The 108958-nt window shown below is 37.4% G+C and overlaps 3 protein-coding genes across 3 annotated transcripts in view; 2 read left to right on the forward strand and 1 right to left on the reverse strand.

Annotated features, from left to right (window-relative positions):
* Positions 1–611, reverse strand: part of LOC140237095 (dehydrogenase/reductase SDR family member 11-like) — a 15572-nt gene extending 14961 nt beyond the window's left edge. The window contains exon 1 of the mRNA XM_072317033.1: positions 480–611. Coding sequence (XP_072173134.1) covers positions 480–611 — 132 coding nt within the window. The remainder of the gene's footprint in view (positions 1–479) is intronic.
* Positions 612–23553: 22942 nt separating this feature from the next.
* LOC140236668 (fibroblast growth factor receptor 3-like) lies at positions 23554–47634 on the forward strand. Its single transcript, XM_072316592.1, has 11 exons — positions 23554–23776; positions 25967–26100; positions 34545–34754; positions 37156–37360; positions 38608–38730; positions 39381–39553; positions 40694–40825; positions 41417–41484; positions 42167–42207; positions 43117–43313; positions 46281–47634. The coding sequence occupies exons 1-11, from the start codon at positions 23554–23556 to the stop codon at positions 46374–46376; spliced, it is 1602 nt and encodes a 533-aa protein (XP_072172693.1). The 3' UTR covers positions 46377–47634.
* Positions 47635–56498: 8864 nt separating this feature from the next.
* Positions 56499–88724, forward strand: LOC140237096 (uncharacterized). The gene is made up of 21 exons (XM_072317034.1): positions 56499–56623; positions 68327–68481; positions 69368–69610; positions 72703–72865; positions 73387–73514; positions 74391–74654; positions 75037–75159; positions 76284–76394; positions 76925–77041; positions 77742–77852; positions 78292–78405; positions 79656–79769; positions 80509–80622; positions 81254–81367; positions 82001–82114; positions 83277–83390; positions 83882–83995; positions 85405–85599; positions 87152–87233; positions 87845–87914; positions 88286–88724. The coding sequence occupies exons 2-21, from the start codon at positions 68400–68402 to the stop codon at positions 88463–88465; spliced, it is 2667 nt and encodes an 888-aa protein (XP_072173135.1). The 5' UTR covers positions 56499–56623; positions 68327–68399; the 3' UTR covers positions 88466–88724.
* The last annotated feature ends 20234 nt before the right edge of the window (positions 88725–108958 follow it).

Genomic DNA, 108958 nt, shown 5'->3' on the forward strand with positions numbered 1-108958 from the left:
GAATATGTTAATTCCCTAGAAATTTGCTTTTAAATGCTTTGTAAACGCGATTTTTGTACTCTGTTTTTTACAAAAAGTCCCTACCGTGGGAGGGGGGTATCCCCCTCCAACACCCTCCACTCGCTCGGTCGCTTCGCTCCCTCGCAGAGGATCTTACATCGTCACATAAGATAATGTGCCCCCGTCGAGATTTTGCCCCCCCCAAAAAAAAAAAAAAAACAAACAAACAAACAAACAAACAAACAAACAAAACAAAACAAAACACAAAAGTGTTTCGGCTCCCTAGATCATAAAATTTTGAAAACATAATACATAATACTTCTAAATTGAGAATGTTTTACGTATATAGTGTACATATATTTCAAATATTTTGTGTACAAATGAAACGAAAGCTTAATGTTACTTATGTTACTTACACTACTTATTTTGTTGCAATGTTTTGTTCTTGTTGTTGTTAATGATGATGTCACATTACAAACCTTGATTTTGTCCATATTGCGGGCACATCCAACGACTGTCATCCCCTGCCTGACAAGAGCTGTAGCTGTTGCTGCTCCGATGCCCACTGAAGCACCTGTCACCAAGGCGACTTTACCTACCCATCTCTCCATGACTGTCAAGGATGACTAAATAAATCACAACAGAGATCTAAAAAAAAGAAATGATTTTAAATCCTATAGAATGGTAACTCAGATTAATCCTTTTATATTACATGCATATGTTTTATGTAGGCCCTATATAGAAAATGTATGAATGCATGATGTGTGGGTGAATGAACGTATGTTTATCTCACATAGGTGATGACTTTCATTATATTTTTGTTTTTTGTCGTTATTTCTAAAGGGAGAGACGTTTGTATGTGCCCAAAAAGTTAACCAAAATTAGGTTTCCATGTGCTTTGCACATGGCAGAGCTTTTTGATATGAGATGTACCTTTCAGTTGCTTTAGCAAGATTTACTAGTCCTATCATGTCCCAATTTTCTAAAAACTCTGAAAAAGATAATCGCTCAAGCACCATAGATGGTACAAAAAGAGTTGGTCCTACACGGACACGTAGCGTTATGTAAGTGAATCAACCTTCTTTGTTAAATTTGTAATATTCTGCTATTTACATGTAGATTGTCTGTGTATCTTTTCATTTTACTCATGCTTGTATTCTCATATACATTATCTTGTATATCTTTTGTGTCATTATGTGTAATTTACAAGTCAGTTGTATTCACTGGTTTGTCATATTGTCATTTACATTACCCGAGAGGGGGTCGAAAGAGTCAATAAAAATTCACAAATTCACATACATGTTATAAAGAGGATACACAACACACGAGTACCTTTTTTAAATTTCTGTCTGCTATGAAACGAAATAATTATCAAAAGAGGGAATGTACACGTTCTTTTCTTCTCTTCGAAGTTTGAGTTCAATTGATGTCCACAACTTCACACACACAAACATGGTTGGTCGTTAAATGCAGCAAACGATGACAATGCAAACTTGCCATAAAACCAAACCAGTGGTTTTGTTTGGGTAATTTTGTTTTTTCTCGAGTTAACGGCTTCTTGAGGATTCTGCAGTGGACGGAAAACCTCTCCTCATGTCAATATTTGTGAAGTCTTAATGCATAATAGGAGAGGAAATGGTTCGTGCAAAATTATGCATGGTATCCCGTGCGTTACTAAAATGACTTAATTTTGTTGATACAATAGACCTCATTCAAGTCTGTCGTAATGTTTCCGACATGCCCTATATTGTAAATCAGAACTCATAATATAAATCTGTAACCGCCTTCGCAGATCCGCAGACAGCCAACGTTTTTATGACCAATGTGGTATTCTGGCTCGCGGGTTAGGGATTCTATAATTCACAAATTCACCACTCCACATAATGTATCTTTCACATGACTGATAATGCCTGACCATGCAAATACATAAAAGAGCAGAACTACAGGAAACAAAATTGAATAGGTTGTTAATCGAGTCAAGCAGCGAAGTACGTGAAACAATTTGACATCATGCTGTTTCAAGTCACCGATAAAGTTCTCACACCAATGTCACAGCACACAAACATGCACACACACAAACACACCAACACCACACACATAAACACACCAACACCACACACATACACACACACACACACACACCCACACACACACACACACACACACACACACACACACACACACACACACTCACACCCCGGGAAAAAGGACAAGTTTGATCGTTACAAACAGGGACCGAAAAAAAAGCATGCCTGATTACCTTCTCAAAGGCGTTACGAGTTCCTGAACTCTCTTTGCACTAGAAGCTGTTCTTGGTAATTTCATAAACTTTGCTCCGTTAAGCTGTTGCAAATATTTGGGGACATGGGAAACAATTCATGTTGAATCATGTAAATGTAGATTTAATTCGAAAAAAAAAAGTCTTCCTAACGACAATCGAAAAAGTAAAATATACCGTTGAAGGATACAGCCTCAAACACTTTTAAAACTATTAAAAACAATTAAAACGTAAACACTTTTAAACTATTAGAACATTAATGAGGAGACTTTATAATGAGGATTTTTTTTTAATTCGGGACCGATCTTAACATTAGTGGCATGCCCTTTCCTGGCAATTACCCGAAACAGTTAACAAGATCTATTCATCACAGCATCTCGAATACTATAACCAGTGAAATATTTGAATTATAGCACTTATACTCCAATTTCGTCTATTTCAAAGCACCAATTCAATGAAGGAACAGAACAATCAAGCAACATTATGATTTGTGCACGATTTTCAGATTTCACTAGACTATCATAGTTTCACATATTCTTTTTTAAAGCGAAAAACGTATGATAATTTGATTGAGAGTAAAATTCTTTGGAACATTGTTTAGAAGCAAATGTCTATATTCGAAGGATATTTCGGCCGTGTAAATGTGTCTTCATGAATCCAATTTCGCCATATAGCAATTATCGGCGGAGCAACATGTATCTGTAGTAAGCATAGATATTCGGGTGCGTGCACATCACGAGTCCGACACCGACTGATCATAAAGCCCAGGTGTCATACAGCCCACATGATCGACATTGAAAAAATGTTCATGAGTTATACAACCCACGAGTCATACAGCCAACGAGCTTGACACGATGCAATATTAAGGTCCACGAGTCCGACACCAGGCAAACAAGGCCCTCGAGTCCGACACTCGTTACATCACGGGGCTGAACGTACACATTGTCGGTCTCGTGGGCCTTGTTTGCCCGGATCGACTCATCGGCCTTTTTCGTCTTGTGTCAGATTCGTGAGCCTATTTGCCTACTGTCTGTCGTATTTGCCTGGTGTCGAAATCATGGGCTGTATAACTGGTGGGCTGTATGACTCATGGACCTTTTTTTTCCAATGTCGAGCTTGTGGAATGACCCAAATTATCGGCGTGGCACATGTCGGCGGAGCAAATATGTTCCTCCTTTTACAGGGTTAAAGGTCATATTTTCGTGACGGACATTGTCGAACTTTTTTACATTCCAGAAAGACTCATAAAGTTTTCATGAAGTTTTGATTTTGCTGAAGTTACAGCGAAACAAGAGTTGTCGATTATCCGTGGAAAAGCGAAGTTTATCGCATCGTGCGCACTGCTATGTCTACAACAATATTAACTTGCTGGATCAAGTACGATTGACAAAAGGCTTGTTTTACCACAAGAGCATTCATGTCCTTTTTGAAGGAATTTTTTGGGGAAAATGGCAATGCCTAAAGCTGTTATCTGTGCCCAACCAACTACTATCTGCTGAACAGTTGCTTAAGGACTATTTCTACTCCTGCAACTGTACGGGCTATTAATTCCTGTGTCATTGTCATCAGGTAACACAATAGTCATACAAAGTACATTGATCAAATCGCGTCCCACAGGAGCTGTTAGAAAATGATTTATCAAGCGAACAACAACAACAACAACAAAAGGATATTGCTACTATAATCATAGATGCAGTATTTTTTTTTTTTTTGCTAAAAAGCTGCAGGAAACATGGAAAGCACTGTTTTCCCAAAAGTGCGTTACTATGCATGCATGTTGTAGGAAAGGTAAAAATACTGTTTTTCCACCAGAAATACACCTATAGCCAGCCTAAGAATATACTGAAATGCCGTTAACAAGGTTGGCATCCCTGCATAATGCGTAATGAAAACTTATAGGCTTCAATGGTTTGGAGAGTTATTTTTAACACATATCCGTATTACTGAGACATTCGATGTCTATGTGTTTTTTTTTTCTTTCTTTTCCCGTCACCTATACGCTCTATTCATAATCACTGCACAATGTAGATATAAGGGTTGTTACAACATTCTGATATACTGAAAATGACGGACTACCAAGCACAATAAGTTGACTCTGTATGATACGAAAGATAATTGAGACTCCAATTTGTTTTCCTTATCCGACACCAGTTGCTACTCATGAGACTACACGTGTTAAATAAAGATTTTACGTTAGATCAACCTTTGTTGTTGTTGTTGTTGTTGTTCCTTATTACATATTTCAAACAAATTTATAATAAAAAGTCAATTTGACATGGAAAGAAACATATAGGCCTACACATGGAAAAACAAATAACATGCAGTATGAGGAACCTATATAACATGCAGAAGTTTGTAGCATGTATTCTCCACAGTAATGATTTTAAGAGTTTGTTTCAATAATGAAAAATGACAACATATACTAAAAATAGAATGTCGATAACGTAACACACTACAAAAAAGTGTTAATAAACAAAGGGAACAAAGTTCACTAACAATTCGTTGAAACAAATTTGGTCACCCGAGCGAGATTTTTTTTTTTTTTCAACGTGAGTAGAATCCACACATATAATCTAAAGTGATGAGATTATGGGACAATTTAACATAGGGATGAAAGAAAAAAAAAAGAAATTTTGTTTAGAGGAACTCAAAGAACTTGATTGAACTGGAAAATGATCTCAATTTGTCCCAAATGTTGGGCCTGTGCTGAAAGTAATTATCTGAAGAGTAAAGACACTATAAGCCCGGGGGGAAAGTGAGAGGTTCCTCTTTTACCTGTATTTGGTTGTAGTATGAATAATATCACTTTCTTTTTAAAAACAAATGATACTGAGAGAAATATGCGAGGCAGGTCGCCAGTATGCAAATTGTACACAGCTATTCCAACGGGATGTCAATACAAATCTTATGTTTTTTTAGCTCTTGACTGGAACAAGCAATCAATTTCAATGATCCAAGAAGTGAGCACGATTGGTTATCAGCAAGACCTTTTTCTGAATTAGAAACGAAGAATTATTTTTGTTTCTTTGCTAACGATTTTCCCAGGCCACTATTGCATAATTCAGGTATAAAGAACGGAAATAATAGAGTTGAATGAAGAAAATGCAATATAACGGTAAAGGGTGAAAGAGATTCGATTCTTAGATATCGGTTTACATAAATATCCATTAGGAACTTTCCACGAAAGATTTCAATAAGAATATATAAATACCAAAAAATTTGTAGATTTTTGTGACCTGATGCAGGTCGTTTCAAAGAAGGGATAGAATTATGTTTTTACCTTACCAGTTCAAATGATGCTTCAGTTCTCGGGCGAGATCCCACACACTGCTAAGTTTTGACTGTCGCTGCGTCCGCGGTCTTTGACACGATTAACCATGGAATACTTCTCGCAAAATTATCCCATTATGGCATACGTGGAAAGGCCTTGGAGTGGTTCACGAGTTACCTATCAAATAGATCCCAATTTGTACATGTCAATGGCTTTGATTCTCAAAATAAAACGATAACATGTGGTGTCCCACAAGGGAGCTTACTAGGCCCGTTGTTATTCATTATTTATATCAATGATTTTCATAGATCCTCGGAGAAACTATCATTCATATTATTCGCGGATGACTCTAACCTTTTCTTTTCCCATCCCGACCCAAATATCTTAGCAAGAACAGTAAACGAAGAACTGAAAAAGGTTTTACAATGGATATACGCAAATAAATTGTCACTTAATATTCAAAAAACAAAATTTATGCTTTTTAGTAACTCTTTAGAAAGCCTCCCGGGCAATATATCATTTGATACTACTCCCCTAGAAGAAGTTTCTACTTTTAAATTTCTTGGTGTTTGCGTTGATAACAAGCTTTCATGGAGGAATCATATTGATAGCATATGTAAAACTATTTCACGAAACATTGGCGTAATGAACAGATTAAAATATTATCTTCCCTCATATGCATTATTAACTCTTTACTCTAGTTTGATACTACCGTATCTAAACTACGGGATTCTTGCTTGGGGTAATACATATCAGATATTACTTGATAAACTTTTTTATTGCAAAAGAAAGCGCTCAGAACTGTTTTTAACCTAACTACACGAGAACATACAGATCCTTTGTTTTTTTACCATAAAATACTAAAAATAAAAGATTTGTATTTGTTTCAACTTGGTCAGTGCATGTTTAATTACAACAGCAACCTTTTACCCAAAATATTTCACGACTCTTTTCATCGAAACAGTCATGTACATAACTATCCTACGCGACGATCCAACGAATTCCATCTTCCATTCATGAGAACCGTACATGCCCAAAATACATTTCTGTATACCGGACCCAGACTTTGAAATAATCTAGATAATAGCGTAAAAGACTCACCCTCATTCCTCACATTTAAATACAAATTCAGAAAACATTTGTTATCTACTTATAATTCTAGATAATCTGAATTAATTGTTTTAATTTATGCTTGAGGTTTCACCTGTCCTGATGTCGCAGCACTTGGCGTGTTCTGTATGCAGACCTCTCTTCTCTCTTTATTCTTCTTTCCTCTTCCTTCCTGTCTTTTGTTCCTCGTAGACTTGTATTGTCACCGTCTTCTCTCTTCTAGGTACTGTCTCGCGTCGTATATGTGTGTGGGTAACTGAATGTCTGTACGAGTGTGTCGTCCTTCTTATATTTTCCCGGTACACCAGTTCAATGAACACCGTCTGGGCATTAGCATTGATACTTATTTCCTATTATTGTCGAAGCCAGCGTATAGCTATAATTTTTACAAACGACTGAAGTAATCTATATTCAGTATGAATGCTGTAAGAAAATAATAAAACAAACTTGAATAATATATTGCTTACTCATCAATTATCTAGGGATCCACGTCCTACAAGCTTAGCTTTTTTGTGGATCGCTATTTTCCAAAATTGAAGTTATTTTCTGAAAGCTCGCGAAGTATACATGTATACGCATCGTTCCTTCTGATTATTGTACATATGTTGATGTATATAATTTATTTCGTATATTACATGAACCTTTTGTAAAAGTGTAGACAATATCATTTTATGATATGTATACTTCGTATTACGTTTTGATTTTCGTTGATTGGAAATAAACTATGATTGAAAACTATGATCGAACTTATATTTATGTGCAGGTGGATATAACTCCATTCGTGCACATACTCGCGGGTTTGGCATACAAGCGAAGAAAACACAATGAGATCGAAACAACAGATGGCGCTGTAATATTTGTTTTTAGCTAATTTTCACCATTATCTCCCCTCCTCCTGTTTTTTTTTTTGTTTGTTTGTTTGTCTGTTTGTTTGTTTGTTTGTTTGTTTGTCGTGGTCACTAAGGGCATCTTACTGGAGACTAGATGGCGACCTTGTCGAGAAGTCTCCATGAAGTCACCCCACGAGCTCGACATTGGAAAAAAAAAGATCCATGAGTCATACAGTCGACAAGTTATACAGCCCATGAGCTCGAATTTACCCAGACAAGGCCCACCAGCAGTACACCAGGCAAATAAGGCCCGTATAAGCTGGACATTATAAACATAGGCAAATAATATCCATGATCCATACACTCGGCGAATAGAAGTCATAGTGTCTGAGTCGTGGGCCTTGCCTTGTTTGCCTATAGTGTCGAGATGATGGGCCTCATTTGCCTAGTGTCGAGCTGGTTGACTCTGTAGCTCGTGAGCCCATTTTTAATGTCGAGTTCGTAGGCCTTTTTCTAGCTCGTGAGCTGTATTATGTGTCGGACTCCTATAGCCTGGTCTCCGAGGAGTCGCGGCAGAATGAAACATGTTCGATTTTTTTTTTTTTTTTGGACGTTTCCGCGACATCTTCTTTGTTTCAAAGACGTCTCGAGACGTCTCCGTGACCTTGCAGAGCTCCATGATTACCTACCGATGCGAAGACCTCGCTGAGACTTCTCCACAACTGAGAAAAAGAAGTCTCCGAGAAGTCCCCGCGAATTCCAGGCGAAGTTGTCACCTTGCTTTGAGACGTCTCGGACATGTTACATGGAGTCACCTTGGTGAGAGCGCAAGCCACTTTGGAGGTCTCTCGAGTCGGACTAGTCACGGCGACCTCTCCTCTTACTAGTGAAGTAGGCCCTTGACGAAGGATCCAACCGAAGAAAATTCCGATGCATCAACTGCAACAATTCATAGGCCTGCATCATGTATAATCAATCCTTCACTATACGAAACCCATCATTTTCGCAAATTATTGACAGGGCATGATATCGGCATGCAGTCGCCCCAGAATGGTGATGTTTTCATTTTCACTTTCTCCATTATGTTGATTAATCATTGAAGCCTCCCACATTAGCCAGTTTGTGATTAATTCATATGCACCTTATAACTTCCAAAATAACATTTCTTTTCTTTTCTCGATGGTTATTGGTTAGGCACTTCACTCGTTTTCAAAGTGACAAAGTGCACATGATTGTCCCGATAGTTCATTCAACTCATGTTCAAACAGAGAATAACACATCAATTGACATTATCATAGGGTAACATCTATTTCATTCATTGCAATGACAAAAAAAAAAAAAATGTATTATCTTTATCTTGTAACCTTTCTAAACTTCAATGACCACCATGTTGCTGTTAGGTGGATGTGCCGACAAAAACCATTCAAAAGAATAAGGCCTTAGATGAATCATTATTACCCGACATGCTTTCAGACGCAACGTGTAATTACGAACTTGCTTCTTGATCAATCTGTTATAGGCCCTCTATAGGAGGTGGAAGAAACACCTCCCTATAATGATTTTTTCATGTGAAGTTATAATAGGGTTCCATGACACACATGATTTATAACCATAAGCATAACCCTAACCCTAATCCTAATCCTCATAGTAAACTGAACCTAAAACCCTACACAATCCTAACCCTGGACCCTATAAGTGAAAATAAGACCGGAGCAATTGTCGCAGGAGCAAATGTCGCGTCACACAAGTTAATACAGCTGTATATGTATGGACTGACCTGCAATTACACGCGCACAAAACACACACACGCACGCGCACACACACACACACACACACACACACACACACACACACACACACACACATATATATACACACATAAACAAGTTTATATTCCTCATTCTTTTTGTATCCTTGTAAGTGTGAAGGGGTCGTGATGATACTGCATGATACTTCCATCGAGGAAAACAATTCTGTATATTATGGTAGCGTTATTTCTGTGTGACATGTAAAGATTAAAAAAAAAAGAAATTCATGAAAGGATCACAGCATATGCATGTTAAAAACAAAAGCATTATTGTTCTGTCGTCATGGGTTTTGACAATTAATATGCTACTGGCTCCAACGGGTCTTGCCATTCAATCATGTGTAAACAAATAAAATTACTGACGCATTCAACTGTGGCTCAGAGGGAACACGAACACGAACACGTAAGTACAGGCGAACAGTTGTTTCGTTCTTTTCCTGTTTTTTTTTTTTTGTTTTTTTAGGGGGTGCATATAAGTTTCGGCTAGGCATAAAATCATCTTTCAAGGGAGGGGGGGGGGGTTGTCATAACTAAAGCTATGTACTAGAATTGTGTAAAGTATATCTACTCTCTTAAAAAAAAAAAGAAGAGTGAAAATGTTCATCCTTGAAGCAGTGAATATTTGTATGTCTTCAAGGAAATATTATCAATATGTCTTTATTGCAAAAGAGACACTGAATTGTTTCTATAACCTTTATCCCAAATCGAATACAGGTGTTGTTGTTTTTTACCATAAAAATTGATTAGGGTAATATATTTCATGATGCTGTTATTATGTATGTTCTACAAAATGATAAGATAATAGTTGTGTAATGTACTTTGTATTTTGTTACTTTTTTGTGGACGAATGGAAATAAATGCCAATTTAATTGAACTGACACACTGAAACCGATAGCTGTGCTAAGTCTGTCGCATTCTATCTAATTAGTGCGAGTTTAGGCACACCATCAAAATAATCGACCTCTATAAAGGGATATTTTCTCTTTTGCCCATTATAGTCTAGTGGGATTTGGGGAAAATATGACTGTTAGAGGCATTTTTTAGTAAAAGTTGGGAACCGGTCTATTTTGTATAATTCAAGTACGCTGAATCCAAAAATTCCGGTTCCCAAGAGGAATTTTGAGTCTAAGAGCATCTAATTTGCATAAACAAAATGGCCGCCAATTCATTGCTTTTTAAGGTGCTTCGATGATCTAATTTTCATAACATCTCCCTAGACATGCAGAAATAGTAGTAATTTCAGAAATTAAGGTGCAAAGACAATATCTAGGTCATCATTTGTACATAACTTTCACTTATATATGCAAATTAAGAAGTGAAATATGCAAATTAGGCGTTGCCGCTGATACAGTAATGCATTACCGAATATGCACATGTATAGTACCTACGTGTTCACTCTTGTTTTTAATCATTTTAACAAGTTACCGGGCAAACAAAAAGTAGTTTGTGTCGCCGGAGTCGAATCAAAATAAATCAATTCAAAAGAATTCAATCAATTCAAGAATTGAATTACACTTATGCAAATATCTATTCAAATTGGTACACAAGAGGATACATAACTGGCAGGATTCTAGATTCTACAACGCATTGCTGCAATATATGGATCTGAATCATAATTCTGAAGATAGTTGTCATTGTATCAAGACCGGTTCACGATTCCTAGGCGCTAAAGAGATACAAGAACCAACCTTATGTATTAAAACAAAACATGCATCTCATTTACATAATAAATTATGCAAATATTTTTCCATTTTCTCGACATATTTTCCCCTAAAACGAAGTTTTGCTATTAAAATGTACCTTGGCGTAGTGAAAAATATAGATATGCTATCGGTCAAACAAAGTGTTCATGGTGTCATCTGAGTCCGAGGAAAATCGAGTGTTGGAATCAACCAATTCAGAATAAAAAAATGAATAAAAATATTTGTAATAACGTATGCAAATTGGTGCGCAAGAGGCTTTACTACGACAGGCTTCGAGATTCTACAACACATTGCCGCGATATATGAATCTGAATCATTATAGTTATGATATCAAGACGTAAGTTGATGATTCTTTTGTGATAAAGGAGATACAAGAAAAAACACAGTTATTAGAAATACCCCAATAATCTAATTTGCATATAGATTATACAAATTTTCTATGGATATATTCCCTAAAACAAAGTCTTGCTATCAAAATGTACCTTGGCGTACTAAAATACAGCTAAGATATCGGGCAAACACGTTGCACATAATGATGTCGTCAGAGTCCGAAGTAAATCAAGTACTGGAATCAATCAATAAAGGAGAACTGAATGATACTAAAATGAAATATGTTTGCAAATTGATATTCAAGAGGCCGTAGACCAGGCAGGTTTCGAGATTCTACAACGCACTGCCGCAATATATGAATATGTTTCATAACAGTTATAACAATATCAAGACCTGTTAATGATTCCTGGTGTGATTAAGAGATGCAAAAATTAACTGCAACTAGTGAACAACACACATCTATTATCTCATTTGCATAATAAATTATGCAAATATTCACCCATTTTCTATATGCATATTCACCATCAAAACAAGGTCTTGCCATCAAAGTTATCGAACAATCACATCACTATACATTACTCTATGGATTAGTGCAAGGTCGCTTTTTCCACCCTGTACTTTGTCGTTTTCATTGGATAGATTGGTTTATAATTATTTTCAATCTGTTGAATTTAAAATCAAGTGGCAACTTTCATAAATCTCGTCATAATTTATGGTTTTTTTTAATCTATCTCTTCACCCACTCTGCAGGCTCAAGCAAAAAAAAAAAAAAATTGTAAGAAAAATCCTGGTATCTCGGACAGTGTCGGAAACAGAAACGTAGGATGAACTTTGTAATTCTAGTCATCAACACCTTTATATTTTGGCTGAAAAGAAACATAATCTGAGTCAAAAAGTCTATTTCTCGATCGAGCTAAATTGATCTGCATTCATGCAAGGTTTGCATCATCACATTGTTTCTAACATGCGCACACTGCTGTACATCGTAGGCCTAATTTGTGACATTTGCATCGAAATGTTCTGCAATGCTTTCGCATGCACATGAAATCACCTCAAGGCGACTTTGCAGGATTGGAGCTAGATATATCAGTTGTACAGGCTGTAGATCAGATCAAAACGTTCCCATCCAATGTCTACTGGTGAAGAAAGATCAGGTCTGGCACAGTGAGCAGGATTGTCTTCCTTTTTTTTTTTTAAAGATACTGGAGTATTGTCGTTGGACTGCTTTTCGAGCATCCAGCATACTTTTGTCGGTAAAATGGCCGAACATATTTTGTGCCAAACGAGCTTGTGTGATGCATCTTTTGAATCGAATATAAGTTTATTCTTATAAAGACGACTGATAACAACCATGTTCTTGGAACCCTTTAGTTTCTTTCTCGTACAAGCAGCATCCTTGATGATTGTGAGTCATTGTGAGTGCTACTGTCAGTATCAGTCTGGCAGAAAAAGCACAACTCCAGTATCTATACGGAAGAAGGCCTCTTTAAGGTAGCTATCGGATAGATGTTATCTCAAGGGATCAAAAGTAACTTCATGTTCGCAAGGTAATGGAAAACCCAGGTCCTCCATAAAAAGATCCATATCCTAATTCTTGGGCAGAAATTCAAGTGACAATGTGGATATTCAAAAACTATACTTGATAAACCATATAATGAGAGGCAAAATGGCGTCCATTTACGTCTGATATGAAGTGGAATCATCTGTATGTAACATGGTTTATAATGAGTATTCATTATTCCTTATTTCTTACAATCTACTGGCCCATAAAGCTATAGAGGCCTGTTTGCTAAGAATGTCATTTCTATGATCTGATATCAGAAGTCAGACAGACAAGGGAGCGTCGCGTCGTCCAGTTAAGAATAAATTGAAATGCATCATACTTGGTGGTTATCACTGGCGGCATGTTATCCAAGTATACTGAAAACAAAAACAAAAAGGAACAGGAAGGTGTAAACCTCTTATTTCGCAGATTGCACTGGCTGATGCAATTTCAGAGTTAGAACTGTCTTGGAAGTTGACTAAGTTACATTCTTATAACAGATGTAGAAGGATATAATATAGGTGGATGTGTGCCACACGTCTTTTTTTTCCATTTCTTCTCCCTCACTGCTATTCTAACATCGTTATTAATGTTTATCATGATAAGGCGCGGTCAGAGTGGTAAAAGATCGCAAAGTTTAAGATCGCGACGTCTTCATGATCTTTTGTTGTCCGGTCACACTGGCAAGAGATCGAGAAGTTTGGGAGAGGACAGCATTAAAATGAAATATCCCTAGTTGTAGTGGGAAGTCTCGCGGAAAGTTTGCAGTTACACGCACTTGAAAAACGTCAAGATCTTAAAGACTGCGATCTGACACTATTCGATATTTTGCCAATTTGGCCGCGCCTTTTGAGATCTTGGAGATCGCGATCTTAAACTTTTTGATCTTTTGCCAGAGTGTGATCGCGGCTATTCTACAAACTTAACTTTCCAATGGATCTTTCTCCAGTATTATATATCTAACGGACTTGCAACATAATGTTGTTTATTCATTGGGGCATCAGTAATGTTTGTTGTGACATTAAAGGTATTTTTCGTCGACTTGAAAAAACAAACCAAAAAAAAAAAAATCACTTCATAAGACAAGATAGAATAAAACCACCAATCCATTTCAACCTATAGACGAATGTTTGCTATATATAATCATATGTTATCTTTATTATCATATATATATATATGATTACCATGCTCTGGTTAACTGGGAAATAGAATTTCCGTGCTAATGCTATAGATTTGCATATTGGAACAATACAATAATGGATGTTGCATATGAATAAAATGGCATTGTTCGATGACATCCCCCCCATAAAACGTTGAGTCATGATCCGTGTAGAGAGAGTTTTCATCAACTCGTTTTGCGATTATCAATGTACTAAAAATATATTGCATAATATTAACAATTTTATGGCAATATTGCAGTTATTTTGTATGTATTGTGCAAATTAGATTTTAAAGTTCATTCGCTTGAAAAAGACCCGTTTTTTGTTTTGTTTTGTTTTTTGTTTTTTTTTTGTTGTTTTTTTTTTAGCCCTAACGCAATCATTTTTGGTTAAGAATCGGGTTCCTTACTTGAATTCTTTAAAAAAATCCAAAAGGACCATTTTAAAGGATTTGAAAAATAAAATTTTACCAGGGTATATAGACTATTGAATGAACTGCTTGCGCATAAAATTCATGAAGCCTGCATATAATTTGCCTGCCGATACAATACATGTATTTGCATTTATTTTGATACCACTGAGAAGGGATTCAGATTTCATCTAACCCTCCAAACTTTCAAGTGTATATATCTAATATTCTTAAAGGGTGTGTACAGTTCTGGTCGAGGTGAAGATTTAGCTTTTAACGTTTTGCGAGATATTCAGAAACCACTCTATGAGATGTCAAAGAGCATGCAGTTCTAATGGGTATCAAAAGTTTATTCGATGAAAGTCGGTTTTGAAATGGCTAAGATATCCAAATACAAGGTGAAACAAAGAGATCCTAATAAAGTTGTGGCATGTCGCCTTTTATTATTAACACTTTTGGGGATATCTCAGCCATTTGAAAAAAATTTTTTCATCAAATAAACGTTGAATCCTTCTTAAAATTACATGCTCTTTCATATTTCATAAGAGGCTTTTCATTATCTCACTTAGGAATGTTCAAAACATGAATCCCTACCTCAACCAGTACTGTACAGTTCCTTTAACACCCCTCTCAAGAGAAAAAAAAAATATAAAAAATCTTCCAGTGTTAGTATATATTTATATGCATATTTCAGTACTAATTTGCATAATCATGAAAGAAATATATTATTTAACACCTGAGAAACGTTTATCCCTCAAGTTGCTAATTCCATTCTATGTACATAGATTTCAAATCACTTTTTTTCCAGCTCGTTTACACAAAAAAAAAAAAAAAAAATCTAGAAAATGCGTGTCTGGAATTCACAATTTCTGTGGCTGGGCAGCCATTTTGTTTAAGCAAATTAGAAGGTCAAGATCGGTGAATTTTGCTTGGGAACCGGAGTTTTCCTAACCCTCAAAACCTTAAAGTTTACATCTTTAGTGTTTAACTTCCCTCTCAAGAAAAACATTGTAACAATTACTCTTCCAGTGTTAATATATATTTATCTGCATATGTCAGTACTAATTTGCATAATTATGAATAGAATATACTATTTACCATCTGAGAAACGTTTATCCCTCAAATTGCTACTTCTATTATATGTACAAAATATCAAATCACTTTTTTCCAGCTCGTTTGCAAAGAATTTCTAGAAAATCCGTGTCCGAAACTGAATAACTGACAATTTCTGTGGCTGGGCAGCCATTTTGTTTATGCAAATTAGATGGTCAAGATCGGTGAATTTCGCTTGGAAACCGGAGTTTTCCTGACCCTCAAAACCTTAAAGTCTACATACTTAGTATTTAATTTGCCTCTCAAGAAATAAAAAATGTCAAAATTACTCTTCCAGTGTTAATGTATATAATGTTATCTGCATATTTCAGTCCTAATTTGCATAATTATGAATAGAATATACTTTTTGCCACCTGAGAAACGTTTATCCCTTATAAAGTGGTAATTCTATTCTCTGTACAAACATTTCAAATCACTTTTTCCAGCTTGTTTGCAAAGAATTGCTAGAAAATGCGTATCTGAAACTGATAATTTCTGTAGCTTGGCAGCCATTTTGTTTATGCAAATTAGATGGTCAAGATCGGTGAATTTCGCTTGGGAACCGGATTTTTCGGATTCAGCATACTCAAATTAGGTAAAAGAGACCGGTTCCCAACTTTTACTCAAAAATGCCTCTGACACCATTTTAGAGAGCCCTTTTTCAGAAATCCCACTAGACTATTACTTCCTGCTGTTTCTATTTCCCTTTTATAAAAAAAAAACGATGAAACCGTCATTCACTCTGACAACATCACTTCGACATCAAAGTCATAAAAAGAACAGGAAAAATCGCTTATACAAGAGTATATCCAAACCAAAGTCCTAAGCCTTTTCTAATATTCCTTTAAGATTCAGTAACGTCCTGGGTTCATTATTATCATATACAGCTGTAATTGATTTGCTATCTTCTATACCCAACAGCTGGGTAATGCAGGACCGGCCGCTTCGCGCTGCGCCGCCGCCGGTACTGATGGGCGCCGTCTTCGGGATGTATTACGTCAAGTACCCGACTTCTTCTGCTTCATCTTCTTGTTTCTTTGTTTCTTTATCTACAAACAGTGTAGACGTTGTAACACATGTTCTACCAAATAAAAGCTATACTCCTTTTCTGTAGTCATCTGTTTATATGTTTTCAAACGGGCAAACGCATTATTGATCTGCCCTTATGCACGAGCCGTTGGTTTGGTGCACCTCGTTCTTTGCACACAAGTCACCTGAGTGCACTGGAGCGGAGAAATCGGCACTGCAACCGAGAGAAAAGTTTTCCCCCTTTGCTTGTACATATAGCACCTGTTACACGAACGGCCGTGCCGTAGGGTCGTTTGTTTTTGTACGGCACAGGAACTTGCACAGCAGTTCGCAAGTGACAGTTTTATATGCTGAGGGATACACTGCACCAGAGTGCAGTGGTACTGTTGTGTTTTGCGTGAAGATTCTGTTTTTCATTTCTTCGATTGCATGGTATTTCACAGAAATCCGTCTTCACGGGTGATATAGGAAACAAACACTGCGTAGAACGGAACGGAAAGCCGGTTGACAAACTATCGAAATGCTGCGGATGTCCCAAGTTTTATGACGATGACTTCGAGACGTTCTCTTTACTGGCAGTTTTTGCTGCTGATAGCAGTTGTGTGCACCGTCCCGATTTTGTGTAAGTACCCAAACTACTTAGAAACTCGTCTTACTCCACGATTGCCTAAAGGCTAAACTGTATAGTATATGTTCACCTCACATAGCTTTAAAGTGGTCCGTATACTTTCTTGCTTAGTGAATACTCTATAATCTGCCAATGAAAACTCCTTGTACATACAGTCCTGTAGTGTTGGAGCATAATGCTTGTCTAAATTTTGCAAGTTTTAGCAGGGAGGTGGAAGACACCCACGTCCCTGGTTTTAGTCATGTTTTGTGAACTATTCATTCACTAGCTGAGATTGGTGAGAAATCAGACACAGTACAGTTTGTGGCTAGTGTATTTTAGCTGCCATACATTCATTCGTGTAGATGTGTTGATCAATGTTTATAGTCAAATACAGGTAGATCCATGAATTCTGTATTTAAAGGGAAGATAAACCCCCAAGAACAATGTGGATTGAGTGAAAGCAGCAACATTAGTAGAACACATCAGTGAAAGTTTGAAGAAAATCGATGCAAAAGTTATGAATTTTTAAAGTTTTGACGTTGGAACCGCTGGATGAGGAGACTACTAGAGGTTATGACGTATGAGTGGACTACAATATCAAGAAAATATAAAGAAAATACTACAAAAATCAATTTTTCATGAAAATTACAAATTCCATCAACTTGATATTGACATATGTTAAGGGTAGCAATTATTCCCCCTGCTTTCTGAAAGCGGTTGGTCCACTGCTCTTTCATAATTCTAGAAAAGTGAATTTTTGTTGAATATCCTTTATATTTTCTTTGTATTGTTGTCCACTCATACGTCATATCCTCTGGTAGTCTCCTCATCCAGCGGTTCCAACACCAAAACTTTAAAAATTCATAACTTTTGCATCGATTGTCCGATTTTTCTCAAACTTTCACTGATGTGTTCTACTAATGTTGCTGCTTTCACTCAATCCACATTGCTCTTTGGGTTTACCTTCCCTTTAAAAGGGGAGGCACCTTTACGAAATGAAAGAGGTGCATGTGCCCCTGCCCCCCCCTATTTTTTTTTCTTTTGTTTGAAAAATAAAAAATAAATAAAGAGGGTGCATGCCTGGTGCTCCCCCCTCTGGATCCACCACTGAAATATGATGGGGTGGACCTATGCTGTATACATAGGCCTACAGTTTGAACTGACTATACTTCAATGACATTTAAATGTAAAATCTAGAATATGGGGATACTCCATCAAAATATTTCTTCACTAACAGAAGTTGTTTAAGCTTTATTATAAATGACTTTATGCCCATTTTTCTTCCATTTGTATGACCTGTCTTTTGAAACATGTTATTGGAAAAATGTTTACAAAAGTTTCATAGCAAACACAATGTGAACAAGAAACCTGTTTTGTGTGTGTGTGTGTGTGTGTGTGTGTGTGTGAGTGACATAATCTCCTTTTGATAAAGTCATGGTTGGAAGAGGTAGGGGTAAGTGATATGAATTCTTAATGTGTGAAGAAGAGTATCAAGAAGAAAGTTATCCTTTAAGATTAGAGAAGGGCATTTGTCAAAATGCCTTTTTTTGTATAGTACACAACCAAATATTTGGACAGCTAAAGTTGATAAAACTTTTACAGTACATATGCTCTATAACATACTGTAATATTAGTAAAATATGTTAATATTAACATATATGTATGTATATATATATATATATATATATATATATATATATATATATATTGGTATTATCATTATTATTATTATTATTATTATTATTATTATCATCATCATTATTATTATTATTGTTATTATCATCATTATTATAATCTTGAAGCATATTCAATAAATCTTGAATAATTGTTTAATAATACATTGTAATAGTAAAATATTCAGTCAAACCTGTCTTTGTTGGCTACCCAAGGGAGATAAAGAATGGCTAATTGGCAATAGATACAGATGGTTGCCTTAGGCAGGGTCCAGGAAACATATCTTTACTCTCTGCTGGGGGATTTTTTTTAATGGTCATTATGATATGTGGCCATATGCAGCAGTTAGTTGCCTGTGACTGACAGTTTGACTGTGATGTAGGCCCTATTTTGCTTCAAAAATGTTGGGCATAAATTAAAAATTCATACAGGTAGGCCCTAAAAGTGATATGTTACTTTTTATTACTTTTTGGTGTTTGGTGAACATTTACTAAAAATTACTTTTTGGTGTTGAATCGATTCTTACTCACTGACCTTTAGCACACAGATTTCACATTATTTTTTTTTTCTTGGTGACAATTTAGATTATAATTATTGATAGAGTGTGTGCATACTTAATTCCACCAGACACAACTTCTGAACATACAAAATAAACAAAAAACATATAAAGATATACATGCACACTTCAGTACTAGGGAATTTTAAGAGCATGCTGCTAATAGTCCATGCACTGGGATACAAGCTAAGATAATGGTAGAAATAAACATTTATATTCTGATTATTATGTTCTGGGTTCCAAGTCTACATACACACAAGTGTGTTTTTCTTTGGCATCTCAAACACAAAACTTGATCTAGAGCAAATCTCATTTCATGTGACCACCTTCAGTTTTATGTGTCCTGATCCCTGCTGGTACAGTGTACTTTCAGCACTTTGTAACTTGTTATTTTTTTTAAGGTATAGCAGCGGAAATGTTGGCACTATGTGCCAGTACAAATCTGCTCTGAACTAATTATGCTGGCTAGTATTAAAGAACCATGAATAGATGACATTGCCCTTATTTATCCTTGAACTTCTGGGTAATATAAGTATCTATCTTACCTTGTAGATAGTTGATGAATTTGTTTGTTTCTTGTACAGTCTAAACACTTTTGTATCAACTAGATGTGGGATTGCATTTAACAGTTTTTGTGCCAATGAGTCGAATGTGCAGACATTTCACACAAATACGGTTGGAAAGAAAATGTGCCACATATTGGGTGTACATTGTATTATGTGCAAATTCAATGAGGACATCAGAACTGTGTGAAGAACAGGTTTAAAGACTACACATGGCAGGATAAAACAACTTCTGTGTGAGTGACCTCTAGATGGTGGTTTGCAATGCAAAGCCATTTGTATACCTGAGATACACATTGTACATAAAATGAAATACAACACCACCACATGTGTCAACAAGTGAATAAACTACAATTTTTGTGTACAAAGTACAAGAATGAGATATTATGAACCTTAGTTGTAAAAATGAGAACATGCAATGAAATTTCATAGGGATAATCACTTTTCAAACAGGGATTATTGTGATATTCAGCTGTTTTGGCCAAACTTTATGAATTATATTGAAATTATTGGAGTGCTGACACAAAGATACTCAGTACATGTACTTGTGTATTATAAATACATGTATACCTGTAAACATAGTCATTTAGTTGACATATACACTGTACAGTGTACAAATGTAGTTATGCATGCACTAACAGTGTCTAAGTTTCACACATCTTAGTTAGTAAATGTATGGGACATTAGAGATTTCAAACCTCTGAAAAGTAATGAAAGACCACTTGGATTTGATTGTTTATCATCAGTATGACAGGTACATTGTATCCCTGAGAAGAACAATGTGGTATAGTTTGATGCATTTGACCATGGGTTGAACATTTCAAGAAAAATATAGCAACTTACTTATACGTAGGACCACAAAAAATAAGTAAATTTTTCAGAAATAAAGTTTGAAGTTCAAAATTCTCTGAAAGTATGGTTTTGATCAAGTTGTGTTTAGGTGTGAGGAAAGATATAGTTTTCTGTTTAAAATGCATTGTAGTCTGGGATATGTGGCAATGATGTGTGATTTTTCATGATACATGTACCTTGCATGCTTTAATGTGTCTGAAAATTGATAATGAGACATACATTGTATAATATTTTATTAGACATACTGCTTACTATAATCATCATGGAATGGTCAAATTAAGCTGAATTTCATGAGCACTTTAAGTTGCTTATCAGTTCATCTGTAAAAAAACAAAACAACAACAACAAACAAGATAAAAAATGCGTAAGTGTACAACTGTACGTACGTACATACATGTACAGTACTATGCTGCACTTTTCACATTATTTCTAATTTTGTGGTTTGCAGTTACTCTGCTATAGAGGAAGGTGTTCAGCACTTATTATGCAGCATTTAATAAATAATAATAGAATTTGAACAATTGGTTTCCAGCTTTTTTCACGAGACAATGAGAAACCTCTTGTGAAGTATGAAAAAGCATACAGCTGTACAATTCTAAGAGGAATTCAAAGTTTTTTTGTGATAAAAATTGTTTTTAAAATGGCTAAGATATCCAAAAACAAAGAGGTCCTAATAGAAGGTGGGACCCACCTTTATATAGGACCACTTTGTTTCACTTTGTCTTTGGATATCTCTGCCATTTCAAAACCAGTTTATATCAAATAAAGTTAGAATTCCTCTTGGAATTGTTTGCTCTTTGATATTTCATAAGTAGTTTCTAATTATCTTGCAAAAAATTTAAAATCTGAATCCCCATTTCCACCAAAGCTATAGGCCATACCATGCCTTTAATCAGATTATTTCCAAAGTAGTCAGTAAAATCATACAGCATGTTGGCAAAAACATGATTGTTCATCTCAGTTCTTAAGAGTAAAAAAGGTGTTTAATCATTTGATAGGCCAATTGACTGGTCTCATACTGTACCAAATGACAAAATCCAGATTTAATTAGGCAGAAACACACTCACAAGCATTTGCCAAAATCATTCAAAAATGTGCTAAGGCAGAAAACAATTGATTGCTATAACTGGTCGACATGCCAAGATAGCATTGTCGTACCAGGTGCATTAATGTCATTTCATAATGTGAACTGTTTACATTAATTTGCCCAGCATATATGGGCTACTCCACACACACAGGGAGTGTCAATAGCATTGTTTGTCATTTTGTCTGACCTTTTTGAGGTAAAATTCCTGTGGTGCCATCTGTTATCAATCAATATGTCCGTAAGTACACTTCTTATTTTACCTGAATCATTCAGAAATGAATCGCTTAGGCCTAAATCTTTCATTTCCTTTTCCTCATTTGATCACTGTGATCATTCATCATGATTAGACTTTCATTTGGCATTGAAGAGGTTTACCCCAAGTACCATTTGATTTGATAGTAAAGATTTTCTGCTTGCAAGAGCCCTTACATTGTACAGGTACTTATTTTTATTTATTTGTTTCGATATTGAGAGTATTTCGTAATAAAAAATTTATGTGCTGATGTTGCATGCCATTGTAAAATAATTTGTGTGTTTGGATGGTTGATGTGTTTTTGTTTATTTGTGTGTGTGTGTGTGTGTGTGTGTGTGTGTGTGTGTGTGTGTGTGTGTGTGTGTGTGTGTGTTGGTTTGTGCTAATCATCTGTTTCAATTCAATTCATTTCAATTTAGTTCAATTATTCAATCTCATTTTCTGATAAAGCAATGCAACAGTGTGTTTGCATTTGAATTGCAACACAGTACAAAGTTAACATAATCAATTATTTACATTTGTATGAAAATGAAAAAAGAAGGAAAGAAGAGAACCAGAATAAAACCAAAAGGAATTGTAGAGTAACTTAATTCCCTTCAGTACACTTTCCATCAGCCAGGCATGAAGTGTCAAAAATTTGCCTCATAATACTATTGTGTATCTCCATCAAACTGTATTTTCATGGAGAAGATACACTGTACATTCCCCAGCATCTGAGAATAAATTTGGTTTGCTTAATAGGTGTTTATTCATTTATTCATATTCAGAGACTGACTTCATTAGCTGTAGTGCTCAGTTTGTCCTCTAAACATTTAAATCATCTGAATTTCACAGCATAATTTATTGCATAAAGATTAGATAGTATTAATTGGTTAAATTCCTTATCTGAACAGAACAGAGAAGAAATACCAACATTTGTCAATATGAGAGAGAAATGGGAACTTAAATTGATCTGAAATGTGTTGCCAATTTTAAGAATTAAATACAGATGTAGCATTTAAGAGAGTTTGGGAAATTCTGCCTAACAACAACAAACAATACATGTATGTGTGAACAACAAAGACCTTAAATTTAAAGAGATTTTTTTTTTAACGCTACCATATGAAGTACTGTCAAAGAAAAGTGGGAAAAAATAATGAAAACAACAAGGTCAAACCACAAAATGGAGACTTGTTTGGTTGATAGATTAGCTATGCAAATTAGTGATGTTTTAACACTTACACATAGTTTCTGAGTTTTGACACCATTCAAGGTATTGAAAAAAAAAAGATGGCTAGATTTCACTGTGAAGCGTGATGGAGGTGAGATTCTTGTCACCTGAATCATTTGTCCATTTATATTTTTTGCCCCCACAGCATCTGCTGAAAATGCTTCCACGGTGCTTACCACTGCTGCCATGATGGACATGATAACGGAAGTGGTGACAGTCTTCGACAACGGGACAGAAGCGACTTGGATGAACGCCACGGACGGAGCACTTTTGCGTGTCACGCGGGAGGCGGCCGATGTGGACGCCGACTTGAGGGCATGCTTGTATGACCCCTGCAATGGGAACGGAGACTGCGTACTGCGCGATACTGCCCTGGGTTTCGAATGTGATTGTCTGGGAGGCTACAGTGGTAAGGGTGTTGATCATTAATCATTTATTTTGATCAGGAGTACGTGGTGGTGTTAGAAAGTATTCCCTCCACTGCTTCGGACACCAGTTTGCTGGTGTCCAGTAATCCTAGAAAATCTTAGAAACCTAGTTATCCTGGCAATTTCATTCTTTAAGTTAAAGGGATGGTATAATTTTGCTTGTGGGCCAAATAAAAGGTGGGACCTACCTTTTAGTAGGATCATTTTATTTTGGGATATCTCAACCATTTCAAAATCAATTTTCATTAATCACTTGTAAGGTATTAAAAATCATACACTTCTAAGAGGAATTCAAAGTTTATTTGATGAATAAATCTGTTAAAATGACCGAGATATCCCAAAACAAAGTGGTCCTAATAAAAGAAATAAAATTCATTGTCATTGTCATTGTCATTGTCATTGTCATTGTCATTGTCACCTTTTATTAGGACTAGAACCAAAACTTTATCATCCCTTTAAGGTAATGGCAGGGCAGATTGTGTTATGAGATGATTTTGAATCTGTGTATGAGTGAGAACATTGTTGTTTTTTCATCTGACACTGGAATTGCAGTGGAGGGATGCTTGATTTCAGTACATTTTGTATGTATGGGCCCTTTACATTTCTGGCATCTCTACATACATGTACTCTAGGAGATCTGGTAACAATTTTCTCCCTTAGAAACAGACTTAACTGTCCATTGAGGGAATGGTATTTGACCACCTATTGTAATCAGGTTAAGCTAGCCGTACGTTTTTCCCATTGTACATGCTGCCTTCAATAATGTGATGGGCAGATTTTATTTTTTATTTTATTTTATTTATTTATTTTTCATTTTATTTTATTTATTTATTTATTTATTTATTTAATTTTTTTTTTTTTTGGGGGGGAGAGGGTAGTTAACTTGCCATCAGAGGTCAGTCTTAAAGAAGGGGGGGGGGGATAAGGGGAGTTGCAAGATTTGTTTCTGTTTTTATCACATGTGTGAGATACTTTTTGATGCATGACCAAACCTTTTGTTGCATTTCCAGCTTATAGACCATGTCTTAAAGGTCCAGTTTACCTTTGGGGCAGTGATTTCAAAAATGTTCAAGATATCACATTTGATGCATATCGTAGCTGGGGTGACAAAACCTCGTATCTCAAAATTGTCAAATGTTCAGGAGAGCGAAAAAACATGGCGGCCAAAGCACTATAGTGAATGGGAAAGCCTTCTCTTTGACATGTCATGGTGGCTTCATTTTTGGAGTAAGACATTTAGGATTTGGCCAAGACATCACTTGACCTATTATTTGACCATTAAGCCAAAAATTTTTTTTTTGACATTTTTGAGATACGAGGTCTTGTCACCCCAGCGACGATATGTGTAGGTCTGTTGTATCATAAAACATCCTACCATATGGAATATTTGCAGTAAAACCTAAAATATAAGGAAATATCAGGGTTTTTCTCAATAAACCGTAACTGTATACGGTTTAGTCTGGAAACATTTTTATTATAACTATTTGTATTGTTCACATTTCGTGTATTTAACAACACTTAACATCGATTATACGGATTGAAATTTTGACAGTGGTTGTTTCTATCCCTAACTCACATTTTAGAACTATTTTAAAGCACTAATGCTTTCATCTGCAAATGGTAAATTATGCCTTTAAAGTTTATACTGGGTTTTGGCAGTAGGTTTTGTCTCCTGGAAGGGCATACTCGGGGAATGAAAAAAATAGGGGAAAATGAATGTCCCTGGTGGATGTTTTTCTAATTGTCTGTTACCAAGATGATGGTGAAAGCTGCCAAGTATCATTACAAGCTCTCATAAATGCACCTTTGTTGCTTCAGAGATGGCATAAATAGTTGTGTCTGCCATCTTATTGGAACCTTGTAGATCCTGTCCAAAGTCTAAGGAGATTTCAGAACATCATATAGAAAAAAAAAGTTTTTGAATAAGTGTAGGATGCACCTGAGAGAAAGATTTGTATTCAATGATGTGAGACTTGTAACCACGTGAGGACAATCCATTGATGATGGTCTGCATGTCATGAGAAGAAATCTCCTTATGAAAGAAGAGCTTTGTGTGAAACCCTTTGTCGATGAGGAGTCATGCGATCTTAGGGGTTTAATAGAGAATGTCTGCCTGTTTGGGCCATCTCTTTTTCTTGTTGCTCAACGACATTCGACATCCACACTTGCAGGCTCACGCTGCCAGACCTACATGGATCCCTGCCTGACGGACCCCTGCCAGGAGAATGAAATCTGTACCCCTCTGGTGGGGAACCAGTTCAACTGCACGGTCTTCAACGTGACCACGCCCGCTCCACCGCCACCGGTGAGTGACACATTTAGTGTTTGCACCCCTTTTTGAAACAGTGTGCCCCATGCTCGACCCACTCCAGTTGATGGAGTAAAAAGACAACTGTACATCATGCTAACTCTGGTGGTTATTCTCTATATTAAGTTAAAAGTGTCTTGTTGTAATTGAATCTGTCTCACTTCTGATCAGTCGAGTTTACACAGTTATTTGTCATTACTTGTCTGTGATAGAATACCAGGGTTAATGTTGTGAAGCTGATCCGCTTCCCTTTAGTTTATGATGCTGTTAGCTGGAAAACAAAGGATTTTTCGTGGGAGCAAAGTGTGCTTTGCTCTGTTCAAATGTTTTACCTACAGTGCCATGCAATATGGGGGTGGGGGAGGGGGAGGGAAGAGGGGGGGGGGGGCCTTACTGTTTCAGTTGTTTGGTTGAGTGGCTCTAATCTTTACATCCAAAGCTTGCTTGTCCATGAGCATCAAAATGTTCTTACCTTCTCCCATCAAATGAAATGCTAAAATAATAAGATGATACTTAAAGGGACTGTACAGTACTGGTTGAGGTGGGGATTCATGTTTTGAACATTCCTAAGTGAGATAATGAAAAACCTAATGAAATATGAAAGAGCATGTAATTTTAAGAAGGATTCAACGTTTATTTGATGAAAATTAGTTTCCAAATGGCTGAGATATCCAAAAAATGATAATAATAAAAGGCAGCAGGCCACGCCTTTTATTAGGATCTCTTTGTTTCACCTTGTTTTTGGATATCTCAGCCATTTCAAAACCGATTTACATCAAATAAACTTTTGATACCCCTTAGAATTGCATGCACTTTGACATCTCATAGAGTGGTTTCTGAATATCTCACAAAATATTAAAAGCTAAATCATCACCTCGACCAGAACTGTACACACCCTTTAATGTGTACATTGCAATGATGATGTTGTGCTTTTTCTTGCATGATGCATAATACTGTGACACCTCAAAAGAAGGCATACGGTACAATACAATGTATGACCTTGGTGCAAATAATACATCATGGACTTTAGAGGATTTAGCTGCATGCATGATTGTCACAATTCTGTTGACACTTGAGACTCCAAGGCAGATTATTCCTCCAGTAAGATGTTGCTAGCTTCATGATGGATAAATAAACAGAGAAATAGCATTATTTTTTCAATCAGTGATACAGGCAGTATAGGCAGTTAATTATCATTTTCTTTTGTCATTGTTTAACTGATGACTTGTTTATTGTCAGTGTGGATGCATATGCATAAAAAAGCAAGCTTTTTTTAGATGGATTAATATCATTAATCCATCTAGATCACGCTGATTTTGCTATAACATATTGCATTTCCCATAGACACCTGCCTGAGTATTCTCAGGACTAGTCTTCAATGGGATGATGTTGTGGCATAAAGATTTATTGACACTTAAAGGGACTGTACAGTACTGGTTGTTTTTAAGTGTTCTTAAGGGTGTGTACAGTTCTGGTCGGGGTGAGGATTTAGCTTTTAACGTTTTGCGAGATATTCAGAAACCACTCTGTGAGATGTCAAAGAGCATGCAATTCTACGGGGTATCAAAACTTTATTTGATGAAAATTGGTTTTGAAATGTCTGAGATATCCAAAAACAAGGTGAAACAAATAGATCCTAACAAAGGTGGGGCATGTCGCCTTTTATTATAATCACTTTTGGGGATATCTCAGCCATTTGAAAACCAATTTTCATCAAATAAACGTTGAATCCTTCTTAAAATCACATGCTCTTTCATATTTCATGAGAGGTTTCTCTTTATCTCACTTAAGAATGTTCAAAACATGAATCCCCACCTCAACCACTACTGTACAGTCCCTTTAAGGGTGTGTACAGTTCTGGTCGAGGTGAGGATTTAGCTTTTAACGTTTTGCAAGATATTAAGAAACCACTCTATGAGATGCCAAAGAGCATGCAATTCTACGGGGTATCAAAAGTTTATTTGATGGAAATCGGTTTTGAAATGGCCGAGATACTGTAAAAGTGGAAATTTTCGCGGTGTTGAAATTTTCGCGCATTTCGCGCAACCAGAAACTAGCGCGAAAATAAAAACACGCGAATATTTTTGCTTGCCATCCGTTCCTGTGAGTGATGTCTTGATTCCGCGGAATTAAAAACACGCGAAACTCTTCTGACCCGGCCTAGCGCGAAAAATTAGTCACACGAAAATATCCACTTTTACAGTATCCAAAACAAGGTGAAGCAAAGAGATCCTAATAAAAGGCGTGGCCTGTCGCCTTTTATTATTATCACTTTTTGGTGATATCTCAGCCATATAAAAACCAATTTTCATCAAATAAACGTTGAATCGATCTTAAAATTACATGCTCTTTCAGATTTTATAAGAGGTTTCTCATAATCTCACTTAGGAATGTTGAAAACATGAATCCTCACCTCATCCAGTACTGTACAATCCCTTTAACTTCCCATAGTCGCATTATAGTACAATTATGCTCATTGTCTCTGGACGTATTGCCTACAATAAGATGCACACGATGCAATTTGGATTCATAGACTCAGAATTTCTTGTGCACAGCTGAGCCTATAGCCTTGATGGAAACTAGCATATAGTGAGAAATTCTGACTACATCCATGTTTTATACAAGGTTAATATTTTTCAACATCCAAGCATAATAGCAAACCATATGTAATCATGGAAGGCACATTTCTTGTTGATATGTGGAGTTTATAGCAGTTCTAATTATTTTCATGGACATGCTTTTTGTTTCAAAAAGGTTATATTGGCAGTTACCATCGATGTTCGTTTGATAGAAAGGTAAAGCAAGTCCATACAACAAATATTGACTTACCTTTTGTCTTCTATTCTTCAAGCCAAGAGATAATCTTTTATGTAGCCATGTTTGCTTGATGTAAGGAAGAAAATTGTCCTGTTGCTTCTCCATCCATACTTCGTACAGTGTGTTTTGTTTGATGTTGTGTGTGTGTGTCTTTTCAAAAGGAAAACACAATTGCAAGTGTGTTAGCAGTGTCCGAGGCCCTTTGTATTATACACAAAGCAGAGTGTGTCAAACAGAAAACACACACAGTGCATCATGTACAATAGTTAGTGTATGATGATGTATGGTATTCAATCCACAGCAGGAATTGTGTTATTGTCATCAAACAATAGTGATGGTATTAATGAGATTCGTCAAACTAAACCAGGCCATTTTGCAATCCTCACATCCTCATTATGAGTATATTTGATTGATGAGTTCTTGTGCTCCTGCTGAATTGGATTTGGGACTATTTGACTCTTTTGAACTGGTATTTTATGCTGTTATCATCATGGTAAGCTTGTTAATCCTAATTTTCTTGTAGGATTAATCATTTTATGAGATTACGTAGTGATTAGCTGATTCAAAAACAGTAAAATAAATTTTTGATGGGAATGAAGAAAATATGTCATAAATCATTAGGAATGGATTACCAAGCCTGTATACAGCATATCAAGTGATCATATTTTTTGATACATCTGTATCAGGAAATTAGCATTGACCATATGCTAGTGTTTTCTTTTCCTGAGCTTCATTTAATAGTGAACAAATGATGCTTCATAAGCCCTCTTGAGTCATGATTTGCATCATTGCATTACATGTGTATGTGTCTGCTGTACAATACGTCTGTATGTATGTATCATATTCTTCTTGAAACTCACCTGTTTAATCAGTTGTATTTTTTTTTTCCTGGAGGTGCACACAGTCAGTTATTAGATATTATTGTATCACTGTATCATATGTATTTTTTTTTTCTTCTTCTTTTGTTACTGTTAATATGCTGGTTTTGTTAATGTCATTGTGTTTTCTAGTCTTTTTGTATGAATAGCACCAGTGTGCTTAGAAACGCCAGTATGATGCGCCATATAAATGCAATTATTATTATCATTATTATGTGCTTTTTTTCTGTGTACTAGATTTGCTTATATTTTATGTATGCCTGTGCAGTGGTGTATACATGCATGAATATTATAACAATAATGTGTATCCTATTTGATCAAACGTTAATGTTCATATTTTCATGAAATACTACTGTGTCACAAAATTGAGCTTTGCATGTTTAATAGCATTTGTGTATAGTCATGATGTACCCGAGTTAGAGAGTAATACTATTCTGTATGACAGAATGCCTCAGATGCCTAGCCAAAGTATGCCTTCTGTACAGATTTAAATAGTGAACTCATACAGAAGTGAATAAAAGCTGGGGAAAAAAAGCGTTGCATGAGGATGTTGAGATTTCATAACAGAAAACTTCAAGATTTCCAAGATAACGTGAATTCCCATTGCTTCAAAACAGGGGGCACCCAGTTCCCGTTGACAACAGGTTAACGTATCCCTCAGGGTAGTTCAGTGGCAGACTCAGACTCACATTAGAACTACTCATTTAATATGTGCATTGGAAACAACATTTGAGATACTTTCCTGTTCAACATCATATATATCGGAGAAAAAAAATTGGGCCACATCACAGATTTTGATTGATATTTGTCTGGGGAAAAAAAGGCATTGCAAGTACATTGTATGTCCCTTACATGCCCACAAGAAGCACTGATTTGCATGTACATGACATCATCATGTGATGACAGAAGTGTTTTTGAGGATTTCCACTTAAATGTGACATTTTCATAGTTGAGGTTCATGAGAGGTAGCTCAGTCAATGCATGTCTTACTGTGTTGGAGGATATAATGTTCTTGTTCCACTTTTACATTCACACGTTTCACTTAGGGGGAAATCCCCTTGGACATTTTGTAATTTCACAGTGATGAATTTGTATTAATTTACTAATTTCTGTACTCTTGACCCACATATTTGACCCACATCTTACCAATTATATACAACATATATGTATCTCTCTCCCTCTCTTTCTCTCTTCTATTTCAATATGTCTGTCTCATTTTTCCCTTGAACTGCCTTCCTGTAACTCTTCCCATCTTTCTGTTATCCATATTTTATGTTTATCATCTATCTCTCTACATCTTCTTATATCTACCTAAATCTGTCTGTCTCTCCTTTTGTCTTTCTCCATCTGTCTAACTATGTATCTCTCTTCTCTATCTTTCTATCCATCTATTCATCTATCCATGTATTTACCAACTATCTATTTATGTATTTCTTCATATCTCTTCTTCTCAATCTCTTTATCCATCTATCTATCTCTCCCTCTCTCTATCTTCTCCATCTCTCCCTGCCATCTGTCTTTCTCTCACTATCTTTCCATCAATTTCTTACTCAACTCACTCTTTATTCATATCTCTCTCTCTCCCCCATAACTCATTCCATATATATATATATATATATATATATATATATATATGGGCAAGTCCAAGATAATGTCCCCTCAGATGCTCAAAATTCATCTTGATTTAATCAAAAAGTTATTGATATCATCTTGTAGCCAAAGAGTTAGATTATATATTTCCAGCAAAGAAAATATTTAATTATGCAAATTTATGCAAGAAATATGGCCTTAATTTGCATAAATTAAAAACAAACCTTACGTATGGGACAAATTAAAAATATTTGTCTAAAATCAGTTGAATTTGTCCTTGACCTAGTTCCTTTATGGACATGACCCCTGTATGAGGTAGTATAATTTCCAATTGGTAAGACAAGGTCAGTACATTAATTATGCAAATTATGCTCTTTCCTAGAACGAAGTGTCCCATACGTAAGGATTTGAGTATGTTTTTTTAAGTTTTTTTCTGAAGATTTCTAACATTGACCAATCATACTTTAGGAAGTTCTAATTTATTCATTTTAACTCCAGTTTAGCAAAACTAAATGTGGAAATTCAATTAGTCCTTCATCTTATAACTAATTAAAGTTTGCTTACGTATGGGACAAATGCCTTACGTATGGGACATTACATGCAAAGTGAATGGGAAAACCGCCTTTTGACATGGATGCTATATGTCCTTACATTTGTTTGGTTAATGGTTATCTTTGCACCTTCTCTGATAGATATGTCTATATATCTACCTCTCCTACTTAGTTGACCTCAGGGAGAGTGTAAGAACAGCATTATTGAGTCATTCCATGATTAAGAAAGGAAAATAAAGAATATTCATTTATACTTGTATTTTCTTATTTTCATTACAGGCTGTGCAGCTGGTCTTCAATTAACATTCCTCCTTTTAACATTGTGATATTGGACATTTTCTTAATTCAGTTATCATTTTCAACTTTACCTCTCTACAAAATGACTTTGTCCTAGAGAATGGGATTCTTTGAGTGTCATTTTAGGTGCAGTACACTGTTCAGCATGTACTACAGGCTGTACAGCCAAAAAAAGGGAAATCAAAACAATTGTGCTTGTGACACTCATCAATGACAACATTACAGGTCTTACTGAAAAGAAAAATCACTTGAGGTGCAGCAGGTAACTTTGTCATTACTTGAGATGATAGCAAAGGAAAAAACCCTACGAGAATACTTTTTATTTTGATATGATGTTTAATATTTCAACTGCACACCCTCAGAATGTGTCATGACTTATCAAGGTCATGAACATGATTTCTGAAAATCCTGTAAAATGAAGACTTTAGTTCACATTTGCCAAGAACCACAATATCAATACTGGTTCTGTGGTTGGAGAGCTAATAACAAAAATTACACAAATAAATAGGGAATTCAATTTTCTTTTCTATATTGTGTTTGAAGAGACAGATGTGCTCTGAGACACCTTCATCAACTCTACTTACTTTGTACCCCACAGCTACACAATCATCAACAAGCATTGCAATCTGGTAGTGTATGATCAAATTAGGTTATTAGAATTTATCAAAATTGTAAGTTTCAGATCAGTGAGTTACTTAAGTGTTTCAAATCTAGAACTACATTTTCTCTTAAGATTTAAATGTACAAAATCTTTCCTGTATCACTACACAAGCATGTAACATGTACAAAGTATAAACACAAATTCTGTCGTCTTTGGTTTCATAGACCTGAAGCCAAGCAATTTGAAAAAAAAGAAGAAGCCAGCATTGGCACATACATTCTTCTATCTCTTTGTTCTACCACGGCTTTTAAAATCTAAAAGTTTCATTAAAATTTGATTGATTTTGCAGAAGCTAAAATTCACATGGCAAAACATGATGATTACAGAGCAAAATTAATTACTCTTGTTGTTGTGTTTTGTGTTGCATTTCAAACAATTACAAAGCTCTATAAAAACTTAGACAACTTGCAAGGTAAGCCTAGAACTACTGAAAGTACCCACTTCAAACTGTACATGTATTTGCAAATTACATTGTACATGACATTTGATTTTACAGTTGAAATTATCAAGACTACAAATTAGTCATGGTACATGTGCATGTATGCTACATCAAGGTCGCAAGCTAGAATTCGCACATTTTTTTTTTTTTCATTTGATAAAAAATATTGACCAGAGTATTACAAATGGGCTAGAAATAGAGTGTCAGTATACTGTATCTGTATGTGTAGACTTCATGAGGACAGTTTAATGCATGACGGAATCCAAACTAAGACATTTAATTGTAAATTGGTAATTACTTTTATTTGTCTTATATTAGCTTTTGTTAGGTATCTGAACCAGGAAAGTACCCACTTAGAAGTCTATTTCATTTGTTACAAGTTGTAATCTGATTTGTGGAACTGAATATGACACTATGGGGAAATTTAAAGTCATTCCCATGAATACACTTGTGCACTAAAGACAAATGTCCCATACGTAAGTTGAGCAATGTCCCATACGTAAGGTGTACTTTCGTTAATTAAACCAACTTCATGACAATATGCGCCATTCTTTTGCAGTGAAACTTTGCTGAAAGATACTTCAGTATTGTACCTTACTTCACTTCTAAACAGAACTTGATCAGTAAGGTACTTTCAGAGAATTTTTAATTCAAACTTTATTTTGAAAAATCTAGTTTTTCTCTGGTCCCATACGTAAGTTGCCATATTTTTCTTAATAAAATAATTAACCCAAGGTCAAATGACATCAAACTTAAACACAATATTCTTCTCAGGGCTACCAGTCCTCCTGATGATAAACAGTAAAATCCAAGTGCTCCTTCATTACTTTTCAGAAGTTTGAAATCTCTGAATGTCCCATACGTAAGGTGCGCGATATCTTGGACTTGCCCATATATATATATATACTCATATACCTACATCTGTCTATTTCTTCTTTTCTTTTTCTCCATCTGTCATCTCCATCTCTCCCTTCCTAGCTTTCTTTCTCTCTCTCTATTTATTGATTCCTCAACCTATTTATCAATTTCACAACTATCTATATACATATTTATGCACATATATATATAATATAATATATATATATATATATTAATGTATGTATATATTTCCATCTCTCTCTCTCTCTCTCTCTCTCATATTCTATTTATCTAAAACCATACCTTTTACTTTTCTCTCCTTCACACTGACTGTGTGTGATCTCATGCAGCCCAAACCATTGTCGATGGGCACGGTGATAGCCATCGCCTGTGTGAGCGTGATCCCACTGGTCTTCCTTGGATTCACCTGCCTGCTGCTCTGGTGGACCACCTGGCGGCACATCCACAAGGAGCCAATCTGCTCTTGCACCTCCTCTTCAAATGAGTTCAGAGGGAAGTTCAAGCAGGGGAATGGGGACGTGTACTACGACTTCTACAACGTGAGTAAATATCAGCCTATCTCGATCTAAAGATACTCGTAGTAGATCATACACCTTATTAAGAAGATATACAAGGTCGTATATAGAGAACATACACAGATATGTGTCTATGCCATGAACTGTTTTTGCAGTATTGGCAAATTTTAGTGCTCTACTTCATTATAATTTGAACATGTGTCAAGAGAGTGTTTGTTCATTGTTTGTTAATGTTACTTTTTGTCGAGCCCACTGGAGGTGTGGGGAGACTAAGGGATTGCCTAGTAGCTGCGGCGTCTGTCTGTCCGTCGTCTGTCCGTCCATTGGACGCTACAAAAACTTGAATAACTCTCTACTAAGGACTTTAATTTCATTCAAACTTGGAGAGAAGAGTGGTTATACAAAGTTACACATTTTACTAAACATGAAGGTCACCTCAAGATCAAAGGTCACAGGCAGGGGTCAATGAACTTTGCGGCCCAATGTTAAGTTTTTACGGCACGTTTCAATTGTGGCTCATAACTTTTAATCTCTTTATCTGTTTGTGACCAAACTTGGCTGGTAAATGTCCCTTGGGAATTTTAAGGTCACCACAAAGTCAAAGGTCATAGGCGGGGTCAATGAACTTTCGGGATTTAGAAAAACATTAATTTCTTCTACGTGAATGGGCGAGACACATTTTGGCACTTGCCTACTTGTGTGTGTGTAGTAGGACTTTTGCAATGTGAGCAAATATCTGTGTCACACAATCTATACAATGTATACCACATACCTTGCAAATTGTATCTAATTAAAGAGTGATGTAAACCTAAGAACTTGTCTTCAGCCCGTGAATTATTATGCAGTATTTACAAATTTTAGGTGTAGTCCTAATTTGTTGAGATTTGTAATAACATGAACATGGTAAGAGAGTGTTTGTTTACTGTTTATTCATGTACTATGACTTCTACAACATGAGGGAACAGTGCTTAAAAATGGTACTTAACCCTTTTTGTGATCAAACTCTTTTTTTTTATATTAAGATCTAAAGATACGTTGCACACCTTGTTAAAGAGATGGTATAGTATTGGTGGAGATGAGAATTGGGCTTTTAACTTTTGCAAGATATCAAGAAACCACTTGTGAAATAGTACAGACCATACCATTCCAAGAGAAATTCAAAGTTTATTTGATGAAAATCCATTTTCGAATGGCTGAGACATCCAAACACAAAGTAAAACAAAGCAAAATAAAAGGTGGGTCCCACCTTTTATTACGATCGCTTTGTTTTGGATATCTCAGCCATTTCAAAATCAATTTTCATCGAATAAACATTGAATTCCTCTTGGCGTTACAGTACATGTTCTTTCATATTTCATTAAAAGTTTTTCATTATCTCACCAAAAATGTTAAAAAAAACCTTAAGTTAGGTCTTAACCAAAACTATACAGTCCCTTTAAAGGGAACACAAACCCAAAGATCAATGTGAATTGAGTGAAAGCAGCAACATTAGTAGAACACATCAGTGAAAGTTTGAAGAAAATTGGACAACCGATGCAAAAGTTATGAATTTTTAAAGTTTTGGTGTTGGAACCGCTGGATGAGGAGACTACTAGAGGATATGATGTATGAGTGGACCACAATATAAAGAAAATATAAAGAAAATTCCACAAAAAATCATTTTAAATTCATGATTTTCTTCCGTCGAGATGTTTTCATTGCAACTGATTGACAAATTGCCCTACATCGACGTAAATAAGCACTGAATTGATCAGTGTTTTAGTAGTAGCCATGATAAAAATCATGGGCGTACATACGCAGGTTCGTGTCCTGCTCGAGTATGTACGCCCATGATTTTTATCATGGCTACTACTAAAACACTGATCAATTCAGTGCTTATTTACGTCGATGTAGGGCAATTTGTCAATCAGTTGCAACAAAAAAATCATTTTTCATGAAAATTACAAATTCCATCAACTTGATACTGACATACGTTAAGGGTAGCAACTATTCCCCCTGCTTTCTGAAAGCGGTTAGTCAAGTGCTCTTTCATAATGCTAGAAAAGTGAATTTTTGTTGATTTTCCTTTATATCTTCTTTGTATTGTTGTCCGCTCATACGTCATAATCTCTAGTAGTCTCCTCATCCAGCGGTTCCAACACCAAAACTTTAAAAATTCATAACTTTTGCATCGATTGTCCGATTTTCCTCAAACTTTCACTGATGTGTTCTATCAATGTTGCTGCTTTCACTCAATCCACATTGCTATTTGGGTTTACGTTCCCTTTAAAAGACATCTGAAACATGAATTTGTAAGAGAATACAATGTAAGTGCCTGCTTTAGGCTTGAGGATTTAGGCAGAAGATCTCTTTTCACCTGATGACAAGTTGATGATACAGTCTCTCAAACGAGTTATCAACTTATCCTGCAATTCAATGTCGACAGAGGAAGGCATCCAAAATCTACCTGATCTCCAACGGTCAGACCAAGGACCGGGTCAGCCACCTGGACGAGAAGTGGATCATCAAGGAGGACCAGCTAGAGCTGGGCAAGCTGCTGTACAGCGGCGAGTTTGCCTATGTCTGCGAGGGCGAGCTGGACGAGGGGGACGACCTCGGAAAGAAGAGGGTCGCTGTCAAACTCCTCAAGGGTGGGTCTTTCTGTCATCAAGGGGTCACACTTGGAGATTGAATTAGTCATATGTATGATGATTCTAGTGAGGAAAAAATCATTTCAAGAACGACTTATTTGTACATCTGTAACCAAAATAGAATCGCAAATTCAAATCACAAGTGCAAATTGAAATTCCAGATATATGCTACATGTTACTTTTATGCAGTGTTTTGTACTTTGCTTTTTTTAGCCAAAAATACTGCAGTTTCAGCCAAAAATACTGCAGGTTTTATGAAAAATACTGTTTTTCCTAATTTTGTGACTACATCTATGTCTATTGCAGAAATGTGAAAATGCTTTTTTTTTTTTTTCTACCCAAAACATGCCTCTTCAGCCTTCAAAATACTGCAATGCTGTGTACAAGCTTGGCATCTCTGAAACTCTAGAGCAGGGATGAATGAATTCTAGTGAAAGAAAATCTTCTCAACAGGATTCCATGTGGCATGAGGTCCTAAATATGATTTTGATGTATCTGTACATCTTACGAACAAGAGATGACACTACATAATGCTGAAACCCTGGGTATGATGGTACCCAGGGTGTATGGTGTGGAGCATCTCATGCTAGTCTTGTCACAGCTAGTCACTGTGCATTTAGAATATAAAGGGCTGGCAAAGAGAGACTAGTGCTGTATGTCCTTGATATTATTATACAAATAATGCACAGGTGAGAAGGCAATAGTGGAGACGAACGCACTAAAGGTTATTTACAATTATGAAACATGCACGAAGCGAAGCCGAGTGCACGCTGCACTACATTGTGAATCCTTGAGATTGAGCTGCATCTCCACTATTCAAACATCACAAACTTAAACCCGGGCATCATCTGTTTGTTGTATCTTTTAATGAGTCAAAAATTAACGCAATCAGATTTCCATATACCTTTTTGGGTAAATTGCCACACTCCTTTACATGAATATTTAGAAGTCATTTACAGAAATACAGTGATTGTCAGAGGATGCTTATATGCATTAGATTACACATAATAACTGATTGGTTGTGCAGTTCTAAAGTATGCATCTTGAGGTCAGCTTTTTTTTTTTTTAATGTGTCGTAGAATGACATGCCGTGCTGTTATGCTTTTTAGTTGCATACTTTTTGCACGCCTGTGCATGTTAGTAAGAGTAAGGAGTGGTCACGTGACTCATTTCAGTGCTTGTGATTGTGCAAATTCTGGAAGCCATTGCATAGCTGGAATAAAATTCTTCTGTTCATGTTTTCTCAGATGAAAAGGACCATGAATCCCTCACTGAACTACGGAACGAGTTCCAGGTCATGGCCAACTTGGGCAAGCATCCAAACATCATGGCACTCCTGGGCCAGTGCAACAGAGTCCTGGAACAAACAGGTACTAAGCTTATAAACAAGGATCAATGTACACATTGTACTCTCTCTCTCTCTCTCTCTTTGGTACATTTTGGGGGTTTTTTTTAGCTTTTGTTTTCACTGAGCTTTTTCTAGAATGACAGTTCGTAGAGCACAAAATCTATGGTATTACATGGAGAGGAAAGAATTTTAGCTTCATACATCTGGCACATATGTACTGAAATTCAGAGTTGACATACAACTCAGTTACTGAAATGAATCATAATAAGCGATTGATTACATTTTATTTGGATAATGATGGTGATGAGGTATTTCATTTGCTTGATTCCACCTAGTTTTGCTGCCCAATACTAGAAATACAGAATGACTTGACTAGATTAAACACAGAAGTGTGAGAGAAAGATTGTTCTCTTGAAATCTTATACATGGAGAATTTATAAGTATTCATCTGGTACATGGCAAGTATTTGTTTAATGTGTTTAAAGATTCAGAAAGGCAATTTTTCCATCTGAGACAGAAACAGTTGTTCAGATTGTGCTGACTGGGGAATATGCAGCATAAAATGTTGCCAAAATTTTGAAATCCATCCTCACTTAGACAAGTATTGTTCTCTGCAGTTCTTGAATAATGGTCATTATTATCAATATGTTGATACAATCTATTCCCCAAAAGTCCAAACGTGCCTGGTCACGGAGTACGTTGCCAGGGGCGACATGCTGAGGATCCTCCGACGCTGCCGGAGCAAGAAGCGAGACCAGGCTCCCATGGACCCCTTACCCCAGGAGGAGCTCCTTAGCTTCGCCTGTGACATTGCTCAGGGGATGAGGCATATTGCAGCTCTCAGGGTAAGTGGTGAAGATTTTGATCGCAAAATGGGTTAAGTACCATTTTAAAATACTTTATGGAAGTCAATCATCAGATAGAACAGAGTAAAATCTTATCAGTGATATATAATTGTTACATGATAAGGAATATTCTTGAATCTATGATTTTAAAACATCCCATATTTTCTTATTATTTTCTTTCTTCTTTTTTTTTTTTTTTTTTAACAGCTGTAACTGCAAATATCTCAGCAAGAATGCAGTCAGCTCATTTACAATTAATCTACAAATTGGCAGATGGACCGGGGGGGGGGGGGGGGGGGGGGGGGGATGAAATGGTGGTGATTGTTGAATTCAAGCAAGGAACACTTTTAGAAAACCCAACCAGGAGAACAAGACATTGACATTTCTCTTCCATGATATAAAAAAATCATCTTTTCATGTACCTGACTAAAGTTAATTTTCTATCCTCAGAAAAATTATTAAGTTTGCATCTGACCTGAGGCTGTCATAGACATGCAACTTTATTTCTTAATTTGTTTCTTTTTCTACCCGCAGTTGGAATTCACATACCCATGACTGATTACAACAGATGTAAAATCATGTGATACTTGGGGTTTGAACAAAAGAATTCCCTGCAGTTATTTCTAAGGATTTACCTATTTTGTTTAGATATTATCCCGCTGAGGACGGACTGATTTTGCTACAACATGTATTTCCCATTGACACTTGCCCGAGTATACTCAGGACTCATCCTCAATGGGTTAATGACAGACAATGGAAGTGTTTCAGCCAGAATTTGCCTGATAAAGCAGTTTATGGTTCCAATTAAGTGGTGAAAATAACATGTGACAAATTTGTTATGTCAAGTGTTGTTGAACTGGAATAGGTTCCCACTGAAGCAATTTCCAATTAACAGGCAAGCACTGTAGTCTCTTCCTTCGCCTTCCTCATAAAATACAATCTAAATTTCAAACAGGTAAGTTCTCATTTAAATTTTCTATTTCTTCTCAAGTTCATGATATTATGTGTGTATGTTTAACCTATTGAGGACGGTTTGATTTTGCTACAACACGAATTTCCCATAGACGCTTGCCCGAGTATACTCGGGACTCGTCCTCAATGGGTTAATGCCACGCTCTATGTCTCGCTTTTAATACTCAGTACATCTACATGAATCTATGTGCCAAGAATGTCCTCATCACCTTCAACAACAAGGCTAAGCTGTGTGACTTCAGCATGGCCACAGAGGTTCACAAGCCCAATGTCGTCATTCCATTCCAGGAACCCAGAAATGTGAGTTTTTGCTTCCATTTCCTCCACTAAATTTTGTCCTGATGACATCCATATATTGAAATAGACCATTTCCATAATGTATTCAAATTTTATTCATGTTTTGTTCTCAAAAGATTTCCTTGACAACCACAAAGCTTGCCAGAGGCTTGCGCAAAAGTGTAATTTTCAAACATAGAGTAAGTCCATAATCAGATAAAGCAAAATAAAACCTTTCCAGTGATACCAAACTTGCAAAATAATAAGGAATATTCTTTTAGATATGTTTGAAAATATCCCATACTTTCTTTCTTTCTTTTTCGCTGCCTTAATCACAAATATCTCAACTTGACAAGATTCGAGTTAGTTTGCTTTAGATAAAACTCTGAAAATACCAACCTTCCTGGCATCAATTTATCGCAGAATGTGCATTTGTACAAACGCAGTGTTGGTGGAAAATGACAAGGTTACAACAAGCCATTGCTGCATTAAAATGAAAAAGTAGTTTGAGATAGGGAGATGAGTCTCCACTATACCCACAAAGAGAGTGCTTTCAATTACAGGATTTGTGAGATCTGTTGTTGCACACTCTTTATTCTCTGTTTCTCTTTCCAGAGAGGCCTTAAGAGGTGGATGGCATATGAAGCCTTGATTGAAGGCCAGTACTCAATGAAAAGTGACATGTGAGTATCCACCCCCCCCCCTATCTCCTTTTTAAGCTTAAAGGGATTGTATAGTTTTGGTTGAGACCTTACTTCAGGTTTCTAACATTTTGTTGAGATAATGAGAAACCTCTTACAAAATGTGAAAGAGCATGTAATTCCAAAAGGAATTCAGTGTTTATATGATGAATATTGCTTTTGAAATGGCTGAGATGTCCAGAAAAGAGCAATCCTAATAAAAGATGGGACCCACCTTTTATTATGATTGCTTTGTTTTACTTTGTTTTTGGATATCTCAGCCATTCCAAAACCAATTTTCATCAAATAAACTTTATGAATTTTTCTTAGAATGGTGTGCTCTGTACTATTTCATAAGTGGTTTCTTGGTATCTCGCAAAAAGTTTAAAGCCCAATCCTCATCTCCACCAATACTATACCATCCCTTTAATCTTGCTGAAAGGAGGATTTGCCGAAATATGTATATGAGAACATCAGCACGTGAATGCTGAAATATTAGTAGAATTTGTGATAAGTGGAGTACCCATTACTTGTGCCAGTGGTTCCTCACTGCACAATAAACTTGTTAGTTCCTGTCCAAGATGTTTACTCTGCAATAGAAAAATTGTATTACATCAACAGGTGTCTGCAACATGCATCATTCTAATTAACAAGTGTGTTGCCTGTTTTATTTTTCTGCCCACAGATGGTCATATGGAGTTGTTTTGTGGGAAATTGTCACATTGGGTAAGTGCTTTGTTCTGTAAGATTTTTGCTTGTGATTGATTTATCCATTTTACTTCTTCATTATTTTATTCCAGTAGAATACTCTCTTCCCCAAAAGACTTTCCAAAGGATCCAATTGACTTTGAATTTAAGGCTTAGATTGGGAATGCTCTTTCGTTTTGAACTAAAAGTGAGTGCGTGAAAAGTTCTGGCGAAAAGTGAGTGTGTGAAATATTCAATTTTGTAGTATTGTGATGCCAAAAGAAATGTACAGTTGAACCTCTCTTATCCGGCCTCCCTTTATCCGGATCTCTCTATTATACGGACGCAATCTCGCCGTGATTTTTTTTTTTTTTTTTTTTTTTTGGGCATGCCTTTTTTTTTTTTTAGTAATTACCGGAGGAAAGGGGGATTCCCAACTCCTTGAGAACTCCTACACAAACACATATGAATTACATATTACTTCCAACATTAACATACACCTCTATTTTGGGGTCTGTTACTGAGTGTAACAATGAAAAGGTTGCAGTATACACATTACTACATGTGGTACTACAATGGGCTACATCAGTACATGTGCATGTATATGTACATGTATAAAGCATTGAGTCTCCCGTATCCGGCCAAATCCCTTATCCGGATGAGCCCCGGTCCCGACTTGTCCGGATACGAGAGGTTCAACTGTATATATATATACATTGTATGAGGTGCTATGAATAACTCTGTTGTCCTAAATACTCACGATACATGAGAGTCTCTCTGAAACAAAATGAGTAAGAAAGATAATTGATCCAAGGCAGCTGTAGACATGAGTGTACATGCAGAGAACTTATTTAAAACCTTATTAGCATCATCATAATCATTAGTGCAGTTGTCATCATTGCCGTGACAATATTAGCGGTCAACCATCTGTTTGTGCTTTGTCTATAGGGGGCGTGCCGTACTCCACCAAGCGGGAGGTTGACGTGATCCAGGAGCTGAGGGACCACAATCGTCTGGAGTGGCCCAAGCATTGCTCCCCGGAGCTCTACGACATCATGCTGCGCTGCTGGCACCGGCGGCCGGAGAGCAGACCGACCTTTGACCGCATCTTCAAGGACATGAAGGCGCTGAAGAAAAGCGGGGTGGTGAGTCTGCAGTCTCGTGCATTTTAGAATCGTGAGATCGGCACATTGTTTTCTTTTTCTTTTTTTGATGATGACTGATGACTGAAAATCTTCCCTAGTTTAATCCCCTGATAGCATTCATGTGTTACTACTCAGCAAACAATCCATTTTTATTTTCATTTTTTTGCCAGGAGACTTAAACGACCTTATCACCCAAAACAAGATTTTTGGAAAAATTGTGTATACTAGTATTCACTAGCATTATACTGACATTCAGTGCTTTATGTAGACAATAACCGTCACATCCGATTTGCCTTTTGTGAATGTTGGCTCCTTGCAAAATTTGTGAAAGTTTTATGTATGCAGAAATTTCTAGTTTTACAGTAAATGTTCATAGGTTCAAGACATGGCACACTCAGTTGCTGTAGGCGGTGGATTAGTTTAACCTGCCATTCAGTGGTTGGGATCTCAAACTGATGGAAAACACGACCACAACAAATCTAAATTTAACCAGCCTTTATATCTGACTGGCTAGCAACTATTGCGGACTTTCTCAAGGCAAGCGATCCCTTCTCACCTTCGCCGCCTATCTGGTGATGGATTGAGATCACTGGAGTGTAGGAGCATGGGATCAGGAAGAGGCCCCATAGTCCTGCTCTGAATAGGGACATTGTCACCTATCTATGCTCCAGTGATCCCAGATCATCCCATGACAAGATGGCGGAGGTGTGATAAGAATCATTCAGCCAAAGAGCTAGCCAGTTAGATATAAAGGTTGGTTGGAGCTTAAAGGGATGGTGTAGTTTTGGTTGAGAACTGTCTTTAGTTCTCTGACTTTTTTTTTTGTGAGATAATGAAAAGCCTCTTATGAAATAGGAAAGAGCATGTAATTCCAAGAATAATTCAATGTTTATTTGATAGAATTTGATTTTGAAATGGCTGAGATATCCAAAACATGCGATATCAATAAGATGTGGAACCCACCTTTTATTAGGATCTCTTTGTTTTACTTTGTTTTTGGATATCTCAGCCATTTCAAAACCAGTTTTCATCAAGTAAACTTTGAATTCCTCTCAGAATGGTATGCTCTGTAACATTGACTTCCTAAGTGGTTTCTCAGTATCTTTTAAAAAGTTGAAAGCTCAGTCCTCATTCTCACCAATACTTTTCTACCCCTTTAAGTCTTTATGTGCCACGTTCGCACGTCCGGCTCAGTCGACGGCGTGCCAACTTCGCATATTCTGCTCAACAAACAAAGCCGCCAAAACCGATCAATAAATCGCTAATCCCACGGTACAATCAAAGCGTTTCTTGCACTGTTGTTCCTCTCACATACGGCTTGCATTCTATGTGGTGATTAACTATCAAGCGGTGTTCCCAACTAAATTTGCGTGTACATTCCAAGTTTTTGTCACTATTTCATGTGCAAAAGTCATGCCTTTACAGTAATGTAGCAACTGGTAATTCAAAAGAAAAAATTAAAATAGAATTGTTATACATTGTATGTAGAAGCAAAGTTTGGCATTCCTCTTTAACTCTGCTCACTATTATACCCAGCTTAACAGAAATTTGTAGAAGTTATACAAATTTGAAAAAACAAAATTCTTTCTCAAAGCATGACTACCTTCGTGTCTCAGAATAATGTGGCACACAGGGGGTTTCCACCATGGCACATAAAGAGTTAACAATGCTTTGATATATCTGTCCCAAATGGATAAAAGTTGGTCTGTATCAGGAAGAAAGGAAATTGCATTTTATAACTGCTTCAAATAGAATCTATATTCATTGATAATGAGTGAGCATTGGTCTTCATATTCTTCCTTCAGAATTCCCAAAGCTTGCAAATGAATACATCAAAAGTGTAGAGATGTGCTTACAGTGCTTACAGTAGAGATGTGCTTACAGTCGCCTGTCACCACAAAAGTATGAAAAAGTTGCCAAACACTGATTTTCTCATAATTTTCTAGACTCCATAAAACCTTTCACAAATGAGAAAAAGCCAGCCACCGCCAAATAAGTGCAGGTTATGGAGTTAAATTGGCCTAAACCACAGATACACTCAAGTATATATTACGTACATGTTTTGGGCATTTGAAGATAATCCAATCCAGTTCAATTGAAGATCGAATTTTCAATTTTCACTTCAGTTAAAAAAGACCCAGATCATACTTGTATTCTCAGACATTGATATTTGCACAGGAAGCCATTAAGATATCAAAGGTTGATACTAGGAAACAATAATCAAAATTTCTCTTATTTTTCCACCAAGCCATATGATTTTTGCAGCTTTACTGTCGGTGACTTCATGAAGATAAAAGTGTAGTGCAGGATTACATACGAAGAGTTCTATCGCAAAATATGTTAATTCCATCCATGTTTATTTGAGATATTAAGATAAATGAATAATGTCAAATAAATCAATAAAAGCTGCAAAAAATGATGATGATGAGAAAATGGTGGATATTTTTCATCATAACTTCAAGAATATTCCTTGTTATGTAATAACAAGGAATATACCAATGTGTTGGCTCAGTGAGTAGAGCGGCTGCCCTCACAATCGGGAGGTCGTGGGTTCAAACCTCGGCCGCGTCATACCAAAAGACGTTAAAAGATGGGAGTTGCTGCTACCTTGTTTGCCGTTCAACAGTTGAAAAGGTTAGAGCAACGTCGATCTGGTGCTGCTCAGTGGCTGCCGGGCCCACGATCAATTGGGCAAAAAAGAATTTCCATTCTTGGACAATAAGATTTGGAGTTTATATCCAAAACAACCATTATTATTATTATTATTATAAGAGAGGTATCATTGGAAAGGATTTATTTTACTCAAATGGTGGTGTGCCTGTAGAGTGTTTAACCTGTTTGGTGATCAAACTTTTGATATGTACACAAAGGGGAGAAAAAGATGCAGCTCGGCATTGTTCTCTCTGAGACATAGACACACTAATAATTAACTTGACTTATCTGCATATACCCTGTTTTCACCGACAGACCCACATCAACCTGAAGGAATACCCGTTCCAGATGTACGCACCCATCCGACTACAGCTCGAGCCCAGCTCAGGCCTCACAGACTCGTTTGTGTAAACATCCCCCTCTCCCTCCTTCCCTTGGATTGCCAGAGGGTCATTACTGTAACTCAAACTTTTGGTAAACTTGATACTTATGTGATATCAACTTTATTTGCCCTTTTATTTGCCTTCCTCTATATTATTCTTCATTTTTTCTTTTTTTTTTATGCCAGAAGGTTGCTTATCAATATTTGTATGTTTGCCAACAATGTAAAAGTATTGAATTATGACTCATAGAAAATGATATCATGCTCAACACAACCTTGTTTCTTGCTGAATACACCCAACAGTGCCCCCTCATGGCAGAAAGGAGCTAGGTATTAGGGTGTGGTCTGCATTTGAAGGATAACAACTCAACTGTAATTTACTCAGTAATTTATGGTGATTTATATTCCATATTTTGACTTATTTAAGTGATTGAGTTCAATGAGCTATTACCCATTTATATGCACTTTTATATATGCATCTGAATAAAAGGCTAAAAAAGAAGAGGTAAAGTCAGTAAAAAAAAAGATACACACAAAAGAATATCTACCAGGGTTTTATATTGAGGTATTGGTTAATTTTTGTATCCCTGTCATTTTCATTGTCAGTAACTACATTCTCAAGGTCTAGTGTAATCATTTTTTTTTTCTTTCATCAGGGTATGCGGTATTGGGTTAATCAAATTGTATCAAACTGTGCTTATTGCATATCTCTGTTGGTAATGACCCGTAATATGTGTGAAGAAAGAATGAGAAAGCTGCAAAATTCCAAATGGAAAACTCGTTAGAGACAGGGAAAACGGGATGATTTAAATATACTTGAGCTGTTAAAGTATTTCGTTTGTCCAGGTAGGAGTTGCACCTTAGACCTATGTGGAATTCTCCTGGTTTGACCTAATTTCATAAGAATTGCATTGTGCAAGAAAAGTATGCATTGTCTATGAAGTGCAAAAAGAAGGAATCCAAAGGAAGGCTACTGTTGCCTTGATTATATCAGGGAGGTGGAAAGTCCACCTCCCTGATTATATTAAGATACCAGCCTATGTATTGATAGATTAATATCCCAAAGGGAAAAAAAATACAGTCAAAGTTTTTGCACAGATGTATTGAATCTATTCTGTAAATTTATGTTAGAAAGTTGCAATGATATCAAGAGTCAGGAGAAACTATTATCATACATCATGTATAATCAACAACTCAAATATGATGAATGTTATCACAGTGACAGAGCTGCTACTCTTGAAGTTAACATCATCAGTATATCATCCAAGAGGGAAGGAAGTCTTTTTTTTTGTTTTAATTCATTTCATATATCTTTGACAGATAAGTTCTACAGTGCAATTATTCTCAAGATATATAAAAAAGTGATAATTTGCATCTGCTCCTGAAGAGGGAGAATTTGGGAGTGGCAAAACATTATAACTTCTTCCCTGTGAGTGATGGCATGGCCCTTTGATTTAAAGGGAGATTCCATCCTGAATGCTGTTTCTGATTCTATCCTGAATACTGTTTCTTTTCATGAAAACAGAAAAATCAGAGGAGTACATCAGTGGAACTTGGGTGGAAAATATCAGACACACACACACACACAAAAAAAAAACCCAGAAAGATCAGAGAAGAATTTTTTCTTCTGAGAAGAAGTTTCTTCAGGCTTGTTCCATATATATGAGGGGACTTCAGTGATGAGTTCTGTGTGCTCAAATATTTTAGGAAAATAAAAAGTAGTGACATTTATAGCGTGTACAAAGTGAAATTAGTGTAGAACTTCTCAACATCTTCATCACTCAGATTTGCCAATAATTTGTCTAAACTTTAACTGTTTGTGACATTTTTATGTGTTTTCCCCCAAATTTACATTGATTTACCTTTCTGATCTCTCTGTTTTCTGTTTTTACCCTAGTATCATGATGGAATTTCCCTTTAATGAATACAATGTCATGTGGGATTTCGTGCAGTTGGTTGATAAAGTATGGGGACACACAAGAGTTTCTAAAGCAAGATGACAACAGTATAACCAGCATGCATCAGCTAGTTGTTATTGAATGGGATGATGTTACCTTCCCAGGATTTGAACCAAGAAATCTCTTACCAGAGTGCCCTGCCCTGCTTTATACGTGGCTAGATGTGTTCCCCAACTTAACAGATTTGGTGTTCTTTTCTTCAGTTGACCATAGTATTAATGTGCAGATACGTGCTGTGAGGAAAATCTTTGCAGTCACTGTTTGTACATTCAGTCAGTGAGAATAATTTCACTGTAAACACGCAAAGGGCCAAATGCAGTACCAAAATTGCCACACATTTGGCCAAGCTCTGGAGGTTGTCTCGGCGGTGGCCGCAGCTCGGCCCGGGCTCGGCCCGGGCTCGGCCTGGCCTTTTTTCACTGTAAACGCAAACTGGGCCAAATGCGGTACCAAATTGTGACCGGCATGTTCCCAATAATAGTCGTTCGTTAACGAGCAGAGTGCCACCACGACAAAATATTGAAAGGTTTGAATTAAAAGCCTGGGCCGAGCCCTCCACTGTAAATGGACAGAATTGCAGTGCCGAGTACCGCAATTGAGGCTGGGCTCAGCCTGAGCTCGGCCTGGGCCTGGCCCAGCCCTAGGTGCACTTTAAATGGGGTCTAAGTAAGAATGATTGTAACGATGAACTGGTTAGGAAGCAATCTGGGTAAGGTGATTACTGATCTAAAGTAGTCCTGTTTGTAAATGATCTTGTGTGGTTATGATAATAGACCCATGTGTGTATTTACAAATGCCTGTTGTCAAAATCTCATGGCACAATGAGGCAGACATCTTCAGACAACAAAACAATATCTTCTGTCAAAACAGTATCTTCTGTCAAAATTATGTCTTCTGACAAAACAACTTCCGCCACATTTATTTCTCCTGAGGAAAAAAAAATCATACGGAGCTACCAATAAGTGTGGCTAATTCTGTAGTAGGCTACCTGAAATCTTGATTATATCTTCATGCAGTCATTGCACCTTCTGAGGTGCAATTAACAGACAAGGAGTGTCTTCAAATTCATGAAATACTTCCATCGAGATGTTTTTATTGCAACTGATTGACAAATTGCCCTACATCGGTCGATGTAGGGCAATTTGTCAATCAGTTGCAATGAAAACGATGTAGGGCAATTTGTCAATCAGTTGCAATGAAAACATCTCGACGGAAGTATTTCATGAATTTGAATAACAAAGCAGTACCCGCTGCATGCTATAAGGATTAGAACCGACACTTGCTGTCGGGGGAAAGCTCGGTGGTCTAGTGGAGATGACGCCTGTCCAGTGATCAGGAGGTCGTAGGCTTGAATCCTGCTCGAATATGTACGCCCATGATTTTTATCATGGCTACTACTAAAATACTGATCAATTCAGTGCTTATTTATGTCGATGTAGGGCACTTTGTTAATCAGTTGCAATGAAGTGTCTTCCTGATTACTCTTTGGTATCTCTTTGATTTTGATGTACAATGTTAGCAGCCTTGAATGATATATTTTGACATAATGTCTGGTGATGAAAGGGAATTGTCATCTGACAAATGAAAAAAATGTGACCTCTGACAAATTATTTGTCTTCCTATGAAATTATATCCTCTGACAAAATGTCTTCTCACTGAACAGTGTCTTGACAAAATAATGTCTTCCAACAGAAATGTCATCTTACTAATTGAAGTCTTCCAACAAATCACTGTCTTTGAAACAAATGATGTGCCTTTAATTTGTGAACATTCTTCCATGATGTGACTCAGGTGTATGAATTTTAAGACTATACATTACAATATATCTTCTTGCAACTCAATCTGATGTACTATTTTGTCTGCACTTTATGAAGCAAAATGTCTTTCTATATGTCTTTTCCTAATATTAAAGCATTCATTGTTGTGGGCCTTTTTTAATGTTGTTTAAAGTGATGTTAAATTGAAGTCTTTCAATCATGTGGGATTCCCAAAATACTGTGAACAATTAACAATGCTCTATGAATAATTTTCATGTACATGCAACGTCACGATCTCTTGTTTATGGTATTCCATGATGAACCATTCTCCTCAGTATACAATGTACCAAAATGAAAAAAAAAACCCAAAAACAAACAAAACATTTATGGGTTTTCAAACATGTACCAAGCTTCCGTTTTTCTTTTACACAAGCAAACATGTCAAATCTACACGGATTATTTTCAAAATTAGTTTTTGATGCGTTTACCGCCCCAACGTTTCACGACGTATGTTGTCATGTATTCACGCCAGTCATATACAATGTATACCAATTATTATAGCTTTGAGGATTTAGCTACCGAAGCAGTAGATTCCCCCTTCCCTACCGATGATAAATGACTTTTTTTTTTTTTTTTTTTTTTTTTTTTTTGCTGTTACATTGTATTAGTTGGATTATATTGCAGCGTCCGGCGAAAATATCAACATGGTGATTAATCAGAGTGCCTTTTCTGGCCATTGTTGTAGTTGATACCCTGCGATGGGGATCTAATCAACATTGAAGTAGCAAATCCACTGAGCTTGGTCCATTATCCTCTGCCTGCGAAATTATTCTTAAGGACCGGGGCTTTCTGGCGCTCAGTGCGCATGAAAATAAATGTAACACAAATCATGTATAGTGTCATGCGTTCTACTACTTTCGAATTGGCAAGGAAGTGTCATTACGATTCTATTGTGGTTTACATGATAATCTACGAGGAATTTCACGTGATTGTCAATTATGCATTCCATTCGTTATGACAGGAGAGCGGGTTTTGTCTGGCCGAAGCGTGTTTTGTTCAATACGCCACCGCAGTCACATTAAACGGCAGTCGTTTAGAATACCGGTAATACTGTCAATGTACAAACGGGGATTTCCCCATGATCTCGTCTTACTTGTGGTTTACTCGTGATGATGCAATTTTTCTGTGCCCACCCCCCCCCCCCCCCAACAAAAGAGAACAAATCTGAGCATTGTGGACGTTTGCGGTAGAATGTGACTTAGCTTGACTTATTGTAGTCATCTTTCTTTTTTTTTATCAGTGAACTTTAATATACATGTATCAACATATAGGAACAAGCAAGTCAGTGTAAAACTCAACAAGAATGTCGACGTCATTTTAGCCGTATACAGTCTTAAAGTTTATTTGTCTAGATTATTATCATGTCTTACTAAAATGCTGAATCTCGGTCAGCGTATCTAAATAGTGTTGTATCGAATATCAGGAGTGGGGACGGTTTCATGTTATTTATTCAGCCATGCACTTATTGCATAAAAGGTGGAGAGGAAGTATGATTATCATACTGTCGTATAGCAACATTACCATATTTTTGGTGGTCCTGCAAAGAAACAGTACTTTTAAATCGAGGCCTACTCATTCAGTGTATAGTGGGATTGTCCGTACCTATGTAGAGGTTTACATGTACTCTTATAGTCAGTATGTCGATCCGATATTTAGATACACGTGTATGTACAGTGTACTTCGTTTTCACAGTCTCTTGTCTCTGATGGTGTTCATTCCATGATGTTGTTTAATAAACATTATATCCTGGTTGGGTATGTATACGCGAAATCTGTCTGAATGTATGTTGGTCTTATTGTCTGATGTATTATTGGTATTCAATGACTGTGCAAAAAAGGACTGTGAACCAGAAGAGATAGCAAGGAGCGCGCTCTGATCCTTTTTCTCTCTCCATGGTTCACAGTACTTTTTAGGACTCGCACATTTTCGAGAAAGAATACCTCTACTCTCGCCCACTCTCCATCTCGCTTCTCCTTTTTCACTTCTCCCTCTTCATTTTTCTACCCTATCTCCTCTTCGAACAGTCCTTTTCATCAGGGCTACCACATGGTGGACCGTAAACCCAATCTCTGTAAGGTGGAAACAATACCTTCTCCTGTATGACTTTGATAGTGTATGGTAATACCTAGTAAGTATAGACAAAATAAACGATGTATTCTTTTCTGTCTTGCAACAACAACAACAACAGCAACAACGACGACGACGACGACCACGACGACGACGACGACAACAACAACAACAACAACCACAAAAGAGGGCAATTCCATTACAGCCGCATGGCTGATAATTCACTTGCCATAGCAACAGCAGCGCTCTCCGGGGTACGGCGCAGCTGCATGCTACGTACAGTATAGCCGTCGAAAACAATAACAACAACACGTTTCCAATACTATGACAATACATGTGCGTCTCGTGTGACACGATCAATTTCGTAATGAAGATAGAATTCTGGTGTTTGGACAAGCTTCGCTCGCAGCATGGCGGCATGGTTTAAGTACATGGTTGCTAACTTCGACTCTATGGATTATAATATTGCTTTGACATCGTAATATACAACAACCCAAGACTTCTGTTCTCTGTTCTCGAGTTTCTATAGGAATGTATCAAAGAGAAAATTCACACGGAGTTCAAGTTGACCTAGATACGAAGAGAAGAGATAGAGTGATAAAAACAGAACGTTTTACAAAATGAAAGTGAAATTGTTAAGCTGTCTCCTAACAGTGATATTATGCACAGTTACACTGTGATGACAATCATTTAATGATCGCCCATTGATTTTTTTTTTTGTAATACAAGTGTATGTACAGAATATTGAAAGATTATCTTTGTGATATCCGAAATGTTTAACCCCTCTCATTTGCAACTCATTGTGATAGCTATATCCCAACAATAATTGCAATCATGGCATGAAGAGTACTTATTTTCTGGAATTTTATTACAGCAATACAAATTAATTGACATGCAGGTGAAGATTCGAGTGCAGGCGAGTTTTGAGATGTAAGATGTAATATGAACAGCATCCCTACATCCTACTTGGTATATTTCGTGCCTTTAAATGACATTACTGTTGAAAGCAAGATATTATTTTAAGTAGAGGGTGAAGATTAAGGTGTGAATTTCCTTCAATTTGTCTCCCTCTACAATTAATGGAATCATAGATCAGCTGTTGCGATCTTACAAATTTCATTTGTTGAGGGAGACAAATTGAGGAAAACTCACACCTTGCTATTACTGGCATGCTGTAGGTAAAAATGGGCTTATTCGGTGTTCCATTTTGTTTTGTTGTTTGTATTAATTGAAGAGCTTGCTCCCAAAAGGCGCTAAATCCACACTCTTAAAACATCCGAGTCAGAACTGACCCGGAACTGGGTCCGTTGGGCTCACACACCGTTCTGGGTCAAAAATGACTTGGAATTTGGTCATGAAGATCCCGAATGGGGTCACCCTGACCAACTTCATGACTCGGAATGGGTCATATCTGACCCCATTCCTTGGCATTTCTGACCCGGAACGGTGTGGGACCCCAACGGACCCAGTTCCGGGTCAGTTCTGACTCGGATATTTTAAGAGTGCATCATTTTTTTCAATGGATTTAGCGCCTTTTCGCTGCAAACTCTTCTGATTAAATATAAAGCTTTCAGTGCTTTGTGTAGCTGAGCTTACTCGATTCATTGCAATCAATGCGGGCATGAAATATAGCTGTGACATATCTTTGTCTGCAGGAACTTGATACAAAGTAATGTATTTCAGCTATCCCATTCGTTCCTATACATAACCCATGCGAAAAGACTGAGATAAATCTGAATAACAATGACGTGTGCAATCTACTATGACTATTGTATAATAGACATACAAACACGCTAATCATCCCCCACGTGTCCAATTTAAAGCACAAAATGAGCACATAGCGATCGTGTCATTCCTTTGAGCATCCTGAGAATAATGAATAATAATGATAAAAACTGAAAAATAACTTCGCTTATAACACATCATGCCTGCCCATGATATTTTGGTATGTTTATATTGAGGGTAACTGTCTGTGGACGGGTCATATTATAATCATTGCATAAGTTGCGCGTGGTTCATTTTATTCCATATGTTTGCTTCTAAGGGGTAGAACCTACATTTAGTTAATTAGGCAGGTCAAAATGAAATGTGATAACAGTAGTTACGTGGAATCAAAACTAGCTTTCGCAAAAATCCATTAGATAAGTTAGAGTTATGTGATATACATTATGAAATGAGAGCCCTTGATACCTGATGCGCGTGTTTATGTAGGAATTGGAACCGGATATATTTTTTCTTTCTTTCTTTTGGAATCCGCGTGGGCGGGCAACGCGTTTGTTTTTGTTTTCTCTTTATAAATGGTTTATGTCCATCTGCGATTCATTAAAGTTTATGAAATGTGTAACACTGTAAATGCAAAGTGGTTCATTCTATATGTTTCAGAGGAAAAGCAATTCAAATCGTAGTCGAATGTTTTTATTGGGATATTTAGGTGCATTATATATATCACCAAAGCAATATCTAACCAAAAAAGAAAAAATAATAAACTCATATTGATTTAACCCATGGAGACTGCGCAAGAGTCAATAACAATAGAATCGAATATCCCCGAGACTGTGTATTCATCACAAATATTTGCAGTAGAATCTAAGGTAAGACCAACACACCAATAAACATAGCAAACACACACACACACACACACACACACACACACACACACACACACAACACGCATACAAACAGAATCATCCTGCCCCTAGCTGTATTATTAAACCATTATCAACCACCTGTTGGAGTATTGAGAATCACACACATACACAGACGCGCACATGCACGCACGCACGCATTCACGCACGCACGCACGCACATTCACAGAAAGTTCACATACAAATTGGACATGAAATAAGAAATTTATGAAGTATCAAAGGCTCACACATTTTCACAAGAGAATGATATTACCACACCCACTGGAAGGAGTGATGACGTAATCACTTTTCATTATTCCATCAACATGTAATACATCAAATCCTAACTGAAGTCATCATAAGTTTTTTTTCCGCTCAATATCATAAGTCAGATTTGCATTCGAATGAATGAAAATGCGTTCAAATTAAAGCGATTTTGGTCACTCTCTACTCTCACGGTTCATATTAATTCTCTGAGTATTTGATTTCATTTCATGTCATTACTTTTAGATTTTATTTCATTCAATTTAGAGAGAAATTCATTCATTTTAACAACTCAAAGTTGGCATTCAATTTCGCGCCAGCTCGATAGACGTTCAAATTCGTGCCAAATACCAGTTTCAATTTCATTTATACGAACACAACTGCGCACTTTGAACGCTTGAATTCAATCAACATACAAAAAACTTTTAAAGATAAGTAGAGATTCACTGATCGGCATTATCATGCATTCAAACATTTGATCAGGATGAAGCACGTCGAAAATGAAACTATTTCTCCCGAAACTTGTGGCAGAAAAGTTGAATCGGATGCACTTTTTTTTTTCACGAGCCGACTACAAGCAGTCATTGTTGACAGATGGGAAATACCCGTATGCTGTTGAAGAGTTTTAAAAAAGCTTATAAACTACACACACACACACACACACACGCACACACACACATGTATGATTATATTATATATGCACATAATCACAACTCTGTAATAGTTAATCTATTCATTTATGGGTGTGTGTGTGTGTGTGTGTGCGTGCGTGCGTACGGTTTCCTGCTATTTATTCATATTGATAATGAAAGTAGACCTAGACCTATCATGCATAAGCCTTGTTTATAGTGAGAATAATTATGAATCTTGATTCTGTAACATATACTTTGGACGTGTGACAAGCATTAATTCTCATAGTGCACTTCCTTGATTATCAAGAGCACTTGGAACATTGCCTTAAAAACATTGTCGTAAACTCAGGTAGGCTCAAAATACATTTTAGTACGTTGAGAGTAGATAGAATGACATGAACGCATCGACCTTGTATCACAGAGTGTATACAATACTACTGCACGCCCATCTTTGGACGCTCGTCAACGATCCATGTCAAACAAAAAGGCAGATTCTATTGTCGTCTATATCTGCGCAAGTATTCTAATCGAACAAGGAAGCACTGACAAAAATAAGATCAAGACAGAACGTGGATCAAAGGGCGAAATGGATTTTTGATATGAAAAAGTGCATACGGATGAATGGTGCACCGTCGTTTCGTAACGACGGGCTATCTCGGTGAATACACGCGCGTCTCTGATCCGGAGACCCGAGTTGTTGAGCCAGCCACCGCAGCACTGGATCACTTTCAGTCAGGTGCGTGGGCACGGTGCTTCGGGCAAATATCCCTGGGTTACACAATTCCTTATCCCGGACCTTCATCTCACCTGACCATCAGAGGGGAAGACCACCACTGCATACATGTCATACCTGAATTACGGTGATCAGTGGAAGAACGGAGCTGTTTTGTCACCGACGCCAACTCCAAACTAGCGTAAGTGATTATGTTGTGCGTATTTACGTCGTTTTGTCAGCTCATCAGCTCACTATTATTTCATGGAGAAATAGACTATTCAGCAGCTATTTTTTCATAGAGAGTTCCATAGGCAAACAATAATAATTTTGTGAGCGTTGGTAGGTTGTGTTTTCATTTACTCGGTGAAATCTAACCAATTCCACACTAAAGAAAGGGTATGCGTTGATGGAAAAGGGGCGCTACGATTAGAGAATCGTACCATTTACATAACACGGTGGATTCATGTGCCTAGGTGCGTTTTAGTGGATTCCAATTTCTCCCGTATTCTTGCTTGAACCATTGCGATGGAATACATGATGCTATCTAATAGAATTTGATCTAATTGCATTCTCTACTTGTGGAGCGTACGAACCTTGAGCTTATGTATAGCGTAAGCCTAGGCATTTTCCATAACCTTCGTGTAAGAAAACGAATGCATAAAATACGCACTGGTGTATCTCTTATGTGAGCTCCCCTTGGTCTATTGTTATGGTAAATGGGGGTGCGAGGATATTGAGAAAAACGATTGTTATTGGCAATAGACCATACGAACGGCGCAGCGCAGGGCCATTGTGAAACACGTTTACTTGTATGCATTTTATACAGTACAGCAGACAAGATTCATCGTGAAGTTAATTCAGCATCGAGGCACTGTTAGTGTGATCAACAAACATTGCATACACTAAGCGAAGGGTGTTGATGTATTTCATTTCCCTCAGGCGTCGTCGCTGTTGATGTCGTCCCCGAATTCGTTTCTGTCCTTGTCGACACTGAATGGCTAATTGCTCCGTCAGATGTCGCCTGAAAGATCTGAAATGGCGGAACTTGCGCGAGATACTCCTATTTTCACAACTTGATATACCGAAGACATTACGGGCCTATAAATAGTGCTAACCACAAAGCGCATCTTTCACAATACAAATTTAGTCGCAAATAAAGTATAGAATAGAAGATCAGAAGACATTCCAGGTCCTGCATTACGTAATGTTTTACCATGTTGATCGTATATATGCATGTTGCAGTATTCAGTCAGATGAAATGAATGCGATAGACATCTTGTGTGAGATATGCATAGCTTATTGCAAATATCAACCACTGATCGAGATTCTTACGGCAATCCTGAAGGCGACGCGAGGTGGCCAGCTATCTCTACCAAATCGTTCGTGCCGTATGCTTATTTATTTTGTGTGCCAGTGGCCATAGAATTGCAAATGTTTCCTTGAATTTCGATTCAAAGATAAAGAATCTCAGGTTAAATGAAAAAACAAAACAAAACAAGACAGAGCATTAATTTTGAATGCACGATGAAGGCGATTTACCACCTGTATAGGGGATATCTACGTACATGGCGAAGGCTTACACGCATGACCTCTCGTAATCAGGGGAAACATGATTTAAATGGAAATTTCCTCCAAAACACACGTGGATTCATTGCAAAAAGAAAGATTCGCGATGTTCGGAAAACGTTAGAGGAAAAATAAACTATAAAAGGTAGAAAATACGTATTTTTGAATACGTAATTCCATGTGCCATTAGCAAGATTATCAATACATAATATAAAGTGACAGATTAAGACTCCCTTCTCTCCCCCTCAAGAAAAAATAGTAAAAAAGGTTATGTATTATGTAATGCACACCTTTCTTTGACTCGAGATTGGCTATTTCTCCATTTGTTTTTGTTTTTGAGAAGCAAGGTCGATTCTTAAGCTATCCTCGTAAACCTATTTCATTTTTGTCGATATCATCTGACAGAGTTACTATAGGTCGTCAGGGAGAAAACTTTCGTACATATGAATACATTAGTTAACTGAGCTTTCACGATATCATTCAATGGGAAACTAGTATTCAAAGCCTGTTTCAAGAAATGGCCGGTTTATCAACATTATTCGGTTTTGAAGCACGGTTACAGTATGTCGACCATATAACTGAGGCTTCGAAAATGGGAAGAAAAGATAATTCAGTTAGTTACGTAATGCGTCAGGTGCATTGCTATTATGTCAGTGCATAAATTAACTATTGTAAGGCATACTGAAGCCCCCCCCCCCCCGACCAAAAAAAAAAAAAAAATATGCTGCAATATAGATTAGCATAAAAAAGGCACCCACACCGAATAGGTTTATATTCACATCCTATTGACGCATACCTTAAAGGGGCCCTGAAATCCAAATGCATGTTGATTAGTGTTGATTTATGATACCCTCAACATTACTTTTGCGGTAAAACATCAACATTCCACATATTTTAACAAGTTTTTCTTCCATTTTTCTTCAGATTACTTGGGAACGCCCGCAAAAAATCCTTCCAAACCAATCAATATTAATATTCTTGAGATGACATCATCTGTCAATCATTGCTAAAGTACTGAAATGTTTAACAAAAGATATTGGAATGCCCCTTCCTCTCGACTCAGCATAACTTGCATGTTTCTGTCATATTAATGTGACTAACAAAAGACATTAACATGCAAGTTATGCTGAGTCGACGGGAATTTGCATTTCAATGTCTTTTGTTAAACATTTCAGTACTTTAGCAATGATTGACAGATGAAGTCATCTCAAGAATATTAATATTGATTGGTTTGGAAGGATTTTTTGTGGGCGTTCCCAAGTAATTTGAAGAAAAATAGAGGAGGAAATCGTTAAAAATTTATGGAATGTTTCTAGATATTCGTTTCACCGCAAAAGTGATGTTGAGGGTATCATAAATCAACACAAATCAACGTGCATTTGGATTTCAGGGCCCCTTCACTCTAAAAACACAAATGTTGAATTACCATTTAAAAGGGCCGAGGAGTGACAACATTTTCAAAGTGTTAGTTTTCCTGCTAGATTCAACATTTAAAATGTTATCTTAAAAGTTGGATGCAACACTTCAAAAATGCTGTCACTCCTCGGCCCTTTTAAATGTTGATTCAACATTTGCGTTTTTAGAGTGTTTAAAGGCCCTGTTTACCTTTGGGAGCAGTGATTTAAAAAATGTTCAAGATATCACTTTTGACGCATAATAATATGTGTAGGTCATAGTTTCTAAAACCGTAACTGTAGACGGTTTAGTCTGGAAACATTTTTATTATAACTATTGTTCACATTTTGTATATCTAACAATACATCGATTATACTGGTTAAAATTTTTACATTGGTTGTTTCTATCATTAACTCACATTTTAGAACTATTTTGAAGCACTAAAGCTGGGTTTTTGTTTCATCTGCAAATGGTAAATTATGCCTTTAAGAAGAAAATTGCTCCTGATAACCAGAAAGACTGCCCGAGGCTCGACCGGCAATAAAATGCATTGATACGTTTTTGATATAAAATGTACAGGACTGGTGGAGGAATGTTCATCACAGGCACGTTCAATTTTAGATAACTGTAACTAACATGGTCCTTAACTGTCGGATGGGGGGGGGGGGGGGGGGCGGGGCATTGAAAATAAGGTATATGAAATATCATTTAATAATTATTGGTTACGCTATGAGTCAGCTACATTGCTAAAAAATTTGTTAGTACATAAACCAAATCCCCAGCCCCACCCAGGCTATGGTTGAAATAGACATACGATTATATAACATTAAAACATACCCACACCAAACACGTCTATAGTTCCTCAGAAGAAAATGTCCATGACTTTGAAACAAATAATTTCATGTTGTCCATAAACGACAAATGGTGGCAAGCCGGCCTACTTATAGATATGCATGCAATAATGTCACTTCAGAGCTTTCTTATACCGGAAATAAATCAGTTTGCTCACATATTTAAATTCCATATTATACTAACCTTGCCTTCATGAGAAAGACTTATCAACCAGAAGTCAGGCAAGAGACTTTCCCGAGGCCTGCCTGAAACCCTCTCAAACAGCTACGACACTGATGCGTGCAAAGAACAATTTAAGCATTACTAGTAATTTGTATTGAGTATGCAGGCGGATGTCATCTGCGATAATCTTCAGTATTGAAGGAGGCAGAATAAACAAAAGAAGAAGAGGAAGGATGGAATACTGGTTCTCACAAAGAAAAAAAATATCAATAAATTTGAATACGCTGGTGAAGTGGCCTGTTGACAGATAAGAAAATGAGATCTGACTGGCAGACTTTGCTCATTCATTATCATTTTTGTTATGTCAATATAAACAGAATTAGAATATAAAATGTCAAATCGTATAGGGATATATGTTGTATTACCACATGTCACGTGGTACCTCCATTATCTTCCGGTCGTGACGTAGGCGACATTTTTTTTTCACTATATTTTGCAATGTCGGGAAAGTCCTTCTGCGTATATCAAAACCAGACAATGTGAGAAAGCCGCATAAATTAACCAATGGGTGTAATCGGTTTTGCTGTTTTGAGTTTCTGAAAGGCTGGCACAGAGAGAATCCAACGTTACCTAGTCCCTGTTTTACGAAGAGTTATAGTTGATTATACAATAGGTCTATTGTATTACTGCAGCTTGTCTGGTAAGGGAATCTACAATCGATTATATCTTTCAATAAAACGAGGCCCTAACGAGTTTATCGCTACTTGGAATTCAAAATTCAGTGTGTTGAACCAGATTAGAAGATTTAAATTCTCCACAAAAGCAGTGCAACGTATCTGCCTTCATCTCTGGCAGTGAAACTGCATGTTTTCGAAGATATTGGCTAAATTATCTGAAGATACGACAACAGAAACTAATTTTTGCTACAACAAAACGTAAAAAAAAAAACCCATCAACCAATTTCCTATTTTACTGGAGATTCAAATGCTTTCAAACCGGACCAAGTTATGTCTGTATGTAGGAAATCTTCAGAGTTTAGGATTACCTGAATCGCTGCCAGGCGGAACCAAGCTCAAGTTCTGTCGGAGCGCGGCTTTATGCCAGGTAGAAATATAAGTGCTAATATTCGGACCATTGTGGACATGATTGAATATACGGACATATTGAAGATACCAGGAACGATTTTGCTTCTAGATTTTGAAAAAAAAAAACATTTTATGGGGTTGAACACAATTTTTTATTTGAAATTCTTAAGAAATTTAACCTTGGAAACAACTTCATTCAGTGGATCAAAACTTTTTGTAATGAGAGAAGTAGTCTTGTGGTGAATAATGGTTTTTTCACTGATCAAATTTCTTTGTCTAGAGGTATTTTCCAAGGTTGTCCAATATCCCCACTACTTTTCATTTTAGCCATAGAAGTTCTGGGTATTGCTATTCGTAGCAGTGAACATATTAACGGTATACCAATTGGGAATTATGAAAAAAAAGTTGAGTATGTATGCAGAAGATACAACAGTATTTTTGAATGGTGATGCAGAGTCTTTTCAAAATCTGTTTGAGTTGTTACACAAATTTGCAATATTCTCTGGATGTAAAATAAATTTATCAAAATCTGAAGCTATACACATTGGATCCTTAAAAGGGTCTACCTTTCATCCTCTTCAGTTGGAAGGTTTACAATGGAAGGAAAATTCATTTAAAGCATTGGGTGTTCTCTTTTCGCTGAATACGAAATCTTTGTATGAAGTAAATTATGTACCCAAGTTAGTACAAATAGAACATACACTTAGTTGTTGGAAACAAAGAAATTTGTCATTATTAGGAAAGATAGCTGTGGTCAAAGCACTGCTCTTACCTCAGCTGACTTTTATGTTTACTGTGCTTTGTTTAAATATACCTCAGTCGTTCTTTAAACGACTGAATAGTATGCTCTTTAAATTTATATGGAAAGGGGGTAGAGATAGAGTGAAAAGAGAGTTAATATGTAATGATTATGATTCAGGCGGTTTGCGTATGATTGATCCTTTGGTTTATGCACAGGCGCAGAAGTTGACATGGGTTGCAAAATTCTTAGATCCTTATTATTCAAATACATGGAAGGATATTGAACAGACAATGCTATTGAATTTTCATGAACATATCTTAGTTTTGTGGAGAGCAAACGCCCCAGGTTGTGTTTTGAACAAGCTTAAGAATTCTCAATTAGTTGAAACCTTAAAAGTATGGTACATTTATAGAGAATGTATTTTGAAAGACCTTGGCCTTTCAAATTTTCATTTACAGGACTATATATGGTGGAATAAGAAAGTTAGTTTGAAACATAGACCTTTTTTCTATTACCCTGACTGGTTTGAGAAAGGAATTCATTTTATTAATGATTTGCACATAGGGGGTCGTGTCAAAACCTTTGAAGAGCTAGTTCTGGAATTTGATATTGCAATTAAGGGTAGGAGAAAATACAATTCTTTCATGAATGGTATTTATCTTTCATGGTTTGATTCTTCCTTGGATACCGATGAAGATATGCTTGATAAAATAGTGTCAGAGCTGGTGAAAAAAAAAGAAAATTTCTAAACATGCTTATCCGGTAATAAGAAATGTACATTGTGACTCCTCATGTGAGAAAAGAATAGGTAAATGGAAAGACCTCTTCTCCATTAATGATGAAACAGTTCAGTGGGATGTTATTCATATGAATAACTATAAATGTACTGTTGAAACACAACTTCGTTCCTTTTATTTTAAGGTTTTTCATGATATTATTGGTTTAAATGCATTCTTATTTAAGATTTAAAAAATAGAACACCCAGACTGCATGTTTTGTAGTCAAGAACAGGAAACTGCTTTTCATCTATTTGTACACTGTCCTAAAACACTACCTTTATGGAAAAAATTATTTGATTTCATAGAGGAAAAGACCAAAAAGGTATATACCTTTTTGCCTTTTAATATGATGTTTGGTGTAAATAATGACGTAGAATTTTGTACATGTATAATTTTTTTTATTTCTTTGTCTTAAGTTTTATGTATATAAATGTAGATTTCAAGGTTCAACTTTGAATTTTGATGCATTTATGGCTTTAGTAACGTATAGACAGAAAACTGAATACGCTATAGCACAAAAGAAAGGTAAATTACAATGTCATTTGAGGAAGTGGCCCATGCTTTTGTAATGGTTGATCCTCTATTTTCATATATCTCATAGACATCCATCTTCTTGTGTTATTCCATTATGGCAGATAGTTTAATGTGACTTGTTTACTGAACCCTTTTTAATGCTATAGGCTGGGCATTTGTACATTGTTTATATTGTGTGTTTTGTTTGTTTTATGGTTGCATAAAAAAAATAAAAAGAGAAAAAAAAAAAGTTCTGTCGGAGCGCTTTGCGAGAAGGGAAAACACTCGATTTTAGCTGCTCAAAGTTTGAAGAGTTCGGATCCCCGTACAGTGCGAATGTCCTTCAATGTCCTTCCAAAATGTGTTGTCCTCAAAATGTCCCTCTTGACCAACTGACCAAAGTTTCATATGAATTAATGTCTGGTAATGATGAGACAAAGAATGATTTCACGGCTCTCCTCAAACGCGGTGCAACGTATCTGCACTAAAAAAAAAGGTTCAATATATCTATGATCATATTTACCAACATAATCACATTCACGTATACTTGTTTATGATATTGTTGTTATAACTATTGTCAGCAATCTTTTCATCAATCCTGATTTCATACATGCTATTATAGTCATTGTTATTTCAACCATCATGTCATCATCGTGATCAAAACATAAGCAACATGATATGCTGTAACAGGGTGCGAGATGCATTTAAAGTGTTTGCGAAAATTGTCACTGTTCATATCAAATCTAAAGAATTCACGAACCCGGCTGATATTACAGGGCGAGTGCGCTATTGACGCCGTATGCAAATTGCCTTGACGATGCTACAAAAATACAGGCCAGCCTCTGTGCTACACCAGGGAGGTGGTACAGCGTAGTGAAGCAGTAATTTCAGCTTAAGTGAACAGGCGATTATTGTCGTGATAATTATCATTGGATGGAGGGATCACGTCACGCTATGGATATTATCTAGACTATATCCCTACAGCTACACAGAGCCACCGAGTGCATACCATTACGCCGGTTATTGGAATAAAACATCACAAATGACGACCAAACGATTATTATATTTTTTTGTTGTTGCTTGGAGTAAACCATGTGAAAGAAACGGATGCTCAAAGTCACCAGGGGCGGATCTAGATTTTGCGAAGGGGGGGGGGGGTGGATGTGAGGCGGTAATATTCAGGTCATGACGAGCATATATATAATTATGGAAAGTTTTCTTTTTATGTTTTTATATAATACAGAATATTTAGGTTAAAATTGATTTACAAGTTGTATATTATCCATATTTGGTTTATTTCATATGCCATCCTTATGTATACATTGGGCAAGCAGAATTATATGTTATGTAATATGTATTTTTGAATTATGATGAATTTGTCAATTAGTAATATGTAATTGTAATTTTTTTTTTCATTATGTGGACTATATGTAAAAAACCAGTGAAAAGAGAATTTCCTTTACGGACAATAAAGCAATTCATTCATTCATATATATATATATATGTTATATATATATATATATATATATATATATATATATAAATATATATATATATATATATATATATATATATATATGAAGAGTTTGTTTGCAAAAACCGATAAGTCCATATTTGTCAAATGGAGATATTTGCAATTAAAGGTCAAGAAAAATAAGGAGAATAATAAAAAAAAATTTGCTTCTTTTGATCATAATTTCAAAAATGTACCTTTATGTGTAGTGACCAATATATCATTTAAAAGGTATTATTTTGTATTTTATGACAGATACCGTACTTCAAAATCTTCAAAAATGGACTTATCGGTTTTTGCAAACAAACTCTTCATATATATAAATATATATATATATATATATATATATATATATATATAGTTATAGTTATATATATAAATCTTCACGTTCTTGAGTGCCAGTTCTCTCCCAAAGCTGACTGACAAGCAAACAGAAAGGAAAAAATGTCTTCGCAAACACCCCAAAACAAGGAAAAACAAAACAAAATGGAGCGCAAGGGGAAGGGGGGTTAAAACCCCTAAACCTTCCTCCTTAGATCCGCCACGTTTGACTGGACACGTAATGTAAGTACCTTCATTGTTACGCGACCTTATAATATGGAAGAGAGACGTGCAACATTGTTGGGTATGGGTAAATACGGGAAGAGGAAAGGAAGAAAGAAACACAGCGAGAAGTTAAGCAGTGTAGGTTCTAAATTAGCTTTGCGTAGAACATATTTGAAATCGACTACAGAACATACAAGTGATGTTGTCATCCAGTGTGTTTGGAGTAAGCAATAATGGGAGAGAACAGGGTCCAAGGTTATAAATATCATTGTCCTTCCATGTTGCATGAACATAATATAATTTGGAGAAAAGAAATTATATGTTGTTGCATGGGGAGGCATGAGAGATTAAGATGGGGGGGGGGGGGGACGAATAGAGGAGGAGTATAGAGTGAGAGCAAATTAGCATTGCGTGAATACAAACATATGATTATCAGCTGAACCTTCGACTTTACATTTCAATCTTAGTCTAAGTTGTTTTGGGTAGAACTTGAAAATCATTGCTGCATACAATTATGATTTAGTATCACTATACATGATGCATGACCGCAAGAGACAGACATAATATTGTTGGGTTGGTAGAGAGAGAGAGAGAGAGGGGGGGGGGGGGAGAGAGATAGATCCGTGTGGCATGATGTGTCTGGTACAATCATTCGACTGTGAAGAGACAAAAATCATAACTATTGTCATTTATGATTGTAGGCCTCCTCCTATTCAGGTGGAACTCGCGTGTGGTAGAGTTCAACAACAACAGGGCCAGCGACGGGCGCAGAACGCATCCTAAACGGCCTCACAGAATCAGAAAAAAACAAACAAACGCAAAACAGAGAAGGCGTTCCTATGGAGACTGTTCAACCTAATTAGGTTAGGTTGAGAGAACGTGAACGTACATGTATGTTTACGTTCTCTAACCCCTTTTTAAAATCAAAATGATTATGAGTAATAAGGATTTACAGTGCTTGTGTATTCACGGTGATTATTGATGTTGCGTTGGTTTTATTTTGAAATGGCAGTCCGAGATTGGGCCAATAATTTATCCAACAGTGTGCTACATTTTATGTGCTTATCTATACTACGGGCAAAATCAACGAAGCGATCTCACATCGGCGGCGTCCGTGCCATCGTTGAGTACGCCTACTTACATTGTATATAATACTGGTAACTGACTTCGTGCGTTGTCTCAAGCGGACCTCGTTTCATCAACCGTCTCATCAAAGCGATGCACCAATCAGCCTCTGCGCGCGATAAACACATGCAGGCGTTTATTATCCAGTGATAGACTCAGTGACGGTCTCGGCGCATGAAGAAATGTTATATATATATTATATCTATATATCTATATATCTATATGTATATATATATATATATATATATATATATATATATATATACATATATATATGCTTTTAGTATGCAATGTCTTTGGGTATATACGAAGCAGATACAATGTATCTGCTGATAGGCCTTTCTGCTATACCCATTACCCAGCATAAGTTTGGAAGCTCGATTTTAATCGATATTTCTATAATATTAGAATAATAGTCGTCATGGCTGGTATCATATTAACGGTTGATGGTATATAAGGATAAAGGAAACTCAACTTTGATCGATTATATTTCGGTAAAATTAGAATACTAGTATTAGTCGTCATGTATGTATTGTCATCTTAAAGCTTGAACAATGCTCATGTAAAAGGTGAGGAAAATCGAGGCCTATATTTCTGTAATGGTAATATTCAACAGTCGTCATGTTGGTAATGGTATCATATTCTTTACAAACAATCCAGAGATGGTAATTACATCTGGGGCCCGTTGCATAAAAGTTACAATTATGGTAACTTTGTCATCCAATGGTAACCACCATGGTAACAATACTCAACAGCCAATCAAAATCAAGAATGCCATGGAAGTTACCATTGGACGGCAAAGTTACCATAATTGTAACTTTTATGCAACGGGCCCCTGGAGTAATCTATGATGGTCTGAGCGACCACTCTATGTCTTATTTGATAATATGGAGCTGCAACACTACAAAATATAGTTAAAGTAGCCAGCGCACGATAATTTACAGGAAAATGACAAACATATATTATAGATACTGAATTGTATTTGGATGATTTAAGAAACCAAACCTGGAGTATTGTAGAATTTACTTTAAACCTGGATGATGCCGTTGAAGTATGGGAAGCGTTTTTCCTTGAAGTAGTAAATAGATACATTGTATATGTGGTAAAGGGGAGGAGCGCGAAATGAAACTGTGTGGGTCGTATTCACGTAAACGCCTATACCTCGGTCTTGATGGTGATGCTGCGAAATGATGGCTGCCATGAAAAGACGAATTATTGGTTCATGCTTACAGAGTACTTTGATTGACTCATGCAGCTGTATAAAGTGACAGATGGTGACTTGGGTCAGAATGTCGTATTTTCAAATAGATATGAACATGCATACGCACAGAATAAATACACATTTATACACGTACATGCACACACGCCCACATACACACACAAACACACACAGACAGACAGACACACACTCACACACACACACACTCACACACACACACACACACACACAACACAACACAACACACACAATGTGTGAACACATCTTATTTCTACGTGTACAGGGAAGTTGGAGACCCTCTTAGCCTAGTATATTGTATAGGTAAGTGTGGTATGTGTATACATGAGTGCAATCATATAAGCTTTCTTTCTATCAATCTTCGTATTTTTCTCCCATTCTTTGCAGACGCCTCGCTTCGCTTTCTCATCATCCTCATCATCCTCAGCCCAGAGGAGGAAGAAGAGGAGGAGGAAGGGAAATGGCGCCTACACGCGCTTATCTGGTCGTCCTGGCTGCGACGGTTACTGAACTTCTGGTTGGAGTTCACTTCGTCAGTGGAGGTATATTCCTTAAAATAGAGAACACCGCTTGCTTGCTCAGATTTAGAAATAACTTATCTTGTTATTCATAGTTTAGAAGTGAATGTGGAGCTGTTAATGCTCTGCAGGTAAGATCGCAGACCCTAAATCATGAGATTTTCGATTTGATTTCATGTTAATAGCGGTATAGTGCCCTTACGCAATATAGAAGTCATACTTAACTGTACATGCTGGAAGTCGATGATTCTGTGATTGCTTGCTTCTTTGTCGTTGCCTTTGGTTACTCTTTAGTGACGTCGTAAAGCAAACCAAACTTGACCCAGTATCAATATCCATTGCAAATTTGGGGGTCGCTGTAGTTCTCACAGTTCTCATACCTCTGAAAGACACAAGGAAGCTGTCAATATCTTTTCCAATAGAAAAAGAAAATGCAGAAGTTCAAACAAAGAAAAATAAACAGATGTCTTCCTACCACACAATGGTGAAAAAAAAAATAAAGATGAAATAGCTTGAATGCAGATTTCTTTCTTAATTCCATGTTTTCTTGCAGTCACGAACAAAAGACATAAGAAATAGTGAACTTTAAACCATGTAAACAGTAAGAGGTCCCTTGTAAGTTGTTATTGTCCGTGAGAAAAGTCAACTTGAACGCTCTTCGGTGAACAAAGAGCTGACTACATGGATAACATGATGTACCTTCATTGCACAACATTAAAACGGGAAATACCCTTCCCAGTCTTTTTGTTTCAAATGCATGTTTGCTATTTTTGTTTTTCAAAGTGCTATTGCATCCAACGATTCATATTCTAAGGGCAAACAGTAATAATGGCATGACGTAAAAATATCATTTAACCGGTGTATTCCAATATGTTTCATGGCTCCCCCCCCCCCCCCCACCTACACACAGCCGAGATGTTCGTATGCGATTACCAGCAGGGCAACATCTACATGGCCGTGGCCCACGCGAACGGGTCTTTCGTCGGTGCCCAGTTCAACGTCCTGCCTCTGGGTGATGTGGACACACCAGTCGCCGTCGAGTACGACTTCCGTACTCGTATGATCTACTGGACGGACATCGGCATCGATGCCATATTCAGATCGAAGCTGGACGGTTCGGAGAAAGAGGCCATCGTCGGCGATAGGCTCTCGTGTGAGTGACAAAAACAAAAAGGAAAACAATACAATATTAATGAAAACGTTATAATGATCCGGCATATAATATTGCTTCTGTAAATATTGCAAATAGGACCTATGTTATATTGTTGAAAGGACTGGCTTCGACTAGCCTGCACGCTATTGCCGGTTCTATTTTACCAACGATGTTCTTGAACTATTGACTGCTTTGACTATATTGACAATGTTCATTATGTTATTGTTTGGTAAATTAAACAAAAATCATTTCATTTCATTTCATTTCATTTCATTTCATTTCATTTCATTTCATTTCAATTCAATTCAACATGATGATTGGGTTTCGAATACCGAGGTGTAATTACAAGATTTGTGGCTTTCGTTTCGACATTAGAACAGGGCCCATTTCATGACAGATTTTCGGATAGCATGTCCCGTGGCAACGATCAATCAGAAGGCTGGATTCTTGTCGTTACAATGACAATTACCATTCCAGCAAGAATTGCTATCATAGCAACTTTTTTTTAAATGAAATGGGGCCCAGGATGTTTTACTTGCATCTTGAGAGGTCTGATTTGTGTGTGTATTGTGTGTGTGTTGCGTGTGCGTTTGTGTGTATTTGTGTGTGTCTCGAGGACATAGTAATAATTGTGCTGATATTTAATTTCCCTGTCTTACACTCGTACATTTCACTATATATAGCAGTCAGTTTATATGCGTCAATCTTTGCTATACCAAAGCTATAGACCGATTCAATTTCGATGGCCTATTCACCTACCGCCGCTAGCGGCGCTATAACGGCCGCCATAACTGGGGGCCAACAGCTAGGGGCTTCCAGCGCGAGCTAGCTACCCAGCGAGTTGCACTTGCAGCGCAGCAGCCTAGCGTACCCATCGCGCATAGTTAGCCGGGCGCGGCCGCTGCGCCGCGGCCGGCGACCGCCGCGCTAAAATTGTGATTGTTTACTCACTGTGGAAAAGTCATTCAGTGGCATTTAATGCCTCTCTTATGGACAAATTGAGTAATTCAGACATATCGATCTAGAATGAAAGCTTCATAGGAAAGATCAGAAAAAAAAAACACATATCGTGCAGTTGTTGGGTGCACAAATAACAGGAAACCGGAAATGGAAGCTGCACGTCAGTGTGTGATATTCAGACACCAGTGACGCATGATAAATATAAACACTCAAGTGAAATACAGCGGTATAAAAAATGCACAGATTTTCGAAACAAACTTTGGCCTATACCTACTAGATTCTGTATTTAATTAGGCTATCACTGCATATTCGTCAAATAAAGTTGTTCATTTTAGAAGACAAGTTCAAATCAAAGATTTTGATAATTCACTGATTTTTTTTTTTTTTTTTTTTTTTTTTTTTTTTAATCCTTGGTGCAATACTTTAATACCAAAGTTAGATTATACAATACACTTCCTGGCTATACTAAACTGCAATGAATGGTGGCAAACAAAGTTAGATTATGCAATACACTTCCTGGCTATACTAAACTGCAATGAATGGTGGCAAACATCCGTTTCATAATCATATTAAGAAAGTTTGATTTGAAAATCACTTTTGTAGATTATAATTTTAGGCGTTAGCGCGATGTTAAATGCAAGATTACTTAGACCTAAACAGTAGACGTTTTGGTTGACATCAGGCGAAGTAAATTAACTTCTTAAGTTTATACGGCTTAGAAACGCCTAGATTTGTCTTCCGTTTGGTTTACTTACTTATAGGCTTGCCGGAAGTTAGTGACAACCGAAAATGATATAGGATGTAGCTATGGTTCTAGAAGTCGGTATAGCCAGGTCTAGACGGGTCTAGATCTAGTCTGTTTCCTAGAATTCTAGACAAGATCTAAAAAACGTTAGACAGATTCTCCCCCCCCCCCCCCCTGGCCCGAGAAGAGGCAAAAGCCTAAAAAGGTTTAAGTTAACTGATTAGTTGCTATATTTATAGCGCCATATCTAGCTCAAGATTCTGATTCATTATTTGTATTCAATTATATCAGTTAACTTCTCAGCAGTAAAAGCTTACTAGCAAGACGTCTGCCTTCGCCTAGCCATGGTTCTCCCCAGGTGTTTTTATCTTCTTACACAAATGTGAATAGATCTAGGCCTATATGGGGCTTTACACGCGAGTACTCAAGTCAGCGATTAGAGTCTACAAACATTCACGGATCGTACTAATATTTACCTTGAAATTCAAATTTTGACTACAGCCGTATGTCGTCTACCCATTCGCTCATAGTCGGTATAAGTTGTTTAATTTTATTTATTTTTAATTAGCTAGCGAAAAAACAATGTAGACTCTAGTTGTCACAAAGCCAGATGCGTCGATCGCTGCCAGCGCCAGAGATAGCTAGCTGGCCGGCTGGCGCCGGGTGGTGGTAAAAGCACTGGCTGCCGCTGGCACCCTTGCCACGCACGCACACACAGCGCTTGCCGACCAAAAAAACACGCGACCCGGCGGCCTGGTTGGCCCCCAGTTATGGCGTCGCCTTAAGAGGGCGCACTTCCATGAACAGTTACTTGAATCGGTCTATATACAAAGGGAGTGAAGAAGACAGTAATGAAGATTTTAGTAAATCAGTAATAATCATTGGCTTTTGTCATAATTATTGTACCGTGATTTATCCAGACTGCGTATAACATGTATGCTGAAGAGTAAATTTATCTGATGTCATTATTAACAAGACAAGCCGTTTCCCTGTTATCTTTCCCTATGGACAAGCCTAACACTCCCAAATCGTCCTGCATCTGAAGTGGTTTTTAAAAAACAAAAGACAAAAGCCACACGCCCTGAGTTACTGCGCCCGTTTAAGACAGCCATTGCAATGACCAACAAAGCATTATAATGGTGGAATGTTTTCATTGCAACTAAAGTAGACCAGCGTCATCCGGGAACCGTTATGAAAGCACTCAGAAAAAGAAAGCGAAGCAATATCGGATCGGGTTTGTCGATGGTTATAGTAACTTATTTGGAATCATTGATTGTTAATAGGCAATATTGAGAGGCGACCACAAAAGATGGAACCTCACACCAAAACCCATGATCGTTACAAGGTGGATTATATCTCCAGTTTTATTCCGCGTTTTGACCATTAGCTCCTCAGGGCCTGTTCGTCGACATCTACAACGACCGACTGTACTGGACCGACGCCGGAAACGACGTTGTGGAGACGTCTAATCTGGACGGCTCAAACCGGACCACACTGGTCGATACCGGCGCGGACCAACCTCGCGGCATCGTTGTCTCCATAATACACGGGTATCTACTATTAGTAATAGATCATGGAGTTTAGTAATTCCGTTTCAAACAGAACATACACACCCACCCATCCACACTATAACATGACATAATTATACACACGCATAATTTTCCTGTGTAAGTATTCTATGCTCAACAAAAGCTACCATCGCACGCGCCTAAGTATAAGAAGTACGAAGTCCTTTTCTACTATACTGAAGAAGTGTTTTCTATTCAACAGATCGAGGGTGACTCCGGTTACATACCCGTAACACCAAATCTCTTGTGATTAAGGGGTATTGTGATGGATTGGTCAACACGTAGTTAATGCTTACGATAGGAGACCAACAACAGATCTACTAGTACTACGATATCACACAATTTTGATCGGATCGAGTAATGTACCAGTACCATCTTATCCGACGTACCAAGGCGACATTACCCTAAAGATTCAAACAATTGATTTGTTTCCATTTTTATCTTTTATTTTGTATCTATTTGTTTATTCATTTATTCATTCATTGTTTTCTCTTTTCCAATAGACTAGTCTTCTGGACCGACTGGGGCACCGCAGCGAAAGTCGAGCGCGCCAATATCGACGGGTCAAATCGCACCGCTATCGTGTCGGAGGGTCTCGGGTGGCCTAACGGGGTGGCGCTGGACAAGAATGGTATGCTCTCAAGCTCCCTTTCTTCCCGTTTTTTTTTCCTCGACCCTTCTTGCTCTCTTCCAGACAAAATAAGTTCATATATACACGTCACATACATGCATACATACATACATACAAATACATTATGTAGGCCTATGATACGTAATAGATTATCATTTATTATACCAAGAGTTTGTGCGATCTATATGGAGTCTGCGTTTCGCCCTTCAGATGAAATAATATGGGGTGGATAGGCCTACTGTATGTTGGAAAGCCCAAAAGCTGTGATCAGCGCTACAGCTTGATCATACCACAAAGTTTTCTAGCAAGTTTGCATTCACGAGTCGTTTTCCTATTAATCATATCGAAGTTTCCTTTATAAGAAGCAGATTTAGAGAATCGTGTAAGTTTTTCCAATTGGTGACCCCAATTTCAAAGGCAGAAAGACGAGATAAGTGCTAACCATAGCAACGCCTTCACGATGTATGATGTATGGGCAATTGGAAAACTGGTAAACACAATAAAATTGTTGAGTAGTGTGCCTCTAGGGTCCACATAGTATTTTGTGATTTCGTAGCACATGTCAAAAGGATGGCACAGTTTTGGTTGAGGTGGATGGGTTCCACCTTTTATTTGGACCACTTTATTTTTTGGCTATGTTTCTATCTTGGCTCAATTTGTATCAAATATACTTTGAATACTTCTTAGAATGTAAGCTGTTTCATATTCCATATTCGATAAATGGTATATTTGATGAAAATTGGTTTTGAAATGGCAGAGATATCCAAATAAAACAGAGTGGTCCTCACAAAAAACTAGTTACTGCCCACCTCAGCCAAAACTATATCATCCCTTTAATATAAGTTTCCTCGTCTCATTTTTTCTCAAATCACGAAGAGGATCGTCTGTATTATAATGACGCTATGATGGACGTGGTGATGTCGGTCTCACTTGATGGGAGCAACCCGACCCAGCACATTCACACCGCTGAGGGCGTGAACATCCACCCATTCGGACTCGCCCTCTACGGGCCAAACAACGACATCTACTTCACCGACACGAACTACGATATGATAATCGCCCTGAACGTGTCGGCGGGAGTTTTTGACTTCATTGCCCGGTCGCTCTTCACTAATCCAAGTGATCTGTTCATAAATCAAGGTATAAGCATTACCACCTCCCTTCCTTCTTTCTTTCTTTCTTCATTTCTTCTTTTTCTAGTATGTCTAGACACACAAGTACCTAAATACATTCATAATGAAATCACATTCTTAAAAGTCGGGAGAATTTGTAAGTTGAAGACAACAATACATTGTATCTGTATCGACAACATTTGACTGTCAAAGCATCAGCTTAACTGAAGATGGCGCTCTTGTAAGCTGGCTCTGATTCTATTTCGTGCAGACGATTGTATAAAGCTTTGACGTAACTGACCCCAGTTGGTGTGATCACACCGATGTTGCTTAGTCCCATAAACAAGCCATGTGGAACCATAATCAGGTCTAATTTTTATACCTGGAGGTTTACGTCTGTTTTTCTGCAGCCCGTCTGGAGGGGACGTGTGGAGGAGGGAACGAACTGTGTCTGAACGGGGTTTGTATGGACTCGAATGGGACCAACATCTGTAGCTGTTTTCCGGGCTACACAGGGCCGACGTGCAATCAAGGTATACTTTTCAATTGCTTTTGAAGAAAAAAAAAAGAAACTTGACTCAAAAGAAAGACAACCTAAGCGAAAAACAAAACTAAACAAGGCAAACCCTAGCTGCTAGTGACAAAAATATAATATACACAGCTAATCGGATAGACACTCGAGAAATGCCTTGTCATCTTTATGAGTGTGTCGATGTGGGAATGTGCAGGGAGATCCTCGCCGGAGGGTATGTGTGTGAGACATAAAAGTCTAAAAATCAGATCAGTTTACATCTTCTGTGACGCAATCTTCACCCACATTACACCTTTTCTGCATTTAAGACCTGTCTCCCTAATCTCGATATCAACTTGCGTAGTTCACTTCTCGGCACCATTTTGTTAAAGCTGTCGGCCCTAACATGTTGTCAGTCTCTGTGACAATTTCAGTAAAATCCTTCGTTTTGATTGTCTGAGAAGCCATGGTCACTGACTGTTACTATGGTGATTGTCAAAGACTGAAAACTTCTTGTCAGGGCTGACAACTTTCATGAAACGGTGCCCTGGTTGTACAGATGATCGTTGTAATAATATGATTGTTCCCAGTTTACTTTCTTACGGAATGTGAGTAGGACTTAGGGTTCGGAAGTTACCGACACAATGAAATCAACTATAGTCCGACCGTAGGTGATAAGAGCAGCTTGTTGTGATCCCTAAAATTTAGTGCACACTTTTTAAACCAATGCGCTCTAAATTGCCGCGTGCCAAGTTAGCAAACTGAACACCCAAAGTGCTATTAAAACTCGATAATTTGATTTATCGCCACCGGAGATTATAGTTGTCTGTTTCAATGTAATATATTTATTTATTGTTTCATCATTTCCGTCCCTTATATGTTTGTTATGACATGACTTATTCGTGTATGGTAATGACAACGTTCTATCTGACATACGGCTTCGTCAACGCCGAAGCAATTGGTGTGTTGCGCGTGTCGTTGACGAAAAGTTACGACATACACAAGCTCCCGGTACAGAGCTATTATGGAAACTGATATCCATTAGTTGCCACTAGTCATCCGCGTTATCTCATTCTTGAGACAACGCTTTGTTGTCTGTGAAAGTGAATGCACAATGTATACTCTGTTTGGTTTTATCTTTAACAGAGGTAGACGAGTGTGCGTCTTCCCCTTGCTTCTTGGGTACATGTGTCGATGTCATCAACGGATTCGAGTGTTTGTGTCCACCTAGTCACAGCGGCTTCAACTGCTCGGAAGGTATGGAGAACTCTAGTCTCACACGCATAGAATGTAGCATTACCGTCTCATTATACAGTACCACAAATTGTAACAGGCCAAAGATGGCTTGTCATACAGTACTGGCGATGTGAATCCCCTCGCTGCTCTTTTTGAAATCAAAATTCAATTCATCATATGCTGAAAGCAAGGAAAATCTGGAGTTATTCAAGATCATCATAATTAATGTAATCAGTTGTCGGTCATCCATCTGAAAAAGATTTCATACTGGATGAAATTTTCAGATACCATGTGTCATAACCACAAAAAAAAAAAAAAATTAAAAATCGCAAGTGGTGTGTGTAGTATCATCGTACCGCTGTTATGACGTAGCTCGTGATGTATAAAGTATCCTTGCCGTAACAACCTGTTTAGTACGTTACGCCTACACTGCGGTTTTGATGTTAAATATGGAAAGAGTAAAAATATGCAATATTCATAGTGTAGTTGGAAATATTAACATGTTAATGATTATTTAGCATCGTTGTTTTGCCACTGTCGTTGACTTGCAGAGGTAGATCATTGCGAGGAGTATTCACCGTGTCAAAATGGCGCCACCTGTATCGATGGCATATTCGACTACGACTGCGCATGCGCGTTCGGTTTTACGGGCAAGAATTGTCAAACAAGTAAGTACAAAGGTCGACGCGCATTTAAGTTGTGCCTTTGACTTGACGAGAGGTATGTATTGCATTGCTTTGAACGGGAGGATAAGAATTGCAGCTTGCCTCGTTTAATGTGGTCTTCGCATCATTTCAGTCATTGCGGATTTGAAATTAAGATTCTCTTTATTTTTCTTCTTTTTTTAACCTTTAGTCTAGTTTTTGTTTATCATTTCGTTTTCCTTTGTTTTGCTTTGTTTTGTTTTTAGTTTTAAAAGTCCACTAAGTCAGTGGACTTTCAGAATTTAACCAGTGGAGAATGTATCGTTTGATCTATGGTGGGAAAAGAGGTAATACGATGTAAACATCATCGTTAAAATGGGGTCATCCCACGAGACTGACACCCACGAATCATAAGGCCAACATTCGATATAGGGGGAAAACAGGTCCATGAGTCATACAGCCCATAACATTACACCACGGGCTTAATATGTCGGTCTCGTGGGCCTTTTCTTTTTTTTCCAAAGAAGTCGAACTCGTTGGCCACTGTTCGTGTAGTGTCGAACCGATGGGCCTTATTTGCCTAGTGACAAGCTCAAGGGCTGCATTACTCATGCTTCTTGCCGGATTTTCAATCTGGCCACTGCATCTTGATTAATGTTTTTTCTTGTGATAATTATTACCGGTAATGCATTCTCCTTTCTCTCTCTGCCATGCATTGGTACAGATATAGACGACTGTGTTGATCATCCGTGCGTCAATGGCGACTGCGTTGATGGTATTGGTAACTACACATGCCAGTGTCACTCGGGATACAGCGGTCAAGTTTGCGATGTTGGTAGGTCTACTCTACTATTTTGTATGTATGTGTGTGTGTGTGTTTGTGTGTGTGTGTGCGTGTAGCGTGTGTGTGTGTGTGTGCGTGTGTGATATTTTTGTTTGCTTTCTACATGAGGATGGCATGCTAGTGGCTTTTCTAAGAAGGTGCTCACCTTGTACCTCCTTGGTTTTTCTCGTCAGCGTATTGTAAGTGTATACTCACGCACACACACAGAAACATACACGCATATATATATATATATATATATATATATACATATACATTTAAGATGTGTAAATTGCATCGTGATGTGTCGTGGGTTTTGACAGTTACACTATAGTGTAAATACGACATTTCATTCATACTACAATGAATGTGCATGCGTTGGACATTAATCGTAAGTCTACTCATGGTTTTAGTTACTCGAGTACAAGGGTCATGAATTGTTCCATTACAGATATCGACGAGTGCACACCCAACCCGTGTTTGAATGACGGATACTGCGTGGACCTACCAGGCTCGTTCATGTGCGTTTGCCACCGCGGCTTCTCTGGGGCTACCTGCGGAACGAGTATGTTGCAATTAGTTTCCTCTTCTTCTCTCCATTCTGCTCTATTATCATACTGTTGCGTCATTCGTCTGATAATCAAAATTAATCATCGGCGCTCCTGTCCGGAAAGCGTCTTGATCTGGATTGATAATTTAAATGTAATAATTTTTAGGATTATAAGTAAATTTTGGAAGGTTGACTCCATTGTGGCTGACTCATGGAATTCTGTGAAAGGCAGTCATTGTGAGCGGGAACGAAACTTTTGGTAATGTTAACTCCCCGCCCTTCCTAAATCCAGATGGACATATTATTTACATTGATACTCAGAAACAACAACAATATCAACAGGCGACACAAAAGAATTTAAGACAATAGATTCGGACTTGACAAAGAACTGCATCTAATTTTCATTTTCTATCCCCCACTACCCTGGGCACATTGTAATCATTTAGATCAGCATGGTAATTAATTTCCTTGATCGTGGAGTAATCATTACAATTCTTATAAAGTTCATTTTCTTTTACGTAGTGAGAGAGGAAATGGCAATTACCATCAAGGCAAATAAAGGCAAATCCAGACGGATATAACATTGATACTTGGAAGCAACTACAATACCAACAGGCGACACAAAAGAATTTCAGACAATAGATTCGGACTTGCAAAAGAAATGAATCTACTTTTTCCCTCAATCCCCACTGTCCAGTGCGCATTCTAATCATTGAGATAGCATGGTAATTCATTTCCTTGATCGTAGAGTAAATATTACTGTGCTTTAGAATTTCAGTGTTTGTTTGGTTGTTTTTTTTTTTTAAGCGGTGCGAGGGTAAATGCCAATTAGCATTGACAACTCCATATCTAGAGACCACACCGTCAGTGAAAAGTGAGCCTATTATGTTCATAACTTACACATGATTAAACTTGTTTGTTCAATTTGCTTCCATCGCAGCCTTTAATTGTGTCAGTTATGCTTTCAGCACCCCCCCCCCCCCCGCCTGCGTTTTTTTTAAAGACGGCACAGATTGGGGCATGGCGCGTATTAAACCTATGGGAAACACGTTGGGTTAGGGTTTATTAGGGTTAGGGTTAGGGTTAGGGTTTGATGGTTAGGGTTAGAGCTAGGGTTAGGGTTAGGGTTCGGGTTAGGGTCCCCAATCTGTGCCGTCTAAAAAAAAAACACGTCCCCGCCTCCCTTCCTCCCTCCCCATTTCGCTCTCACCACGTTGATTGTACCCAGTTCATTGTCTAGTGTTCTGGTCTTTGCGACTGTACAGATATGGACGAATGCGGGAGTAACCCCTGTGTTAATGGAGGAACGTGTGTGGACGGAGTGAACAAGTACATGTGTAACTGCATGAATGGGTACACCGGGGACAACTGCGAACTGGGTGAGTTCGTTGGTAATACATGTATCTCCACTTTATGCCATTTCAGCCCCTCCGCCACAGAAACCTGTAAAATTATTGATAATATAAATCTCTTTTTAGTGTAAGTGACGTTGCAAAAAAAAAAAAAAAAAAAAAAAAAAAAAAAAAAAAAACCAACAGTTGATGCATACCTCAATGAAATAAATAATTGATACTCAATGCAATAGAAATTAAATAAGATGAGTTAAAAAAAGGTCAACTTGTCAGTAGAAGACAGAAGAGTGCAATAGTAAGGAGCGGAAATGTATAATAAAAAGGATTTAAAGAGCGAGTGAAGGAAAGTAATGTAAATAAAAGGAAATGAGTCCGTTGAATGCTGGTCATTCACAATCAGGACAGTGGAGGAACCCACATTGGTTTGCAGCATTCTGAAGACCTTTTAAAGCCTTTTTCTTCGATAATATTGTAATGTTCCTTCTGTTCCTGGGACAGACTTTCAGGTGGCTTTGGATGCCTAGGGATCTGTTTACAAGATTAATAGCAATGAGATGAGTAATATATAAATAGCTGCAAATGTATCTCGTTGAACAGGTGAAGACAACGATCACAATTTATCATCTCATCGTTAGTAACAACTAAATTATAATGTATCGCGTTCAGGACACACACACACACACACGTCAATCATAGTGCCTATTATCATTTGATCACATCAATGTTCATCATAAATTTATACTGCACTTCTATTTTGGCGCCATAGATATCGACGAGTGCGCAAGCAACCCCTGCTCCAATGGAGCGACGTGTACGCACAGCGTCGACTCCTACACGTGCGCATGTGCACCCGGATACACTGGCAACAACTGCCAAGTTGGTAAGACATGCTATAGCGTTGATCCTATAGCGTTGCTCCTACAGGTCGAACACGTACACACTGTATAATGTTAATACCAATGTACCAGAAATGCAGCACAGTTAAAGAGTGGTGTTATGTTGTGTATATAGCATGTAAGTCTTTATCGCAGTAATGATAGCAGTGATTATTAGGTATTAGTATACAGTTTTTACAATTTTGCCCCCGCGATGTTAGAATAATTATTGTGAGGGTCTAAGTGGCAATTTAATGGTGTGAAATTCAAACGACATGAGGTAAAATTTATCATCAACACTGCTTTCTCAAGTCATCGTAAGATGCTGTTTTCTGTATAGTCAGATAATAAATAATATTAAAAAATCGTCATTTTCATGTCGTTCCTGCATATAGTATAATATTCAACTATTATTGTTTATTATTATATTCCTGAAAAAAAAAAAAAGAGTTTCTGGGGATCCAGTACTTGTAACAATTGGTTATACTATTACACTCACCATTCAGAATGTTGTAATGAAGTCTCATGCACTTCTTACTTTCAGGTGAGAATTTTTCAAGTAGGTGAAATAAAGATGCAAGAAAATGAATTAAATCATTAAACTTTCCTCTCCATTTCGTCGCTTTCTTGCAATAGACATAAACGAGTGTGAGTCGAACCCCTGCGCAAATGGCGGCTACTGTGTGAACTTGCTCAACCAGTACGAGTGTGTGTGCAAAGCGGGCACTTCTGGAACAAACTGCGAGGAAGGTATGAACGTCATAGAGCTCGGTGACGGAAGATATCTGTATGATATAAAATTTGTTTCACATAAAGAGAACAACATTCCTGGGGACGATAAAGAGTTCCATATAATCATTAGAAAGGAAAGGTACTCTCATTAGTTCAATCGGAAAGAAGGCATGTTTCAAGACATTTTTTTGTAGAACTACAAAAGATTATTGATGACTCAGACTGATGAAATTATTGACTATTGATTATGTACAGGAGCGATGTGCTCCGTAAAGCTTAGTGCAGATCGACTACTTGAAACACATTAAAATAATTATTAACGTTGTTACAAATTGTGCCTTTTGGCTGGTGTGAGATGCAATCAGCATTATATGTTGTTGGCATGATATTATAGAGTAATGGCGCTTTATCATATTATACTGTCTATTGGTTCAAAATTATTGTCATAATCTCAAACGATTAGAGGTAGAACTTAATTTTACAAGAAGCATCGTTTGTCACGACGTTCTGTGAACGTTCGACACTTTGTGAATTGTAAATTATTGATCATGATGCTGTGGATTTGTTAAAATATCGGTGATCAACGTTTATCAATTGTTTTTATTGTGCTTTACATTACCGCATGATGCGTCAAATGTTTGTTCCCAATAGATGTTAACGAGTGCGCCAGTAACCCGTGCAGAAATGGGGGAACGTGTAATGAAGGTGACCGTTCGTACACCTGTACGTGTCCGAGCGGATATGAAGGGATGAACTGTGAAGCAAGTAAGTAAATTACCATATACCCAAGACGTTGTGCCGACGTACCATGCTGTGGACAGTTTACCAGTATCGCCTTTTTAATATGTTACCATCACAATAACTGTTTGTGTGATCTTATCTTCCATTGAACGGTTACTTTAACCCTAACTTACCGGGGAGGGGGGGGGGGGGCATAATGCCCCCCCCCCCCCCCCAATGAATTCCGCGACCATTCCGGCTCGCAAATTTTTTTGACCGCGCCGTTCGCTGACTTTTTAATTTCAAGTCTTGCGCAACTTTTGAGACCAAATTTGACGCGCCCGGGCATACCGTTCCGAAGTCACGCCCCTTCAAAAAACTTTCGTCAACCCCAAAATTGCTCAAAAACGTGATTTTGTGTACAAAGTCAATACAAATTGTGTTTTTTTTTTTCAATTAATTCATATAAGGATTCATATTTTTAATTCTAATGGCTGAAATCAATTTAGTTTAGTATAATTATGCTTCAAAAAATGTGTGTGACAAATTCTGCTGAAAAAACAACAAAAACAAAAGTTCGAAAAAACAAGGAAATACATAAAGAATTAATAAAACAATAAAAAACATTAGAAATTAATTTTGATACTAAATTTTTTTACGCACAAATGTTCGGAATGTCACTAGGTATATTTACACCAAAAATCAGCATTCCATAAGCTTTTATAAGCCAATTACAGACGAAAATGAGTTTTTGTGCATATATTTGCATAATTAATTGATTTAAAATGTAAAATGCAAAGTTTTTGAAAATTTAACTTAACAGTCTTGTAGATTACATCCTGTTTTATGTTCATGCAAAATTTTGCGGCGATCGCGTGATCAACGGCCGAGATCTGAAGGGGGGGGGGGGCATAATGCCCCCCCCCCCCACGGAATTCAAGCTCGCTAAATATCTCAGGGAAGTTAGGGTTAAGTATAGGGTTATGTATTTTTTCATCTACCAGGGAAAGAGGATATACTTCTATTGTTTGTTAATTCGCAAGGACCCTATTAAAATGTTTGGATTTTAATTTTTTTTTCACAATAATTACAATAAAGTTAAAAACATAATGAAAAAGATTGGGAATAGTTCCTTTGCATGACTCGGATATTGTACGGTATGTTTTGCTTGAACAATAATAAATTGTCTTCCCACTCATCTGGGCAGACACCAACGAATGTTCCAGTCAACCCTGTGGACGAAATGGACAGTGTCAGGATCAGCAGGGCAGCTATAAATGCACCTGCAACTCAGGCTATTATGGAACAAACTGCGAAATGGGTAAGTTTGAAATGGCTTTATCGGAATTTAGTAGAACAGACCCAACGTACCGAATGGCGCTCGTGTAAACTAGACAGGAATCATGTTGATGACCGTTTCAAACTGCATCATGAAAGAAAAACAATAACAGTTGTTCTGTGACATCGAATATGGCAAATTCTTGTTTCGTTATATTATTGCTATATAATTACCCAAAGTCACGTGAAGGTAACTCCCCATATTCACCCATAACTCTAAGGCATCAAACAAAAAAGAAACCAGTTGTATTCTGCATCTACAAAATGTTAAACCGTACGATTTCAATAAGGATATCTAATTCACCTCAATTACAAGACGTTTTTTTTTTTCTTTCAAACATTAAAAAAAAAAAGAGAAAGCACAATAGATAGCCCTTAATCTTCTAAACGGAAGTATCAAATGAAGTTCGTGGAATTCTCACATTTCGCATATATTAACAGTTGCGATATGAATGATATGATTTGTTTTCATAGAAAGAGACGAGTGTTTCAGTTCTCCCTGTGGCAATAACGGAGTCTGCCAGGATGGAGATAACTCATACTTATGCTACTGTCTAACGGGCTACAGCGGGATAAATTGCCAAATCAGTAAGTAAGAATTTTTCTCTTTTGAACTTCATTATATATATATATATATATATATATATATATATATATATATATATATATATATATATATATATATATTATTGTCATATTGATGATGACAACAATTGTCGTTATTGTCAATATTATATTTTTTTTTCTCATTATTGACATTATCATTGCTATCTCACAGCCATCATACACAATAACTGTTATTTAGGAGGCCCAAAAGTAAGGGAGCACTCGCGGGATATTGTTGGAGCTATCTTTCCGTTATGCAGGCGCCATACTGTCCCGAAATCGAGCAAAGATGGACACACGATAAAGTTAATATTCAAATTCGGCTTTGATCGTATGAACTTCGGACTATTCGGGGGGGGGGGGGGCATTTTAAAGACATCGTATGACCACGCGGAGTTACCCAGGCTGTTAATAAAAAGATCGCACCTACTTTTGCTTTTGACAGGCTTTTAACCGAGTTCGGGGCTAACTTAGTCCAGATACTGGACGATTTTTATCATCCGCAGTCCCCACACACTCGGCACCCACCTAATGCGCCCAACCGCTGATTGCGACACTCCACCAATTGGTACAGGAGGGGTGAATTGTGTAATACAGTGTACATACAGACACCATCAACGTACGTCCGTACACACGCGGGCACACTACGAATACAGTCCAGGAAGTGTATTCAGGAGGGGTGAATTGTGTAATACAGTGTACATACAGACACCATCAACGTACGTCCGTACACACGCGGGCACACTACGAATACAGTCCAGGAAGTGGACTAGGGCTAACTACGAGCGAAATTGAAAATTCCATATTTTGTCTGGCTATCTTGTGTCTACTTCGGGATAGGGTGACGCCAGCAGTTTATCAGGGCCCTGTTTCATAAAGCTGTTCGTAAAGCTACGAACAACTTAAGAATGACTGGTGATTAGTTCTGATGTGTGCTATACTTATCAAAATTTCCATAATTCAGTACAAGAACTGATCACCAGTCGTTCTTAAGTCGTTCGTAACTTTACGAAGAGCTTTATGAAACATCCCCCAGATTGAGCACCTGATGGGAAAAAAAAACGGCTACACGAAGATTTTGATTTTGCCACAGCTCACGAAGTTGCTGCTGGAGCCTGAGAAACTCCACCGGCGGTCATAGATTTGATGGCTCGCGAATGGCTCACGATGGCTCACGAATGACCCTATGTTTATACAATTAGATTCGAATTTGAACATTTCCCTGATCATATTGTGTCCTCTTTGCTCAATTTCGGGGCGGCGTGACACCTCATACCTGCACACGAATTTTCGGCAGCTGCTAGCATTCCCTTTGTTGTGATGAATGCTTGTCTGGATTTCATTAACCAATGTATACCGCATCCTATGTGATTTACATGATTTCCCGGCAGGATCGACTTGCGCCAGGCCCGTGGACATCCCCGATGGTGTCGTACTCGACTCCGACCTCGACACCTTCTACTACGGCGACGCGGTTAAGCTCTCTTGCCCAGATAGCGACAGGTCAACTTTCTGGATGTGTGTGGATAATAATGACTGGAGGCGATATGACGACCTCGTGTGCCCGCCGCAGAGACACATTCAAGGTTAGCCATTAAGAATAACGTGTTGGCCCGCAAAGATTAGCCTAGTCTGTTTGAAATGTACGTGTTCATGATTATTGATGAACGTGAACTGTTTTGTGCCTGTTTATGTAATGCAAACAAGAGTAAGATATGATATATGTGATCATAAAGATTATGCTTTCTTGCGCAAGACCAAGAGAGGCTTGTCATCAGACATTATTCAAGTTGACTTGAATAAACAGAGCAAACAGACTGGCATGAATGAATAATTTGATTTGCTGGTCAATATTGGAGACGCGAGCTTAATGACAACATCACTCCATCTAAATTTGAATGCCAAAAGTAAATGTTTTGGGAAGATCCTGTTAAACCTTTGAATTGGCTTACTTATTTTGGATTCAGCACCGTAACGTAATAGTAACATTTCGTATGTTCTCTCTTTACTAGCAACATTTCTAGTCGGAATTTAGTCAAATTTGCTATGCATTCATATCATGGGGGGGGGGGGGAGAAACCGCCACCAATCGTTTTTTTTTTTTTTTTTTTTTTTGAACAGCGCCCTCGGTTTCTTGGCTTCTGTAGAGAAAAGTGAATTTTATGTGGTCTAAGCATGCGTGTGAGTTACGCGGCAAAAAAGTAGTTTTGTATCAGATTTCCAACGAAATTGTCTACTATTCTTTGTACATGATGATACTATTTTTTCACAATCGGGAATAATCATGGGGTAGTCTATCACTTAAAATATAAAATATAGCGTGTTGGTTTTGCCCTTATGCTAACATTCTCTTGGAATTCTCTGCAAGATAAAGTGGTTTAAACAACAAACAGGGGATATGGGTTTCCGCTTGATCCAGTAAAGTAGGGCATTTGTTAGCTGTAGATCACTGTAAGTAGACAATTTCTGCTTGTGTTAAAAAAAAACCAACAACATACATGTTGCGGCGACGATACTGTGCCATCTTTACTCTGTAATGTTTTGATGACAGGAAGCAAATCATTTCCTGTATGTTTTCAGTGTAAATATCCAACAAAGTGTGCTTTATTGTGTTGAAGAGATAAGAATAGAGTATTCGCTAATAAGTACAGTGCCTTCCAGGAGTGCCTCTTCTAATTCTTTTCATGCACAGCTACCTGCATGCCTTTACACAGCATATTTGGAATACTTCTGTACTCGATTTTCAATGCGTGTGTGCAAATAAACGGGAATCTATCCTATAGGCAAGCTGGAAAACATGCGTTTGAGCGCATGCTTTTAAATGTGGCGAAAAAGCAAAATCAAAATGATCTAATTCTACTTTTCAAGTGAACCTTTTAAGTGGCATGCGTGGTTTAAATGTGTATGTCATGAGATTCTTGTAGAATATCTGATATTGTGTAAAATTCATCAAAAACACAATGTGGATACACAACCATTGAATGCTTAGATTTTTTTTTTTATAAAAAAAAGCAACGAAATCCTGTTCCAGATGCAACTGTACCCAGACTTCGTGCTAATATCAATGTTCCGATGACTCTGGAATCCATTTTAATGGTCTTTCAAGTAAAATACCTCCAAATCTTCTCTGATTTCCAGATGCAACTGCGAGCACGAGTGTGGCGGTGCTGTTTGGGATCATCATACTCGTCATAATAATTATATGCCTTGGGATGTACATGTAAGTTGATGTCAAGTAAATCTTGAAATCTGATTACTCGTAACCTACACCACCGTCACCGGTTGTTCCGAGTTTAAATCAACACCTCAAATTGTTTTATTTACAATTATGCAATTGTCATAATGACGGACGAATATTTACCCTCCAGATAAAGACTTTCCAATTATCGAAAAAAAAAGAGAAATCGGTATGGTTCATGCTATTCCTCTAGCAAATGGTTGTCTAGACAGCGATTATTATTGTTGGATTGCAGCGGTATCGATCGCTTCTGCAGTATATCAGGAATTTTGTGCAATTTGTGTATTCTAGGAATCAGATTATCAAATATATAGTCGGATGATACCAGAAAATCCTAACTGGCTGGCAAGTTGTTGTAGACGTGCGCCTGGGATAAGATTTCCGCGAATCAATATCCGGTCTAGTTCGATCACCAGCTATACGTGGAAACTGAACATAGTTCCTGCGAACGTCCTTCACAGTTTGTAACCAAAAAACAAAAAACAAAACAAAACAAACCAAAAATATTCGGGAGAAATAGACCTTGACCCATGTACACATTTTCGGAGTCTAGAGGTAGTCACGTCTGATCCCGGTTTCATTTTGTTGTGCAGGCTTCATCGACGACGGAACGCGAGGAAGGCGGCGGCGGAGGCCGGGGTTGTTCACATGCAACGAGAACAGGTATACCGTTCTTGCTAACATTCACGGTCGTTGTTGTAGTCATTGCTGTAGTTCCTGTGGTTTTTGCTGTTGTGGTGGTGACAATGATATCCAACTGAAATTCACAAGGGAAACTGCACACACAGCTGTTTGGTTCCATATACTTGTTACCCCCCCCCCCCCAAAAAAAAAAGAAAGGAATTCAAAACTTACGTGTACATGTATATAAAACATTAAAATATTATTAAACTTGCTTTGATAGCTTTAATAAATCCATTGGTAGTCAATCATATAAAAGATAGGTTTATAGGCACTGTTGTTCTTCATCAAGCCCGAATTTGCCTGCGATCATTTTGAAATTCTTTCTTTTACTCCTTTTTACGTTCTCGTAGGTGAGCTTCGGGGATAGTGGTATGGTCAATCCTACTTATGCTCCGGCCCCACCTCTCCCTGAGAAGGCTCCACCCACTGACGCAGAACTGTCGGCCATTGGTCCTCCGACTTTCGATTCGTCATACGTCACGACGCGGGATGACGTGCCCCTGCATGAATATGATTTCTCTGAAGCTTGATTGGTTAGCATAATCACATTGGACCCGTGAATAAAAGAGGCGGGGCCCTTTAGATACCCCGGGGTCGTCCCATAAGACCGACACCCATGAGTCATACAAGCATACAGCCCACGAGTCCTACAGCCCAAAAGTTCGACACTAGGCAAATAAAGCCCATTACCCATGAGACCGACACTAGGTAAAAGCAGCCCACGAGTTCGACAGATATATAACACGGAGTTAAATGGGTCGGCCTCGTGGGCCTTGTTTGCTTTTATTGTCGAAGTCATGGGATGTATGACTTGTGGGCTGTATAACTCGTAGGCTGTATGACTCGTGGGTGTTGGTCTCGTGACGTGCATTCAATTACTACACAGAATGGATTACCATTACAGATCATCAATTGTGTGAGCTAGTTTAGCCAGTTCATTAAAATCATTGGCCAAAATCAAAATAATGTCTTTTTTCCTCTCTTCATGCACAATCAATGACTGCAGTAGTTCGCATTTGTTAGTCTTACTAAGTATTATATAACCTTTGACTTCATCTTAACCATGAACTTTTGACTAACAACATGAGAGCCGAAACAGTTCTAACTTCGTGCAAGGCCCACGAATCTAACGTCCTTTTACCACTGATGGGACGAATAGACGTACTCCAGGACTTACAGAGTTATCTTGACAGTTGTTACTATGTGTATGAACGTGACGATAAGATAATGTATATCATGTATTGATCCACATGTCTTTCATTCATCCATACAAAATATTATGAATACTATGTAGCGATACCAGGTGTATGCTACTGTATGCTGCTATGAATAAAAAAAAATAGTGGACACAATAATATTAAGAAAAGAATATAAGAGGTGGCCAAGCCATATAGTTTTGATTATTTGTTTGTCGTCTTTCTTACGTGCCTTATATCAGTGATAGCAACGTATAAATAAATGAATATGATCAGGATTGTGTTTATATATATTTGCGAGTTTTTTTATTACGGAAAACAGAGACACTTTTGATCGACAATTTTGGGTTGTCTGGACGTAAAATCATGCAAGCCTTGTTTGAGTATGTGCTACTTAAAAGGTCTCGTGCAAAAGGAAAAAAACACCTTTTAAAGGAAACCATTCCCATAAAAACAGAGATGAATGAAAGAAAATATCTAAACACATTCTTTAGTAATATTGTTGATTGTATTCGCATGACCCAGCTTAGACTGTACCGAGGAATTATTTCTTAATCACCCATGGAAAAATCCGGGATTTCACGTCGACTTTGCTTCAGCGTTAAAATTATAGAGGGTATACTCTTAAGCACATCTTAAAATGTGTTATCTCAAAAGAGAATGGCGCGTTAAGAAATAAAGAAGTATCATAGAATTCAGTAACAACATCTGTTTTTTGCGTTAAGAAGCGAAAAAATAAAGTTCTCCAAAATCGTATATATTTGGGAATAATGCGCTGGTACACAAAATACTGTCCCTTTAAATTTTACGACAACACATCGAGGCTCTGTTTTCTTTTAATTAGCAGAAAATATTAATACAGCCGTAATTGTCAGTCGCAGCTAGCTGGTCCTTATCAAGCAAGATTGGCTTATTCAAGAGATTCTTTCCCCAACTTACTTTGGTATTTGTGGTACGATAAAATAAACAGACCAATTGAGGTATATTCAGTGAACTGAACAAGTGTGAGACTTGAAGTACTATAAATTAACCTGAGTGAAGAAATCTTGGTTTGGTCGATTATTTTCTCCTACGAAAGAGAATGAAGTGGTTATAAACACCCATTCGTGATTCAATGATCATTTTTATAGCATCCACACTAGCTGAAATAAATTGTGCAATTCAAAGTTTAGACGCACGATTACGATATTATACAATATTGTATATAATTATTTGTACAACGTCATCTTTTCTCATCGCTATAAGAGATGTACATTGTTATTTTGAACTGCCTCTAAAAACCAGTGATTGCTCTCATAAGGTGGTAAGCATGGTTACAGAGCGATGCCAATCAATGGGATTTGGTGCGTTGTGAGATTGTTAACGAGATGTACGGCCAGCCTTAGCTCTTTTCCTTTCTTTCTTTTTGTACTGATTGATTCAATGATTCAAGTCAATCGTCACTGAATAGTGAACCATTACACAGGCACAAAGTTTTTATCACTTAGAAAGTTTATTAATACAGATTGTACAGGGTTTTGGGGTTTATTGGCTAGAAAACTTACCATGATAGCACACTTATTTTTTAGAGTGGTTAAAAAAAAAAGTAGCAGTATAGTGTACGTGTAGATTCAGTGTATTACGAGCAAGTATTTTGCTTTCCATGCAATTTTGATATCGCTATCTAATTAACATTAAGCATTTCCCATGTTGTTATGGTAGTTACTGTTACTCAGCGGCATGTCTCTAATGCGAAATGGGATTCTCATAATCATGTTTTTATATCGTTGGCTTGAAAAAAACATTTAACAACTGCGTAGCAGTTTCGGGGCTGGTTTTGTAATAGCTATAAATAATGCTTTCGTATCATTTGTGATATAATACATTTCCATGTGTTCATTATACTACTTGAGAATTGTTCAAAGTTTATTTTAAGCCTTAACAGTCACGCGCACTATTATGTCATCAGAAATCACACATTCATGACTATGAGGAACTTGCCACACAAAATATATTGTTTTATGGAAGATGAAAGAACTACAAAAGATATAACTAAGGTAATTATATATTCAATCAATCAGGAAGAAAACTGTAGAGTTGAACCGATTATAATTGTATCCAACTTAAGATTAAGAAACATATTAATATACTATATCAAACCAATGTATATAGGTGACAGATTGTCCGCGCCAACCATGTGAGTTTAACTGTGTCGGAGTTTTGTCGACATTCCTGTATGACAACTTCACCATTGTTCACTGTGGCGTTTCAGTACGACTGACGTCATTGGACTTCATATGATGTATTCACGATTTCATTGTGTCTTGGATATAGAGGCAGTTGATTTATTCAAATTGTTCTTATAGCAGGCTGACATTGTATTCGCTATATACACAATGTGTCATATGAATTAAAATATGCATAATATGAATATGCATGATATTTCTTACAATTCTTACAATTTCACTTGTTTTATTGTATATATCATTTTCACTTGTTATATATGTCTTTAGCAGACATCAAATTGTGACGTTGTTTGATGAGCTGTGTAGCTAAAGGGATGTGATAGTTTGGGTTAAAATGGGGATTCAGATTTTGACGTTTTGCAAGATGATTGGAAACTACTTATGAAATGTTAAAGAGCATACAATAAACTAAGCGTAACTCAAAGTTTATTCGATGAGCGACATGAGAATAGTAAAATAACTATACTATAGTACTAATCTTTTTTTTTAATAGATTGATCGTATGATTCAAGTGAATCGTCATTGAATGGTGAACCATTTCACAAGCACAAAGTTTTTATCACTTACAATTTTTTAATATAGGTTTTTGGGGTTTATTGGCTAGAAACTTCCATAATGGCACAGTTTCACAGTTCGTTAGAGTGGTTTCAAAAAATATAGCAGTATAATGCACGTGTAGATTCAATATAGTACAAGTAAGTATTTTGCTTTCCATGCAATTTCGATGTCATCATCCAATCAGCTTTAAGCATTTTGCCATGTTTGTTGTTGTTGTTTTAAAGACAGAAAGAAGAGAGAGAGAGAATTGCCATGTTGTTATGGTAGTTATTGTTACTCTTACAGAATGTCTAGTGAGATATGGGATTCTCGTAATCATGTTTTTATATCGTTGGCTTGAAAAGACATTAAACGACTGCGTATAGTAGTTGCGCGGTTGAATTTGTAATAGCTATAAATAATGCTTTCGTATCATGTGTTCAGAACATGTCTTCTCATCGAAATATCGTGGAAAATCTCACTGGCGATCCGATTTTTGGGGTTTGCTTCCTCTTCTTTCCCCAGTACTTAACTGTATGTATGTATGTGTGTGTGTGTGGGGGGGGGGGAGGTGTGTGTGTGTGTGTGTGTGTGTGTTTATTTTTTTATTTGAATAGGTGTTGGGTCTTTTATGCAATATAGACTCTATTTTGCATGTGCTCATTGTTAAATGCATTCCAAGTGGCCACCTGCCGCTAGGGGTTTGGTCTTGTTCGGCAGTACCTGAATTGTATAGGATGGATTTTATATGTTATGAAATGTTGTATGCTTAATGAAGAATGCAGATGTATTTAGGAATTTTGGTTGATGTTTCAAATTAGGAATTCGTAATTTGTTTTTGTCAGTTTCAGTGGAATTGAGAGCATTGAAATAGTTTTTTTTAACCTTTCACGAGTTTGGTTGTGTAGGCCATGTGGCCCTCTCATTGGCTGTTTCTGCGCTGCCTTGGGTAGCGCGGAGACAGTCAGCCACGGAATATGTAAATTGGACGAATGTTTATTATTGAAGGCATAGTGGGTGACAGGTTAAACAAAGGAGTCGACTCCTATGGTATTTCTGTTGTGTCTTTGAATATACGTTTGACGTCTTGGGAATGCCTGGAGCAGTGCGGAGGCAGCCAGTAACGTAATGAGATGAGGGTTTCCCGCTTTAGGCATAATGGGGGACATGTTAACCTGACGTTTTCTTTTGTTTGTTGTGGAGTCATATGATCCGAAGGAAAGATCATATTTTTGATTTATAAAAAAATGTGATTTCATGCTGTCAAAGTGGCTATCTGCCACTACAGGTTTCGGTGAAGACATTGGTTTACACAAGTTGATTCGTTTGTTTGGTAAGCCATGTCGTTAAACTATTTTTTTTTTTTTCATGAGATTGATTCTTCAAGATATTTTTGCTCCTTTAACTGGTTGTTCCCGTGCTGTTTTGGGTAGAAAGAAAACGGCCACTCACTGTGGAGAGCGTTAATTTACAAGAAAGATTTATATATGGAAAAAAAACTAGAAACAACTCGTGAATGAGGATTGTTTAAAGGGTGTGTACAGTTCTGGTCGAGGTGAGGATTTAGCTTTTAACGTTTTGCGAGATATTCAGAAACCACTCTATGAGATGTCAAAGAGCATGCAGTTCTAAGGGGTATCAAAATTTTATTCGATGAAAATCGGTTTTGAAATGGCTGAGATATCCAAAAACAAGATGAAACAAAGAGATCCTAATAAAGTTGTGGCTTGTCGCCTTTTATTTTTAGCACTTTTTTGGATATCTCAGCCATTTGAAAACCAATTTTCATCAAATAAACGTTAAATCCTTCTTAAAATTATATGCTCTTTCGTATTTCATAAGAAGCTTTTCATTATCTCACTGAGGAATGTTCAAAACATGAATCCCCACCTCAACCAGTACTGTACAGTCCCTTTAAGTATATATATTATGTGCTTTTATTGCAACTTTTTGTGACTTTTTTTTTCGCAACAGTGAAAATTTGATCAAAATCGAAAACAAAAAATCGGTAAAGCTTATGAAATTGCAAAGCCGTCACTATAGGGTAGGCACTAATATGCAAATGAGTGAGCTGATGATGTCATCATCTGGCAATTTTCTATTGATTACGTAACAAGCCCCCCCCCCCCAAAAAAAAAAATATATATATATGATAATATAAATGTATATAAATATATATATATATATATATATATATATATATATATATCTTATACATATATATATATATATATATATATATATATATATATCTTATACATATATATATATAGGCCCCTATGTCATAAACGTGAGTGTGGTTAGCATTTGCGATAATACATTTCCGTGAGTTCATTTAATCTAAATACTGCTCAAGAATGTTCAAAGTTTATATTGAGCCAGACTAACATTCACGCGCAGGATTATGTAAATATATTGTTTTATGGAAGATGAAAGAACTACAAAAGATATTACTAAAGTAATTTTATATTCAATCAATCAGGAAGAAAACTGTAGAGTTAAACCGATTATACACTGTTGGTCAAAAAGGTGGAACAATTTTGTATTGAATAAAAGTCGACCGTTTTGTTTGCATTTAAAAGACTGTCTGTAGACAAACTGGTATGTTATTGATAATATAATGTTACCCCACTGTTCAGGTGATATTTGAAGATGAGGAATGTGTTATTACGTAACAAAGTTTCCTTGTGCTGACTATAAAGCCATGTGCACTTGAAATATTGCCTTTTTTGCTGATTTTGCACCGTGCAGAGAAAGATTATTCTTTCCAAGTTCCCTGTACTGTTTTCATTAAAAATCGGTAAAGAGTCCCCCTATATTCATAGACTATGCCTGGTCCAATGCTGACGGCAATGCGCGAGAGAGTGGTGGCGCTTAGGCATGAGGGCTACATGCAGACTCGTACAGGAGAAATCCTAGGGATTTCACAGGGCGCAGTCACTAAAATCCTAAAGCGTCATCGTGAGAGAGGAAATGTGCAGCCATGGAAATCACCAGGACGTCCCAGACTGACAACAAGAAGAGATGATCGCCAACTGTTGAATCTTAGCCGCAGAAACCGGAAGTTACCCGCGAGTCGTCTTCAACGCCTGTGGAGGAGACATCGTGGAATCAACGTTTCAAGATCAACAGTCAATCTCAGATTAATACAACATGGCTACCGATTACGATGATTGGTTAGATGTCCACAGTTTACGGTTTACGGTTTACGGTTTACGGTTTACCACACGGTAGCTCGTCTCCTTTAAGCCAGGCAGCACGGGATGCTTCAACTGAGACATTGGCAACACGTTATCTTCACGGACGAGAGCCGGTTCATCCTTGACCGTAGAGTTGAGAGACAGCGAGTTCGTCCGTTAGCTTGGGAAAGCCTTCTGGATGACTGTGTCCACCAGACAACCCAAGGTGGAAGAGGGTCAGTGATTGTCTGGGCCGGAATCCATTACGGTGGAGAAACGCCACTCGTGGTGCCGGATGGCACCACGAGTGGCGTTTACTTATTTAGTGAACGCCGCTGTCTACAGGGAGAAATTGGAGTTCCACTGCCATCCATATGCTAGACATGTGTATGGGTATAATTTCCGACTGCAAAATGACAACGCTAGACCGCTCAGGGCAGCTGCAGTTAGAAAATTCCTAGAGGCAGAGGGGTTAAGCAGATGTCATGGCCAGCTTGTTCGCCAGATATGAACCCCATAGAACATGCATGGGATGCCCAAGGCCGAGTCATCAACGGCAGAGAGGTCATTCCTCAAAATCTGCAGGAGTTGGCAGCTGCGTTGAGGGAAGAGTGGGAAGCCATACCTGTCGACGTCATCAACAACCTGATAAACAGCCTGCTACAACGCCTACGCGCTCTGATTAGTGCTATAGGGTGGATATACCCAGGGTGGACGTACCCGATGTTAGTGAAATCGAACAATAACTTAAATTTCATGTGAACTTGTCAATTTCAAGAATCACCAACAAATAAGTAATCTGGAAAATTGAATTATTTTATTCAAAACAAATATTCTATTGATAGTTTCCTTTGTAATGCTATCAGTGTTGTTTTATGCCCATAGTTTATAATGATTTAGACATACAGCTGTACTTGTTCAAAATCACTGTAAAAGTGTGTAAGCGGCATGATAACAAACTTAAGTGATTGACATACATCAAACATTTTTCAAGCACATTGTAATAGATATGCCGTTAAAATTTGAGAAGAAAAAAATATTCCACCTTTATGACCAACAGTGTAATTGTATCCAACTTAAGTTTAAGAAATATATCAGTATACTAACATCAATGTATATAGGTGACAGATTGTCCACGCCAATCATGTGAGTTTAAGTAATGTGTCAGAATCTCGCCGACATACCTGTATAACAACTTGTACACTGTGTCGTTTCAGTACAACTGACGGGTCATTAGACCTCAAATATCGTATTCACGATTTCATTGTGTCTTGGATATAGAAGCATTTGATTTATTCAAATTGTTCGTATAGCAGGCTGACACTATTCGTGATGTACACAATCATATGAATTAAGATATGCATAATATGAATATACATGATATTTCTTACAAAATATATTTCACTTGTTTCCTTGTGTATAATCATTTTCACTTGTTATGTTGTGTCTTTAGCAGACATCAAGTTATGACGTTCTTTGATGAGCTGTGTAGCTAAAGGAATGTGATAGTTTTAATAATGATAATAATTAGACAAATTTGTATAGCGCAGCTACTATGTAAATTTTGGTTAAAATGGGGGTTCAGATTTTGACGTATTGCGAAAGGAGCATATTCTAAGAGGAACTCAAAGTGTATTCGATGAAAATCGGTTTTGAACAGTAGCTGAGATATCCAAAACCAAGCAAAGCTAACTGGTCCTAATAAAAGGTGGGCCCACCTTTTACCAGGACCCATTGGTTTTGGAGTAAATCAGCCATTGAAAAACTAATTTTCATTAAATAAGCTTTTAATTTCTTTTAGAATTGTATATGATCTTTCAGATTTCATGAGAGGTTTCTCATATCTTACAAAAAGTTGGAAACCTGATCCCCATCTCCACCTAAACTATACAATCCCTTCCAAAGGAGAATAATTATGTTTAAAGGACAAGTTCACCTTCATTAACATAAGGATTGAGAGAATGTAGCAATATTAGTAGAACACATCATTGAAAGTTCGAGGAAAATCGGACAATCCGTTCAAAAGTTATGAATTTTTGAAGTTTTTGTGCAGTCACCGCTGGATGAGAAGACTACTGCAGTGTATGATGTCACATGCGTACAACAATATAAGGAAAATATAAAGAGAATTTCACAAAATTTCATCTTTTGAAAAAAGTACACATTCCCTTGACTCATTACTGACATAATATTATGTTATGGGTAATATTATTCCCATTGCCTTTAGAAAGAGGCAAGTCAAGTGCTCTTTTATTGTGCGAAAAAAGTGAAAATATGTTGAATTTTCTTTACATTTCCTTTATACTGTTGTACTCATATGACATCACGAGCCTCCTCATACAGCGGTTCCAACACAAAAGTTTTAAAAATTCATAACTTTTGCATCGATTGTCCAATTTTCCTCAAACTTTCACTGATGTGTTCTACGAATATTGCTGCATTCTCTCAATCCTTACGTTAATGAAGGTGAACTTGTCCTTTAAGAAGAGTGATATGGAATGACATCACAGACACTTAAGAGATACAGCACTGGACATTCCTGCAAAGTCTATGAAATAAATACATATTAAACACTTAAAAATAACGTGTTTAACATATGCATTTTAAAACATTTTAACACTTAAGATTATGTAATATGTACACTCAGAAAATGTGAGGGTGATTAAATAGATTTTTGTTTGACAGTTTTGTCAATCACCAAAATTTTATGTCTATTTAACTATTTGGTAACTTGTTCACTGTTAGCGATAGTATTCATAAGATAGTGTGTCATACCTGTCATGGTGTACAGAATGCGACCATGGACCTGGTATAATGTTAACATGTTCTTTGTTTTGTTTTTCTTTACCAATAACGACATGATTACAACAACGGGGGTGGGGGGGGGTTAGAGAGGGATTTACTTTTGTATGAGAGAGAGAAAAAACGTTCAACCATCTGGTAACAACAACAACAACAATGGTTAAATGTCCGCAGGTGATGCTGGCATTGAGTCATTATTGTCGGGTCTTCAAGAGGTCAGCCCCGACGTTCTGTTACTTGTCACTGTTATTCAGGATTACAAGAGCGTTAATCCAGCAATTTCCGTCGACTGGCACCGTGGTTCTTCACATGCAGTTCCATCCACAGAGCTTTATGGATTACGGGACCTATATACATGAAGCCTAAACCTTGCGGTGGAAATTGACATGGAATTACGTAATTCAAACAAAGCAACAAAAAACAGCGGTATTTTAATTAGCACCATCTTTGTGCAGGACTTAATTTAAAGAGTCAATGTAAAGACTAACTCATCTCACGCCACACAAATATTTATTCTACTGGGCTGTCTGCAGTATTTGGAAATACTTGGGAAGTAGGTTCTGGTCCGTATTGTATGCTATATACTGTGCTGTCCATTTGCTACGCAAAACCATTAGGCTGTTTTGTGCGTGTGTGTGCGTTCTCTTTCGTGTTTGTTTTCATAGTTTACACGTGGTGATAAACCTGCTCTTATTTACCATAGGCTGATTATCATCATGCGAATCGAAAAACGGAAATCCGAGTTTTCTCGAACCCCGTTTCCACAGAGTCTTAATGCGGTTTTATAGGATAGGAGCACGATTGTGCACGTTGAAGTGTGTCCACGAAGATATAAGCACGAATGTGTTTGCGAACGAGAACGGTAGTCAGTTTTTGTAAAAAGCAGTCAGATCACCCTGCCTGAACAACCTGGATTGGGTCTCTTTGGAGTCGTGTTTGTACGTGCGTGTTGGGTCTTCATCCCGCCTTTCTGGTCTGATCTCGGAGCGAGCGATCTGTAGCCATGGAACCAACCGTTGGCGTCAGTGGGCAGCAGCTAGCACGGCTAGTCTCATTTGGGACTCCCCGTAACAGCAGGCTTGGCATCATCCCTCTAGACCTCACCCCTCGCCAGAGGATCTCTCGAGTTTGCGGGATGATCGCAGAGACAGGTACGTCAAGTTTGTCCCGTCATATTCGCAATGCGATCGTATAGTCCTTAATTCCCTTTATGTCCTCGTCAATCGATCGCTACCATCCCATAATCGTTCCCTTGATAGTCATCTTATATCTTTTCGCATGTCACAAACGATCTCTCATCCTGCCTTCAAGTTATTGTGCAATCAGAAAATGCGAGTTTTCACCTTGTAGTTATCACAATGGAGAACACACAGACTACCAGACAGACAGACAGACAGACAGGCTGACAAACAGACACACACACACACGCACAAGCAAAGACAAAAAAAAAAAATGAGACAAAAGAATCTAATACGCATTAAGCCAAAATATAGTGACATACTTTCATTTCCATTTTCATAAGTCACCACTAAATAATTTGTAGGGACTGAAGAGTAAACAGAAGCAGTTTCCATTGGCATTGAAGATACTCTGTGAGGTCTCTCCCTTCCCCTCTCTCTCCTGCAGGTATACAATAACTTGGAATATATTTTAGTATCATGATCCATGTAGATACAATCGAAATATCCGTGAAAGGTAAAGCGTTTCATGATTTTAATGTTAAAGCATGAAAAAAGAATTCACAGCGATCCACATTTTGCCAAGCCTGAGCGGCTACAATGACTCAACTATTTTCATTAACAAATCGGAATGGATTTCCAAGCAGAGGTTGCGTTTTGTTAACTCCTCGAATGTATATATATATATATATATATATATATATATATATATATATATATTATGATGATAAAAATTTTGCGTGTGTACTGTCACGAATTGCAAAACATAATATTGGACAATCAAATGCGGAGAATCCGACGTATCTCTCAATACTATTGAGATAGGATCACTTCAGGAACGGTTTTCGCCATCATGCCATATACTTTGTATCCCCTGTAGTTCTGCAGTAGTAGCTCATGGTGTGGTATAGTGCACTTGGTGTAACATGCTTTGTGTGTGTGTGTGTGTGTGTGTGTGTGTGTGTAGGGAGGGGGTGACCTTTTACGTCAAAAAAAAAAATACGTCAAGCAGGCATCAAACTCCCCCTGGGGCAGGTCATTAGTCATGTTAGTGTATGGGACTGATGACTATTTATACCCATTCAGGCGTTTTATGGTGTTCGGCTATTATGCATTGATATAATGAGAACTTGCCCTCATCAGAGAGAGAATATGCGTCGCGTATTTAGAAAATATGCTATCATGATGAACTGCCTTGTCATTGGTTGCACTCTTCTAGTCAACAGTTCAGTGTGGCGACCGACGACTGTACCTGTACACACAGGATTTTCGGTCAGTATTGGTTCGGACGTTACACAACTCGGGGTTCATTTCCTTTATCTCACTGCGACATTCGTTCCTATTTCCTCGTTTTCTGTGTACGTTTCCGCTCTAATGCAGGAGTCCAAGAACCATTGGGGGTGATGGGGGGGGGGGCGCTGGAGAGCGATACTCTTTGACACAGCCATGAACCCTAACAACCTCCCTTCCCTGGTCGGAGCAACGTTGATATGAGAAAGCATCAACATAATGATATCCTTAAAGGGACTGTACAGTACTGGTTGAGGTGGGGATTCATGTTTTAACATTCCTAAGTGAGATAATGAGAAACCTCTTATGAAATATGAAAGAGCATGTAATTTTAAAAAGGATTTAACGTTTATTTGATGAAAATTGGTTTTCAAATGGCTGAGATATCCCAAAAAGTGATAATAATAAAAGGCGACAGGCCACAACTTTATTAGGATCTCTTTGTTTCACCAGCCTTGTCTTTGGATATCTCAGCCATTTCAAAACCGATTTTCATCAAATAAACTTTTGATACCCCTTAGAATTGTATGCTCTTTGACATCTCATAGAGTGGTTTCTGAATATCTCGCAAAACGTTAAAAGCTAAATCCTCACCTCGACCAGAACTGTACACACCCTTTAAAAGTTAAGATTTTATCAGGGAAAAGAGGATATCCAAAATTATTGAAAGATTATGAAGAGTGTTATTAATCAACCGACTTGCATGGTATTGAATTTCTAGCTGTATACGTTGCAGTATTCCCAACTATTATCATGCAGCAATCGCTCTATATGTCAGCTTGATTGTGCTTAAATCATCCGTTTTATTATTATTATTTTTTTAGTTACCCTGACTCATGAAAGAAATCTAATCTACTGAAATATTGATAAAGGTTAAAAGTATGATTTCGTTAAAATTACTTGTGTTACCAAATATCACATTAAACAATTAAAGCTTACGGTTTAAAGGCAGCTAACCAAGTGATTAAATGTCTTTTCGAATGATTGTAAGTCTTGTTTATCAATGGCATCTCTTATATTTTCTCATAATTTCATGTCTGTGAATGATTAGTTTTTCTAAGTACACGTTTAACACCTGCAGACGGAAGAAATTCTTCTGAACTCATTAAAAGAGATGAAGTCCCGTGTTTTAAATGCGAAGAATCAAAACGATAAAGAAAAAAAAAAGTAAGTTTAGTAAGCAACAACCTAAAAACGATTTACGAACGATTCTTGAACACTCACAGAAGCTGACTTTGAAACAAATATGTATAGTGTTGGTGTTGCTTTGTTTTGTTTTGGTTGTTTTCTTCTGTTTACAATTTTCTGCTTGCATGAAAAAATAATCAACCAATTTACACCTCCCCCCCCCCCAAAAAAAAAAAATCAAAACACTTCATTCTTGCTGCTGTTAAGACCACTGGATGGGGTTTGAAGGGGTAAATGTAATTCAAAGTTCACTACTGTGTAACACGGGTCGATTAGCAACGCACGAAAGACAAAGATATTGTGACGCCTTTGTTAAAGCATTTCATTATTTTCAAAGTACACATTCACCTTCACACAATACAAATTATCGTCGTGATTATCAGTACTATATATTGTTCTTACTTATTTCATTGATTATTTTTATCATCGCATACATCATCGCTTTAGTTTGAACGGCAGGCGTCTATACGCACTTTGGCAACACATCAAAAAAAAAAAAAAAAAAAAAAACGCACAGATCTCTCTCCACATCGAATTCTGTGAGTGGATGAGAAAGTTGTATCCTCTCTGACTGATAACATTAGAGGGTGTCCTTCTCTGTTGTCGCACAGTACATGCCGTGTATACGGCATTGCTGTCGCAGAGACAAGTCTCTAAACACGGGGGTTGCAATGAACATGTAATTGCAAAATCATCTTACTTTGGAACCTTTTCTAAACTACATGATGAGTTTGTTCGCAAAAACCGATAAGTCCATATTTGCCAAATGGAGATATCTGCGATTAAAAGTCAAGAAAAATAAGGAGAATAGTAAGAAAATTTTTGCTTCTTTTGACCATAACTTCAAAAATGTACCTTGTAGTGACCAATATATCATTTAAAAGGTATTATTTTGCACTTTATGACAGAGACCGTACTTCAAAATCTTAAAAAATGGGCTTATCGGTTTTTGCGAACAAACTCTTCACATTGTAGTCAGAGACGTGTCATAATGACGATGTGTTCATGGGGTATGAATTATTTTCGATATTTACCTTTGAACAGACTGAAGGTAGTGCCGATACGATAATGAGAAATTCTTCGAATTGCAACTGCAATTTGTATCACTAGTTACGTTCAGACGGCAGGCCCTAACCTCGAGGTTAGGAAACCTCGAGGTTTAGCTCTGATTGGATGAAGCGCCCGCTAGCATCCATTGCTGCATAAAGGTCATAAGGTGCGCATACGTTACGCACTTTGTCTTGCTGAAAAGAAATGATTAGAATAAGTATACTTGTGATGATTTTCACGGTACAGTGTATCAAAAAAAAATATTTCTCGTTTTACAGTGAGTGTAGTATCATTGAAAAGATTTTTTTTTCGTTTATATAATGATTAATAGGGTGTTGTTCGTTATTCCGAAGGTTCGTTATTCCGAAGGTTTGTTATTCCGAAGGTTCGTTAATCCGAAACACACAAATTCCCTATACCTAGAGGTTCGTTAATCCCAAAATGAAAAAGGGTTCGTTTAATCCGAACATTTGTGGCGTTATTCCGAAGGTTCGTTATTCCGAAGGATCGTTAATCCGAAAATGAAATAGGGTTCCCTATTCCGAAGGCTTGTTTATCCGAAAATGAAATAGGGTTCGTTATTCCGAAGGTTCGTTAATCCGAAAACGAAAAAGGGTTCGTTATTCCGAAGGTTCGTTGTTCCGAAGGTTCGTTGATCCGAAATGAAATAGGGTCCGTAACGAACCTTCGGAGTAACGAGCTTTGTTTCATTTTCGGATTAATGAACCTTTCATTTTCGGATTAATGAACCTTCGGAATAACAAACCTTATCACATTTTCGGATTAACGAATCTTCGGAATAACGAATCTTCGGAATAATGAACCTTCGGAATAACGAACTTTGGACCAAAGAACCTTCGGAATAACGAACTGTAACCATTTTAATGGTTACTTCCATAAAAGAAAACCGTGAAAATGGTGTTTCTCTGTTTTTGCATTCAAAAATTGCAAGCAAAGTCATGTTTTTTGTAAACTTGTGAATACATTCGTAACCTTTCCTACTTTATCTCCTACTTTAGTAAGCCTACTTTGTGTGACTTTTACCCTTCATAATTTCTTTAATTTCATTATGTTATTAAAGGCACAATCTACCATTTGCAGATTAAACAAAAACCCAACATTCGTGCTTCAAAATAGCTCTAGAATGTAAGTTAGGGATATAAACAAACATTGTAAAAATTTAAACCAGTATAATCGATGTGAATTATTCTTAAATGTACAAAATGTGAAAATAGTTATATATAATACAAAATTTGATATTTCCAGACTAAACCGTCTCATACAGTTATGGTTTAATGACAAAAATCTTGATATCTCCTTATATTTTAGGCTTTATTGCAAAAAATGTTAGGTATACCAGTTTTGTGATACTTTACTGACCTACATTATGCATCAAAAGTGATATCTTGACATTTTTTTTAAATCACTGCTCCCAAACGTAAACAGGACCTTTAATGTGTAATTTCTCATGTGATGTAGGGGCAAATATCATCAAAAACACATTTATGATGTTACAGTGTTAAAGTGCGTGACTTTCTTTAGCGCTTTAGAGCCAAAACATAGCTGGGCCCCATTTCATAAAAACTTGATATGATAGAAACTCTTGTTGGAATGGCAGTTGCCATGGTAACGACAACAATCCAGTTTTCAGCTTCCTGATTGGCTGTTGCTATGGGAAGTTGCCATTCCAGCAAGAGTTGCTATCATATCAACTTTTATGAAATGGGGCCCTGGTAAGCCAACAAAATTGTCAAATTTCGCCCCAAAATGTCAACATATGCCTATATAAGAAATGTATGGAATAACGCTGCAATAAGAAGATATTCGTTGGATAACGACGAAAATGCGAAATATTAACCAAAAATGTTCACATCTCAGAACTTCCCCGATCGGGGTCAGGCTAACTCGGACTCGGGGACAACTCGGCCTCACTTTGATGGCGGGACCGAGTTGTCCCTCTGGATTGTAGGAGAGTAGATCTTATCACCGGACGCTTTTTTTTTTTTTTTTCGAGCTTTGAATTCCGTACTCAGATGATGAAATTTCGGCTTAAAATAACACCACTTATTTACAGACTCCTGGAAATTACGAATTCAGCCAACTTGTGCCAATTGTTCGCTCCAGTGTTTAGAAAATATGCTTCAAACATACCCCTCTAAAAAGAGTTGTCTTTTTGCGCGGTGCAAAATCGCATTGTATTACCGGACACGATTTTCGTAATGGAATAATCGAGGTTTTTCGCACCTAGTCCTTGCACCAGAATCACTATTCATCCCACAAATCACCATACACATTCTCACCGAGCGGATGACAAACAAAAAATTGGCAAATGAGGCTCAAATTTCGTATTTTACGGTTAAATGTCTGTCTTGAACATTTCGAACAGTTCACGCAATAAAACCTTGTCCTTGTGAGAAATCGACAACTTCTATTTTACGTGCTTTGTCTATGGGACGAGTTGCGGGCATCTCATAGCGCACAACTATTCCGCATCGTTCGCGTTTGAGGACGATAGCTACAAATTTCCGATATCGATCAGTGAACTTTTGGTTCTACTGGAATCTTCAGCATTTTTCCTGTATGTGAGTGGGATTTCATAGAATTTCAGCCACGAAATGTGATTCAAACATGCATAAATATTAACTATGACGAGGTGCGGGTCACTCAACTGTAAATTTTAGGTAAAATGTGAATTTCTTCGTGTTTTTACATTTTTCTTAGTGTCGCGGTTTTTTTTTTTTTTTTTGCTATTTCGGTCCACACAAAATTATGTGAGGCTAATCTACGAAGTCTCGCGCGTAAAGAATGTCATTAGTACGCAAAAATGCGCGTGTCCGGTAATACCATGGTGTCCGGTAATACCATGCTTGTATTGGTAGCTCTACTACACATCAACCACCCTTTTTGAAACCGACCGCGTAGTTTTGGCGCACAGAACGCTTAGTACGCACTGCACTGCGCGCAGAGCACATAAAAATGTATTGGCTTTGACCGTTCTTCTTCTTCTTCTTCTGGTTAAGTCTGCCTCCTTCAATAGCCTGAAGATTCTTGCAGACTGGTGCTATTTACATTATAATACAATCTATTTACAGATATTTACAAGCACATAGAACATTTGACGAAAACAACTAGCCACTGTGATCAACCGTTAGACGGTTTCGAAATGATCCCACAGATGGCGCAGAAACAATGTCTGACGACAGGGAATTCCAGTTCCTTACAGTTCTTGGGAAGAACGAATGGCGATGCGATTCAGTTCTCGAATATGGTACCTGATAGGAGTGTGGTTGCGAGGCTCTCGTTAACTGAGTAGCCTGTTTGATAATATAGTCCTGTGCTGAAAGAGGAGTTAGATTATTGTATATTTTGTACATCATAATTAACCTGTCATTTTCTCTGCGCTGTTCCAGAGTGGTCCAATCAAGTTCTTGTAGCATTTTGGTGACACTTGAGGTGTTATGGTAGCGATTTAAAGTGAATCGCGCAGCTCTTCTCTGGACCATTTCCACTTGGTGGATTAGCTTCTTGGTGGATGGGTCCCAAACTGTAGAAGCATACTCAACAATTGGTCGAACCAACGTTTTGTAAGCTGTGGCTTTAACATCAGAAGATTTTATGCGAAGATTGCGTTTTAGAAATGCAAGCACGTTATTGGCTTTATTGACAGTATTATTGATGTGTTGGGTCCACTTCAAATCAGAAGTAATGGTTACACCTAAGTACTTCACGGATTCAACAGATTCAAGAGGGGCGTTATTTAGATGATACACGTGTTGCACCTTACTTCTTTTCCTGGATATTGTCAAAACCTTGCACTTATCTGTGTTCAAATCCATCATCCATTTTTTCGCCCAGTCACCAATTTTGTTTAGGTCCTCTTGAAGATTTTGCGTATGATGTTGATTGTCGATGGTCATGTAAGAAATTGCATCATCGGCAAAAAGGCGAACCTTTGACGCGAGACCATCAGGCAAGTCATTGATGTAAAGCAGAAAGAGGCAAGGCCCAAGAACCGATCCCTGAGGTACTCCAGATCCTACCGCTACTGAAGAAGATTTAATACCATCCAAAACAACCCTCTGACTTCTTCCATTGAGAAAACTTTGAATCCATTTCAGATTTTTCCCCCTGATACCGTAGTAGTCCAGTTTACGTAAAAGCCGCTCATGTCCAACCTTGTCAAAAGCTTTTGAAAAATCCATGACTATAACATCCGTTTGACGACCTGCATCCAAGTTCCTTTGTAAATCGCTTGTGAAACCAAGTAATTGTTGTTCACATGACATGTTCTTACGGAAGCCATATTGTAGGGGGAAAATGATGTTATTTTCGTCCCCGTGCTTCATAATTTTGCTGGCTAAAACGTGTTCCATTAGTTTACAGCAAATACATGTCAGCGAAATGGGGCGGTAGTTTACAGGAGTAGATCGATTACCTTTCTTGTAGACTGGTACAACATTTGCTTCACGCCAATCATTTGGTATTTCACTTAATTCATATGACAACCGGAATATATTGCAAAGAATTGGAGCCAGAATTTTTGCCAGCTGCTTCAAGACTCGTGGAGTTATACCGGTCGTTGATGAGGATGTGTGGGAAAACGCGAAAATTCACTGTTCATTAGTGGTTGTAATCAAGGATAAAATTTCGAATGAATATTTTAACCGAATCGATATGTAATGTCAATGCATTTTCTAAAAAAGCTTCGTACAACACGGTGTTCAATACAACTCGGTTTGCGTGCATTGTCAATGCAAAAACAGCGGTCGATCTAAAAAAGGAGCGGCATCGCGGGGAGGTGAAAAGAGGCCACGCAAGTTCGACGGCGATATTTTTGCACTGAAACTTCGAATTGAAAAGGGAACAACAGCATTTGATAGTGCTGAATTTTCTCAATCACGTAGGTCAAGTTTTTATGTGAATTTCAGTGTTAAATATTCTTATCAAGCAAATAAACATCAGGCGGTCGATGAGTAGTAGGTCCAACCATACAGTGTTGTACTATGGGAGCGCTTCGCGTTCTGGCTGGTCGCAGTTATTGGCCGAGTTGAAACAACGCGCGCATCAAAGAACCTCTTTTTTGACGCGCATACAAAATGAACGTGCGCATATAGGGCCGAGTTGTCCCTGAGACCGAGTTTTTGGAAGAAAGTCGGTATACCGACTTTTCCTTTTGATCTCAAAATGCTCCAAAACAACTCATCATCCCGGCAAATCGCGTCAGCCAGGTAAGTTTCTTGGTAGATTCTTTCGATATGGTGTAAGACGGATTCTCAAACCCTTACCAGAACTAGGCCTATGTTTTCACTTTAACGGTTCATTAGAGGGGCAGATCCAGGAATTCCTTAGAGGGGAGGCGCCTTTGCAAAATTAAAGGGGGCGGAAGCACCCCCCTATTTTTTCCTTTTATATCTTTTGTTTTAACCAAAAACAAAGAGGGGCGCTCGCCCGGTGTAACCTCCTCTGGATCCGCCACTGCATGGTTATTAATTACTTTCTCCATAAATCTCTCCAAAATGTAAAGCACACTTCTCAAAACTACCAAAGGCTGATGGGGAGTTACCTTTGTTGTTTTTAGCGCGTATTTGAACATTAGCTATAAAGTCAACAAAAGTTCAGGAATGTTTCTGTACTAAGGGATACGACACGATGCTATGTCTTTTAGCAAGTTGTGCAAGGCAACACCAAGGAGGTTTAAGAGATGGAGTTCCAACTGGCTGTAATTATTCAAACAGTTGTCACTTTTCTGTTGATGTACAAAAGAATTCCACAGGTGCATCTGTGCCTTTGGTGACGGGGTTTGATGCCGCCGTCTTGCTGAGCAATCTGAAGATTCATTTTGAACGTTAACTTAATGTTGGCTATATTTTGCTTGTTTATCTATTAAATGAAACGAAATCTCACTTAATGATAAAGGTCATTAAAAAAGGTCAATCCCTTCAAGAAATATGTGCAAAAGTGAAAATCAGAGCTGTATCATGTGAAAGTGTTTAAAATTGTACCCTCCCGGAAAGCCGGTTTTATCACTTTTCCACTTAATTCCTCCAAATAAAACTGATATGGAATAATCTTCGAGTATAATATATTAATAGATATATCAGATTAGTGGCCGGGCACGGCCAGTCGAGTAATTTTCATTTTCATTTCATCATTTTTTGCGCAATTTCTATTCGCGCATCCCCGTGTCTTTACCATTATATACCACCTATCTTTTATAAGTAGGGATAGCGAAAAGTAATTACCATCACAAAGACATATTTTCGTTAGAAAGTGGCGGATGATTATATAATGAGACATGAGTCAATTGTCTTCCTATCTGCGCGGCAGATCCAGTTTGCCACATGCTTCAAATACTTTCGAGTGGCGGCATCAAACGTG

The sequence above is a fragment of the Diadema setosum genome, chromosome 13 (assembly GCF_964275005.1).
Source record: "Diadema setosum chromosome 13, eeDiaSeto1, whole genome shotgun sequence".
NCBI lineage: Eukaryota > Metazoa > Echinodermata > Echinoidea > Diadematoida > Diadematidae > Diadema > Diadema setosum.

Coding starts and splice junctions, on each gene's coding strand:
- LOC140236668 (XM_072316592.1), top strand. CDS start 23,554: ATGATGGACATGATAACGGAAGTGGTGACAGTCTTCGACAACGGGACA. Junction 41,485..42,166: donor TACTCAATGAAAAGTGACAT/GTGAGTATCCAC, acceptor TTCTGCCCACAG/ATGGTCATATGGAGTTGTTT. Junction 42,208..43,116: donor GTGGGAAATTGTCACATTGG/GTAAGTGCTTTG, acceptor CTTTGTCTATAG/GGGGCGTGCCGTACTCCACC.
- LOC140237096 (XM_072317034.1), top strand. CDS start 68,400: ATGGCGCCTACACGCGCTTATCTGGTCGTCCTGGCTGCGACGGTTACT. Junction 74,655..75,036: donor TGATCTGTTCATAAATCAAG/GTATAAGCATTA, acceptor GTTTTTCTGCAG/CCCGTCTGGAGGGGACGTGT. Junction 83,996..85,404: donor CGGGATAAATTGCCAAATCA/GTAAGTAAGAAT, acceptor ATTTCCCGGCAG/GATCGACTTGCGCCAGGCCC.